Raw genomic sequence first — 124,007 nt, 5'->3', positions numbered from 1 at the left:
GCTCTGCCTGCTGGGGTGCCTGGTGCTGTCCCCCTCCCTGCCGGGTGAGACCCCCAAACTGCGCCCTGAGACCCCAAACTGCACCCTGAGACCCCAAACTGCGCCCTGATCCCCAAACTGCGCCCTGATCCCTCAAACTGCCCCCCGAGACCCCAAACTGAGCCCCGAGACCCCAAACTGCGCCCTGATCCCCTAAACTGAGCCCCGAGACCCCAAACTGCGCCCTGAGGCGCCCCTGCCCACGTCCTGAGACCCCCAAATTTCCCACAGATCCCCACCCACACTCTGTGACCCCAAAGTGCCCTCTGCCCACCCTCTGCTTCCCACCCCATCCCTTTCCCCCACCCCAAGCCCCCAAACAGGGCCGGAGGTGCCCTGCCCCGCCCAAAGGCCGCCCCAAAAGCTGGGCTGGGGGGGTCACGGTGACACCCCTGTCCACCCCCAGGGGCTCAGGCCACCAGGTGTCCCCGGGGGTGGCTGTCCTTCGAGGGACACTGCTACGGCTACTTCGGGCAGCAGCTGAGCTGGAGGAGGGCTGAGGTGGGTGCTGGGGGGCCATGGGGGTTTCCGGGGGTCCCCCAAACGCCCAGGACCCCCCTGCACGCGGCTCTGTCCCCAGGCGTGGTGCCAGGCCACCCGCGGGGGCCACCTGGCGTCGCTGCACAGCCCCGAGGAGCACCGGGCGCTCGCCGCCTTCCTCGCCCGGCGGCCGCGGCGCGGAGAGGACGACGAGGAGGGGGAGAAGGAGAGGGAGAGGGAAAGGGAGAGGGAGAAGGAGGAGAGCGTCTGGATCGGGCTGCACCGGCGGGTGCGTGGCCTGAGCGAGCTGTGCCTGTCTGTACCTGCCTGCCACACCCCGATGTCCCATCCTGCTGTCCCCTGCCTGACCCCTGCCTGCAATGCCACCTGTCTTCCCTGCGCCCCAACCTGCCCCGACCCCGCCCTGCCACACCTGCGTGTCCCATCCCGGTGTCCTGACTGCTCCCTGCAGCGCTACGTGTCTGCTAAATGCGCTGTCACCTGTCCCCCTGTGCCCCCTGTGCCCCCTGTGCCCCTGTGCCCCTGCCCCCTGTGCCCCCTGTCCCCCTGTGCCCCCTGTGCCCCTGTCTCACCTCTGCCCCTGTCCCCTGTCCCCCTGTGCCCCGTGTCCCCCTGTGCCCCTGTCTCACCTGTGCCCCTGTGCCCCTGTGTGCCCCCGTCCCCTGTGCCCCTGTCTCACCTGTGTGCCCCTGTCCCCCTGTCCCCTGTCCCCCTGCCCCTGTGCCCCCTGTGCCCCTGTCCCCTGTCTTACCTGTGTCCTCCTGTGCCCCTGTGCCCCCTGTGCCCCCTGTCCCCTGTCTCACCTGTGTGCCCCTGTGCCCCTGTCCCCCTGTGTCCCCCTGTCCCCCTGTCCCCTGTCTCACCTGTGTGCCCCTGTGCCCCTGTCCCCCTGTGTCCCCCAGTCCCCTGTGCCCTGTCTCACCTGTGTGCCCCTGTCCCCCTGTCCCTGTCCCCCTGTCTCCCTGTCCCCTGTGCCCCTGTGCCCCTGTCCCCCTGTCCCTGTGCTCCCTGTCCCCTGTGCCCCTGTCCCCCTGTCCCCTGTGCCCTGTCTCACCTGTGTGCCCCACCCTGTCACAGCGCCAGGGCTGGCTCTGGGCTGACGGGTCCCCGCGGCACTACTGGGCCTGGGAGGGGGACGATGGCCCCAAGGGACATCCCTGCATCGCCCTGGAGGACTCGGCAGGTGAGGGGGCACTGCGACAGGGCTGGGGACAACGGGCTGGGGACAGCCTGTGCCACCCCGGGGGACTCAGCTGGGGAGGGGACCCCAGGGCTGGGGGAGGGCAGGAGGTGTCAGGGGGGGTCAGAGGGGTCAGGGAGGGACAGGGCGGTCAGGGAGGGACAGGGGGGTCAGGGAGGGACAGGGGAGTCAGGAGGGGGCAGGGAGGGTCAGAGGGGTCAGGAGGTGTCAGGGAGGGTCAGAGGGGTCAGGGAGGGACAGGGGGGGTCAGGGGGGGTCAGGGAGGGATAGGGGGTTCAGGAGGTGCCAGGGAGGGTCAGAGGGGTCAGGGAGGGACAGGGGGTCAGGAGGGGGCAGGGAGGGTCAGGGAGGGACAGGGGGGTCAGGAGGGGGCAGGGAGGGTCAGAGGAGTCAGGGAGGGACAGGGGGGTCAGGAGGGGGCAGGGAGGAACCGGGGTGTCCGGGGGGCTGTGGGGCTGTCAGAGTGTCCCGTGTGTCCCCTGGCCCAGCCCTGGCTCTGTCCCTGCAGGGTTCATGGCCTGGGAGGGCGAGGCCTGTGGGGAGCGCAAACCCTTCATCTGCAAATACCCGGCCTAGGGGGCCAGGGGCCCACGGCCCCACCCCTGTGCAGCCCCCGACTCTGGGGCCTGACCCCCACCCTGCATCCTGCCTCCAACCCCCGTCCCAGACCCCAATCCCTGCTCCCAATCCTGCCCCTGCTGTGCTGAACCCCAAATCCAGCCCCCCAATTCCACCTCCTGTCCCCAAAGCCCCATCCCAGATCCCAGACCCTTCCCCAGCCCTGCCTTCACTAGCTTGCTCCCCAAATCCCACCTCCTGCCCCCGACACCCCACACCCCTGCCCCACACTCTGTCCCCCAAACCCTGTGTCCTGCCCCTTGACCACCCCTGAACCCCAGCCCCCAAATCCCACCTCCAGCCCCCCAACCTCTGGACCTCTGTCCCCAACCCCACATCCTGCCCCCCATCCCAAACCCTGCCCCCAACCTCCTCCCCCAAACCCAGGGCCCCAAGCCCCTGTCCTGCACCCCCAACCCCCGGACCACCCCCACCCCGCACACGCAGCCCCCCCTACATGGAGACCCCCAATAAAGTGAGCGAAGCACCGGGATGTCCCCGTGTCCCTTTGTCGTGTCTGCGCCTCACGGGTGACACCAACAGGGGACGGGGACCCTCAGCCCTGTGTGGCCCTGAGCTCCCCACGGGGGGGGATGGGGGGCACGGCCGGAGGGGTCCCCAGGACAGAGGTGTCCCCATGTCCCCGTCCATGTCCCCTCCTGTCCCCCGTCCTTGTGTTCCTGGGTCTCCATGTCCCTCCTGTCCTCTCCACGGGGTCCAGGGGGGTCATATATGGGGTTCTGGGGGGTCAGATATAGGGTCTGAGGGGTGCATCCATGGGGTGCCAGGGGTGCATCCATGGGGTGTATTTTTGGGGTGCATCCATGGGGTGTATTTTTGGGGCGTATCCATGTGATGAAACCATTGGGATGTATCCATGGGGTGTAGTTTTGGGCTGTACTCGTTGGGATGTATCCATGGGGTGTATTTTTGGGGTGTGCCCATTGGGATGTATTCATGGGGTGTATCTTTGGGGTGTGCCCATTGGGATGTATTCATGGGGTGTATTTTTGGGGTGTACCCAATGGGATGTACCCATGGGGTGTATTTTTGGGCTGTACTCGTTGGGATGCATCCATGGGGTGTATTTTTGGGGTGTATCCATAGGGTGTATTTTTGGGGTGTATCCATGGGGGTGCCGGGGTTAATCCTGGGGCTCCCAGCGTTCCTTCCCCGGCGCTGTCACTGTTGTCACCCCGCGGAGGGGGACAAAGCGCTGGAACGCCGCGGCCCTTGTGACACCACGGCCACCACGCCGCGGCTGCCGGCGCCCGCGGCCCCGCAGAGTCACTTGTCACCACGGCGCCGCTGCCACCAACACGGTCATCACCGCATGCCGGCGCCGGTGCGCTCGCCCCGGGCAGCCGCGCTGGGGGTACCCACATCTCCCCCCGAGGCCACCGGCCGGGGGGCCGAAGCTGAGGCGGGGGCGGCACCAGCAGAACCCCTCATGCCAAACGACGGCTGGGTGGGGCCCTGGAGACCCCACCGGCCCCGGGGGCCCACCTCGGCCGGGCACCGCAACCCCGGGCCCAAGTACGGGATCCCCGGCGGCATCGGTGAGTGCGGGGCCGCGGGGCCCGCGGGGGACGGGAGCCGGGGGGGCCGAGTCCCACCGAGCCCCTGCCCGCCCCCAGGCAAAGACCAGCGCGACCCCTCCGGCCGCCGCGCCCCCGCCTACAGCTTCGGGATGAGGCTGGAGGGCCCCCAGGAGCCGCGCTCCCCCGGCCCCCAGTACCTGGTGCCCGCCGACTGCACCGCCCGGGGCCGGGAACGCGGCCCCGCCTTTACCATGAGCGGCCGTCCCCGCGAGCAGCGGGTCAGCGACACCCCCGGGCCAGGTGAGTGAGGGGCCGCAGCCCCGGCGGCGGGAGCCCCGCGCCGCGCCCGGAGCTCACGGCGGCTGACCCCCGCTCGCCCCTTGCAGCCTATTATTCCCCGGAGCAGGCAAACAGGGTGACCCTGCCCTCGGCCCCCGCCTGCTCCGTGAGGTCCCGCACCAGCCCGGGAAAACCCCAGCAGACGCCAGGTGAGAGAGAGAGGGGGGCGTGAGGGGACCCCCGCGTCCCCCGGGGCTGGGACCCCGTCATCTCCCTGGGGCTGGGCTGGGACCTCCAACAACCCACGTGGGCTGGGATCCCCATCATTCCCTGGGCCAGGACACCCTAATCTCCTCTGGGACCCCCATCTCCTCCCCCTGGGCCAGACTGGGCTCCCCGACACCCCCTGGTTGGTCTGACCCGCCCGGCGCCCCAGGGCTGAGCCTTCCCTCCCAACCCGGGGGAGGGTGAAGGCCCATGTCCCCCTGAGCCGTGTCACCCCCCAGGCCCTGCCACCTACCAGCTGCCACCCGCGGTGGGCCTCCGCCTGGTGGACAAGACATCGACTCCCCAATACACCATGGCAGGGCGAGGCCGCAGCATCTTCGATGACAATAAAAAGGTGGGGGCTGGGAGGGCCGGGGCACTGGCGGGGCAGGGGGCTGGGGGATCAGGTGCAGAGGGACTGGGGTGCCGGGGGACTGGGATCTGGGCTCTCAGGGTCCCGGGGGGCTGGGGTGCCGGGGGACTGGGATCTGGGCTATCAGGGTCCCGGGGGGCTGGTGTGCCGGGGGACTGGGATCTGGGCTATCAGGGTCCCGGGGGGCTGGGGTGCCGGGGGACTGGGATCTGGGCTCTCAGGGTCCCGGGGGGCTGGGGTGCCAGGGGACTGGGATCTGGGCTCTCAGGGTCCCGGGGGGCTGGGGCACCAAGGAGTCTGGAGTGCCACGACTCCGGGGGGCTGGGGTGCCAAGCGTGTGGGGCGCAGGGGCTGCGGGTACCGAGGCTGTGGGGTGTCCGGGGGGTGACGCCACCCGCCCCTCTCCCCGCAGACCCCAGCGCCCAACAAGTACGGCACCGTGGACGCCAACTTGTACATGGAGCGGGCCCCCCGCTGCACCATCGTGGGGCGGGCCCGCTCCCGCCTGACCTCCAACACGCCCAGCCCCAGCGACTACTACCCCAAGCCGGTGAGCGGGGACGGGGACGGGGACAGGGCTGGGGGACCGGCACCCGCAGCCCCTCACCTTCACACCGCCTCTGTCCTCCCGCAGGACCGGAAACAAGGACAGACCTTCGGCGTGCGCCACTCGGAATCTGTGGTCCCCGTGATGGACTTGCGCCTGAAGGAGAACGGGGACGTGGGTGACGCTGTCAGCCTGTGACAAACACGAACTACAGCAGCACTCGCTCGCTCTCCTTCTGTCCCGCTGCGCCGCACGGCCGCCGGGGGCTCCCCTAAAGCCACGCTTTGCCCATCCCGAGGGAGACCCCGGCAAGACCACGGAGAGGGACACCATGGTGGGGTGGGACGTGCTAGGGGCGCGGGATGTGCTACCAACGCCCTCCCCGCTCCAGTCCCATCCCATCCCACTCAGGACTTCGGGGCGGCGTGGGGGGCTCTGGAGACACCGAACGGGGAGGGACGGGCATCAGCGCCGCGCCTTGAGGACTCCCCCCACTCTGTGGGATGTGTGGGACGGCAGGGATCCCTGGCAGGGCATCACCTGCGGGCGTGCAGGGCGAATGAGGGACCAGGGGGCCACCCCTCGTGTCACCCTCCGTGCCACCCCCGTGTCACCCCCCGCCGCGGCCTCTCCCGTGCCCCGCTCGTTGCCCCGGGCTCAGAGTCCACGGCCGGAGCCGCCTCGCCGCCCGCGGGCAGCGGGCACCGGTCACGGGGCCAGGCCGGCACGGGGCCAGGCCGGCACGGGGCCAGGCCGGGCAGCGGGCAGGTCCCGGCAGCGCCGGGGCAGGCGCGGCCATGCGGGCTCGGGGTGGCGGCTCCGAGCAACCGGGGCGCGGCCGTGCGGGCTCAGGTGCCATCGGTGCCACTTCGGGGTGTGACCGCGGCCACACCGCGGTGCCGGCCGGTCCAGATCGCGGTGCCAGCTGTCCCGAACCGGGGTGCCAGCTGTCCGGGACAGGGATGGACGCCCCGACTCCTCTCCCGACCCTGATCCGCAAGAAGCGGGACGGGGAGCGCCTGGAGGACGCCGAGATCCGGAGCTTCGTGCGCGGCGTCACCGAGGGCACCGCGCAGCAGGGACAGATCGGTGCGGGCGGGAGGGGCGCGGGGACAGCCCGGGGGAGGGAGGGCAGCGGAGGGATCGTGAGGGGGGACACGGCCGGGATGCGCCAATGGGACGGGGACGTGGCGGGCAGAGCCGGGGGTCATGGCCAGCGGAGTGACACGGGCACAGGGGACACCGGGGCGGGGGGCGGTCCCAGCAGTGGGAGGGACAGCAAGGGAAACCCCGGGATGTGCCGGGGGTCCTGAGCGGGGGACTCGGTTGGGGGACCCCATGGAGGGGAGGGAGGGGGACCCCAGGACGTGGCAGAGGGTCATGGCAGAGGGGATGTGGGTGAGTGGGGGTCCTGGGGAGGGCATTGAGGTGGCGCCGCGTGTCCCCGGGTGCCATGCAGATGGCATCTGGCTGCAGGGCACGGGTCAGGTTGGGGACAGGGGAGGGGACCGGGCAGGTGAGAGGTGGCTGGCCGCTGTCACCCCAGGTGCCATGCTGATGGCCATCCGGCTGCGGGGCATGGACGCGGGTGAGACGCTGGCCCTGACCCAGGCCATGGCCAGCTCTGGCCGGACGCTGGCCTGGCCGCCCGCCTGGCACGGGCTGGTGGTGGACAAGCACTCGACCGGTGGCGTTGGGGACAAGGTCAGCCTGGCCCTGGCCCCCGCGCTGGCCGCCTGCGGCTGCAAGGTGAGGGGGACCCGGGGCTGGGGCGGGGATGGGGCAGGCCCCAGCCCCTGTGCCCACCTGTGCCCCTCCCCAGGTGCCCATGATCAGCGGGCGCGGGCTGGGCCACACCGGGGGCACCCTGGACAAGCTGGAGGCCATTCCCGGGTTCCGCGTCTCCCAGAGCCCCGAGGAGGTGACGGACGGGGGGTGATGGGTGAGGGACGGGGACACCACGGGCACCCCCACACCCTGCAGGAACCGGGCTCGGGCGCACCGGGGCTCCAGAGGGGTGGGAGGTGACAGTGGGGTGTCCAAGGGGTCCGAAGAGGGGGTGGATGTCAGGGGCTGCTGATGGGGGTACAGGTGCCAATGGGTTGGGGGCTCTTACGGGCTCCCAAAAGGGTGCAGGAGAAGATGGGGAGTGCCCTTGGGGTGCCCGTGGGTTGTGTGGGTGTCCATGGGGTGTCAGTGGGGTGTCCATGGGGTGTCAGTGGGGTGTCCATGGGGTGCCAGTGGGGTGCCACCGGGACACCGGTGCCCGCAGATGCAGCACATCCTGGCGCGGGTGGGCTGCTGCATCGTGGGGCAGAGCGCGGAGCTGGTGCCCGCGGACCGGGTGCTCTACGGGCTGCGCGACGTCACGGCCACCGTGGACAGCCTGCCCCTCATCACCGGTACGGGCACGCGGGACACGGGAACACGCGGGGCGCGGGGAGGGGCGCAGGCGGTGACCCCCACCCGCCCGGCCCAGCCTCCATCCTCAGCAAGAAGGCGGCGGAGCGGCTCTCGGCGCTGGTGCTCGATGTGAAGTTCGGGGGGGCAGCTCTGTACCCCACCCAGGAGAGCGCGCGGGAGCTGGCGCGGAGCCTGGTGAGACCTCGGAGACCCCCGGGACCCCTGCCCGGCTGCCCTGCCAGCTGTCCCCTCCCACTGTCCCTGTCCTCTCTGCCTGCCTGCTGTCCCGGGCCGTTCCCGCTGTCCCTGCTCCTGTCCCTGTCCGCTGTTCCTGTCCTTGTTCCTGTTCCTGACCCTGCCCTCCGCCCCTGCCCCTGGCTGTCCGTGTCCCCACGTGTCCCGTGCCCGCCTACCCTCCCTGCCTGCTGTCCCTGTCCCTGCCCCTTGTTGTCTGTGTCCCCACGTGTCCCGTCCCTGCCCACACTCCCTGCCTGCTGTCGCTGTCCCTGTCTGTTCTTCCCACTGCCCCTGCCTGTCCCTGTCCCTGTCCCTTGTCCCTGTCCCTGCCCGCTGTCCCCGCCACCCCCGTGCGTGTCCTGGGTGTCCCCACGCAGGTGGAGGTGGGCGCCCACCTGGGCATCCGCACCGCGGCCCTGCTGACCCGCATGGAGCAGCCGCTGGGCCGCGCCGTGGGCAACGCGCTGGAGGTGCTGGAGGCGCTGGAGTGCCTGGAGGGGGGCGGCCCCCCCGACCTGCGACACCTGGTCACCGCCCTGGGTCAGTGCGGTGACACGGGGGGACACGGGGGGACAAGGGAGGGGGCGGCCCCCCCGACCTGCGACACCTGGTCACCGCCCTGGGTCAGTGCGACAGGGGAGGACACGCGGGGCCAGGGTCTGCAGACACGGATCCTGTGTCCAGTCCTGGCCCCCCAGTCCCGGGGTCCCCTCCTAAGCCCCTCATGGGGTCCCTGTCCCTCTCCCTTGCCCTGGCCCCTCGAGCAGGGTGGGGGCTCAGACGGGGAGTGGGGCAGGGTTGGGGTCTCCGTGGGGGTCCCAGCCCGTGTCCCGTTTGGGGTGCAGGCGGGGTGCTGCTGTGGCAGTGCGGGATGGAGCAGGGGGGCTGAGGGGCCCTGTTTAGGGTGAGGGGGTCCCAGCCCGTGTCCCGTTTGGGGTGCAGGCGGGGTGCTGCTGTGGCAGTGCGGGATGGAGCAGGGGGGCTGTGGGGCCCTGTTTGGGGTGGGGGGGGTCCCAGCCCGTGTCCCGTTTGGGGCGCAGGCGGGGTGCTGCTGTGGCAGTGCAGGATGGAGCAGGGGGGCTGTGGGGCCCTGTTTGGGGGGGGGGGTCCCAGCCCGTGTCCCCGTGTTTGGGGTGCAGGCGGGGTGCTGCTGTGGCAGTGCGGGATGGCTGCGGGCGCCGAGCAGGGCCGTGAGCGCCTGGCCCGGGCTCTGGATGACGGCTCGGCCCTGGGCACCTTCGAGGCCATGCTGGGGGCTCAGGGGGTGCCCCCCGACACCGCCCGGGGCCTCTGCGCCGGGACCCCCGCCCAGCGCCGCCAGCTCCTGGGCGAGGCCAAGGTCTGCGAGGAGCTGCCCGCGCCGCAGGATGGTCAGAGGGGACCCCACCCCAAATCCTGCACCCGAAAGCCCCCACCCTCCCTCACCCCGTGCCCCTCCGGCGGGCTGAGGGTCCCCCCCATTCCCACTGTCCCCATCCACATCCCCTCCTACCCTTTCCACCCCTCGCTCCTCCCTGGGATGCTCAAGACTACCCTGGGTTATTCCCCCCACCCTGAGAGTCCTCATCTGCACCCCCTGCCCCCCATCCTCTGTGCTTGGGGGTCACCAAACCCCCGAGCCCCATACCCTGTCCCTTGAGGCTCCCTGCTTCCCCATCCCCACTCTGGGGGTCATCACCTGTGCCCCTGCCCCACATCCCCGGGCTGTCCCTGATCCCTGGGGGATGCCCATTCCCCACCCCTGCTCAGGATGGGGTCTCCCTGTCATATCCATGCCCCTCCCGTTCTCCTCCCAGGTTGGGGGCTCTCCCCTGTGTCCCCCATGTCCCTGACACCCCCATATTGGGGATCCCCACAATGTCCCTGCCCTGCCAAGGCCGGGGGCTCCCCCCTCCATGTCCCTGATCCCCCTGCCACTCCCGACCTCCCCGTGTCCCCTTGCTCCTCCCGTGGCTGGGGTTTACCCCCCGTGTTCCTATCCCTCACCATGTCCCTGTCCCCCCATGTCCCTGTCCCCTCCATGTCCCTGTCCCCTCCCTGTCCCTGACCCCCCTCCATGTCCCTGTCCCCCTCCATGTCCCTGTCCCCCCATTTCCCTGTCCCCCCGTGTCCCTGTCCCCTCCATGTCCCTGTCCCCCCCATGCCCCTGTCCCCCCTGTGTCCCTGCCCCCCCATGTCCCTGTCCCCCCGTGTCCCTGTCCCCCCCGTGTCCCTGTCCCCCCGTGTCCCTGTCCCCCCATGTCCCTGTCCCCCCTCAATGTCCCTGTCCCCCCGTGTCCCTGTCCCCTCCATGTCCCTGTCCCCCCCATGCCCCTGTCCCCCCTGTGTCCCTGCCCCCCCATGTCCCTGTCCCCCCGTGTCCCTGTCCCTCCCGTGTCCCTGCCCCCCCATGTCCCTGTCCTCCCGTGTCCCTGTCCCCCCATGTCCCTGAGCCCCGGACCCCTCTCCCCCAGGCTGGGTGCAGCAGGTGCGGGCGCTGCCCCTGGCGCGGGTCCTGCACCGCCTGGGCGCGGGCCGGTCGCGGGCCGGGGACCCCGTGAACCCCCGCGTGGGCGCCGAGCTGCTGGTGGGCACCGGGCAGCACCTGCGGGCAGGTGAGGGGGTCCCCCGAAACCCCCAGCACCCCGTGTGCCCCACGGGCATCCCCGTGTGCCCCTCCCTCAGCGAGCCCCGGCTGGGGGTGCACTCTGGTTGGGGGGTTTACCTGGGGGGATCAGAGCCCCCGATACCCCCGCCGTGTGCCCCTCCCTCAGGAGCCCCGGCTGGGGGGTTTATCTGGGGGGATCAGAGCCCCCAATAACCCCCCTGTCCTGCTCCCTCAGGCGAGCCCCGGCTGGGTGTGCAGCCCAGCTGGGGGGTTTATCTGGGGGGATCAGAGCCCCCGATACCCCCTGTCCCGCTCCCTCAGGCGAGCCCTGGTTGGGGGGTTTATCTGGGGGGATCAGCGCCCCCGGTGACCCCCCTGTCCCGCTCCCTCAGGCGAGCCCTGGCTGGGGGGTTTATCTGGGGGGATCAGGGTCCCCAATAACCCCCCTGTCCCGCTCCCTCAGGCGAGCCCTCGTTGGGGGGTTTATCTGGGGGGATCAGCGCCCCCGGTGATCCCCCTGTCCCGCTCCCTCAGGCGAGCCCTGGCTGCGGGTGCACCATGAGGGCAGCCTCGGCGCGGAGGGCCGGCGCGAGCTGCAGGACGCGCTGTGCCTCGGCCCGGAGCCCCCCCGGGACCCGCCGCCGCTGGTGGCCGAGACCATCGTGCCCTCGGGAGCCCTCCCCGGGCCATGCCGGGACTCACAATAAAGCGCGGTGGTCGCGATGTCGGGGCCATGTCGCGATTCGCCCCCCCGCGGTTCTGAGGGCAGCGGCGCGGGGCGGGGGCGCCACCTAGTGGTGGAAGGGGAGAGTGCACGAGGGCCTGACCACGCCCCTCGCACTGACCACGCCCCTCTGTTTTGACAACACCCCGCCCGCATTGTACGCGCACTCTGTAGGCCACACCCCGTTGTGGTCACGCCCCTTTTCGCTGTGGTCCCGCCCCCTCCCGGTATTTCCGGTTCCGGCGGCGGCGGCGCGGGCGGTCCGGGCGGGAGCGGCGGCGGACGGGGCGCGGGGGGACCGGGCAGAGCCAAAGGTCAGCGGGGACTGCACACCGCGGGTGGCGGGGAGGGCAGAATGAGGGGTCGGGGGCGTTTGAGGGGCAGAGCGGGGCTCCCAGGGACAGGGTCGGCGATGGGGCGCCGAGGGCCGCAGGACGCGGGGTCACCGGGCGTTTGGGCTGGAGGGCGGCGGGGAAACAGCAGGTACGGGAGGGGGCAGGGGGTATTGGGGGGCAGGGTTGGGGTCCAAGGGGATCAGGAGGAGTGGGATGAGGCGGTTAGGGGGCATTTGGGCTGGGGGGAAAGAGCAGCAGGGCACGGGATAGGGGGACGGGGGTGTGACAGGAGTTGGGGTCCAAGGGCATCAGGAGGGGTGGGATGAGGGGCCAGGGGGCATTTGGTGAATAGGGCTGGGGTCCAAGGGTGTCAGGAGGGGTGGGATGAGGGGTCAGGGGGCATTTGGGGAATAGGGTTGGTGTCCACGGGCATCAGGAGGGGTGGGATGAGAGGTGAGGGGGCATTTGGGGAACAGACTGGGGGCTCCAAGAGCAGCAGGGTATTGGGTAGAGGGCATTTGGGAGAAAGAGTGGGGTCCAAGGGCATCGGGGGGGTGGGATGAGGGGTCAGGGGGCATTTGGGGAATAGGGTTGGTGTCCAAGTGCATCAGGAGGGGTGGGATGAGGGGTCAGGGCGCATTTGGGGAATAGGATTGGGGTCCACGGGCATCAGGAGGGGTGGGATGAGAGGCCAGGAGACATTTGGGGAATAGGGTTGGGGTCCAAGGGCAGCAGGAGGGGTGGGATGAGGGGTCAGGGGGCATTTGGGGAACAGAGTGGGGGCTTCAAGACCAGCAGGGTATTGGGTAGGGGGCATTTGGGAGAAAGAGTGGGGTGTCCGAGTGCATCAGGAGGGGTGGGATGAGGGGTCAGGGGGCATTTGGGGAATAGGGTTGGTGTCCAAGGGCATCAGGAGGGGTGGGATGAGAGGCCAGAGGGCACTTGGGGCGCAGGACTGAGATCAAAACCCACCGCGGGCGGCGGACCCCGGGGCAGCTCCCGCCCCCTGACCCCCTCTCGCCCCTCCCCACAGCCCCAGCGATGCTGCGGTCCCTGCGCCCCATCCCGCAGCTGTGCCCGCGGCCGTGCCCGGCCCCGTGCCACCCCCGGCGCCGCCTGGCCGTGCCTCCCGCCGCCCCGCGGCTCCCGCTGCGGCGGCGCCTGGCGGTGGCGGGCGCGGTGGCGGGCGCGGCGGCCGCGGGCTGGCTGTACCTGCGGCACCAGAAGGAGCGGCAGCAGCGCTCCCGCCGCCTCCGGCAGCTCCGCCAGCTGGCGCTGGGCCAGGGCGACTTCCAGCTGCAGGACACGTCGGGGGCGGCGCGGAGCAAGGCGGATTTCCTGGGCCGCTGGGTGCTGCTGTACTTCGGCTTCACGCACTGCCCCGACGTGTGTCCCGAGGAGCTGGAGAAGCTGAGCCGCGCCGTGGAGCTGCTGGAGCGCGATCCGGCGCTGCCGCCGCTGCAGCCGCTCTTCGTCACCGTGGACCCCGAGCGCGACGACGCGGCGGCGCTGGCGCGGTACCTGCGGGACTTCCACCCGCGCCTGCTGGGGCTCACCGGCACCCCCGAGCAGGTGCGGGCCGCCGCCGCCGCCTTCCGCGTCTACGTCAGCGCCGGGCCCCGCGACGCCGACGGCGACTACGTGGTGGATCACTCGGTGCTCACGTTCCTCGTGGATCCCGACGGCATCTTCCGGGACTGCTACAGCCGCTCCCGCACGGCCGAGGAGGTGGCGAGGAGCGTCAGGGGACACATGGACGCCTACGAGCCGCTGCCCCCCGCGGAAGGGCAATAAACGGCCGTGACCCCCTTCCCGCAGTGGGGTCTGTCGTGATTTGGGGTGCGGGGGGGCACATGGCGGGGGAGGGACAGCTGACAGTCTCCACTGTCCCCCAGGTATGTCCCATGGCGGGGACAGAGCCCTGACAGCCTGCAGGGGTGTCACATGGAGGACAGCTGACAGCCCCCACTGTCCCCCAGGTGTGTTCTGTGGGGGGAACAGAGCCCTGACAGCCTGCAGGGGTGTCACATGGAGAGGGACAGCTGACAGCCCCCAGTGTCCTGTGGGAGAGACAGCCCTGATAGAGCCCACACCCTGCAGGGGTGTCACATAGAGGGGGACAGCTGACAGCCCCCAGTGTCCCCCAGGTGTGTTCTGTGGGAGAGATAGAGCCCACACTCTCTGAGGGCTGTCATATGGCAGAGATGGGACAGCAGACAGCTCCCAGGTGTGTCCCATGGGAGGGACAGAGCCTGCACCCTACAGGGGTGTCACATGGTGGAGTAGGGACAGCTTACAGCCCCCAGTGTCCCCCAGGTGTGTCCTGTGGGGGGGACAGAGCCCACAGCCTGCAAGGGTGTCACATGGCAGAGGGGACAGCTGACAGCCCCCAGTGTCCCCAGGAATGGTCTGGGATGAGGAGGGTTTTGAATGGGCAGGTGGAGCGACCCCCAGATGTGTCCTGTGAAGGGGGAGAACGTGGGTGGAGAGACGCCCACCAGACCCCACTGCCCCCCAGCAGTGTCACATGCAGGGAGGGACCCCTGTAGCCCCCCAGGAGTGTCCCATGGCGCAGGGGGCTCAGCATAGGTGAGTCAAGTGACCCCTTCCCAAAGGGAGACAAAAATTGGGTGGGCAGAGGGACTCCCCACAATCCTTGTGTGGCTGAATCCTGTGGCACCCCCACCCCCCCAAGAGAAGAGGCCTCTCCTTAGCCAAGGGGGTTTTATTTGGGGCCGGGGTCCCTCTGGGAGGGCAGCTGCAAGTGCTGGAACCTCTCGTGTGCCGGGCGGGTCGAGAGCAGCCGCAGCCGCGCCGTGTCCAGCGCCTCCTCCAGCCCCGGCTCCTGCGCCAGCTCCACCTCTCCGTCGTTGGCCTGGGGAGGGACAGGGGGTGGCCGGGGGTCCTGGCACCCCCAGCCACCCCCCAGGGAGCCCCCAAAGCCTTACCAGCTGCAGCGAGGCCAGCAGGTAGCGGCACACCTCGAACGGGGGCTGCCCGGCCACCAGGCTGGCCAGCGAGTGCCACCGGCCCAGCTCTGCGCAGCGCTCGGTCAGTGCCAGCCCATAGGCCCGGACATCGAACGGGACACGGCTCTCCTGGGGGACAGGGAGGGGACAGTGAGGGGACAGGGGTGTCACTGGTCAGTGCCAGCCCATAGGCCCGGACATCGAACGGGACACGGCTCTCCTGGGGGACAGTGAGGGGACAGGGGTGTCACTGGTCAGTGCCAGCTCATAGGCCCGGACATCGAACGGGACACAGCTCTCCTGGGGGACAGGGAGGGGACAGTGAGGGGACAGGGGTGTCACTGGTCAGTGCCAGCCCATAGGCCCGGACATCGAACGGGACACGGCTCTCCTGGGGGACAGGGAGGGGACAGGGGTGTCACTGGTCAGTGCCAGCCCATAGGCTCAGACATTAACGGGACACAGATCTCCTGGGGGACAGGGAGGGGACGGTGAGGGGACAGGGGTGTCACTGGTCAGTGCCAGCCCATAGGCCCGGACATCGAACGGGACACGGCTCTCCTGGGGGACAGCGAGGGGACAGTGAGGGGACAGGAGTGTCACTGGTCAGTGCCAGCCCATAGGCCCGGACATCGAACGGGACACGGCTCTCCTGGGGGACAGTGAGGGGACAGGGGTGTCACTGGTCAGTGCCAGCCCATAGGCCCGGACATCGAACGGGACACGGCTCTCCTGGGGGACAGCGAGGGGACAGTGAGGGGACAGGGGTGTCACTGGTCAGTGCCAGCCCATAGGCCCGGACATCGAACGGGACACGGCTCTCCTGGGGGACAGCGAGGGGACAGTGAGGGGACAGGGGTGTCACTGGTCAGTGCCAGCCCATAGGCCCGGACATCGAACGGGACACGGCTCTCCTGGGGGACAGGGAGGGGACAGGGGTGTCACTGGTCAGTGCCAGCCCATAGGCCCGGACATCGAACAGGACACGGCTCTCCTGGGGGACAGGCAGGGTCAGGGAGTGTCACTGGTCAGTGCCAGCCCATAGGCCTGGACATTGAATGGGACACGGCTCTCCTGGGGGACAGGGAGGGGACAGGGAGGGGACAGGGGTGTCACTGGTCAGTGCCAGCCCATAGGCTCGGACATTGAATGGGACACGGCTCTCCTGGGGGACAGGGAGGGCACAGGGAGTGTCACCTGTCAGTGCCAGCCCCTGCCCACGGACATGGAATGGGGCACGAGACTCCTGCAGGTGTGAGGGGTCGGGGTGGGCAGCAGTGGTCTCGGAGGGGCAGGGGGTGCTCAAGTGTGGGCAAAGGACTCTGGGGTGGGTATGGGGTGCTCAGGGGTGGGCAGAGAAGAGGGGGCAGGTACTGGGAGTTGAGGTGTGAGCAGAGAGGCTCAGGGGTGAGCAGGGCAGTGCCAGCCCCCTGCCCAGCCCGGGCAGTGCCCCCCAGGTGCCAGCCCAGCCCGGGTCCGTGCCTGCTCCTGCAGCAGCGGCTCCACGCGCTCCTCCCACTGCCGGATGCGCTGCGACAGCTCCGTCTCCTGCGCGAACTTCTGGGAGCTGGCCATGAACAGCTCCTGGGGACAGGGACAGCAATGGGGACACCCCCAAGCCTCCTGGGGACACCCCCAAGCCTCTTGGGACACCCTGGCCGCCTGGAGTCACCCCCAGGTCCCCACACCGGCACCTACCACGTTCCTGCGAACCAGCTCCTCGTAGCCAGGTTCAGGGGGGTCTGTGGGAAAAAGGGTCACCAGAATGGGGGGGACAGCACCCTGCCACCCCATGGGAGGGAGAGGGGACAGAGTGGGGATAGATGGGATAGTGGGAATTGGGGAGGGAAGGGTCAGCAGCTCACCCAGGTTTCCTTCCTCCAGCTCCTCCGGCACTCCAGGCTCCATGTCCTCATACTCCAAAAAATCATTGTCTGCCAGGATGGGAACACCCCTCAGTGCCCCCTGAGACCCCCTCAACCTTCTGGGACCCCCCCCCAGACCCCAAGGAGGGAAAGAAAGGCTCCCCAGGCTGGGGGGATTTGGGGTTTTGGGTTCCAGCACCTGCCCCTTCCTCGCTGTCGATGCCACGCTCCTGCTCCAGCTCTGGCTCTGGCTCCCTCAGCAGCTCCTGGGGGGAGGAACAGCCCTGAGCACCCCCAGAGTATGGTAAGGGGGTGCTGGAGCCCCCCAGCCCTCCAGCTGAGCCCCCAGCCCACTCACCCCCCGGCTCTGGAGCTTCCTGTGCGCCGCCAGCCGCTCCTTGAACTGCCGCCAGTAGAGCACCTCCAGGTCTGCAGGGGTTGGGAACAGGCATTTGGGATGGCCCCTGTGCACCCCCCAAAGCAGAACCCCCCCAGGCATCCTAGGCCCTTCTCCTCTGCAGGAGCTGGTGTCCATTCCTCCCAGTTTTGAGGTGTCCTTCCCCTCCATGCCCTCCCCACTGCAGGATCCCATCCCTGGTGTCCCCCAGGACAGGGAATGTGTCCCTGCCCGTGTCCCCTCACCTGCGAAGGTGGGACCTTTCCTCCTGGTTTTCCGCCCCTCCGTGATGTTGTTGTCTGGGGGGAGCAGATCAGGAATAATTATTGGATGGAAATTCCATGGATTTATCGAAGTTGGAAAAACCCTCCGAGACCATCAAGTCCCCCCCAGTCCCCAAGTGCCACATGCACATGGCTGTTAAAGATTTTTAAATCCTTTTGGATCCCAATCCCACAGCAATCACTCACAGGCTGCAGAGAACCATCTCGTGAAATCCTGGAGCTTCCTCGGGCCCCTCCTCTTCCTCTTGCCTCCTACCACATCATCCAGGCCGTGTGGCACCAGGAAGGGCCTCCCTGCAGGTGACAACGGTGACACCAGGTGTGCAGGTACCGCCAGGGGCTGGGAAGGGGAAGGGGCCCCTCTGGATGTCGTGGGCTGGAATGACCCAGCGTGGGGACACGGACACTTGAGGATGTCCAGTGTGGCTGGGAGTGATCCAGTGTGGGGCTGGGAAGGACCTGCCATGGGGATGTGGGGCTGGGAGTGACCCCCTGTGGGGCTGGGAATGACCTTCCATGAGCTGGGAATGTCCCCCTGTGGGGCTGGGAATGACCCTCCATGAGCTGGGAATGTCCCCCTGTGGGGCTGGGAATGACCCTCCATGAGCTGGGAATGTCCCCCTGTGGGGCTGGGAATGTCCCCCTGTGGGGCTGGGAATGACCCTCCATGAGCTGGGAATGTCCCCCTGTGGGACTGGGGACAGTGAGGGACACACAGCCAGGAATGACCCTCCCGTGGGATTGGGAAGGACCCACCATGGAGCTGGGAACACTGAGGGATATGGGGCTGGGAATGACCCCTTGTGGGGCTGGGACACAGAGGGACGCATGGCCAGGGATGACCCACCACAGGCCATGCTGTCCCTGCTCCCCTGGAGCTGCCCAGCTTCCCCAAAAATACCTTTCCTGAAGGGCTTCTCCTCGGAGTCTCCGAAGGGGTCGAGGCTCTGCCACGGATTGGGCTCCTCCTGGCACAGGGGTGAGGATGGGCAGGGGCTCTGGGCATCCCGGGGGTCCCATAATGCCCGGATTTGGGATCTCCCTGGCTCCAGGCCCCCCCTTACCTTGCTGAGGGCTTTGGGGTCCTGGCTGGGGGGTCTCTCCCGCAGGATGTACCCCCGGGTCTGGGGCGTGCTCTGGGGGACACGGAGAGGGACAGTGAGGGACTGGGGGCAGGGAAGGGCTGGGGTGGGGAAGGAGTGAGGGGCTCTGGGGAAGGAGTGAGGGGCTATGGGGCTCCAGGGATCCAGGGAAGGAGCACAGGCAGCCCCCCAAGCCCCTGCCCACACAGACCCTCTGAGCCATGATGTGTTTGTTAGGGACCGGGGTCACTTCCATGTCATCCCCCAGGGGGGCCCCAGGAACGTCGTCATCGTCAGGTCCTGCAGCATCTGGAGGGGTTGGAATGGGCAGAGGCTGGAGAAGCTTCCAGGACCCCCCATTCCCACCCTGTCTGCCAAGGAATCTCCCCAGGTGCTTCTCCTGCCAGGGCAGGGGCAGCAGAGTGCAGGAGCAGGGAATGGTGCAGTTGGTAGGGTTGGAAAATCCCTCAGAGCCCAAATCCAAAGCATTCCCAGGGTCACCATTGCCCATGTCCCCAAGCGCCACATCCACAGAGATGTTAAACCTCTCCAGGGATGGGGACCCCACCCCTGTGCCAGGGCTGCACAGCCCTTCCCAGGAGGAATTTCCCCAAAATCCCCCCAGAGGCCATTCCCTCTCCTCCTGTCCCCGTTCCCTGGGAGCAGAGCCCAGTCCTGACTGTCCCCTCCTGTCAGGGATGAATTCACCCCTCACCCTCCTCTCCAGCCTCCTGGATGGACAGAGGGACCCCGGGACACCCCTGGCAGGTGCCACCCCTCACCTGCCTCCTCGCGGAAGCTCAGCGCCCGCGCCAGGGCCGCGCCGGCGCTCGGACGCTCCGCGGGGCTGGATCCCAGAGCTGCTGCGGGGACGGGGACAGCTGAGTCCTGGCAGCGCCACTGGCAGCGGCACAGCCACCCCAGAGCCGCCGGTACCTGTGGCTGTCCCCAGGCGCTGCTCCTGCTGCGGGTGGGTGGGGGAGAGCCCGGCCAGCTCCAGCAGGAAGGCGCCGGAGGCGTGGGGCGTGGAGGTGTTCATGCGGAAATCCCTGCGGCTGGCCAGCACCTCGCCGCGCCGGCTGCGGGGACACCGGCACGGCGCTGTCCCCAGGGTCCCCGGCGCCCCCTGTGCCGGCCCCTGCGCCGGCCCAGCGCAGCCCGGCCCTCCCAGCAGCACGGGACTGGCCTGGATGGCCCCGCGCATCCCGGGATCTTCCTGCTCCTCCACAGATCCCAGCAGGAATCGTGTGTTTGTGCTGAGGGACCCCGGCTGGAGCGGGGCAGGGGACACGGGACAATCCCACCCAGGAAAGGGGACACGGGACAATCCCATCCAGGGACTGGAGCAGGGCAGGGGACATGGAACAATCCCACCCAGGGCAGGGGACACGGGACAATCCCGCCCAGGGACTGGAGCAGGGCAGGGGACACGGGACAATCCCACCCAGGAAAGGGGACACGGGACAATCCCGCCCAGGGACTGGAGCAGGGCAGGGGACACGGGACAATCCCGCCCAGGGACTGGAGCAGGGGAGGGGACACGGGACAATCCCACCCAGGAAAGGGGACACGGGACAATCCCACCCAGGGACTGGAGCAGGGGAGGGGACACGGGACAATCCCAGGAGTGGCACCTCAGGAGGGGGTTATCCTTCTTCTCCCCCTCTTCCGGGGGCACCAGGGACATCGGGGTCAGGGGAACGATGTTCACGGCCTGGGAAGGGATGGGGAGGTGGCAGAGAGCCTGAGAAGTGTCATTGTCCCCAAGGCCACCACCCTGGCTGGATGGCCCCGGGATTCACTCAGGAAAATGGTGCCATGGAGGGAAGGAAAGGAGGGAAAAAGGGAGGGATAAAAAGATGGAGAAAAGGAAGAAGGAAAAAGGAGAGAGAAAAGGAGAGGGAAAGGAAGGGAGAAAAGGAGGGGGAAGAGATGGATAAAAGGAAGAAAAGGAGGAAAAAAGATAGAGGAAAGGGAGGGATAAAAAGAGGGATAAAAGGGAGAAAAAGAGGGAGAAAAGGAGGGGGGAAGGGAAGAATAAAAAGAGGGAATATAGGAAAAAAGGAAGGAGAAAAGGAGGGAGGGATAAACAGAGGAGTAAAAGGAGGGAAAGGAGAAATAAAAAGAGGCATAAAATGCAACTGGTTTCTCTTACGGCAGGCTGCTGATCCCTCCTCATGTCCACACTGGCCTGGCTGGTTTCTGGGATGTCATCCAGGGACAGGAACTGCAGGACAGCCCCCCCAGTGTCACCCCAGGTGGCAGAGGGACCTTCTGGAGCAGGACGGGGAGCACAGGGCACGCCTCACCTCCTCCTCCTTGTCCGTGAAGGTGGCGTCGGCATCGCGGCCGTCGGGGCCCAGGGAAGTGGGGAGCTTCTCCCTCCTAGGGAAAAACGGGCTCAGGATCCATGGAAATGGTGGCAAAGGGTCCCTCCAGCCCTGCTGTGGCCCCTCCACGTGGGAAAATCCCCAAAAAAACACCAGTGGGGTTTTCCCTCTTGTTCATGTCAGTGTGAAAGTCCAAAGGAGCTGGCAGCACATTCCAAAGGGATTTTCCTTTTGGAAAAGGCTCCCTCAGGCTCCTCTGGACTCCTGAATCCCCATGAACCAGAAGGAAAACCATCCCTGGTTTTGTGTGCTATCCCTGTGATGGCATTCCTAAGCCTGGGATGCACCTCCCAGGGCAGGGATGGGAGTGGGGATGGCCCAGGATCAGGGCAGCACCAGGACAGACCCAGAGCAAGGATTCTGCAGGACAAATTCCCCTCTGGGAAGGGAAAATCCCACTCACTTTTTCTTGGAGATGCAGTCCAGTGTCTGGCAGACCAGCATGTACAGGTATTCCACCTGGAAAACAGCACCTGGGGCTGGGGAAGGGGGGAGCAGCTCCTGGGAAAGCCCCTCCACCTGAGGGGCTCCCCCTGCCCTCCCATAATGGAGGTCAGTTCCATGGGGTTTGGTGCTCTTTTCCGTTTTTTTCAGCTGTTCCACAGCCAGACTTGGGGAAATCTCTGGAATTGGAGCAGCCTGGGACAGTGGAAGGTGTCCCTGCCCACGGTGGCGCTGGATGGGCTTTGAGGTCCCCTCCCACCCAAACCATTCCAGGGCTTTGTGGTCAGAAAAGCTCCAACATGCCACAATTTCATGACAAAATAGGATTTCATATCCCACCCTGAAGAACAGCAAAATTCCTGCTGTTCCCTGGGGCTGTCAACACATACAAAGGGATCGGATTTTGGAAGGACGAGCTGAAATGAACGATCAGCAATGTGAAGGCAAGGGGGAATTGTGGGGTGAGCCCGGGGACTTGGGGTGGCTCAGGATGGTGGGATGGGATGGGATGGGGCAGGCAGCAGCTGTGGGCTCACCTTCCTGCTGTAGATGCAGGCAGAGCCCTGGATCAGCAGCGCTGCCTCCATGAAGTTCATGGTGGTCTTGCCATTGTCGAAGGAAACGCAGATCTGGTCCAGCTGGGAGGGGCAGGGGTGGGTTTTGGTTTAGCTTGGACAGACTTGGGGCAACTGAGAGGGGCTTGGGAAGGTTTTATTCTGTTAGCAGCCTCAACGAAGGGTGAGACATAGGAGATGCAAAACTCAACGCTGTTCTACTGAAAGCTAACTTATTTCCTGCTTACAATACCTTATAAACGCTTTTCAGCCAATTGGCTTCTGCCACACAATATTGCTGTTGGTTCCAACACTAATCACTTATAATTCATTATGTGAATTCTAATATTGCTGTGAATTCATTATGTTAATTCTAATATTGCTGTGAATTCTAACGCTAATCACTTCCATTTTCACTCCATGTGGTCTTGCCACCATGCGTCTTTCCCAGTTGTAATTCTCTAAAATTACCTTTCTAATTAAAATCTAATTAAATTAAAATTTTAATTCTTTAAAACTCTTTTGCAAGGCCATGTTTTGAAACTTGTCCCTTGTTGAGTCTCTCTCCCAGCAATGTTCTATTTCATGGCTTTAAGTCAGCACCCCTCATTTCAGTGTCTGCATGCAGCTGTGTAAAACTGTGCGAGTTTTCTGTGAGGTTTTGGGAATTCTCTTTAAATGTGTTCCTCACAAGCAGGGAGGAGAGGCTGAGCCTGGGGTGCCACAGGGACAGGGATGAGGGGAGGTGGCAGAGAGCCTGGGAAAGGTGTCATTGTCCCCAAGACCACCACCCCGGCTGGATGGCCCCGGGATTCACCTGGGAAAACGGTGCCGTGGTGGGGAGGAAAGGAGGGAGAAAGAGAGGGATAAAAAGATGGAGAAAAGGAGGGAAAATGAGGGGGAAAAGGAAAGGAGGGAAAAGAGAGAAAAGGAGGAATAAAAAGAGGGAGAAAAAGAGGGGGAAAGATGAATAAAAGGAAGAAAAAGAGGGATAAAAAGGGAGAAAATAAAGCAGAGAGGGATAAAAGGAAGAAGATGAAGAAAAAGGAGAGAGAAAAGGAGGGGCAGGGGACACGAGGGGCTCGGGGGTGAGCCCGTTACCTCCTCCAGGTACTCGCCGAGCTGGGCAGCCACGTCCACCTCCCAGTTCTTGGTGAGGTCCCGGATGGGCTGCAGCAGGTGCAGGAAGCGGGAATCCACCTCTTCCATGGTGGGACCCCCCTGCAGAGACCCCAAAAGCGGCCTGGGAGCTCCCAGCTCTGGAGCAGGGTCCCTCAGGGAATAACGGGTGTCCTGGGCTGCAGGGCACGGGACAGCCCCAGGGGAAGCTCTGCAGGAATCACAGCTCGGCTGGGTGGGAATGGGGACACAGCTCAGGCAACGGGGAATTGTTTGGGCTGCAAAATCCCCACCCCAATCCCAACAGCAATCCCAATGCCGACACACTGATCCCAACCCCACTGCCAATCCTGGCCCTGATCATGATCGTGATCCAACCCCAGTCCCAGCCCTGGTCCTGATTCTCATCCAACTGGGATCCCAATCCTGACCTGATCCTGACCCTAACCGCAGTCCCGACCCTGACCCCGACCTCAAACTCGATCCCAGTCTGGAACCCAGTCCCAACCCTGATCCCACTCCCCACCCTGATCCCAGCCCCAATCCCATCCCCTATCCCAGCCCCTCACCTGACCCCGACCCCAATTCCCATCCTTAACTCTGCCCCGGTCCCAAGCAGTCTTGATCCCGATCCGCAGCCAGAGCCCGACCCCAATTCCCATCGCAATCCCTACCCCAGCGGAGCTCTCAACCTCGATCCCGACCGTGATCCCGGTCCTGGTCCCCATCCCGAGCTCAATCCCGGTCCCGATCCCCTTCCAAACCTCAATCCCGAGTGTGATCCCGGTCCCCATCCAAACCTCCATCCCGACCCTGATCCCGGTCCCCATCCAAACCTCCATCCCTACCCTGATCCCGGTCCTGGTCCCTATCCAAACCTCCATCCCGACCCTGATCCGGGTCCCTATCCAAACCTCAATCCCGACCGTGATTCCGATCCAGATCCCAATTCCGGTCTCGATCCCGACCTGATCCCGGTCCCCACCCAAACCTCGGTCCCGGTCCCCACCCAAACCTCGGTCTCGATCCCAGTCCCGGTTCCCATCCAAGCCCCGGTCCTGCCCGTGTCCCCGGCCCCGCTCCCCGCCCCTCACCGGCCCCTCCTCATCCCCCGATCGCCGCCGCCATTTTCGTCCTTCCCGCGCTCCGTGACGCGCCCCGCGCGCCGATGGCGTCACGGCGTCGCTGACGTCAGCGCCGCGCGCCGCCGGGCCCGGGGCCGCCATGGCCGCCATGGGGGAGCTGGCGCGGCCGCGGGCGCTGTTCCTGGCCGGGCTGGCCGCGGTCTACATCGCCGCCTTCGGCTCCCTCTACGTACAGATCCCCGGTACCGCGGCGGGGACTGCCGGGCGGGGCCGGGGAACGGGCACAGAGCCGCGAGTGGCGCCGGGGGAACCGGGACCGGGCTGGGAGTGGGGCCGAGGGAACCGGACTGGGATGGGAGTTGGGCCCGGGGAGCCGGGATGGAGCCGAGAGTGGAGCCGGGGGAACCGGGACAGAGCCGGGAGTGGGGCCGGGGGAACCGGAATGGGATGGGAATGGGGCCGGGGGAACCGGGACCGGGGACGGGAGTGGGGCCAGGGGAACCGGGACGGGGACGGGAATGGGGCCGGAGGAACCGGAATGGGATGGGAGTGGGGCCGGGGGAACCGGGACCGGGGACGGGAGTGGGGCCAGGGGAACCGGGACGGGGACGGGAGTGAGGCTGGGGAAACCGGAATAGGGATGGGAGTGGGGCCGGAGGAACCGGGGCAGAGCCGGCAGAGAGCTGGGGACGTGGCCGGTGGTTTCGATGGGAGCGGAGAAGCCGGGACGGGATCGGGATCGGGAGGGGACGGGCCGAGCCGGGGCAGGGACAGTCCATCCCCCTCCCGCTGCCGGGCTGATCGTTCCGTATCCCCGTTATCATTTCCCCTCCTCCCGCCGCCTCTATCTCCCGTTTCCCTCCCTCGTTTCTCCCTTCCCGGGAGCACCGGCGGTCCCGGAGCGGCTCCGCTCCCCCTGAGCCCGGCAGCCGCCTCCCGTCCGTCCCTTCCACGTGGCTCGGGCAGCTCCTGGCCGCACCTGGGCTGTTCCCGGCGGGGACCGAGGCCGGCAGAGCCGGGCTGGAGGCGGGGACGGCCCGGGTCGCGCTCCCGGTGCCTCGGGTTTGTCCCCGGCTCCGGGGGGGCTTCCGAGTGGGGCTGCCGGCTTTTTCCCGGGAATGCCGCCGCGTTGATGCCGGGATTTTTTCGCGGGAATGCCGGCTTTATGCCGGGTTGTTTTTCCCGGGAATGCCGGGGATTTTTTCGCGGGAATGCCGGCTTTATGCCGGGTTGTTTTTCGCGGGAATGCCGGGGGTTTTTTCGCGGGAATGCCGGCTTTATGCCGGGTTGTTTTTCCCGGGAATGCCGGGGATTTTTTCCCAGGAATGACGGGTTTTTCCCGGGAATGACGGATTTTTTTTTCCCGAGAATGTGGGTTTTTTTCCCCAGGAATGCCGGTTTTTTCCCAGGAATGCCGCGGTTCTCGGGGGAATGGCGGGTTTATTGCGGAGGTTTCCCGAGAGTCCCGGGTTTTTTTCAGGAATTCCGGCGTTCTCGGGTTTATGCCGGGTTTTCTCCCGGGAATAGCGGGTTTATGACGGGTTTTCTCCCGGGAAAGCCGGGTTTAAGCCGGGTTTTCCCCGGGAATGGCGGGTTTAAGCCGGGTTTTCCCCGGGAATGCCGTGTTTTCCCCGGGAATGGCGGGTTTATGCCGGGTTTTCCCCGGGAATGGCGGGTTTAAGCCGGGTTTTCCCCGGGAATGGCGGGTTTAAGCCGGGTTTTCCCGCGGGAATGGCGGGTTTAAGCCGGGTTTCCCCCGGGAATGGCGGGTTTAAGCCGGGTTTCCCCCGGGAATGGCGGGTTTAAGCCGGGTTTTCCCCGGGAATGGCGGGTTTTAGCCGGGTTTTCCCGCGGGAATGGCGGGTTTTAGCCGGGTTTTCCCGCGGGAATGGCGGGTTTTAGCCGGGTTTCCCCCGGGAATGGCGGGTTTAAGCCGGGTTTCTCCCGGGATTGGCGGGTTTAAGCCGGGTTTTCCCCGGGAATGGCGGGTTTAAGCCGGGTTTTCCCCGGGAATGGCGGGTTTAAGCCGGGTTTTCCCCGGGAATGGCGGGTTTAAGCCGGGTTTTCTCCCAGGATTGGTGGGTTTAAGCCGGGTTTCCCCGGGAATGGCGGGTTTAAGCCGGGTTTTCCCCGGGATTGGCGGGTTTAAGCCGGGTTTTCCCCGGGAATGGCGGGTTTAAGCCGGGTTTTCCCCGGGAATGGCGGGTTTAAGCCGGGTTTTCCCCGGGAATGGCGGGTTTAAGCCGGGTTTTCCCGCGGGAATGGCGGGTTTAAGCCGGGTTTCCCCCGGGAATGGCGGGTTTAAGCCGGGTTTCCCCCGGGAATGGCGGGTTTAAGCCGGGTTTTCCCCGGGAATGGCGGGTTTAAGCCGGGTTTTCCGCGGGAATGGCGGGTTTAAGCCGGGTTTTCTCCCAGGATTGGTGGGTTTAAGCCGGGTTTCCCCGGGAATGGCGGGTTTAAGCCGGGTTTTCCCCGGGAATGGCGGGTTTAAGCCGGGTTTTCCCCGGGAATGGCGGGTTTAAGCCGGGTTTTCCCCGGGAATGGCGGGTTTAAGCCGGGTTTTCCCCGGGAATGGCGGGTTTAAGCCGGGTTTTCCCCGGGAATGGCGGGTTTAAGCCGGGTTTTCTCCCAGGATTGGTGGGTTTAAGCCGGGTTTCCCCGGGAATGGCGGGTTTAAGCCGGGTTTTCCCCGGGATTGGCGGGTTTAAGCCGGGTTTTCCCCGGGAATGGCGGGTTTAAGCCGGGTTTTCCCCGGGAATGGCGGGTTTAAGCCGGGTTTTCCCGCGGGAATGGCGGGTTTAAGCCGGGTTTCCCCCGGGAATGGCGGGTTTAAGCCGGGTTTCCCCCGGGAATGGCGGGTTTAAGCCGGGTTTTCCCCGGGAATGGCGGGTTTAAGCCGGGTTTTCCCCGGGAATGGCGGGTTTAAGCCGGGTTTTCTCCCAGGATTGGTGGGTTTAAGCCGGGTTTCCCCGGGAATGGCGGGTTTAAGCCGGGTTTCCCCCGGGAATGGCGGGTTTAAGCCGGGTTTCCCCCGGGAATGGCGGGTTTAAGCCGGGTTTCCCCGGGAATGGCGGGTTTAAGCCGGGTTTTCCCCGGGAATGCCGGGTTTAAGCCGGGTTTCCCCGGGAATGGCGGGTTTAAGCCGGGTTTCCGCTGTCCGCAGGGCTGTACGGCCGCGAGGGGCTGCTGCCGGCGCGGCGGGTGCTGCGGCTCAGCGGGAAGGGGCTCTGGGAGCAGATCCGCGATGTGCCCACGCTGCTGTGGCTGGGCCCGCAGCTGGGGCTGGACACGGAGCAGGGCATGGAGCTGCTCTGCCTGCTGGGAATGCTGGCGGCCCTCGGGGCGCTGCTCTGCGACTCCATGCGGGACTGCCTGGTGTTCGCCCTGCTCAGGATGTTCTACCTGTCGCTCTACCAGGTGCGGGGACTCCTGGCGTGCTGGGGGAGGCACAGCTGTGAGATCGGGGAGTGATGGGGTGGGAAGGGGCCTTAAATCCCATCCCATTCCAGCCCCCACAGGTAGGGACACCTCTCACTGTCCTGGGGTGCTCCAGCCTGGCCTGGAGCTGCAGAAGGGACTGGGGACAAGGCCTGCAGGGACAGCACCCAGGGAATGGCTCCCACTGCCAGAGGGCAGCCATGGATGGGATCTTGGCAATGAGGAATTCCTGGCTGGGCTGGGACTGCCAGAGCAGCTGGGGCTGCCCCTGATCCCTGGCAGTGCCCAAGGCCAGGCTGGAGACTGGGGCTGGAGCAGCCTGGGGCAGGGGGAGGTGTCCCTGCCATGGCAGGGTGGCACTGGAGGGGCTTTGGGGTCCCTTCCTACCCAAACCATCTCAGGATTCCCTGGATCCTCCTTGGTGTTGGGCTGGAGCTGCCATGGGTCAGAGCTGGGTGTGGGGGGAGGAGGGGGTTTCACTTCCTCTGAAAGCAGAGAATTAAGGAAGGATAAATGATCTGGGTGAGCCCATCCCTCCCACTGCTCCCATGCCTTGGGGTGTCTCCCCACGGGGATGGGTCTGGGGGTGTCAGACCCCCTGGCTGATCCCCACCCCGCTCCCTCTCCGCAGGTGGGACAGGTGTTCCTGTACTTCCAGTGGTGAGTCAGGCCCCCCTCACCCTTTGGGGCTGTTGGGGGGCTCCAGGCTGGGGAACCACCCTGGGCTCCCAGGGCGGGGGGTTCAGTGGGGTGGGGGGCACAGAGGGTCCTGGGGAGTGGGACAGGGGACTCTGGAGACCAGGGCAGGTGGCACTGGGGGCTCTGGGGACAAGGACAGGGGCTGGGGGGGACTCTGGGGACCAGAGCATGTCAGGACTGTGGGGGCTCAGCAGGACGGGGTCCCCACCCCACGAGTGGGGCATGGCCGTGTCCCCAGCCCCCCATACAAGGCATGGCTGTGTCCCCAGCCCCCCATACAAGGCATGGCCGTGTCCCCAGCCCCACATACAGGAGGTGGCTGTGTCCTGAGCCCCATGAGTGGGGTGTGGCCGTGTCCCCAGCCCCACATACAAGGCATGGCCGTATCCCCAGCCCACATTCAGGGTGTGCCTGTGTCCCCAGCCCCACAAGTGGGGTGTGGCCATGTCCCCAGCCCCCCGTACAGGGCATGGCCGTGTCCCCAGCCCCACATACAGCAGGTGGCCATATCCCCAGCCCCCCATACAAGGCATGGCCATGTCCCCAGCCCCCCATACAAGGTACGGCTGTGTCCCCAGCCCCACATACAGGAGGTGGCCATGTCCCCAGCCCCCCATACAAGGCATGGCCGTGTCCCCAGCCCCACATGCCGGGTGTAGCTGTGTCCCCAGCCCCCTGCAGCGTGCAGGGTGGGGGTCTCAGTGCTGTTTACTCCCCCCCAGGGACAGCCTGCTGCTGGAGGCCGGGTTCCTGGCCGTGCTGGTGGCCCCCCTGCGCCTGCTGCGGCGGGGGTCCCCGGCCTGGCGGCCCCACGACGCCGTCACCTTCTGGGCCGTGCGCTGGCTCCTCTTCCGCCTCATGTTCGCCTCGGGCGTGGTGAAACTCACCAGCCGCTGCCCCACCTGGTGGGGGCTCACAGGTGAGGGGGGCTCGGCTCCCAGCGGGAATCCTCCAGTTTTAGGGGTTGTGAAGCTCATGAGCTGCTGCCCCGTGGGGGGCTCACGGGAGAGGGGCGCAGCTTTGGGGGTTCAGGTGTTGGTGAGGGTGTGAAGCTTTGGGGGTTCAGTCACTAGCCTGGAATTCTAGTGAATTTTGGGAAGTAGATTATGGAAAGGCCCCCCACGCCCCCTCAGTTCTGAGGTGCCATTTAATTTGGATTTTTTCACAAGGAGGCTTTTCCCTGTTTAGCGTTGGTTCTGTTTCATGGTAGGGAAAATCTGCATTAGAAAATCTGCTGGTTGGGATGTGCCCAGTGTCCTGGTTATGGAAAGCCCCCCCAAAGCCCCCTGTGTCCCAGCCCCAAGGTACCACTTAATTCTGTATTCCAGTTCTGGAATTCCCAGAATTGCTTGTACTCTGCAATGGGAACAACTGGCATTAACCCCAAATTAGGTTCAATTTTTAATAAACAGATTATGGAAAGCCTCCTTGGACTCCCCTGTATCCCCAGCTTGGAGGTACCCCTTAATTTGGAAATATTTTGCACTGGGAAGGTTTTCCCTGATTATTAGTGGTTGTACTCTGCAGTGAGGAAGTTCACCCCAGAACTGGGGTGAATTTTTTGAAAGTAGATTATGGAAAGCCCCCCTGGACCCCACTGTGTCTCCCAGCCTGGAGGTACCCCTTAATTTGGAAACATCTTTGCCCCAGGAAGCTTTTCCCTGATTAGCACTGGAAATACTGGCATTAACCCCAAATTAGGTTCAATGTTTAATGAATAGATTATGGAAAGCCCCCCCTGTGTCCCCCAACCCCGAGGAACCCCTTAATTTGGAAACGTTTTTGCCCCAGGAAGCTTTAGCATTGCTCATACTTTGCAGTGGGGAAAATCAACATTTCCCCAGAACTGGGGTGAATTTTTGGAAGTAGATTATGGAAAGCCCCCCCTGGAGTCCCCTGTGTCCCCCAACCCCGAGGTGCCCCTTAATTTGGAAACACTTTTGCACCGGGAAGCTTTTCCCTGTTCAGCACTGGTTGTACTCCGTGATGGGAAAAGCCAGGATTACCCCAGAACTGGAGTGAATTTTGGGGTCTGTGTCAAGCCCCCGTTGCCGTGCCCCCCAGCTCTGACGTACCACTACGAGAGCCAGTGCATCCCCACGCCGGGCGCGTGGCTGGCCCACCAGCTGCCCGTGTGGTTCCAGAAGCTCAGCGTGGTGGCCACCTACGTCATCGAGGTGGCCGTGCCCGTGCTCTTCTTCGCGCCCCTGCGCCGCCTGCGCCTCTTCGCCTTCTACTGCCAGGTGGGCAGGGGCTGCTGGGCTGGGCTGGGCTGGGCTGGGCTGAGCTGCACCTTGGGGCTGGGCTGGGCTGGGCTGGGCTGGGCTGAGCTGCACCTCGGGGCTGCTGCCTCGGGGCTGGGCTGGGCTGGGCTGAGCTGCACCTCGGGGCTGGGCTGGGCTGGGCTGGGCTGGGCTGAGCTGCACCTCAGGGCTGGGCTGGGCTGGTCATTCTGCACCTCAGGGGCTGGGCTGGGGCTGGGCTGGTCATTCTCCTGCCTCGGGGCTGGGCTGGGCTGGTCTGGTCATTCTGCTGTCCTCGGGGCTGGGCTGGGGCTGGCTCGTCCCGCGGGCACTGCCAGGTGAGGTAGCCATACTGGAGCTGTTGGTTAACATGTGCCCCTGTCCCCCTGGCCCTGTGACACCCCCAACCCTACTCTGTCCCCCCAGGTCCTGCTGCAGGTCCTCATCATCCTCACGGGCAACTACAACTTCTTCAACGCGCTGACCATCGTGCTGGCCTTCTCCCTGCTGGACGAGGAGCACGTGGGGCGCTGGCTGGGCCGGCCCCGCCGGAGGCACGGCAACGGTGAGACCCCAGCCCAGGCATGGGGGACAGGGGACATGGGGGCCACGCTGTGGGAGCTGCCACACTCAGCCCAGGGCAGGGGCTGTGCCCAGGGGGGACCCCAGGGGTGTGGGGCAGACACAGCTGTGAAATCAGGGAGCGATGGGGTGGGAAGGGGCTGTAAATCCCATTCCAGCCCCCATGGGTGGGAGCACCTCCCACTGTCCTGGGGTGCTCCAGCCCCATCCAGCCTGGCCTGGAGCTGCAGAGGGACTGGGGACAAGGCCTGCAGGGACAGCACCCAGGGAATGGCTCCCACTGCCAGAGGGCAGGCATGGATGGGATCTTGGCAATGAGGAATTCCTGGCTGGGCTGGGATTGCCAGAGCAGCTGGGGCTGCCCCTGCGTCCCTGGAATGTCCAAGGCCAGGCCAGGTGGAGGAGGAGGAAGAGGTTTCACTTCCTTCTGAAATCAGGGAATTAAGGAAGGATAAATGATCTGTGTGATCATCCTTCCTGGCATTGCTGTCACCCCACAAGGGGCTCCCAGCCTTTGGAATTCTGTATTCCAGTGAGGTTCTGCTGCTCCTGGGCCTTTCCCTGCTCCTTCCCTGTCACTGCACCACTGGAATCAGTGGGACCCCCAGCATTCCTGGTTTGGGGGGTCCTTTCCAGGCTGGACCGGGGCAGGTGACACCGTAGGCAGGGCCCTGTGCCCGTGGGTGACCCCAGGGCTGTGAGGGGGGGTCCCAGGCCGGCTCTGAGCCCCTCTGTGCCCCAGGCTGGCCCCCCAGCCTGGGCTCGGTGCTGGGCACGCTGCTGGAGCTCAGCACCTACGGGCTCCTGCTCTGCTGGACCGTGCGCTACTTCGGCCTGGAGCTGGACTGGGACAGGAAACTGCTGGACTCCAAAGTGGGTACGTGCCAGGGGCACAGCCTGCGTGCCCTCCGGGGCACCAGGGGCCGGCCTGACCCACGGCCGTCCCTGACCCACGGCCGTCCCTGACCCACGGCCGTCCCTGACCCACGGCCGTCCCTGACCCACGGCTGTCCCTGACCCACGGCCGGCCCTGACCCACGGCTGTCCCTGACCCACGGCTGTCCCTGACCCACGGCTGTCCCTGACCCACGGCTGTCCCCCCCGCAGCCTTCACCTACCACGAGTTCACCACGTGGCTGCGCACGGTGACGCTGCCGCTCGTGGGGGTGGCCTTCCTGTCCCTGTCCTGGGAGATCCTCGTGGCCATGTACCGGTGGGTGTGGGGGGCACCGGGGGGCCCCCGAGGGTGTGGGGGACACCGCGGTGCCCTCGGGGGTGTGGGGGACACCGGGATGCCCGTGGGGGGCGCTGGGGTGCTCCCAGGGGCGTGGGGGAGCAGCGGGGTGTCACCAGGGGTGTGAGTGAAACCAGGGTGCCCCCGGGCATGTGGAGGACACTGGGGTTTCCCCAGGCATGTGAGTGAAACCAGGGTGCCCCCGGGCATGTGGAGGACACTGGGGTGCCCCCAGGCATGTGAGTGAAACCAGGGTGCCCCCGGGCATGTGGAGGACACTGGGGTGCCCCCAGGGGTGTAGGTAAAATCCAGGGGCATGGGGGACACTGGGGTGACCCCCTGGGAGCTGGGAAGGGGTGACCCTGCTCTGGGATTTGAGCAGTCAGACACAGCATGGGAGGTTTTAACCCCCAAACCGGGGGGGCTGAGCCTCTTTGCCCCCATAATCCCTCAGTTGTGTCCCCCCAGCTGTGCCTGCGTCCGGGGATGCTTCTGGAAGCTCTGGGCCACCCTGCAGTGGGCCATCATGGCCACGGCCACCGTGGGCCTGTTCGCCGTTAGCCTGGTGAGGCCTGGGGGCCACGGGGCTCTTGGGGACCCCCAAACCCCCCCAGGCCGTGACAGAGCCCCCCTGCCCCCCCAGGTGCCCTTCACCTACATCGAGCACGAGTCCAACGGGAAGCTGTGGCCCGGGATCCACCAGATGTTCGGGGCCGTGGAGCGCTTCCAGGTGGTCAATTCCTACGGGCTCTTCCGCAGGATGACCGGCGTGGGCGGCCGGCCCGAGGTCATCCTGGAGGGCAGCTACGACGGGCACAGCTGGACGGTGAGTCTGGGCTGGGCATGGGCACAGCTGGATGGTGAGGCTGGGCTGGGCACGGAAATGGGCACAGCTGGATGGTGAGGCTGGGCTGGGCACAGCTGGATGGTGAGGCTGGGCTGGGCACGGAAATGGGCACAGCTGGATGGTGAGGCTGGGCTGGGCACGGGAATGGGCACAGCTGGATGGTGAGGCTGGGCTGGGCATGGGAATGGGCACAGCTGGATGGTGAGTGTGGGCTGGGCACGGGAATGGGCACAGCTGGATGGTGAGTCTGAATGGGCACGGGAATGGGCACAGCTGGATGGTGAGTGTGGGCTGGGCACGGGAATGGGCACAGCTGGATGGTGAGTCTGAATGGGCACGGGAATGGGCACAGCTGGACACAGTCTGGGCTGGGCACGGGAATGGGCACAGCTGGATGGTGAGGCTGGGCTGGGCACGGGAATGGGCACAGCTGGATGGTGAGTCTGAATGGGCACAGCTGGATGGTGAGTCTGGGCTGGGCTGGGCACAGGAATGGGCACAGCTGGATGGAGAGTCTGGGCTGGGCATGGGAATGGGCACAGCTGGACGGTGAGTCTGAATGGGCACGGGAATGGGCACAGCTGGATGGTGAGGCTGGGCTGGGAACGGGAATGGGCACAGCTGGATGGTGAGTGTGGGCTGGGCACGGGAATGGGCACAGCTGGATGGTGAGGCTGCTGGGTGGCGCTGGGTTCCGGCGGTGTCCCTTTTACAGAATCCCGGGATTTTGGGTGGGAATGTCATTTTCCTGGGCTGGGGTGACTCCAGGCACTGGGTAGCATTGGGTTACGGAGGTGTCCTGTCCCGGAATCTCGGGATTTTGGGTGGGAATGTCCTTTTCCTGGGCTGGGGTGACTGCAGGCCCTGGGTGGCGCTGGGTTCCCGAGGTGTGCCGGTCCCCGTTGCCACGGCAGCCTTTGCAGCCTTTCCCATCCCCAGGAGATCGAGTTCATGTACAAGCCCGGGAACGTGAGCGCGGCGCCGGCCGTGGTGGCCCCGCACCAGCCCCGCCTGGACTGGCAGCTCTGGTTCGCCGCCCTCGGGCCCCACCAGAGCAGCCCCTGGTTCAGCGCCCTGGTGCTGCGCCTGCTGCAGGGACAGCCCGACGGTCAGCCGCGGGGCTGGGGACAGGGGACACAGGGGACACGGGGGCTGGGGGCATGGGGGCTGGGGGACAGGGGACACGGGGCTGGGGACAGGGGACACAGGGTATGGGGGCACGGGGGACAGGGGACACAGGGTATGGTGGGACCTCCCCAGCATCGGTGCCACCATGGATTTGGGGGTGTCCCTGGATGGATTTGGGGTGTCCCCAGAGCCTTGGAGGTGTCCATGTTTGGGTTTGGGGTGTTCCTGCAGCCCTGGGGGTGTCCCCGGGTGTGTTTGGGTGTCCCTGTTGAGATTTGGGTGTTGTGTGTGGCTGTGTTGGGGCTGTCCCCTGGGTGTGGTTGGGGTGTGTTTGGGGTGTCCCTGGCTGTGCTGGGGCTGTCCCCCCGAGCCGGGGCTGTCCCCAGCTCTGACCCCTGTCCCGCAGTGATCCGCCTGGTGCAGACGGACGAGTCCCGGTACCCGTTCCACGCCCGCCCGCCCACCTTCCTGCGGGCCCAGCTCTACAAGTACTGGTTCACATCCCCCAGCGAGGGCAGGTGAGCGGGGAGGGGCCCCTGCAGCCCCCAGCCCGGCCTCGGGGGGGTGTGGGCTCACCTGAGCCCCCCTGTGTCCCCAGCCCGGGCCCGGTGCCGTGGTGGCGGCGGCAGCACGTGCAGGAGTTCTTCCCGGCCGTGTCCCTGGGAGACCCCACGCTGGAGTCCCTGCTCAGCCAGCACGGCCTCAAGGTGGGCACGGAGTGACCCCTCCCTGGGCCCTGACACCCTCCCTGGCTCCTGATCCCCGTCCTTCAGCACCCCTGACCCCCCTGCCATGATCCTGACCCCCCTTCCCTTTCCCCCAGCTCTCTCCCTGACCCTATTCCATTGCTCTTGACCCTTCACCGTGATCCTCTTCCCTCGCCCTTAGCCCCTCAAGCGCCCTTCCCTCTCCCCAACCCACTTTGTTGGCCCCCTGACCCTCTTCCCCCACCCTGGCTCTGTTTTTGGCCCCTGATCCCCCCTTCCCTCACCCCTGAGCCCCCATCCCTCCCTCTCCCTCGGCCCCCTGAGCCCCTCTTCCTGGCCCCACCTCCCCTCTGTGACCCCCTTTCTTGGCCCCCAACCCCATTCCCTCACCTTGATCCCCCTTATCAGCCCCTGATCCCCCCTTCCCTTACCCCTGACCCTCTTCCTCCCTCTCTCTGTCTCCTGAACCCATTCCCACACCGGGATCCCCTTTTTCGACCCCTGGCCCTTTTCCCTCATCCCCAATCCCTTCCCCACCTCGACCCCTTTTTCCCTCCAGGACAACCCCCCTGACCCCACTTGTCCGCCACAGTAAGCCCTCCTGACCCCCTTTCCCCTTGGCCAAACCCCCCTGACCCCCTTTGCCCCAGGCCAAGCCCCCTGACACCTTTGCCCCCAGGACAAGCCCCCTGACCCCCTTTTTCCCCCTGCCCCCTCTCCCCCAGGCCAGGCCCCCTGACCCCCTTTGCCCCCCAAGCCAAGCCCCCCTGACCCCTTTCCCCCCAGGCCAAGCCCCCTGACCCCCTTTTTTCCCCTGCCCCTCTCCCCCAGGACAAGCCCCCTGAGCCCCTTTTTCCCCCTGCCCCTGTCCCCCAGGCCAAGCCCCCTGACCCCCTTTTCCCCCTGACCCCCTTTTCCCCCTGTCCCCAGGACAAGCCCCCGCCGCGCCGCCGAGCTGAGGCCGTGCTGCCGCGGCTGCTGGGCTCCGTGCGCCGCCTGTGCCAGCCCTGCTCGGGCCCCGCCCTGCTCTGGTCCCTCTACCTGGTGGCCGCCACCGCGGGGCTGCTGCGGGCCCTGGCCCGGCGGGCCCGGGGGGCGCCGCCCCCCACCCGCCACAAGGGGCCCCGGGAGCGGGGGGAGCGCAACGGGGCGCGGGGCACCGAGGGGACACGGGGCACGGAGGGGACACGGGGCACCGAGGGGACACGGCCCACCGAGGGGACACGGGGCACCGAGGGGGCGCGGCCCGAGGGCCGGCACGGCAACAAGAGGAAGAAGTAGCCCCCGCAGCCCCCCCAAAAACGGGGGGCAGGGAGGGAGTCCCCGGGTGGGGGGCAGCGCTTGCTGGACCCCCCCCCGGGGGTGCCCATGTGCCAGTGCCTTCAGCACGGTGTGGCCATGTGCGTGGGGACACACCCAGGGCTTGGGGACACCTCCCCCTGCTACTGGGGACCCCTTGGGGACACCTCCCCGGTGTCCAGGCACTCCTGGGGACCCCTCCCTAGCGTTTGGGGGCTGCTTGGGGACATGTCCCAGTCTCTGGGGACCCTGCCCCAGTGCCCAGGGACCCCTTGGGGACCCGGCCCCAATGTCGGGGGACCCCTCCCCAGTGCCCAGGGACCCCTTGGGGCCCCCTCCCGGCCCCAGGGTGGGGGGGCTCAGCACAGGTCAGGGGCTCAGAGCGGGTGGGGGCTCTGTGCCCACGGGCTGGGGCAGTTTGGGCAGTGCCAGCCCTCCGGTTACCCTGCCCAGCCCCTCAGGTCACTTTGGGGTCCCCCCCAGCACTTTGGGGTGCTCCCCCCGTGGGCTCTGCCCATCCCATGGTTCCCCCCTGCCCGGCTCAGCCCGAGCCCAGAGGTTTCCTATAATTTTCTAATTAAAGCCTTTGACATTCCAGCCCCGCAGCGCTCCTGGATTTGGGGGGTCCTGCCTGGGGCAGGGTGACCCCCACGGCAGGGGGGGGGGTGGGACTGGCCCGGGGGGTGCGGCAGGAGCAGGTTTATTGCAGAGCCCCAGGGCGGGGCCCGGGGGGGCTGCGGGGGGCGCAGCAGGGTTTGGGGGTCCCGGCAGGGTCGGGGGGTGACCCCCGCGGGGTGCAGGGTCACCAGCAGAGCTGCCCCGGGCAGTATTTGTCGATGAGGCCCTGGTAGTAAGCGCGGAGCTGCTGCACGTCGGGCAGCTCCTCCTGCTTGGTGTACAGGTCGAACTTGCTGCGGGGCAAACGGGGGGGTCAGGGTGAGGATCCGCACCCCCACGGCCGCGGGGGGCCCGGCCGAGCCCCCAGCCCCCCCGGGCACGCACTTGAGCTCGCGGAGCCAGGGCAGCATGCGGCGGTCCTCCTCCGAGCACAGGTGGCCGTAGTCGCCGTGGGCGTGCCAGGGGTAGAAGGAGTGGTAGCGAACCATGTAGAAGGCCTGGGATAAAGGGGGGGGGGGTATGGGACACGGTTTAGGGTGCTCCCCCCGCACCCCCAAACCCCCCGGGGGTCCCTGTGCCGCCCCCAGCCCGAGCTCACCTCCTTGGGCAGGGCAAAGTTGTTGAACTTCATCACTTGGTACATGTACTCTGAAAAGGGGGGGGGGTGGGGAGGGGCTGGACCCCCACCAGGTGGGGGGGACCCCGAGAGGTGCAGAGCCCCACTGGGAGCTGCAGCCCCCCAAAAAGCAGCCCCTGCCCCACACCGAGGGCTGCAGTCCTTGCAAAGTGGGTAGGGGTCAGCACAGCCCCGGGGGGCACCGGGGCCCCGTCTGGGGCAGGGGGCCCGTCCTGCCCCCCGGAGGGACCCCCTTCCCCAGCGCCCCAAACTCACCATCGTGGCCCCAGGACATGAGGACGTTGTCCAGGCCACAGCCGGGCTGGTACATCCCGTACTCGGTGCTGGGGATGGGGTGGGGGCTGAGGGCTGAGGGGCTGGACCCCCCCCTGCAGCCCAGCCGGGCCGGGGGTGCAGCCCCCGCCCCCCAAACCCCCGGGGGTCCGGCTCACCTGTACCGGGGGTCCTTGGTGTCGGGGTTGTCGTGGAAGGTGGAGTCCCCGTAGACCACCGACTTCTGCACCTTGCAGCCCACCGGGAAGGTGTCCCCGACCACGGCCCACTGCCGGGGGGCACGGGGGTCACGGCACCCCCCGAGGCTGCCCCGGCCGCGGGGGGACCCCCCCGAACCCCCTCCCCACCGTGCCGCTCACCTGGGGCTCCCCGAACAGCACCAGCACCTTGCCCAGGTCGTGCAGGAGCCCCACGAGGTGGAACCAGTCTGGGGGCGAGCGGGGCCGTGTCACCCGGGGCAGTGTCACCCGGGGCCGTGTCACCCGGGGCGGGGACCCGGCGGGGGACAGGCCGGGCAGGGCGGGCTCGGCCCTACCTTTGTCGGGGTGCGCCCGGCGGATCCCCTCGGCCGTCTGGAAGGCGTGGAAGGAGTTGGGGAAATCCACGTCGGGGTCCGACTCGTCCACGAGCTGGTCCAGCAGCTCCAGCGCCTCCATCACGCTCATCCTCCGCAGCGAGCAGGAGCCGTACTGGGCGCTCTGGGGACACGCGGCGCGTGGGGACAGCGCCATCCCCACCCGGCCGGGGGGCTGGTGCCCCTCGGTGCCCCCAGACGGGCGGGGAGGGGCAGCGGGGCTGCTTTGGGGTGCGGGGGGCAGGGCTGGGCCACCCGCGCTGCGGTGACGCTGGGGGACGGGGGGTGACCCGAGGGGACAGGGGGTGACCCGAGGGGACACGGGTGGCGCGGGGCAGCTCGCACCTTCCTGCGGACGAACTCCACGGTCTGGTGGGTGTGCATGAGCCGGTAGGTGTTGTACACGCGGTCGATCAGCTTCCCCTCCTGCGGGGCGGCACCGGGGGCTGGGGGGGCTCCGGGGCGTCCCCCCGTGTCCGCCCACCCAGCCCGGCTGCCGGAGCCCCCCGGGCTGCTCCCGCCGGCAGGGCGGGACTCCAGCGCGGCTGTGGGGACAGCCGGACCCCCGGGACCCGCCCGGTTTGAGCCCCCCGCCCGGCCCGGGACCCCCCACTCACGGTGTAGTTGCGGAACTCGGTCTTGGCCTTGCCGGGCTCGGGCTCCTCGGAGCAGTCGGGGCCCTGCGGGGGACGGGGGCTCAGGGGGACCCGCGTGGGCACCGCGGGACAGGGGACAGGGACAGGGGACAGGGACAGGAGCGGCTCAGGGGTCCCATCCTGCCCCCAGCCCGGGCACTGCGGGACGGGGACAGGGACAGGGACAGAGGGGATCAGGGGTCCTGTCCTGTCCTGTCCTGTCCTGCTCCTCTGGCCCAGGCTCTGCGGGACAGGGACACGGCACAGGGACAGGAGGCTGGGGACAGGGGGGACACTGGCACCAAGGAGAGACCTGGTCGTTTGGGATCACACCGTCACAGGGGGTCACAGCGTCACCCACGACCCCATGCATGGGGTCACACGGTGTCACACAATGTCCCACTTTGTCGCACGGTGTCACACACTGACCTACACTATCACTGTGTCACACACTATCACACAATGTCACACATTGTCACACGGTGTCACACACTATCACACAGTGTCACACAGTATCACACACTGTCACACAATGTCACACGGTGTCACACACTATCACACACTATCGCTGTGTCACACGGTGTCACGTGGTGTAACAGATCACCGCACACTGTCCCCCGCGGGGCACAGACGGACCTGGGGGTGCCATCCCCGGTCCCTGGGGGGGTCCAGCCCCGGCGGTCCCCAGGTGGGGCAGCAGTCCGGGAGTCCCCGCTGGGGACAATGTGCAGGTCCCTGCTGAGCCCCACGGGTGCTGTGGGACACCCCCCGGGCTGGCCCTGTCCCCCCAACCCTGCGCAGGGTAGGGAGCAGCTCGGGGACCTCGGGACCCCCGACCTGCCGGGGATCCCCCAGGCTGGGACCCTTTGGGGTGGGGTGGCACCCCCCAGCAGGGACGACATCGGCGAGGGGTCTCCTCTGTCCCCCGGGTTTGGGGTGGCCCGGGTGCGTCTGCCCCCCGCTGGAGCCCCCCGCCCCACTCACCTCCTGCAGGCTGCTCATGCTGGGTCTGGGGGCTCCGGGCTGCGGGGTGGCTGCTGCACCCCCGCTTTTATGGCGGGGGGTGGCGCGGGGGACCCGCCCGGCCCCGCGGGGACAATCGGTGACCAGTTAACCCGCCCCGGTTAATGTTTGACCCCGCGCCCGCCCGGGGGGCTGCGGCTCCCGGAGGGGGCTGGGGGACCCCCGAGCCGGGCACCCCCAGCGCCGGTGACCCCCGGGTGGGGCCGCGGAGTGACCCCGCAGGGACACGGGGAGCGGAACCGGCCCTGGGGCACGGGGGGCGGGGGGCACAGCGGGGACACCGGGATGGCACTGCCCCAGGGAGGGGGGACGGGGACGGCGCGACGGCACGGGTGTGACAGGGCACGGCCCGGGCTGGCACGGGCTGACAGGGCACGGGGGGGCGCGGACACGTGTGGGCACAACCGGGCACAGACACGTGTGGGCACAGGCACGGACACACGTGTGTGTGTCCCCACTGTCCCCACGTCTGTCCCCACAACCCTGTGGACACAGCCTCCGCCTGTCACCTCCTGCCCCTGAGGGACCCATTGCCTGTCCCTGGACACGGCCGTCCTTTGCCCCCCCCCCCAACCGCCACATCCCCACGGGATCACCATTCCTGCCCCATCCCTGCCCCATCCCCACGAGATCACCGTGCCCCATCCCTGCCCCATCCCTATGGGATCACCATTCCTGCCCCATCCCTGCCCCATCCCTATGGGATCATCATTCCTGCCCCATCCCTGCCCCATCCCTATGGGATCACCATTCCTGCCCCATCCCTGCCCCATCCCTATGGAATCACCGTGCCCCATCCCTGCCCCAGCCCTGCCCCATCCCTATGGGATCACCGTGCCCCATCCCTGCCCCATCTCTGCCCCTCCCCACGGGATCACCGTGCCCCATCCCTGCCCCATCCCTATGGGATCACCCTGCCCCATCCCTGCCCCGTCCCTATGAGATCACCACTCTCCATCCCGGCTCCTCCTCACACGCTTTGTTTATTCCACACAAACCAGGATTCCCGGGAAGCAGCGGCGCTCCGTGGGCTGGGCCAGGGTGGGTCGGGCGCCCACCAGGCTCAGCGGGGGCACCCAGGGGAGGGGACAAGGCCTGGGGACCCCGCGGCCCTCGGGACCCCCGCGCCCCTCGGCAGCTCCACGGGGTGTGGGAAGTCCTGGGACACCCGTGGGGTGGGCACGGCTCCTGGCGGCATCCGTGGGATCCCATCCCAGAACGTCCCGGGACACCCAGGGGACACCTTGAGACATCCTGTCCTGAAACTGGGACACCCAGGGGACGGACACCCAGGGACAGCTCCGTTCATGTGGCACCCAGGGGACATCCTGTCCCGGAACCTCCCGGGACACCCCGGGGCTCTGGGGAATGGGGGCTGGGGTGCTCCTAGAGCATTGGGGTGCTCCCGGGAATGGGGTGTTCCCAGGAGGAGCGGGGGTGTTCTGGGAATGGGGGTGTTCTGGCAGTAGGTTGTTCCTGGGAAGAGGGCATTCACAGGAATGGGAGTGTTCCCGGGAATGGGGGTGCTCTGGGAATGGGGGTGCTCCTGGGAATGGGGTGTTCCTGGGAATGGGGTGCTCTAGGAATGGGATGCTCTGGGAATGGGATGCTCCAGGAATGGGGGTGCTCCTGGGAATGGGGGTGCTCCTGGGAATGGGGTGCTCTGGGAATAGGGTGCTCTGGGAGAACAGGCACATTCCTGCAGGAATGGAGGTGCTCCGGGAATGGGGGTGCTCCTGGGAATGGGGTGCTCTGGGAATGGGGTGCTCCTGGGAATGGGGGTGCTCCGGGAATGGGGTGCTCCTGGGAATGGAGGTGCTCCGGGAATGGGGGTGCTCCTGGGAGGACAGGGCTGTTCTGGAGGGAGTGGGGCTGCTGCTCTTGGGGGGCTGCTCAAGCTGCTCCCAGGAGGGGGGTGGGACAGTGACCTGGGGTCACACATCCCTGTCCCACCGGGCCATGGGGTGACAGCTCTGGGGGGTGACAGGGATGTCACACGTGTCCCCTCGTGTCCATGGGCCACCAGCCCGTGTGGGCACCCACTGAGCCTGTGGGGACACAACGCAGGGGTGTCCCCGAGGGTGCAGCAGGGGACAGCTCTGGGACAGGCAGCAGTGGGGCACGGGACCCCAACCTTTCCACTGCCTGCCCCCCCACATTTGGGGACACGTCCCTATGGCCAGCTCCTGCCGGGCTGTGGGTGACACAGGCTGGGACAAGGTGCCAGGGGAGGGGACAATGTTCACGCTGAGGAGGGCAGGACCCCCCCAGCACCCCGGAAGGCGCCGGGTGGGACCCCAAGTGGTGAAGGTGCTGGGGGCTCCCCCAGCCGGGGTGGGGTCCCTGTGCCCTGTCCTTGCAGGGCCTCACCCCCAGTGTCACCCTGGGGAAGGACCGGGGCGCTGGGGGTGCCCCGGGGGGCTCGGGGGGTGCCCCGGCAGGCACGGCAGTGCTGAGTCAGCAGTCAGGGCTTGCACAAGGCGCCGGGGCTGCTGCGGTCAGCGGGATTCCCGGGGCCCTCGGACCCGCCCCGCGCAGACTGGCCACTGCCAGCCACCGCGGGCCACCACCGGCCACCAGGGGCCACCACCGGCCACCAGGGGCCACTCTGAGCCACCGAGAGTCACTACGGGCCAGCACCGGTCACCGTCAGTCCTTCTGGGCCACCGCCAGTCTCCGCGGGCCACCGCGGGCCACCGGGATCCCGTTGGGTCACGCGGGCCACCAGCAGTCCCCAGGGCGTCGCTGCAGCTCCTGTCCGTCCCTGGCCACCCCGACGCTCCGTCAGGGGGTTGCGGTGCCCGGAGCCCCCCGGGGCGGCGCGGAGCAGCCCGCGGCGGTGCTTGGGGGGTCCCGCGGGGCGGGGGCGCGCCCCCCCCTCAGCCGTAGCTGTGGGGGCTGTTGGGGTTCATGGGGGACGAGTCGCGGCGGCCCGACTGTCCGCGCAGCTGCCACAGGCGGTGGCTCAGGTTCTGCACCTGGCAGGTGCCCAGCACGCAGCCCACCCGCATCAGGTGTGCCCCGGCGTGCCGGCGGCCCCGGGCGGCCCGGGGGTCGTGCCGGGGGTCCCGCCGGGGGCCCCGCCGCAGGACGAGGCGCCGGACGTGCCACGGCGGGGGCCGCGGGGCGGGCGGGCGGTGCCGGAGGGCGGCCCACGGGCCGAGCCGGGGAACCGGGGCTCGGTGTCGCAGGGTCCCGACGGGCTGGGGGGCTGGGGGGTCTCCGGGGAGAGCGGGGATCCGCTCCGGGGGGCTCCGAGCCGGGGGCGGCCTGCAGGAGAGAAGGGACGCGGTCAGGGCGACGCAGCTGCCGCTCCCGGGCACGGGGGTGGCACCGCGACAGCGGCGGGGAGGCACCGAGCACCTCGGAGCCCGGAGCCAGCGCTGAGCGCGGGGCTTCCGGAGGGGGGAGGAGGAGGAGGAGGAGGAGGAGAAGGAGGAGGAGGAGGAGGAAGCAGCCGCTACCTGCAGGCACACACGTACCCCAAGCACACGGACACGTGTCCCGCACACACGACACCTCGGGGAGCCCCCCCGGCTCCCCCCGCTCCGCCCACCCCGTTCCCACGGCCTCTGCCCCGGCACCCACGTGCCCCGGCTGTGGTACCCACGCCCGTGCCCCGGGCACCCGCGGGGGGGTCCGGCCTCCGGCACCCCCACGGTGCCACAGAGCTCCCCCGTGCCTCGGTGCCCCTGGCCCGGGGACGCCTTTTCCTCAGGGGACCCCTCCTCAGATCCAAGGAACTTGGAGTTTCTGGTCCAATTCTCAGTCCCGTCCTTCTCTTTTCCCTTTTTAAACATTTCCTCCCCACTTTAACCCTCGTCCCGTGCCCCAGAGGACCCCAGCCCCAGCTCAGCCCCCCCCAGCCATGGCAGGGGCTGCCCGGGCCCTGCGGGGTCGCGGTGCCCCGGTGCCCCCCGCCCACGGCGGTGCCAGGGCTGCCCCTCCCGCACCCCCCGAGCCGGGCGGGGATCCGCGGGCGCCGGGGCCGGCCCAGACGCGCTCCCCGAGCAGGGACACGCACACGCACGTGCGGGGTGTGCACACGCACACGGGGGGGCTGTCCCGACCCCAGGTGGCACTTCAGCACCCCAGGGACCCTCCCGGGCAGCCACACGGGCCACGGGCACCCCCGAGCTCCCGCACTCACTAAATCTCTGTCCCGGCGTGTGCCAGCCCCCGCGGCTCTGGCACACCTGGCACACCTTTGCACACCTGGCACACCTTTGCACACCTTTGCACACCTGGCACCTCCGGGCGTGCCGTGCCCCCGGTGCCCCCAGCGCCCATGGCGGGGCCGGGACCCCGCCCCCCCCCCGCCCGGTACCGCGTCCCCGGGGTGGGGGCCCGGCAGGAGACGCTGCCCCGGGACCCCCCCAGGCCCCCATCCGGGGGGGGCGGGGAGGGCGCGGAGCTGGGTGGCGGGCAGGGGGTGCGGGGCCGGGCAGGGTGCGGGGAAAGGAGGTGCGGGCGTGCAGGACGAGCGGGGAGGGGGTTCGGCAAGGGCGAGGGCGGGGGGCTAGTCCGGGCAGAGAAAGCGGGCAGGGGGTTCCAGAAGGGTCCGGGCAGGGATCGGGGCAGGGGTGCGGGCAGGGGTGCGGGCAGGGTCCCTCACCTGCGCGGCGGCAGGGCCCGGCCGTGGGGCAGCTCCAGCAGGCACAGCGCGAAGCTGACGCAACCCAGCGCCAGCGGGGCCGGGGCTCGCATGGCCGGACGGGACGGGACGAGCGGCGGCGGCGGCTGCGGGAGACACGGGGAGGGTGGCTCGGTGGGGGGGTCGCGCTGGGGTCCGGCTCCAGATCGCAGCCCCCTTCTCGTCCTGCCCCGGCCCCGCTTCCTGCCTGTGCCGCGGCCGGGGGCGGCGCGGGGTCCCGGCGGTACCTGAGCGGGACCGGGCTGCGCTGGCTCGGGGTCGGCTCTGTCCCCGCTCGGCGCTGCCGCTCCCCGCCCCGGCCCAGGTTAAATATCGCCGGGGCCGGCGGGCGGGAGGAGCCCAGCGGGACGGGAGGAGCCGCGGGCGGGAGCAGCCCCGCACCGCCCTCTGCTCCGCACCGGCCCCGGACCCCCGGCCGCGCACCGGCTCCGCACCTTCCCGGCACCGCAGCGGTCCCGCAACCCCCAAGTGCCGCAGCACCCCGGCCCCGCATTGCCCCTCCAGACCCCGGGCTGCGCCTCCCAGACCCCGCGCTGCCCCCGGCCCCTCGGCCCCGCATCGCCTTCGCACCTTCCCCGGCCCCTCTCCAGCCCCGCTGCCCCCAGCCCCGCACCGGTCCCGGTTCCGCAGCGGCCCCGGCCCGCACCTTCCCTGGCACCGCCCCATCCCCGCAGCACCCCAGGGCCGCGCCGGCCCCGAACCTCGCCCCGGTACCGCACGTACCCGGCCTCGTCGGCCCCGCTGCCCCCGGGACCTTCCCGGCGCGGGGCCGGGGCTGGGGAGGGGCCCTGGGGCTGGGCTGGGCTGGGGGACCCGTCTGGGGGCAGTGGGATGGGGCTGGGCTGGAGCTATTGGGGGGTCTGGGCACCCCCCGCAGCCCCGGTGGCGAGCCGGGTCGGGGCTGCCCCGTGCCACGTCGCGCCGGGTCCTGCCAAGCCCGGCCGCGTCCTCCCGCCTGGCACCGCCGGGCAGCGGGGCCCCCCCGGGCACCCCGAGACCCCCCTGCCCAGGCGGGGACCCCGGGGGGACAGACCCCACCCAGTGCAGCCCAGTGTCCCAGCAGGGACAGCCCCGTGTGCCCCCCCGGCCCCCTCGGGGGCAGAGCCGCCCCCGGTTCCGCCGGGGCTGATTCCATGTTTTTAAGCATCACATGGGGCCTTGGAGAACAATTAAGGAATGTAAATCCGCAGGGATCAGACCGGCCGCTCCTGCCGGGCAGCAGCTCCCCCAAACCGGGGTGGTGGGGTCCCGGGGGGCGCTCCTGGGGGGCTGCTGCTGAGCCGGCAGGGGAGGGGTCCCCACAGCTTCCCTGGCTGGGACCCCCGGCCGGGACCCCCACCCCGCTCGGGGCCGGCGCTCTCGGGAGGGTTGGGGGAGGACCCGCAGCCCCCCCGGGTGCCCGAGCCGGGCCGGACCCCGGGGTTGGGGGTTCCCTCTCCCCCCGGCGCGGCTTCCCCAGGCCGAGGGCCGGGGGCCTCCGCGTGCCCGGAATCGCTGGGATTCTTCCGCATTATCGGGACACAAAGGCTGCACACACCCGGCCCCGTGCGGGGGGATTTGGGGCAGCACCTGATCCCGGCGCGGGGGGGACCGGCCGGGGCGGCGGGACACGGCCCCGAGCGGGGCGGGGGGCACGGCCGGCCCCCGCCGCGACCCCCGGTGCCGCCCGGCTCCCGGGGAATTCCTGCCGCGGTCGGGGCTCTGCCGCCGGGCTGCTGCTGGATTGCCCCGGCGGGAGGGAAAACCCGGCTCAAAACAAGGCCGAGAGCCGCGGGTGGGGGGACGCGGGACGCCCTGGGCCCCCCGAGCCCCGCCCTGAGCCCACCGCCGCCACCGCGGCGTCCCCACGGCTGTGCCCGCGGGTGTCACCCTGTGGGATGTGGGGCACGGGTCCCAGAGGTGACATCCGTCACCCAGCACGGCACAGTGGCAGCGCCCCCACGGCGACCCCAGGGCGATCCCGCGCTCCGGGCTGGGCTCCCCTGCCAGGCCCTTGTGCGGGTCCCCGTGCGGGGCAGGGCCAGCCGCTGTCACCCCCAGGGACAAAACCGTGTCACCAGGGTCAGCGTCGCCAGAACCAGGCTGGGCACGAGGAGGGGGCTCCGGGGACATGGCAGGGGTGCAGCTGAGCCCCCACCCCGCAGCAGGGGCAGGACCCGTCTCCCTGCCCTCCTCCTCCTCCTCAGGGATCGCCATCCCCGGGGCTCTGGGAAGGAGCCCGGGCGCTGCCCCCCGCCCGGCCGCGCTGGCTCCGGCTGTCCCCTCACGGCCACCCCGGCACTGGTGATCGCCGGAGCCACCCCGGGAGCTGCCGCCGCCCGGTCGTGCCACAGCTGGACCCGCACCGGGAGCTGCCGCCCCCGGGTCACCTCATCTGTCCCCGGGGCCCGGCAGCACTTTCCCTCTTCCTCTCCCTCTCCCTCTTCCTCTCTGCTGGCTCCCGGCCCTGGGAACTCAGGAGAAGTTTTAATTAGCTTAATTGCCTGCTGGCTGAGGCCCCGGGACAGGGCGGGGGCTGCGAGCAGCACCCGCAGCCCCGCTCCGGTCACCCGCTCCCCAAAAGGCGCCTCTGGGTGCTGGGACCCCCCGAGCACCGCCCGTCGTGTCCCGGCAGGGGCGGGGGCACAGCCGAGACCCCCAAACCCAGGGGCCGCTACCCCATCGCTGGACCCTTTGGCCGCCAGCCCGGCACCCCCGAGGTGGCCGCACACGGCCCCGGAGCCGTGTCCCGCCGGGCAGCGGTGACAGGGACACTCCGGGACATCGGGCTCCGTGTCCGGGCCGCGGGGACGGCCGGGAACTGCCGGGAGAGGGAAGGAACTGCATCCTCCAGCCTGCAGACACGGCGGTGTCACCAGGGTCCCCGGTGTCACCAACATCCCCAGTGTCACCAGCATCCCCCGTGCTCCCAGTGTCCCCAGTGTCCCCAGCATCCTCAGGATCCCCAGTGCCCTCAGGGTCCTCATTATCCCCAGTGCTCCCAGTGTCCCCAGCATCTTCAGGAACGCCAGCAACCCCCAGTGTCCCCAGGAGCAGCTCTTTCCCGAGAGGATCCCGGGCACACGGCACGACCGGGCTCTGCACGTGCCTTGTGTCCCCGTGCCCGTGCCCCGTTCCCGTCCCCTCCCCCGTGTCCCGCGCTCCCTGTGCCCGCTGCTGCCCCTGCGGGTCCCGCACAGCCCCAGCTGCCGTGTCCCCGCCGCCACCACAGCCCGCGGCACCGCCAGCCGGCACCGGCCCCTGCAGTGCCAGCCCTGCGGTGACAGTGCCAGCCCTGCGGTGACAGCGCCAGCCCTGCGGTGACAGTGCCAATCCCCGCGGTCCCGACTCCCGCCGGCGCAGACCCCAGCGGTGTCCCCGTGCCCGTCCCACCCTGGCACAGGAGAGTGACACCCGCACGGCGCCGGGCTCTGCCAGGATGGATCAGCCCGGTTTTCCTCTTCCCAGCCTCCGGCACCGCTCCGGTCCCCGCTGTCACCCTTGCCGGGTACCCGTCCCCCGAGCTGTCCCCGGTCTGTCGCGCTGCTGGTGGCCCCGTGTCACTGTCCCACGGGGCACAGCCGGCCCCCAGCGGGGTCCCCTGCTCTCTGCCCGCTCAGCCCCCGGTGCTCCCTGCAGACCGGCGGCGGGTGTGGCTCCGTCCGGGGACACGGGGGTGCGGGCACCTGGGATGCGGGGACACGGGCACGGCCACTCCGGTGCCAGGCCGCGCCCGGCAGATGGCCGAGCCCTGCCGGAACGGGCACGTGGCGCAGGGACAGCGGCGGCTCGATGCCACCGCCGGTCACCGCTGGCCCGGCGCCGCGGGTGTCCCCAGGAGCCGCCCGTGCCGTGGGACCCGCCCTGGGCCCGGAGCGGGGCCAGCGCGGCGCGGGGGTCTCGGCGGGGACCCCGTGGCCGTGCCCGGCGGGTGGCGGCGGGGCCGGGGCCGGTGCCCGTGCCCGGCGCGGAGCCGGCCGTGTCCCGACGCCGCACATGTCCCGACACGCGGCGGCCGGCGGGGCCGGGCGGGAGGCGCAAGGACCGGGCGGGGTTGCATCACCCCCGGCCGCGTGCGGGGTGCGGGGGAACCCCACTCGGGGCCCGCCGCGGCCGGCCGCGCATCCCGGGGGCGCCCCCAGCCCGGAGGGATGAACCCCGGGGCCGGCGATGGGGATGCCCTGGGCTGTCCCTGCCCGGGGACGCCGGGGCTGAGCCCAGGGCTGCGGGAGCGCGGAGCTGCCGCTGCTGCCGGTGCTCTGCCCCCACCCCCGGCGCCCCTCGGGACGCATCCCGGCCATCCCGCAGGCAGCCCGCGTCCCGCTCCCGTGGCGGCGGGGATGGGGAGCTCCGGTGGGCGATGCCCGCCTCGGCAGCGGCCGTGCCCCGCCGTGTGCCCGCGAACCGCCCCGGCACCGTCCGGCCGGGGGCACCGGGGCGGGTCCGGCGGGACGGAACGGGACTTAACGGGACTTAACGGGACGGGCACAGCGGCGCTGCGGGCGCTGCTCGGGCCAGGGGCGCGGCGGGCCGTGCCGGGGCGCGCTGCCACCCCAGCCCGGTCCCCGCTGTGCCCCAGGCTGCGCAGGAGCTGTCCTTGGACACGGCGGGGAGCCGCTGGGAGCGGCACAGCGGGGACCGACCCAGCCCCCGGAGGAACGGCACCGGACCCGCGCTGCCCACGCGGCCCCCCGGCCACCGCCACCCTCGGGCAGGGTCCCGCTGTCCCCGGGAGAGGGGCGGCACAGAGCCCCGAGTGCCGGGGACACCGCGGGATGGGGACACCGAGCCTCAGGGTCATGTCCTGGGGGTCACATCTGTGTGGGAACACATCTGTGTGTGGGGACACACCTGGGTGTGCGGGGGCACATCTGTGTGGGGCACATCTGCGGGGGTCCTTTCCGGGGGGACTGTATGGAATGGGGGTCCTGTACAACCTGTGGGCACCCCGGGGGCCGTGCACACCTGCGGGGCACACCTGTGCTCACGGGGGGATCCTCCCATATCTGGAGGGTCCCCACACGCGTGTCAGTGCACACCTGAGGCGTCCGTGGTCCGTGCACACTCGGGGATGGCCCCGCGCACCCTGAGTGTCCCCGCGCACCCCTGAATGTCCCCACACCCCTGGATGCCCCCACATCCCTGGATGTCCCCGCACACCCCTGGATGTCCCCGTGTCCCCCCCCAGGGAAGCCCCTCGCCCGGCCCCGCCCCCTCCCCATCAGCCCCCGCCCCCTCCCCACCAGCCCCCGCCCCCTCCGCGCTAGGCCCCGCCTCTCCAGCAGCGACCAATAGGAAGCGCGGCCCTTCCCGCCCGCAGCCAATGGGAGGCGCGGCTCCGCCCCCCCAGGCGCCCGGCGCTGGCGCAGGCGCGGTGCGCGCGGGGCCAAGATGGCGGCGGCGGCGGGCGGTGGGCGCGGGCGGGCGGCGGCGCCCTGAGGAGCCGAGCGCGGCCTCGCGGGGCTCCCGGGGCCGGCCCGGGCCGCCCCCGCCGCCATGGCCCGCCTGGCTGACTACTTCGTGCTCGTGGGATACGACCCAGGCAAGCGCGGTGAGTGGCGGAGGGACGCGGGGGGGCCGGGCCCGCGCGGCGCCGCCCCGGCCGGGGCTGCGGGGCCGGGACCGAGCGGTGGGCGCGCGGCCGGGGCCGCGGGGCGAGCCCGTGCCGGGGGTGCGGGGGGGCGGCACAGGGTGGTCCTGGATCAGGGACGAGGCTGTGGGGCCGTCCCGGGCGTGCGGGGTGAGCCGGGGCCGGGGGAGCGGGGCCGCCGCGGGGCCGCGGGGCCGCGGCCGGTCCCGGGCCGGGCCGCACCGGGCAGTTCTCAGCCCCCCGCGAAGCCGCTCTGAGCGGCTCCCGGCAGCCGGAGCCGCCCCTGCGCGGCTCGGCGCGTTCACGGTTTGGGTGTTTTCGGTCTGTCTCCCTCCCCCGCCGTGCGCGGGCTGTCACCGCTCCGGAAACATCGGCTGGGCTGGGGGGGCACTGCTGTCCTCGGGGCACGGCCCCGGGCCTGCTGCCCCTGCGCATCCTCAGCTCCGGCCGTGGGACGTGCTGCTCCCCGGCCTGCTTCCAGCGGGCACCCACAGCCCCTGCGACGGGGGGCTGTACCCTCAGCCCCATTCCTCGGGCACCCACAGCCCCTGCGGCGGGGGGCCGTGCCCCCAGCCCCGCTCCCTGCGACGGGGGCTGTGCCTCCAGCCCCATTCCTCGGGCACCCACAGCCCCCGGCGTGGGGATGGTATCCCTGGATACCCCCAGCCCCATTCCCTGCGATGGGGGACTGTGCCCCCAGCCCCATTCCCCAGGCACCCCCAGCCCCCTCAGGCAGGCCCTCGTGCCCTCCCTGCTCCCTCGGACGCTCCTGACCCCAGGATCTGTGGGATGTCCCACAGTTCCTCTGTCCTCTCCCTCATCCCTGCTCGCTGTCGGGTGATGCTGTTGGTTGTTGTGGTTTGGGGTGTTCCTTGTTGGGGATTTAGGGCCTCTTCGCGTCGTGTTTTCTTCTGGTTCCTGCCCCCAGAGCTGTCGGGGAAAATGAGTTTTGGCAGCGTCACAGAGAAGGTGAAGTGCCCTAAAATCAGGAAATGAGGCCTTTGCTGCAGAACCCCCCCAGTCGTCTCTTCCCACCTGGCACACTCCCAGGCTGTGGCTGAGCTTGTTCCGAGCCTGTGCTCGGAGCAGGGGAAGGGGAGTGCTCGTTTTGCCGTGGGTTTGTCCGTCAGGGCACGCTCCTGGGGCTCAGATGCACAATCCCAGCGTGGATCCCAGCCCCGTCCCGGGGTCCCTGGAGGAGGGCAGCAGGAGCGAGGTGTGTGTCGGGAATGCTGGAGAGCAGAGCTCTGCATCAGAGTTTGGTGTTCCCTCAGGGCTTTCTGCTCGTGTGCTGTTGGTTTGTTGTTGTTGTTGTTATTGCTGTTACTGCAGCTGTGCTCCCCCCGTGTCCCCTTGTCCTGGGGCACTGGGATGGGCAGGAGCTGCTGTCCCACGGCTCACACCGTGCTGGGGTGGGAGATGCAGGGGGTTTCCAGGATTCCATCTGGCAGCAGCTTCCATGTCCTCTCAGGAGCCATGCTGGGTGGCTGTACCCCCTTTGTCCTGCCTCTAGGTGCTTCCTCTTGCATCTTCTTCCTTATCTTCTTCCTGAGGATGCTGCAGCTGGGACCTGCACCTTCAAACTGGTGCTGTCAGCTGGTTGGTGACCTGTGAGGATCAGGGACCTGACGTTCCTTGGGCCTGGTGTTCTTGATGTGACTCCCAGAGCCTGAGTTTCCCAGGGAACAGAAATGTCCCACGTGTGCCTGGGGTCATTTGGGATTTGTTTGGGGGAGAGGGATGATGCTGTGAGGTGATGTGGTTGGCTGCAGTGGGACAGCCAAAAGGAAGAACAGGTGTAGGTGGGATATTGGGGGGGAATTCCTGGCTGGGAGGGCAGGCAGGCCCTGGCACAGGGTGCCCAGAGCAGCTGGGGCTGCCCCTGCATCCCTGGCAGTGCCCAAGGCCAGGCTGGAGCAGCCTGGGATAGTGGGAGGTGTCCCTGCCATGGCAGGGGTGGATCAAGATGAACATTCTGGTCCCTTCCCACTGAAATCACTCCATATTCTGTGCCACCGGAAAGGGAAGAGTTCACATTTAATAAATTATCTTCCTTTGGTGTAAATATTCGCTTTATTTTGGGTTTGACTCACCTCTGCAGGGAGGGGATGGCTCCAGGCTATTGTGGGGAGATGGATCCAGATGCCCTGGGGGGGATGGCTCCAGGTTGCCCTGGGAAGGGACAGGTCCCAGACACCAGCCCCAGCCTCCTGGCTGCTGGGATGGCCCAGTCAGAAGTGGCCTGTGCAGGATGAGGCCCCCAGGAGTTGTGCCCCCCAGGCAAACCCCTTGCCGTGCCAGGCTGGAGCTGTCCAAGCGCTGTGCCAGCCTGTCCCCAGGGATGGACTGACACCGGTTCTGTGGTTTTTGGGATCAGGCTGGCAGCGTTCCCGGCTCCCAGCTCTGTTTTCCCACCCCCCTCCCTGCTTAGATAATGCTGGAGGAAGGGCAGCGGCGCTCATCTGCCGGTGACTAATTGCTGTACAGGTTGGGTTGCTCTGGCAGAGCCGTGGGCTGTGCCAGGCTGGGCTGTGCCAGGCTGCCACGGTCCCTGTAACCCTCACCTGTAAACAAAGCTGGGCTGGATGAGCCCATTGGCGCTGCCAGGGCCCCGAGAGTGCAGTGCCTGTGGGGTTTGGGGTCGAGCAGGGATGGGTTTGCACTTGGGGATGTGAAAGGGAGAGGTCTGGTGAGATGGTGGGAGCTGAGATGGCTCTGCAGCATCTTCAGAGAGACAATGCCAGGCTGGGCTGGGTGGGAAGGGACTTCAGAGCCCCTCCAGTGCCAGCCCTGCCATGGCAGGGACACCTCCCACTGCCCCAGGCTGCTCCAGCCCCAGTGTCCAGCCTGGCCTGGGACACTGCAGGGATGCAGGGGCAGCCCCAGCTGCTCTGGCAATCCCAGCCCAGGCAGGAATTCCTCATTGCCAAGATCCCATCCATGCCTGCCCTCTGGCAGTGGGAGCCATTCCCTGGGTGCTGTCCCTCCATCCTTGTCCCCAGTCCCTCTGCAGCTCTCCTGGAGCCCCTTCAGGCCCTGGCAGGGGCTCGGAGCTCTCGCTGGAGCCCTTGCCTTCCCTCCCAGCCTGGCTCCATGAGATGTTGCCGTGGCTCAGTGCACTTTGTGGGAGCAAAACCGAAAGCAGATCCGTGCTGGAGCGGGGCCGTGCTGGGTTCCCTGGGGTCACTGGGTGCTGCTGGAGCCGCTTGTCCCTGGGGTTTCCTGGAACAGCCTCATCCCCCGTGACCTGGGGCTGTGCTGCAGGGCCTGGGACCACGTCCTGCTCCTTGGAGAGGGGCAGAAAAGGGCTCTGAACTCTCTCGAGGGCTCTGGCTTTGGCTGTGGACTGGGGCCTTGAGCTGCTCTGGCTGCACGGGCTGTCCAGGACCCAGGCAGGAGTCCAGACACTTCTCCTGGTTTGTGGAGCTGTGGGGAACGTGTCCAGGAATGCAGAGCATGGACACACCACCTGCCTGGCAGTCTCCCTGTGTCCTTCCAATGTGCCAGGCACCCAGCCCACTCCGTGGGGCTGTGTGGGAGAGGGGCTCCAGGGAAAAGTGTGGAGTGAACGCTCCTGGCAGTGGGAACCACCAGGCAGTGGGAACCAGCTCCTTCCATGGCAGTGTCTCTTTTATTGGGTGCCGATTGCTCACATTATTCCCTTGTAAATGAACGGGTTTTATTCTCCTGGCTCTTCTTTCAGCTTCCCAGAGCCAGGATTGTGCCTGGTTTTACCTGGGAATGGCAGCTTCCCAGAGCTGGGATTGTGCCTGGTTTTACCTGGGAATGGCAGCTTCCTGGGGCCGGGATTGTGCCTGGTTTTACCTGGGAATGGCAGCTTCCCAGAGCTGGGATTGTGCCTGGCTTTACCTGGGAATGGCAGCTTTCCAGGGCTGGGATTGTGCCTGATTTTACCTGGGAATGGCAGCTTCCCAGGGCCGGGATTGTGCCTGGTTTTACCTGGGAATGGCAGCTTCCCAGGGCCGGGATTGTGCCTGGCTTTACCTGGGAATGGCAGCTTCCCAGAGCTGGGATTGTGCCTGGCTTTACCTGGGAATGGCAGCTTCCCAGAGCTGGGATTGTGCCTGGTTTTACCTGGGAATGGCAGCTTCCCAGGGCCGGGATTGTGCCTGGCTTTACCTGGGAATGGCAGCTTCCCAGAGCTGGGATTGTGCCTGGCTTTACCTGGGAATGGCAGCTTCCCAGAGCCGGGATTGTGCCTGGTTTTACCTGGGAATGGCAGCTTTCCAGGGCTGGGATTGTGCCAGGTTTTACCTGGGAATGGCAGCTTCCTGGGGCCGGGATTGTGCCTGGTTTTACCTGGGAATGGCAGCTTCCCAGGGCCAGGATTGTGCCTGGTTTTACCTGGGATCTGAGGGGTTTTCTCTGTGCATCCCCCATACCCTGAGAGTCCAGGACAGTGCAATTCCAAACCCTGTGGTTGAAGGAGTCTGGAAGTTTTGGATACAGAGTGTTGGATGGGCATGGTATGGATGATGGGAGCCAAGATCCAGACTGGGATTGATATGGGATATTCCAGGGGGATTAAGCTGGATGATTGGAGCTAAGACCCAGCTTGGGATCAATTTGGGATTTCCCAGGGGGGTTAAGCTGCCAGAGGGCAGGGATGGATGGGATCTTGGGAATGAGGAATTCCTGGCTGGGCTGGGATTGCCAGAGCAGCTGGGGCTGCCCCGGATCCCTGGCAGTGCCCAAGGCCAGGCTGGACACTGGGGCTGGAGCAGCCTGGGACAGTGGGAGGTGTCCCTGCCATGGCAGGGTGGCACTGGGTGGGCTCTGGGGTCCCTTCCCACCGTGCCCATCCCGTCACTGATCCCTGTGCAGTCCCGGGGCCCGCTGGGTGCGGGTGTCCCGTGGGTGTCGGGCTGGCTGCGGAGGATGCCGCGGCTGCTCGGAAGTCACGGTGGTTTCTGCGTTTCCGTGCACACGGAACAGCATCCCCCCACGCTGTGCCCTCCTCAGACACCCGGCCTGGGGCTCGGCAGCTCCCTGGGTGGCTGGGGTGGCAGGAGGAAGCTGCTCCGTGCTCAGGGCTGCCTCTTTCCATGAGGTGCTTGGGGCAGGTTTTGGGGTGCTCTTTGTGAGGAGCGAGGGCACAGACAGGACACATCCTGCCCTTCCTGAGGTGCTCCTGGAGTTGGTTCCTGGTGGGAGAAGCTGAATAGATCTGCAAGCCAGGGCAGGGCTCTCAGGGCTCATCCTGCTGCTGTCCCAGCCGTGTTTTGGGTTGGGTTCCAGCTCTCCTGGTGGCACCTATCTGTGTCACTGTCATGCGTGGCCGTGGCCCAGTGACTCAAGGTTTGACTCAGCTGAGTTCTGGGAGCGTCCAGCAAAATCCTGGCCGTGGAAAAGCCCCTGGGGCTGGCAGCAGTGATGGAGCTGTTTGCTGGGTCAATATTTGCACAGGGAAAGAGGCTGGGAATGGCCCTGCCACGTGCAGAGCTGCTCCCACCCACGTGCCCAGCAGTGGGAAAGGTGGGGATGTGACAGGGATGTGCAAATCCAGAGAAGCCCTGGGGCTGCTCCAGGGCTGGAGCCCCTCTGCTCTGGAGCCAGGCTGGGACAGTTGAGGGTGCTCACCTGGAGAAGGGAAGGATCCAGGGACAGCTTCCAGCACATTCCAGGGCCTAAAGGGGCTCCAGGAGAGCTTCAGAGGGCCTGGGGACAAGGTCCCTTCCCACCCAGGCCAGTCTGGGATTCCCTGATTCCATGTGCAAACACTGGCTGCCTCTGGAAGGGGACAGCCCTCCCGCCAGCCCCCACAGCTTCCAGCTGCATCCAGGCCTGGGAACTGCGGCTCTTCTGATCCCAGCTGCTCCATGAATCCTCCTCTCCTTCCCTTTGAACTCCTGCCCGGGAGGAGCAGCTCTGTGGGCTGCAGGTCCCACGCGGGAGTTGGAGGCCAAGCAGTGACAGTGACAGGGGCAGTGACGGGGCCAGAGCTGTCCCTGGGCAGTGCCAGGGCTGGGCCTGAGCTCGGCCTGAGCTCCTCCAGCTCCACCGAGTTGTGTTTGTGGATGGGGGGAGATTCATCTTGGAATTATGGCATTGTTTAGGTTGAAAAACCCCTCAGAGATATCGAGTCCAACCATCCCCAGCACTGACAAGGCCACTACTGACCCTGTCCCCAAGTGCCACATCCACACGGATTTTAAATCCATCCAGGGATGGGCACTCCAAACCCCTCTGGGCAGCCCCTGCCAAGGCCTGACCCCCCTTTCCGTGGGGAAATTCCTGCTGATTCCACCCTGAGGCTGCCCTGGCCCAGCCTGAGGCTGTTCCCTCTCCTCCTGTCCCTGTTCCCTGGAGCACAGCCTGACCCCCCCGGCTGTCCCCTCCTGGCAGGGACTTGTGCAGAGCCACAAGGGCTCCCTGAGCCTCCTTTGCTCCAGGCTCAGCCCCTTCCCAGCTCCCTCAGCCCTCCTGGGGCTCCAGCCCCTGCCCAGCTCCCTCAGCCCTCCTGGGGCTCCAGCCCCTGCCCAGCTCCATTCCCTGGACACCCCTGGCTGCCCCTCCTTTTCCATGTTGTTATTCGTGTGGGATGGATCAGGCTGGACCTGGAGCAGCCCCTGAGCAGGGAAATCAAAGCTGCAGCTCTAGGCTGGTCATTTCTCCCCCTTTTGACACATTCCCATGTCCAGCTGGGTTTCCTTGCCAGAATTCCCTGCTGCTGTGACCAGGGATGGTGCCTGGTATTCCTTGGAGTGGGGCAGTCCCTGTTTTGGGAAGGTGGCTGAAGGTGAGTGGGCCCACAGCCCTAATCCAGGTGGTGTACCCAGATCCTCGCCCCCTTTCTTGGTGGTATTTTGTGTGCTGCCAGTGAGGATTTAGCACTTTTCCCTCGGGTCTCTCTCGCCCCAGCTCGTGTTTTCCCCAAATCTGAAGCCTTTCCTTGCAGCCAGTTCCCTTTTCCCGTTCCCGGCTGGGCTGGGCTGGAGCAGCAGCTGCGGTTTTATGGGCACTAAAAACACAAACAAACCCCACTTGGAACGTGCCCTGGAGCTCCCCGGGCTGCAGGGGAGGAGTTAACCCCGAAAACCCCTTTGGTTTGGTTCCCTGCCACACCTGGGGGAGCAGGGACGATCCCGTGGGGTTGGGTGGGATCCGGAGGAGCTTTTCTGCCACCTCTCTCCAGGATGGCGGCGGTGACACCTCCAGGGCCGCTCTGTTCCTCCTGTGGCTCCAGAGCTCCTGACCACTAAATGCTCCTCTTGTGGCAGAGGCGAGCTGGAGAGCCTGCGGGCCTCGGGGCAGGGAATTCCTGCTCCTGGGAACGAGCCTTCCCATATCCGGAGTGTGTTTGTCCCTCCCGGGTGGCAGCTGCTGCCAGGGAAAGCACAGAGGGTTTGGGAACTGCTGGGACCCTCTGACAGGGTCCTTGGTGACTGGTGGGACCCTGTGGGGTGATTTGGGGACTGCTGGGACCCTCTGGGGAAGTTTAGGGGCTGGTGGGACCCCCTTGGCGGGCTTAGGGGTTGGTGGGACCCTGTGAGGGGGTTTGGGGACTGATGGGACCCTGTGAGGGGGTTTGGGGACTGGTGGGACCCTCTGAGAGGATCCTTGGTGACTGGGGGAACCTTCTTGGGGAATTTGGTGACTATTGGGACTGTCTTGGAGGGTTTGGTGATTGGTGGGACCCTCTGGGGGAGTTTGGGGACTGGTGTGACCCTCTGGGGGAGTTTGGGGACTGGTGGGATCCTGAGAAAAGATTTGGTGACTGGTGGGAGCCTGTGGAAGGAATTAGGGGCTGGTGGGACCCTCTGGAAGGGGCTGGGGACTGGTTTAGGGGCAGGTGGTGGGTGGGGGTCAGGGCACCGCAGCAGTGAGGGCCCTGCCTCTCCTTCCCTCCCACAGCAGCTCCAGAGGTTTGTGTTTGTGGAGTGGCTCCAGTGCCACGTGTCCCCTGGCAGGGAGCAGCCGCACATTCGGCAGCTCCCGCGGCCTCCTCGCCGGGATCCAGAGAGTCTCACACGTTATTTTTGTGTGTCTGGGCTGCTTGATGGAGATGTGGCAGCACGAGGGGGATTTTGGGGAGGAAGAGCCGCCTGTGGTGTGTGTGCAGCTGAGGTGTCTCTGTGGGCAGCTGCAGGAAGTGCAGCAAAGCAGCTCCCCGTGAGCTCTGCAGCACCTTCCTGCCCAGCCGCGTCTGCTGATGGCCCAGATAAGGCTTCCTGTGTCTTGTCACTGCCACTGTCACTGTCACACCCTCCCCAGGGCACACTTGGGGCAGTGCTGGTCTGATCAGCTTCTGATCCCAGCCCAGATGCTCCAAGGGGCTTGGCCCTACATCCACAGGAACAGTGACAGTGGCCTCCTGCCCATTGTCCCTCCCAGAGCTCCCAGTGCTCCTGTCCAGGGCAGGGAGTGGAGCTGGGAAGGGGCTGGAGCCCCAGGAGGGCTGGGGGAGCTGGGAAGGGGCTGAGCCTGGAGCAAAGGAGGCTCAGGGGGCCCTTGTGGCTCTGCACAAGTCCCTGCCAGGAGGGGACAGCCGGGGGGGTTGGGCTGTGCTGCAGGGAACAGGGACAGGAGGAGAGGGAACGGCCTCAGGCTGGGCCAGGGCAGCCTCGGGGTGGACATTGGGGAATTCCCTCCTGGAAAGGGCTGTGCAGCCCTGGCACAGGGGTGGAGTCACCTGGGGACAGGGACAGTGGTGGCCTTGGTGGTGCTGCGGAATGGTTGGACCTGATGCTTTTCCAACCCAAACAATTCCCTGATTTTGAGTCAGCTCTGCTCAAAAGTTGCTGTAATGTTGCTGTTTTATGTGGGAAAAGCCTCTGCCCTGGTTTCAGGACCTTGCCCTGGTGTTTGGTGTTTTTGAGCTACCTGCAGTCACAGCCCTGCAGCAAATTCCCGTCAGGATGCCCAGCCAGGCGTTGGGAGGTGCCAGCTGGGTGTTCATCCGCACCTTCACCTGCCAGCTTTTGTGTCCCTCAGTGGGGAAAGCTGGGGAGGAGCTCTGCAAGGGCAGGGAGGGAGCTGGAACCGCTGGGTATGAGCTCTGCAAGGGCAGGGAAGGAGCTGGAACCGCTGGGAATGAGCTCTGCAAGGGCAGGGAGGGAGCTAGAACCGCTGGGAATGAGCTCTGCAAGGGCAGGGAGGGAGCTGGAACCGCTGGGAATGAGCTCTGCAAGGGCAGGGAAGGGGCCAGGAGCAAGGGCAGGTACCGCAGTGCTGTCCCTCTGCGGGGCTGTGGGGACACAGGGCTGGGCCGCAGCTGTGGGGACATGGCCCTGCTGTCCCTCGGACACAGCGGCTCTGTCAGGGCCCAGCTGAGGACAATGGCTGGCTTCAGCCTGGCCAGGGCCGTGCCACGGGCTGGGCTTGGGCATGAGCAGAGCTGTGGCTCTGGTGCCTTCAGGGGATGAGCCCAGTGAGGGCAGCTGGGCTCCCCTGCACAGGCAGGGGATTGGAAAGCACAGGGATAAGCTCCTGGATGGGATCAAGGTGAGCTCAGCAGGAAGGAGGTCAGACAGTGCCGATTGCTCACGGGAGCAGTGAGAGCTGATTCCTGCAGGAATTGGCTGCAGGAGCAGGCTCTCAGCTCCGCCTGGGGACGTGTCAGGTATTCCCAGCGCTGGGAATTCCTGCAGAGATGTGTGGAAAGCCCAGGAAGGTGGTTTCCTACAGCTCCCTGACAGGAGGGTGGGTCCAGGTGGGGTCGGGCTCTGCTCCCAGGAAACAGGGACAGGAGGAAAGGGAACAGCCTCAGGTTGGGCCGGGGGAGGGGCAGGGTGGTCATCAGGAGGGATTTCCCCATGGAAAAGCTGGCCCAGCTCTGGCACAGCCTGCCAGTGCCTCAGCACCCTCACAGCCAAGAATCTCTTGTCGATATCCCATCTAATTCATCTGGCAGCAGCGGCCGTTCCCCCTTGTCCCAAGTGCCTTTCCGGTGGCCACAGCACTGCCCAGTGACATGGGGGGACAGTGGCACTGCAGACAGCCCTGGGTGTCCCAGGGCCTCTCCTGCCCCGGCTCCTCCCTGCAGAGCGGGGCTCTCCTGGGGGATTTCTCTGTCCATTTAACTTCTCTTTCCTCCCTCTCTGAGTTCCTCTCGGCTCTCCTGGCTCAGGTCTGTGTTTTCACTTCACATTTTCTTTCTCCCCTGTTTGGATGGGTTTGGGCAGTGTTTGGAGGCTGCTTTGCTCCTGTCACACACGATCTGCATCCACATTCTTCCCACTCTCCCTGGCATCCCTGTTTTCCCTTTTTCCTCCCAAGTCCTGGCAGTGGAGTCACCTCACCATCATTAATGCAGAGGGTGGAAATGTGGATTTTCTTCTGGATTCTCCCTCTGACCCGAGGTTTTCTTGGCAACTCTGGTTGTATACAAGGACCTTTCACAAATGTTGGACTTCTTGGGAATTCCATCGAGGGTGTTGGGATTTTGTACTTTTGTTTAATGCTGGTGCGGAACTTGAGATTTGTGGTGTTTGGGATCCAAATTTGGTTTCAAGAAGCAGCTCCGAGAGCTGCTCCAGCTCCTTCCTTCATCCCCATCCCTGGAATGTTCAAGGTCAGGCTGGACAGTGGGGCTGGCGCAGCCTGGGACAGTGGGAGGTGTCCCTGCCGTGGCAGGGGTGGCACTGCAAGGGCTTTGGGGTCCCTTCCTACCTAACCTGTTCCAGGATCCCGATTGCAACCTTGGCCTTTTCAGGGAAGTTTTCTCCCAAGAAAAAGCGGCTTCTTTTTCCCAGAGGCCCTTCTGAGCATCCCTGGGCGTGTGCCAGCCGCTCCTCCTGGCCCGAGGGATGCAGGTGGCAGCAGGCCAGGCAGGAATGTGATCTGTCATCGCGGCGGCGGCACGCGGGGATGAATCGGCAGCCCCAGAAATCCAGCACTCCAGCCTGGAGCCTGCCGGCTGGAGTCATGAGACAGGCACAGGGCTGGGATCCTCTGAGTCATCCTGGGAGAAATCTGTTCCCCGCTCCAGAGCCCGTAGGAAGCGCGGGGGGAAGCGGAGGGAGCAGCTGGGAGCTGTGGAGCCCGTCCTAGGGAGGGTGGTGGGGTGTGGGGGGAGGAGCAGGGCTGGGGGCAGCTCCCCCAGCTGGGATTTGCTGCCTTTCACCATAAAAGGGGAAATTCTCCTTCACACCTCGTGCACAGTGTGTGTGAGTCCGCAGGCAGTGGGAGAAGGGAACATCCGAGGAGGGAAAGCTGGAGAGGGTGTGGCCATGAGGGAAAGGAGGTGGAGATCTCCTGTCCATGGGGACATGGGATGGGACTGCAGGGATGTGGGGCTGGAGATAGGATGGGACTGCAGGGATGTGGGGCCAGAGATGGGATGGGACTGCAGGGATGTGGGGCTGGAGATGGGATGGGACTGCAGGGATGTGGGGCCAGAGATGGGATGGGACTGCAGGGATGTGGGGGGCTGGAGATGGGATGGGACTGCAGGGATGTGGGGCTGGAGATAGGATGGGACTGCAGGGATGTGGGGCCGGAGATGGGATGGGACTGCAGGGATGTGGGGCCGGAGATGGGATGGGACTGCAGGGATGTGGGGCTGGAGATGGGATGGGACTGCAGGGATGTGGGGCCAGAGATGGGATGGGGTTGCAGGGATGTGGGACCATAGATGGGATGAGAGATGGGATGGAACTGCAGGGATGTGGGGCCAGAGATGGGATGAGAGATGGGATGGGACTGCAGGGATGTGGGGCTGATGTCCTAAGGAGGCAGTTCCAGTTTGGGAGATGAAATTCCAGTCTGTGTTCCAGTAGAAACACTGGATGCAGCTCCAGGAGCATCCATAGCCTTGTGGAGTTGCAAAAAGCCCTGAAACCAAAGTGCCCCACCTGCCCCAAACCAGTCCCAGTTTCTCCTGGTGGTGTCAGTCCATGGAATTTAAGTTAAGGATTTGACCCCAAGCTCCTGGGGTTCCTGGGAGTGCTTCAGGGCAGAGCAGCTGGCAGCCCACCTGGCACTGTGGGGAACCTCAAATGGCTGGGGAAGGATGGATGAGGGACAGGACAGAATTCCCAGTGGGAAGGAAGGGAAGGGACCGTGTCCTGCCCCAGAGCCAGGGGTGAGGAGGGTTCTGTGGCTCCCCGAGGCAGCACCTGGGACTTGCTGAGATGTCCTGGGAGCAGTGCCAGCCTGGGGGCCTGTCCCATCCAGGCAAGGCTGCTGTGGGATTTGCAGCTCTTGGTCCAGATGGAGACTGCCAGGCTCCAAGTAAATCCCAGGATTTACCGGGGTTTCCTGGCTGAGACGGGCGGGAGTGGTGCTGGGATGGGGATGGGGGGGAGGGAGCGTGGATGGGGTCAGCCCCGGCCAGGGACCCACAGGAAGGGACAGGACCCTGCTGTGGCCACAGAACAGGGACATGGATTCATGGAATGGGTTTGGGTGGGAAGGGACCCCAGAGCCCCCCCAGTGCCACCCCTGCCATGGCAGGGACACCTCCCCCTGCCCCAGGCTGCTCCAGCCCCAGTGTCCAGCCTGGCCTTGGCACTGCCAGGGATCCAGGGGCAGCCCCAGCTGCTCTGGGCACCCTGTGCCAGGGCCTGCCCACTCTCCTGGGATGCTGGAGATCCAAGAATAGGGGGAAGGGGACCTCAGGGTGTGCGGAGGGCTGGGTGACATTGCTCTGAGCTCAGGGTGTGCTGAGGGCTGGGTGACATTGTTCAGGCATGGGGGGAGCTCACCTGGGGGTGTTTGTACCTGTGGGGAGCTCACCTGGCTGCAGCTGCTCCACCTGCCCTCCACGTGCAGCTCTTGTGCTTCTCTGTTCTGTTGGATGTTTTTAATGGAATCATGGAATTGTTTGGGGTGGAAAATCCCTCAGGGCTCCACGAGTCCAACCATTCCCCAGCACTGCCAAGGCCACCACTGTCCCTGTCCCCAAGTGCCACTTTCACACGGCTTTGAAATCCCAACAGGGATGGGACTCCAAACCCCCCTGGGCACCTGTGCCAGGGATGGACAGCCCTTTCCAGGAAGGAATTTCCCCAAAATCCCCCCCAGCCCCTGCCCTGGCCCAGCCTGAGGCCGTTCCCTCTGTTCCTGTCCCTGTTCCCTGGAGCACAGCCCGACCCCCCCGGCTGTCCCCTCCTGGCAGGGACTTGTGCAGAGCCACAAGGGCCCCCTGAGCCTCCTTTGCTCCAGGCTCAGCCCCTTCCCAGCTCCCCCAGCCCTGCTGGGGCTCCAGCCCCTGCCCAGAGCTCCCTGCCAGTGTCCAGGGGGTTCTGCTGCCTCTCTGTTGCCTCAGGCTCAGGAAGGACCCAGGCCCTTGAAGGTGCCAGAAAATTCTGTTTAGGGAACATTCGTGCAGCGCCAGGTGCCAGTGCTGGGAGCAGAGCTGAGGCTTTGGCACACAGGAATTCCCAGGATAACCCAGGGAAGTCCTTCTGAGCCATTCCAAGCTTGTCTGAGGGACAGTGGCACCAGCCGGGCTGGCAGAGCTGGGGGTGCTCACCTGGAGAGGAGAAGGCTCCAGGGAGAGCTTAGAGCCCCTGGCAGGGCCTGAAGGGGCTCCAGAAGAGCTGGAGAGGGACTGGGGACAAGGCCTGCAGGGACAGGACACAGGGAATGGCTTCCCTCTTGCAGCCATCCCATTGTCCGTCCTTGAAGTCATTTCAATGAGATTATTGCACATTATTTTCCTTGGCTCTGCTGCCTCATCCCAGCCCATGAGGGCTTTGGGGTTCATGGAATTCTCCAGGTACTGGGGTGGCTGGAAGGGAGGGACAGAAAAAGGGTGACAAGGTGGGAATGTCACTGTGCACCACCCCAAAAGCAAAATCTCATCTCCTGGCTCTGGCTTGGGGCAAAAGGAGGATGAAGAAGGGGTTCTGGAGGAGCAGGGAGAGTCAGGAGCTGCTCACAGCTCTTGGATCTTTTCCCAGAAATGTTTGATGGAAAATGTGGACTCTTCTCCCTGGGTCTGGAAGGAGAGACAGGGACGTGTTGGGCTCATCCCAGCTCCTGCTCCAGTCTGGGATGGGTGGGAAGGAGGGAGTGGGGAGGTGCTGGGCTCATCCAGTGCAGTTCCAGTGCTCCTTGTCTCATTCTGGACAGATTTGGGGCATTTTTCCCACTTTCTGGTCGATGCAGATATTCCCATCAGGAGCCTCCGTGTCCTCCCTCGCCCTGGTGTCCCCCCAGACCCCCTGGCAGGGGCTGTGCCTGTGCCCCATCAGCCTGGAGTGCTCTTGGCCCCGCTGTGCTCCCGGAGCCCCTGGGGTCAGCGCTGGTTCCCGTCCCGTGCGCTCGCACCGCGCCCGCTCCGTGCCTGCAGCGGTCCCAGCGGGCCTGGCCTGTGTCTGTGGGATTTATCCCGGCCCCGAGTGCCCACGCAGGGATCATCCCCAGGCCTCTGGGATCGTTCCTGCCTCTGGGAATGTCGCTTCTGCTCTGGGATGGGGTGCGGGCCATCCTTCCTCCCCCGAGCTCTGTGCATCCAAACCAGCCTTAATCCTTAATCCATGTCCAAGTTTGGAAGGCTTGCAGCGTGTTTGCCCCATTTTCTGGCTGTTAGCCAGTGGTTTTGGGGCTTTTAGGTGGTTTTTTGCTGGGACTGGTGTGTCTGGAACCAGCTGTCCTGCTGAAATCCCCAGGGGGGCAGGGTCAGCACGGGCATCACTCAATATTCCTGAAAATCCAGGCAGGACAGGAAGCTGATGTTGGAGAAAATGTTTGAATTTTCAGTGTTTCTGTCGAATTTATTGTTAATTCCCTTTTTTTGGTGTTTTTCAATAGTTTGTTGCTCATTTTTCCCTGACCTTTGCCCCATGCCTGACTTGGTTTTACCCTTATGTCGTCTTGGTGGTTTGGGGTTGTTTATTTTATTGTTGAACTCTTTAATGGTTGTTTTTTGTCCAGCTTGGTAAATCCCAAGATGGTTTGGCTGAACGGGGGGTCAGTCACTTGTTGAGGGTTTGGAAAAACCTAAACCTACGCCAGAGATGGGATTTATTTGGGTCAAATTCCAAGTGCTTTTTCTGGGAAATCAGGGTTTTGCTGTGGGGGAAGTGAAGCAGTTTGGGGCAGAGGGGTGGCCGTGCCCGAGCACCTGGGACAGTGGGAGGTGTCCCTGCCATGGCAGGGGTGGCACTGGAGGGGCTCTGAGGTCCTCTCCCACACAGCCCATTCCAGAATTCCACGATTGTCAGTTTTTCTGGCAGAGCAGCAGCAGAGATGAGTGTTTGCTCTCTCAGGTCTGAGCTGTCATTCCAAGGCTGGAAGCTCCTTGTGTGGAGTGTGCCAGGCACATCCGTGAGGAGCACTCCTGCTCCAGCTGGATTCTCCTCTGCTCCACTGGACAGGGAATTCATTTTCCTTACTCCACTGAGGCTCTTCTGTCTTCTTCAAAGTCAAAGTGACTCAAGGATTTCAGTTGGATTCTTTTGGGAAATGAGGGATTTTAGGCTGGTGGAGGTAGAGGAGCTCCTCAAGGCACATGGGACCTCTCCCAGCCTTGTCCTCTGCTGCCCAGGATCCCCTTCAGGGTGGCTCCCAGGTGTGTGAGGACCCAGCCCCTGCCTGGCTCTGTTGGCTTTGGGTGGAGGAGCAGAGCTGTGTTTCCTTCTGGGAAGGATCCCATGGGGCTGTGATTCCCAGCCCTTCCCATCAAACAGAGCCTCTGCCCTTGGCCCAGGTGTGGGTGTGCCTTGGGGTCAGGGAATCCTGGAATGGGCTGGTTGGGAAGGGACCTCAGAGCCCCTCAGTGCCACCCAGCCATGGCAGGGACACCTCCCACTGTCCCAGGCTGCTCCAGCCCCAGTGTCCAGCCTGGCCTTGGGCACTGCCAGGGATGCAGGGGCAGCCCCAGCTGCTCTGGCAGTTGCAGCCCAGCCAGGAATTCCTCATTGCCAAGATCCCATCCATGCCTGCCCTCTGGCAGTGGGAGCCATTCCCTGGGTGCTGTCCCTGCAGGCCTTGTCCCCAGTCCCTCTGCACTTGACAAACTGCATTCTCCAGGAACTTCCACTAAAATGGGGAGTTTCAAGTCATGTTTTGTATGTTTTTTTTCCCAATATCCCATCTACCTCTCCCCTCTTCAGCTCAACCCCTGGGATAAGCTGGGAAGGGCCCCATGTCCTGCTGGCCTCCAGGAGCCAAGGTTGGGCTGGGGGCAGCTCCCGGGACAGGTCTGCAGGTGAATCTGGAACACCCTGAGCTGGAAGGAAGCACAGGGATCACAGGTGCAGCTCCTGGCCCTGCACAGACACCCCAACAATCCCAGGGAGGGGATTGCATCCCTGGGAGAGGAGCTCTGGCAGCCCTGGGGCCGTGCCCATTTCTCAGGGAGCCTGGGCAGTGCCCAGCACCCTCTGGGGCAGAACCACTCGACTCTGTGACCTTGGGACTCATCCCAGCCTGTTCCAGCCTTCCCAGATAATCCATGTGGGGGGATGAGGTGGGTTTGGGGGAGCTGGGTGTTGGTGGGGTGCATTGGGAGCAGAATCTGCTGGGAATGTGCTAATCCTGGGAATCCCTGGCCGGGCTCGGAGCTGGCAGCACTCCCTGGTGCTTCCATTCCCATATTCCCAAGGATTAGAGGTGAGGAGCTGCTCCAGGTCACTGGGGCAGGACTGGGACCACATCTGGGGTCGTGTGCCATGGGTTTTTGGGGAGCACGGGTGGGCATTCCCGAGCCTGGGCAGACAGGGTGGGCATTCCCGAGCCTGGGCAGAGCAGGGATTGGCATTCCCGAGCCTGGGCAGAGCAGGGTGGGCATTCCCAGGGATGGGCATTCCCGAGCCTGGGCAGAGCAGGGTGGGCATTCCTGAGCCTGGGCATTCCCAGGGATGGGCATTCCCGAGCCTGGGTAGAGCAGGGTGGGCATTCTTGAGCCTGGCCAGAGCAGGGCTCCTCTCCAGGCTCTGGGGTCAGACTGGGGGACAGCTCCAGGCTCTGGGGCTGCCGGTGCTCCATGGGAGCTGTACCTGCTTCAGAAAATTCCCTGGTTCTCTGGGAAATGCTGATGAGGAAGCTGAGGGCTCCAGGGCAGGATCATTTCCCCATCCTGGAGCTGTCTGTGGTCAGTGGGGTTTCAGTTCCCCTTGGCTTCAGCCTCTTCCTCCTCCTGCAGCCTCTGCTGTTCCTGCTGCCCCAGGAGAGGCAGATCCCTGGTGAGGGCTGTCCCTCATGGAGGGGATTCCCTTCTGCAGCACAGCTCCTGTGAGGAGGGCTGAGGGAGCTGGGAAGGGGCTGAGCCTGGAGCAAAGGAGGCTCAGGGGGCCCTTGTGGCTCTGCACAAGTCCCTGCCAGGAGGGGACAGCCGGGGGGGTCGGGCTGTGCTCCAGGGAACAGGGACAGGAGCAGAGGGAACGGCCTCAGGCTGGGCCAGGGCAGGGGCTGGGGGGATTTTGGGGAAATTCCTCCTGGAAAGGGCTGTCCAGCCATGGCACAGGGGTGGAGTCCCCATCCCTGTTGGGATTTCAGAGCCGTGTGGATGTGGCACTTGGGGACAGGGACAGTGGTGTCCTCGGGGAATTCTCACAGTTCCCATATTGATGGGACATTTCCTCCCCTGTCAGTTCTGGTGGCTCCGGCACTGCCGAGCCCTGCTGAGGCCCCTGTGGAAGCTGACCCCATTCCCACTTCTCCATTCCTGCCCCGCGGTTCCTGTCGCTGTCCCTGTCCCTCCCTGCAGGGCTCCCCGCGATGTGCCACGCTCCGCCCCGCAGCCGCCGCCTCTGTGGGACACAGGGAACAAAAGCTCCTTCTGCCCTCGTGGGAGATGTTGATGCTGGCAGAGGCTGGGTGGAAATGATCTCTGCAGGGTCAAGACAAACTGAGGCAGGGCTTGGAACATTCCCTGTGCCCTGGCAGCATGGAGCAGGGAGGGACTTGGGCACCCACGTGTGATCCGTGAGGGGCAGCCCTGGCTGGGATTTGGGTTTGGGGTTTCCCTCTGTCCTTGGCTGCTCTGCTGGGAATTGCCCGGCACGGACGGAACGGGGGCTGGCACTGAGGCCTTGTCCTGGAGCTTGGAGCTGCTCTCTGCCTGTGCCTGGATCCTGTCCCACTGTCCCTCTGTGTCCCTTTGCCAGTTGGGAACAGCTCTGCTCTGGAGCCAGGCTGGGAGAGCTGGGAATGTTCACCTGGAGGGGAGAAGGATCCAGGGAGAGCTCAGAGCCCCTGGCAGGGCCTGAAGGGGCTCCAGGAGAGCTGCAGAGGGACTGGGGACAAGGCCTGCAGGGACAGCACCCAGGGAATGGCTCCCACTGCCAGAGGGCAGGCATGGATGGGATCCTGGCAATGAGGAATTCCTGGCTGGGCTGGGATTGCCAGAACAGCTGTGGCTGCCCCTGGATCCCTGGCAGTGCCCAAGGCCAGGCTGGACACTGGGACATTGAAGCCTGGGACAGTGGGAGGTGTCCCTGCCCGTGGTGGCACTGGAGGGGCTCTGAGGTCCCTTCCCACCCAAACCATTTTGTAATTCCCACATATTTTTCCCTCAGGGCAGGAGGGGCCATGGGAGCAGCCAGGGCTGTTTTTAGGACATGGGTAAATGTTGGCATCCCCATAATTATCACCCGGGGTGCCAGTGGAGCTGGGAATGGCTCCCCTGGGAAGCAGCTGGAATTTGGCATCAGGTAAAAATAGCAGAGGTTCCTCCCCAAAATGCTTTTAGCAGCTCTGGCCACGGGACCACGGCCAGGCAGTGGGATCCTGGTCCCGAGGGGGCTGAGCCACAGCACCCACCGGGCTCCAGGTCATGGAATCAGGGAGGCATGGAATGGTTTGGAAGGGAAGGGACCTCAGAGCCCCCCCAGTGCCACCCCTGCCATGGCAGGGACACCTCCCCCTGCCCCAGGCTGCTCCAGCCCCAGTGTCCAGCCTGGCCTGGGACACTGCAGGGATGCAGGGCAGCCCCAGCTGCTCTGGCAATCCCAGCCCAGGCAGGAATTCCTCATTGCCAAGATCCCATCCATGGCTGCCCTCTGGCAGTGGGAGCCATTCCCTGGGTGCTGTCCCTGCAGGCCTTGTCCCCAGTCCCTCTGCAGCTCTCCTGGAGCCCCTCCTGGACATTTTCCCCCCAGCTGGGTGTCAATGTCACCTGGCTGCTCTTGGTGGAACCCCAGAGGATGTGGGGTCCAAAGGGACCTTTGGAGGCCACCTGGGATCCCTTAAAGCAGCTCCCGGGCTCTCACAGCTTCCAGTTTTCCTGGAGGGCTCCTCCAAAGGGACCTCTGTCTCCTGCACTGTGTGGGTGGTGTTTTAAGGTGGTTTGAGGGGTTGTGGGGCCGTGTCCCCCAGGGATTTATGGAAACCCTTCCTGCTGCAGCCGTGGCTGGGTGAGCAGTGGCAGCTGCAGGCCGTGGCCGTGTCCCGCTGCCAGGAACGCTCGGGGCCGGCGGCACTTTCCTGCGCCGAGCTCTCGGAAGCAGGCGGGGTTTTTTTAATTTAATTACTTCCTCTTCTGCCTTAATGTTTCCAAAGATAAACACAGCTCTCCCTTGGAACGGGGTCAGGGAACAGCTGGGCTCTGCCCAGGCTGTGCCGAGCCCGCTCCCAGGCACAGCTTTGGGTGGAGGTGGTGGGGATCTCCCAGGATCTGACCCTGCCAGGACTGCAGGGATTCCATGCCGGGCTGCTCCCTCTTCACTGACCACTCCTGCATCCTGGGATCTTCCCTGGGGCACGTGCTGAGTGCCATCCCAAAAGTGCTGGGTGTGGGCAGGATCCAAGTGGATCTTCCTGCAGGATCTGGGGTGGTGGGGGAGCAGAGAACCCCACATTCCACAGGCTCCTGGGATTTTCCAGCCGTATTCTGTGCCAGGGATTTGCCAGCATTCCTGATGGCTGGGAGTCTGCACCCCCAGCTCCTGGCAGGGCATCTGGCACTGCCCCGGGCTGTGTGCAGAGAGAGAAGGCTCTCTCCAACATTTCTCCTGAATTTGAGAGGGATTCTGGAGAGGTTGAGAGGGGTTAGGAAGGGGTTTGAGGAATAATGACATCTCGGGACAGGACTGGTGTGAGCCAGGGTGGGGGGATCAGCACTGACCCCTCCTTCACCTGCCTCATTTCAGCTTCCTACAAACACCCTGACCCAGAGCCTCCCCAAGCCATTGCTCCCTGGATTCCACAGGGAATGGGAGCCGTGCTCCCTGAAGTGCCATGCTGGGCGTGTCCCCAGGTCCAGCTCCCCGTGCTGGCCAGGCGGTGACACCCCCTGCTGCTGCTCCAGGATGTTGTAACTGGGAGTGAGTGACCCCGGACTGGAGGGCTTTGCCTCCCGTGGGAAGCGTTCCGTGGCTGGATGGAGTTTTTCCAGCCTGGAATTGCATGCAGACAGTTTGTTTCCTCACCCAGCTCTGTATCCCAGGCTGTGGGTGATCCTTATCTTCCCCGGGTGATCCTTATCTTCCCTGTGTCCAGCAGGTCAAGCACATCCTCAGGCATCACCGAAGTGACCATTAAACAGAGAGCAAGGCCCTTATTGCTAAGTTTTTCCCTTTTTTTAGCTGCACTCAGGACAAGAATTGCTGTTCCAGGTGTGACTTTGGGAGACTTTTGCCCCAAATCCCCTCCAAATCCCTTTGGCAAGCCAGAGGTGTCCCAGTCACCTGCTCCTGCAGGGTTCCTGCTGTCTGGGAAGGGCTGTGTCCTTCCCAAGCTCCTTGTCCCATAGGATTGCACTAAAACATGGAGAGAACCATGAGTGGGAAATTATTCCTTGGGATTTTGCGGTGCCCCCCAGAATGGGAATGTCCCGTTCTGGGGGGCACCGCAGCCGTGCCACAGGGGGGATGTGGCCTTGGGGACAGCTGGAGGGGACACTGGGGGTCCGGTAAGTGCCACTTCAGGAAGAATTTCTCCATGGAAAGAGTTGTTCAGCACTGGAACAGGGATTCCATTGCCGAGGGAGCTTTAGAGTGCCCACCCCTGGAGGTGTCCAAGGGATTCCTGGAGGTGGCACTCAGGGCTCTGCGTTGGGGACAAGGTGGGCATTGGGCACAGCTGGGACTCAGCGATCCCAGAGGGTTTTCCAGCCTCAGGGATCCCAGGATTGGCACAAGGAGCTGCCAGCACCTGCTGTTGGTGCTGGTGGGGACAGGGCTGTCCCATCCCATGCTGGTGGCCAGGGGTGGGACAGGGGCTGTGTGCTCTCCCTGGGCTGGGTGGGCTTTCCTGGCGGTGGCTGGAGCAGCGGGGCCACCCCAGCCCCACAAACGGCCCCTTTGTTCCCTCCATAGAAAGGCCATTCTCGGGGACACGTCACAGGGAACAGAGGCTCCTTTGTCCCCACAGCAGACACTCGGGTGTTGTTCTGGGTGGGCTTGGGGGCGGGGGGCTGTAGGGCTGGGATGGGCTGGGATGGGATGGCTCATCCCTGTCTGTGCCTTATTCCTGCTCTTTGGGAGGGAGGCAGGAGCGGAGGCCAGGGATGGAATAGCCCAGCTCCCCACTCAGGTGATGATTCCTGGTGAACAGAGGGGTGAAGGATGGGCTGGTTGTCCTCATGTTGGTGTGACGTGTCTGAGAATCATGGAATGGTTTGGTGGGAAGGGACATTAAACCCCATCCAGTGCCACCCCTGCCATGGCAGGGACACCTTCTACTGTCCCAGAGTGCCCAGTGCACCTAAAGAGGCTCCAGGAGAGCTGCAGAGGGACTGGGAACAAGGCCTGCAGGGACAGCACCCAGGGAATGGCTCTCACTGCCAGAGGGCAGGCATGGATGGGATCTTGGGAATGAGGAATTCCTGGCTGGGCTGGGATTGCCAGAGCAGCTGGGGCTGCCCCTGCATCCCTGGAGTGTCCCAGGCCAGGCTGGACAGTGGGGCTGGAGCAGCCTGGGGCAGTGGGAGGTGTCCCTGCCATGGCAGGGGTGGCACTGGAGGGGCTCTGGGGTCTCTTCCCACCCAAACCATCCCAGGATTGTGGTGGAGATGTGGGAAATGGGATGCAGCTCCTGGACATGACTGGAGGGACTACAGGAGGTGGTCACAGGGGTTTGGGGCTGGACTGGCATGGCATGGCATGGCATGGCACCATGGCAGGCCATCACCCCCTGGTGTGGCACACAGCCTGTGCCTGTCAGGAAGCTCACAGTGTTCTTGCAGGCTTTTCCTGCCTCCGGAGCTTCCTGCCCGGTGCCGGTGCCACACAGGGCAGGTGCTGCAGCCGGGCCTGGCCCAGGCCCAGCTCTGGGGCTGTGCCACTCCCAGATCCTGGGGAATTCCAGGGGGAGCTGCAGCAGCCCCAGTGCCAGGCTTTGATCCTGCCGTGCCCCCCTGGTGTGTCCCAGCAGCTGAACGGGGCAGGTTTGGTCCTTGGGCCCAGCTGGGCTGGCAGCGGCTGCTGGTGACAAATCCCACGGCTCCATTGCTGTGGGAATGTCCTGCACAGGGCTTCCCACAGGGGGACAGGGCTGTTCTCTTCTGACACCGTGGATTCATGGAGTCACGTTGGAAAAGCTCTCCCAGACCAGCCAAGCCCAACCATTCTCAGCAATGCCAAGGCCACCACTGACCATGTCCCTAAGTGCCACATCCACGCAGCTCAAAAATCCCAACAGGGATGGGGACTCCACCACTGCCCTGGGCACCTGTGCCAGGGCTGCACAGCCCTTTCCAGGAGGAATTTCCCCAATATCCATCCTGAGGCTGCCCCGGCCCAGCCTGAGGCCGTTCCCTCTCCTCCTGTCCCTGTTCCCTGCAGCACAGCCCGACCCCCCCGGCTGTCCCCTCCTGGCAGGGACTTGTGCAGAGCCACAAGGGCCCCCTGAGCCTCCTTTGCTCCAGGCTCAGCCCCTGCCCAGCTCCCCCAGCCCTCCTGGGGCTCCAGCCCCTTCCCAGCTCCATTCCCTGGACATGCTCCAGCTCCTCCAGGGCTCTCCTGGCAGGAGGGGCCCAGAGCTGTCCCCCAGGATTCCAGGGGGTCCCTGGCAGGGCCAGCACAGGGGACAGTCCCTGCCCTGGGGCCGTGCCCACACTGGGGCTGCCACAGCCCAGGGGCCATCGGCCTCCTGCCCCCCTGGGCTGACATTCCAGCCTGGCAGTGCCCTCTCTGCTCTGGCTGTGTGCCAGGCACTGGCAGGAGCCACCACTCAGTGCACAGGTGGGACAGGATCAGGGAGTCCAAGAGCTAGTTGGGTGGGAAGGGACCTCAAACCCCTGCAGTGCCACCCCTGCCATGGCAGGGACACCTTCCCCTGTGCCAGGCTGCTCCAGCCCCAGTGTCCAGCGTGGCCTGGGGTGTTTCCAGGGATGGGGCAGGGGCTGCTGGCAGCACTCCTCTCTGCATTGGTTGGTGCTGGTTGATGCAATCGCTCCCAGGGCTTGCAGGGCATTTCCCAATCCCTGTTTGGTGCTGCCCCAGGGATTCATGGCTCCTGCCTCGTTCCAAGAGCCCCATCAGGGCTCTGCTCTGGGCTGGGCTGGGCCTCCTTTGCCTGTGCTGGAGCAGCCCCGGGCTGGGCTGGGGTCAGAGCTTGGCTCTGAGTGCCCTTGACAGTGGCTCCAGGTCCTGGCAGGTTGTGTGGCCTTGTGCCTGCTCTGTCTCTGCCTTTGCAGGAGCCACCTCAGAGAGTCCAGGCAGGGCTTTGGAGCACCAAGGATTTTCTGCTGCTGTAAAGCTGCTGAATTTATAAATAATTCCTGCAGTGAGAAGCTCTCAGAAGCCTCAGCTGATGCTTCCAGGCAGGCATGAGGCTGCCCCTGAACCTGGGGGAGCTGGAGAATCATTAATGGTGTGAAATGAATGTTTCTGGAATAATTTAAGGTATCTGAAGTAACTGGATGTTTCCAAAGTGATTCCACTCACTCCTGGCTGGACATCACCTCCAGATTGGAGCCTGGGGGGAAGGAGGGCTGGAACAGCTCTGGCTCCTGTGGGGAGGACTTGGAATTGTGGAATAGTTTGGGATGGAAAGGACCTTAAGCCTCATCTAGTTCCATGGCAGGAACACCTCCCACAGTCCCAGGCTGCTCCAGCCCCAGTGTCCAGCCTGGCCAGGGATCCAGGGGCAGCCCCAGCTGCTCTGGTGACCTGTGCCAGCTCCAGCTCTGAGCTGTGTTGTTTGAACTTTGTGCTCCCCTGGATGATTTAATCCTGAATTTCCAAGGTTCAGGGGTGTGGGAGTCGTGTTCCAGCCTGCAGAGGAGCCGTTCCTGGGGACTGGCCAGACCAGTGGTCCCATGCTGATGGTGAAACACCTCCAGTCACCTGGGAGTGGAGGGTGTCAGGTGTGAGAGGTGGGACAGGGCTTGTTCCAGACAAGCTCCTTTGCCTCAAATCCCTGTGAAAATTTCCTTCTCTCTGTGTCACATCCAGCTCCTCAGGAAAAGGAGACTCAGGGCTGCCCCCATCCCTCCCTGCAGCTCCTGAAAGGTGCCTGTGCCCAGCTGGGCTCGGGCTCTTTCTCCAGCAGCGCTGACACAGCCAGAGCACACAGCCCCAAGCTGTGCCCAGGGAAATTCAGGCTGGAGAGCAGGAAAAAGCTTTTCCAGCACAGGGGATAAAGTTCTGCAGTGGCTGCAGGGGAGGGGCTGCAGTCACCATCCCTGGGTGTGTTTAACAAGCCTGGATGTGGCACTGCCTGCCAGGCTCTGCCTGAGGGGCTGGGCTGGACCCCATGGCCTTGAAGGTCTCTCCCAGCCCAGGATTCTGTGATTCTGTGAAAGGGCTGCAGGAGCTGCTGCAGGACTGGTTCCCTGCCCAGACCCCGTGGCTGTCCCGGAGCAGGACCTGCCTGTGGTGCTCTACCCGTGAATCCCCTGGGACTTTCCAGGGAGGGTTGGCACCTCCTGCAGGCTCTGGGAACCCCCCAGGCCCGGCAGGCAGAGGCCTGGCTGGTCTGTGTGCAGGGCTGAGGCGCAGCTCCTCTTGTGCCACCACTCAGGGCACACGGGGGACGCGCTCGCGTGTCCGTGACCCGTGTCCGGAGCTGTTCCCGGCAGTGTCCGGCCGTGTCCCGGCGTGCCAGCGCTCCCAGCCGGGGTCATCCGGTGCCGTGGCTCAGCCCCGTGTTTACCTCTGGGCTTATTTAGAATTTCCTGTATCACAACAACATCCCGTGACCTTCCAGCGCGGCCCGGGGCGGGGCCGGGCTCCCCCAGGTGTCCCCCGGCCCTGCAGGAAGGATGGAGCAGCAGCTGCCTGCGGGCCGGGGTTCACAGGCACACGTGCTTTCCCAGGAATCTCGAGCTTTCCCAGGGATCTCAGCTGGGATGGCAGGAGAATGGATGGGGCAGGTCCAGCTCTCCCGGGCAGGAAGGGACACGCCGATCCCGATACGGAGCTGAATGGTGGGAAGTGGGAAAGCTGGGATCAGGCTGCCCGGGAGCAGCTGAGGGAAGTGCTGGATTCCTGAGTCAGGCTGTTGGTGACAGTCCCTAGAATCAGGATGTACCTGCCTGCAGCTGGCTGAAGGGTGGCAGCTCCTGGCTCTGGGGGAGTCGAGGTTCCCATTGTTCTCAACAGCCCTTGGAATTATTTTTGTTTGTGTTGAGGATGATGAGCCTGAGAACCCCCAGCCCTGGGCTGGGCCCAGTGGGCAGCAGGGCAGGGGGCATCCTGCCCCAGTGCCCCTCAGGTGAGACCCCAGCTGCAGAGCTGCCCCAGCCCTGGGGACACAGCAGCAGCACCTGGAGCTGCTGGAGAGAGCCCAGAGGAGGCCCCGGAGCTGCTCCAGGGCTGGGGCCTGAAGGGGCTCCAGGAGAGCTGCAGAGGGACTGGGGACAAGGCCTGCAGGGACAGCACACAGGGAATAGCTCCCACTGCCAGAGGGCAGGCATGGATGGGATCTTGGGAATTGGGAATTCCTGGCTGGGCTGGAACTGCCAGAGCAGCTGGGGCTGCTCCTGGATCCCTGCAGTGTCCCAGGCCAGGCTGGACACTGGGGCTGGAGCAGCCTGGGACAGTGGGAGGTGTCCCTGCCAAGGCAGGGGTGGCACTGGGGGGGCTTTGGGGTCCCTTCCCACCCAAATCATTCCATGGTTTTGTGGTCTGTCCATTCCCCTTTAACTGAGGATATTGCAGCAAAGCCGTGGCAGGGCTGGATGTGGAGGGCACAGCTTGGAGCAGTAATCCTGATGTGTGGATCTCAAGGGATTTTCCTGTCTGGAGTTTGAGCCGAGCCCTTGGCACTGGGAGTGGGCAGCCTTTGGCCAGGGCTGGGAGCACTCGGGGCCAGGGCTGCCTCCAGGGGGACGTGGGGCTGGAGCAGGGATGGAGCAGGGATAGAGGAGGGACGTGGTGACAGAGCAGGACTGTGGTGTCGCAGCACGTGGCCAGGCAGGATCTGGTTGACCCCATCCCTGTGGATATTTGGTGCCCAGTTTGGCTCCAGCCTTTCCATTTTGGGCCCAGGGCTATAAATGGCCCCTTTCCCTTTCTCTCTCCCTGCTAAATCCAGCTGTGGCTGCCGGGCGGTGAGCAGGACCCTGGGGACTTGTCTGGGCTCCCAAAATAGCCCTTCCCTGGGGCTCCTCCTGCTTTCCCAGCCCCATTCCATGGCCAGGACCCGGCTCCTGGGATGGAGAGGCCCTGGGTGGTCCCTGGAAGTGGATAATCCCTCAGCAGCTCTGGAAGGGGCTGGAAGGAGCCCCCCTCTCCCCAGCATGGGGCTGTCTGCCTTCATGGCTGGGCCAGAATCCTTGGGATTTGTGATTCCCAGCTGGATCCAGGAGAGGCTCTGTCTTTGGAGCAGCATGAGCAGTGTGGGAGCCCTTCCCAGCCTGGCAGGGTCTGTGACAGGAGCACTTGGTGGCACTGTCACCTTGGGCTGTCCCAGGGCCGGCTGCTCCCAGCGTGCCTGCCTGCCCTGCTGGGCCTTTTCCAGGCTGTCCATGGGAACCAGCAGGATTTAGGGTCTGGAATGGTGTGGGCTGGGGGCAGGTGAGGGTTTGGAGTGCTCCCAGTGCTCCATAAAGCCCCGGGGAAACAGGAGCTGTCAGGAACCCAAAAGCAAACCCCGGGCAGGGCTGTCTGGGGAAAGGCCAGCGGGGACATGAGGAGCAGGGAGTGCAGCTCAGAGTGGGGGGTGCTGTCCGTGTTGGGATCGCAGGGAAGGAAGTTCTGGCTGGAGAGGAGCTGGAGTTCCTGCTCCAGTACCGCTCCCACCTCCAGAGAAGGCTCTGGGATTCCTTGGAATCTCTGCTGTTCCCTGCTGGAGTGGGCAGTGCTGCTCAGCCTGGGAGGAGCTGGGGTCTCTCCTGTGCTGCCCCATCCATGGAGAGCTGGAGCACCGCAGTGTTCGAGCCGGGCATTCCCGCTGGGGGGGGGGTACCTGCTGCCCTCTAATCCCATCTTGTCTCCACAGGGAGCGGGGATGGACAGGGCCAGATCCTGCAGCGCTTCCCGGAGAAGGACTGGGAGGACAACCCCTTCCCACAGGGCATCGAGCTGGTGAGTGGCTGGGGACCCACAGGTGACACTGGGGGTGACACTGGGACCCATCCCACGGGGTCTGACTGGCGGGCTGGGAGGGAGCAGTTCCCTCCTGCCCTGGGTGCATCTCCAGCTGTGGAACTCTCCAGAAACAGTGGGATGGATCCAGCCCGGGCTCCTCTCCTGGCCTCCTGCTACCCCTCCTCTTGTGGGATGCTGGAATGCCTCCTGGAGGAGCCATGGATGCAGCCTTAGTGTCCACAGCCCCCTCAGGAGCAGGGCCAGCCTTTCACAGGATCACACAGAATCACACAGAATTCACACAATCACACGGAATCACATGGAATCACACACAATCTCACACAATCACAGAATCCTGGGTTGGGAGAGACCTTCAAGGCCATGGGGTCCAGCCCAGCCCCTCAGGCAGAGCCTGGCAGGCAGTGCCACATGCAGGCTTGTTAAACACACCCAGGGATGGTGACTGCAGCACCTCCCCTGCAGCCACTGCAGAACTTTATCCCCCTTGCTGGAAAAGCTTTTTCCTGCTCTCCAGCCTGAATTTCCCTGGGCACAGCTTGGTGCTGTGTGCTCTGGTTGTGTCAGTGCTGCTAGAGAAAGAGCCCGAGCCCAGCTGGGCACAGGCACCTTTCAGGAGCTGCAGGGAGGGCTGGGGGCAGCCCTGAGTCTCCTTTCTGCAGGCTGAGCACGCCCAGCTCCTGTTGCCCTGCCTGGGGCTGGATCCCAGGGCCCGGGCCTGGGTGTCCCCAGCCCTCTGGACACGGTCACCGGCTCTCGGGAGTGCTTTGGGATCAGCTCAGAGCTGGGACATTCCCGGGATGTGGAGCTGTGGGGATCCTCCAGATCATCTAGGGGAGTGGGATTGTTCCCCTTACTGCTCAACAGGAGTGGGAGCTCTTCCCAATCCCTGCCCTGTGCCCAGGAGCTCCAGGGACCCTGCGGGAGGAGCTGGAGCTCCATTCCAGTGAAAAGGCTGGGCTGAGCCCTCCGGAAGCTGCTCCATTCCCCCTGGAGTTCACAGAATTATAGATTTATTTGGGTTGGAAAATCCCTCTGAGCCCATTAAGTGCAATCAGTGGTGCCCAGGCCACACTGCCCATGTCCCCAAGTGCCACATCCACATGGCTTTGAAACCCTTGCAGAGATGGGGACTCCAGCGCTGCCCTGGGCAGCTGTGCCAGGGATGGGCATCCTTTTAGGTGGAATCTTGGGAAGGAATTCCTGGCTGGGAGAGTGGGCAGGCCCTGGCACAGGGTGCCCAGAGCAGCTGGGGCTGCCCCTGGATCCCTGGCAGTGCCCAAGGCCAGGCTGGATGTTGGGGCTTGGAGCACTTGGGACAGTGGGAGGTGTCCCTGCCCATCAACACTGGGGTCGCTGGCTCCTCATCCCATTGTTACTGGGATCAGCAGTGTGCAGCTCCTCTTCCCATCACATATCTCCTGAAATTCCAGTGCAATTTGGGATCTTTCTGTGCTGTTTAATCTGAGGCAAAAGCACATTTATTTTTATATTTACTTTTATTTTTCTACTCTGAGTTTCCTGGTGTCTGCAGGGACTTGGGAACTGTCCCAAGCAGGAGCAAAGCAGCTTTTTTTCCCAAGGGTCAAACTGTCCAGCCAAAAAATCCTCGGAATTTAAACAATTGGAGCCCTATGCTGTTGGGAGCCAGGGGTGGCTCCAGGGCTTCCCACAAACTCTCTGAGTGTCCTGGGGGAGCAGCACATGGGGCTGCTCCGAAGGCAGCTCGGGAAATCCGCGGGAGCCCGTCCCGGGGGTCGGGTGGGACGTGCCACTGCGGTCAGGGCTGATCCTCCTTGACAGCTTTTTGGGGAAAGAAGCGTTCCCAGGGTGTGCAGGGAGGTGGGGTTGGGAGCTCCTGGCCGTGCGCAGTGTCCGGCAGCAATTCCCAGCAGAAATAACGCATTTTGATGGATCGAGTTCCTCTGGGGACAGGCACGGGGTGTGGATAAATCACCCTGCGAGCCTCTCCCTGCCTGCCCAGAGCTGCTCCTGCAGAGCCCCGGGAGCTGCCTGGTTGGGGCATTCCAGGGGAAGGGCATTCCCAGGACAGCCCAGGGTCTCTGCTGGAACAGAGGGATCCAGGTGGGAATGGAGATTCCTGTTAATCCAGGGGCTCCCTGTGCTCCAGTGGCTCTCAGGGCCATTCCCATTTTCCCTTTTGGATCCTTCCTCAGCACTGGCCTTTAAGACCTTCAATGCCATGATCCCACAGGTCTGCTGGACTCAGTGTGGGATTTTCCATGTCCTGAGGCAGCTCTGGGATGGTTTTGGCACCTGCTGGGTGTGTCCAGGCCTCCAGACCTGCTCCACCTCTGCCAGCATTCCAGGGCATCCAGCAGCTTCCAGGGCCTGCAGGGGCTCCAGGAGAGCTGCAGAGGGACTGGGGACAAGGCCTGCAGGGACAGCACCCAGGGAATGGCTCCCACTGCCAGAGGGCAGCCATGGATGGGATCTTGGCAATGAGGAATTCCTGGCTGGGCTGGAACTGCCAGAGCAGCTGAGGCTGCCCCTGCATCCCGGGCAGTGCCCAAGGCCAGGCTGGACACTGGGGCTGGAGCAGCCTGGGGCAGGGGGAGGTGTCCCTGCCATGGCAGGGCTGGCACTGCAGGGGCTCTGAGGTCCCTTCCCACTGCCCCAGGCTGCTCCAGCCCCGGTGTCCAGCCTGGCCATCCTGTTCCCCAGGTGTTTCCCTCCCTGGCAGGTGGATTCGGGGCTGGCAGCTGCAGCCGAGCCCTCGGAGCCTGCAGCTGTTTGGGGAACACTCCAGAGGGAGGAGAGGCACCACCACACTCCCCCCTGGATGGGATCAGCTGGAAGAATAAGTGACCAGGGGCATGGATTGGGACATCATGGGTGGGATCCTTGCAAAATGGATCCTTGGGAAAGGCTGTGGAGTACCTGGGGAAGAACTGGTGAAGGAGGAGAGTGGAGCTGGGGGGTGTGGGCTGTGCTCCAGGGAGCAGGGACAGGAGGAGAGGGAACAGCCTCAGGCTGAGCCAGGGCAGCCTCAGGATGGATATTGGGGAAATTCTTCCTGGAAAGGGCTGTGCAGCCCTGGCACAGGTGCCCAGGGCAGTGGTGGAGTCCCCATCCCTGTTGGGATTTCAGAGCTGTGTGGATGTGGCACTTGGGGACAGGGTCAGTGGTGGCCGTGGCAGTGCTGAGAATGGTTGGGCTTGGCTGGCTCAGGGGGTCTTTCCACCCCAAGCAATTCCATGGTCCTGCTCTGTCCACGGGGATCTGTGTTTGTGCTTCCCTTCACCTGTGGCACCTCAGGGTGGCCGAGCATCAGGTGCCACCATCGGTCTGGTGGGACTGACTCCAGAGTCCTGGCCCTGCCAGCCGTGCCCATTGCCATGGTTTTCCTTCCTGGAGGATCTGGGTGAGGTGGGGCAGTGGGTGTGGCATCACAGGGCTCCTGCAGGATGAATGATCCAGGTGGGATCGAGTGAGCTCACACTGGGCTGGGAGTGACTCTGGCATTTCTGTGTGCTCCCGCGGAGTCACCTGATCCAGGTGTCACCTGCTGGTGTTTGAGGTGACTCATCCTCTCAGCAGGTGCTGTTTTAGGGAGCTGACTCTGTATCCCAAGTGGCTTGGTGGAATTCTGGGGCCTCCCACCCCTCCTGTCTCTCAGGGGAGGGTGACACCATGGTCCTAGAGTGCATCCCTGTCTGGGAATGCTGGGTGGGAGCCAGGCAAAGGGAGAAGGGTTTAAAACTAAAAGAAGGGAGATTCAGGTGGGATATTGGGAGGAAATTCCTGGCTGGAAGGGTGGGTGGGCCCTGGGCTGGAATTGCCAGAGCAGCTGGGGCTGCCCCTGGATCCCTGGGCCAGACTGGACAGTGGGGCTGGAGCAGCCTGGGACAGTGGGAGGTGTCCCTGCCATGGCAGGGTGACACTAGGGGGGCTCTGAGGTCCCTTCCCATCCTACCATTCCAGGGTTCCCTGATTCCATGATCCTGACCCAGCAGCTCCTCATTCCCGCAGTGCCAGGCGATCTCTGTGTGGGGCTGGGAGCAGGGAGGGGCAATTCCCACCTTGGGACAGTGACACCGCTACAGTGACACCGTGTGCTCATCCCGGTGTTCTGCTGAGCCAAACCTTCCCCTGCACTCCCATGGGAGCCGGCAGGAGGCCCCGGGGTGGAGAAGCCCCGGGTGTTGCTTTCCAAGGACACAGAATGTGGGAAGCAGCTCCTGGGGTGCTTTCTCCTCCTGTCCCTCCTGCTGCCACCCCAAGGATCCAGCCAAAGCCCAGCTCCTGTCCCGTGGGCTCTTCCCAGGGAGGACAGGAGGATCTGTGGATGCTGTGAGCACGGGGAGTGGTGAGCAGCTGGGAGACTCAGGTGGGATCCACCTTAGGCTCCTGAGGGAGCTGGGGCAGGATTCCTGAGCTCGCCAAGCCCTGGTGCCATGGTTTTCCTCCTCCCGGGGTTTGCAGAATTCCTGTGTCCTCAGCGTGTCTCCAGCCCCGGGAGGAGCTGGGCTGGAAGGAGCCGGGCTGTTCCGCACCCAGGGAATTTTCCACAGCTCCTCAGCAGCCAATTCCAGCCCTGAGGAAATCAAGAAAATCCCCTGAGACTCGGGAAGCCGGGGGAGTCTGGAATTACCCCGGCCCGGGGAGGGGCTTTGGGAAGTGCTAGGGGCTGGTGCAGTGAGATGGCACAGCCGGGTCCGTGTTTGTGCTAGGGGAGTGGTGCCACCTCCTGGAGCCACTCCAGAGCCCGTGTCCCACGTGTCCCCTTTCCTTCTGGGCTCCGTGTGGTGCTGGCATGGGGTGTCTGGCCCACCGTGGGCTGGGGGCAGTGCAGGGTTTGGGGTTTGTGTGCCATGGGGGCAGTGCAGAGTTTGGGGTCTGTGTGCCATGGGGGCAGTGCAGAGTTTGGGGTCTGTGTGCCATGGGGGCAGTGCAGGGTTTGGGGTCTGTGTGCCATGGGGGCAGTGCAGGGTTTGGGGTCTCTGTGCCATGGGGGCAGTGCAGAGTCTGGGGTCTGTGTGCCATGGGGGCAGTGCAGAGCCTGGGGTCTGTGTGCCATGGAGGCAGTGCAGAGCCTGGGGTCTGTGTGCCATGGGGCAGTGCAGAGTCTGGGGTCTGTGTGCCATGGAGGCAGTGCAGAGCCTGGGGTCTGTGTGCCATGGGAACAGTGCAGAGTCTGGGGTCTGTGTGCTATGGGGGCAGTGCAGAGCCTGGGGTCTGTGTGCCATGGGGACAGTGCAGAGTTTGGGGTCTGTGTGCCATGGGGCAGTGCAGAGTCTGGGGTCTGTGTGCCATGGGGACAGTGCAGAGTTTGGGGTTTGTGTGCCATGGGGGCAGCGCAGAGCCTGGGGTCTGTGTGCCATGGGGGCAGTGCAGAGTTTGGGGTCTGTGTGCCATGGGGGCAGTGCAGAGTCTGGGGTCTGTGTGCCATGGGGGCAGTGCAGAGTTTGGGGTTTGTGTGCCATGGGGGCAGCGCAGAGCCTGGGGTCTGTGTGCCATGGGGGCAGTGCAGAGTTTGGGGTCTGTGTGCCATGGGGGCAGTGCATAGCCTGAAGTCTGTGTGCCATGGGGCAGTGCAGAGGTTGGGGTCTCTGTGCCATGGGGTCAGCGCAGAGTCTGGGGTCTCTGTGCCGTGGGGGAACCTTCCCCAGGAGCTGGGGGGCTCCTGCCTGGCCAGGCTGTCCCATCACGACCCCTCCCTGTCTGGGGCTCTCCAGGAGGCTCCTGCTGTCCCCGCAGACAGGAGGGGATATTGCTGGCTCTGCTTCCCCGAAGGGGGATTTGGGAATTCCAGGAGCCGGCCCAGCGGGGTGGGGAGTTCCAGGAGCCCGGGGGCTCTGCCCGGTGCTCTCCCTGCTCCCGGCCATGGGGCTGGGAGCAGGCTCAGTGGGCGATGTGGGCCGGGGCTCAGGGCTGCATCACAGGGTGCAGGGGAGGGCTGGCAGCCCCTGAGCCCACCCTGCTCCTCCCGCAGTTCTGCCAGCCCAGCGGGTGGCAGCTCTTCCCTGAGAGGAACCCCCCCACCTTCTTCGTGGCCGTGCTCACCGACATCAACTCGGAGCGGCACTACTGCGCCTGCTTCACCTTCTGGGAGGCCGTGGAGAGCCCGCAGGTACTGGGACATGGGGACACACACGGGGACACGGGGACAGGGGAAGCACCCAGCTGCCTTTGGCGTTGGTCAGGGGTTCCTGCCTTCCCTGTGCCACAGGAATCCATGGGTGCGTGGGAAGGGTGGTCAGCGGCACTGACAAGGAGGCACCCAGCTGCTTTTGGCAGGGGGTTTCTGCCTTCCTTGTGCCACAGGAACCTGTGGGTGGATGGATGGGAAGGGTGGCCAGCAATGCTGGTGGAGAAGCATTCAGTTGGATTTAGCTCTGGCCAGTAGTTCCTGCCTTCTTTGTGCCAGAGGAATCCATGGGTGGATGGATGGGAAGGCTGGTCAGCAGTGCTGATGGAAAAGCTGCTTTTGGCTCTGGCCAGGGGTTCCTGCCTTCCCTGTGCCACAGGGATCCAGACTCTGGCACTGGAAGTTGGGGACAGGGCAGAGCATCCCTGAACCCCCAGCCCGGGCTGGTTTGTGTCTCCCCAGCCCCAGAGCCATGCCAGGAACGGTGAGGGTGAGGAGGAGGAGGAGGCCTCGTCCCTCGTGCAGCCTGCCCAGCTGTTCGCTCCCAAGAGCCTGGTGCTGGTGTCGCGGCTGGACCACGCCGAGGTGTTCCGGGTGAGTCAGGAGCCAGGATGCTGCTCAGGGGAGAGGGCAGCTGTGCTGGGGAAGGCTTCCTGCCTGTGGGAGTGGGAACACGCTGGCACAGCCCCTGGGAGCCTGGCTCCATCCTGCCTTGGCACCCTGGAGCTGTGGGGCCGCAGCTGCTGCTGATCCTGGATGGCTGCGGGACACGGAGCAGCTGCCGGCCCCAGTCCTGGGAACCCCTGAGGAACAGCCTGTTCCTGGGAGCACTGGCTGTGCCAGTCTGCTGGCTCCAGAGGTGCTGCATTGTGTGCCTGGGGAGGCCTTGGGAGGACTGGGTATGGATTGTATCCATGGGGATGGGCTGGGAGCACCCAGCCTGGAGAAGGGAAGGCTCCAGCGAGAGCTCAGAGCCCCTGGCAGGGCCTGCAGGGGCTCCAGGAGAGCTGCAGAGGGACTGGGGACAAGGCCTGCAGGGACAGCACCCAGGGAATGGCTCCCACTGCCAGAGGGCAGGCATGGATGGGATCTTGGCAATGAGGAATTCCTGCCTGGGCTGGGATTGCCAGAGCAGCTGGGGCTGCCCCTGCATCCCTGGCAGTGCCCAAGGCCAGGCTGGACACTGGGGCTGGAGCAGCCTGGGGCAGTGGGAGGTGTCCCTGCCTTGTGTAGAGTGGGACTTCTCTGAAATACAGGATCTGCTTTCCTAAGCCTGGGACAGCAGAGTGGGGTCCTGCCAGGCACCAGCTGGCGCAGCTCCAGGGGACAGGGTCCCCTCACTTGTTCCCACAGACAGAGGTGTCCTGCCAGCTGCTCCCCTGGGACAGAAACAGTTCCCAGCTCCTCATTCCAGTGCCCAGGAATCTGAGCTTCATCTTCCCTCATTATTCCAGCAGGCAGTGGTTTATCCTGCTCTTCCCTCATTATTCCATTGTGTCAGAGTCTGCCTGGCCTTGCTCTCCAAATCCCGGTATTTGTGTTTTTCCTTTTCCTTGATGGTTGGAAAACAGCACCCCGAGGGTGCCTGGAACACAAATTCCTCAAATCCCTCGTTCCCAGCTTGTCCTGGGGGTTGCCCTGTGCTGCTGCCCCCAGAGCTGGGACTGCTGTTGCTTCCCAGTTGGAATAGGGTGTTTTGATGGGAAGGAACCCATAGTGACCAGCCAGGGCTGACCAGAGTCCATGTGTGCTGTCAAGAGCATCACCCAAATTTTGGGCATTTCAGCCAGCCCTCTCTGGGGAAGGCTCTCCTGCCATGCCTTCCTTGGGGTTTGTGTGGGATGGGGGTGCAGGGAGGCTGCAGCAGCCCAGCTGCCCTGGTCACCTCTCTCCTGGAGCTTTGAAAGGCCCCTCAGTACTGCTCCCGTGGAGCTCGGGCCTTAGGGACCCGTCTCCTGCTCTGCTGAGGTCAGTGCAGGGATGGGGACGTGCTCCTGGCCGGAATATCCCATCCCTGTGGACGAGGAAGATGTGGAGCTGGCATTGCCAGGGTGTGTTTGTGGCTGGGGACAAGCCCTGGGGTGTCCCCAGCTGCCTGCTCTGCTCATCCCTGCTCTGCTCCCCTCTCCAGAACAGCCTGGGGCTGATCTACACCATCTACGTGGACGGGCTGAGCGTGTCCCTGGAGAACGTCATCGGGAACCTGCTGACCTGCACCATCCCCATCACGGGGGGAGCACAGGTGGGTGTCCTGGGCTCCTGCCGCCCCTCCCTGTCCTCGCTCTGTCCCCTCAGAGCCCAGCCTATCCTGCTCCCTGCTCCCCATGCCGGAGTGGGCCCCGTGGGCAGGGCCTGGCTCCGTGCCCTGCTGCTTTCCCGAGTGCTTCCGAGCACAAATCCCGCTCAGATCCTCAATTAGCCAAGGAGCTCCTGCTGCAGCTTCTGTCCTGGCTCCTGCTGCCTTGGGAGGGAGCACCAGGGGCTCGACGTCGGTGCTGCTCAATTCATGCAAGCGTTCCATGGTCCGTGGGCACTCCTGGGGTCTGGCTCTGCGCTCAGCCCTGTGCGATCCCCCTGTGGAGAGCTGCTCCAGAGCAAGTGGTCACGGGCCATCTGTGAGAGCAGGGCTGGGACAGCTGCGGGGACACGGGCCAGCAGGGCCAGCAGGGCCAGGACAGCAGCCTGGAGCTCTCCTCGGAGCACTGGCCTGGTGCTCTGCCCGTGTCTGTGCCAGGTCCTGTGCCAGGTCCTGTGTCTGTGTCCGTGCCAGGTCCTGTGTCTGTGTCTGCACCGGGTTCTGTGCCTGTGCTGGGGGCCTGAGGAGCAGCAGCTTCTCCTGCAGCTGAGACCACCAACCCCCCTGCTGTCCCCTCAGAGCCATGTTTCCCTCCAGCCTGCCCCACCCCGGGCCAGCTGGGCTCAGCACATGGAGCTGGGAGGCTCATTGGGGGCGGCAGAGAGGGAGAGCCCAGCTGGACCCCCTGGCAGGAGGCTGGGGACAGCAGTCTGTGCCCTGGAGCTCTCGTGCCCTGGTGGCCCCTGGGATGTCCCTGTGGATGTGTGCTTGTGTCCCCATGTGCCTTCCCTCGGCCGAGCTCCCCTTCCCCCAGCAGAGTGCCAGGAATGATCCCACAGCCAGGCTGATCCTGAAGGAGCCTTGGCCAGGCTGGGACAGCACCACTTGGCACTGGGACGGCACCATGGGACATTGGGACAGCACCACGGGGCACTGGGACAGCACCACGGGACATTGGGACAGCACCACGGGGTACTGGGACAGCACCATGGGACATTGGGACAGCACCACGGGGCACTGGGACAGCACTGCAGGGTACTGGGACAGCACCATGGGACATTGGGACAGCAGCACGGGGCACTGGGACAGCAGCACGGGACATTGGGACAGCACCACAGGGCACTGGGACAGCACCACAGGGCACTGGGACAGCAGCACAGGATACTGGGACAGCACCACAAGGCACTGGGATAGCACCATGGGGCACTGGGACAGCAGCACAGGGCACTGGGACAGTAGCACAGGATACTGGGACAGCACTGGGACAGCAGCACAGGCCCCGGTGCCTCCACAGGGGTGTCCTCCCCGTGGTGCCCTGACCCCGAGGGGCTCTCCCTGATCCCATATCACAGCGGGGTTTGGGGCAGGTGCTGCTCCTCGTCCCGGGCTCCCTCTGGCACCCAGAGCCATGCGGGTCCCGGGAGAAGCCGGCGGTGCTGCCGGGGTTTGTGGAGGGGTGGAGCCAGGCCAGGGCTCCGGGGCAGAGCGAGGTGCTGCCCGTGCCCGGGCTGTGCCCGGCACCCGGGTTTGCAGTCCCTTCCCGTGGGATCTGCCCGGATCCGGCTCCTCCCGGCGGGACCAGGAGCGGCTGCCGCAGCAGGACGGCTTCTCCTGCCACCATGGCTCGCTGAGTTTGGCACAGATCCGTGCCCCCAGCTGGGGCAGGACGGCTCTGCGCCGTGGGAACAGGGACTGTGTCACGGGGGGACGCTTTGGTGGTGGCACTTCCCGTGCTTTTCCTGCCCTCCTGCCGTGTCCAGCACTCCTTCCCGGTGGTGCCGTAGGCATTGCTTTCACTCTGTGTCTGTGTCTGTGGGCTCCTCTGCTGTCCCGTTGTCCCTGCTGGTGTCCCTGTCTGTGTCTGTGGGCTCCTCTCCTGTCCCGTTGTCCCTGCTGGTGTCCCTGTCTGTGTCTGTGGGCTCCTCTCCTGTCCCGTTGTCCCTGCTGGTGTCCCTGTCTGTGTCTGTGGGCTCCTCTCCTGTCCCGTTGTCCCTGCTGGTGTCCCTGTCTGTGTCTGTGGGCTCCTCTCCTGTCCCGTTGTCCCTGCCGGTGTCCATGTCCCCACTGTGCCTGTCTGTGTGTCCTAACTGACTGTGCTCTCTGTCTGTCCCACCTCAGCCTGACGCGGAGGACGAAGCTGTGGTACGAACTCCTTTTCTTTCCCATCTTCTTTTCCCCACCTTTTCTCTCCCCACTCTGGTCTGTCCCCTCATTAGCGGCCTCTCTGTTAATTGCTGTGACCCAGCCCCAGGTCCCGGTGGTCTCAGAGCACCCTCGGGTGTGTCCCTGTGTGTCCCACCCGAGGCAGCCAGGGTGTCCCTGGGCTCTGGGAAGGGGCTGAATTCCAGGCACACCTCTCTGGGTGCCCTGCTGGGGTAGTGACAGCCCAGCTCAGGGCTCTGGCTCTGCTCAGCCCTGGGTTTTGGGGCTGTTCTGCCAGGAGGTGGCTGCAGTGGGAAGGAGCCTTTTCCCTGGAGAGGTGTGGAAGGAGGAGGAGAGGGCCCTGGAGACAAACATCTGGAGACAAACAGGCTGAGTGTCCCTGTGTCCCTGGGAACAAGCTCAGGGCTGGGAATATTCAGTGGTACCAGGGAAGAAGCACCCATCCTGTGCCCAGGGTGTCCGTCCCTTCTCCCAGGATATTCTCAGGATATTCTCAGGATATTCCTTCCCCTGGAGAGGCTGTGGAGCTGGGGCTGCTCCTGGGCACAGCCAGGCTGGGACAGGGGAGCTGCTCCCTTGGCTCCCAGGGCCTGGGAGAGGCTTGAATTCCCCTTGAATCCTGGGGAGAGTCCTTGAGTCCTGGGGAGTCTGAATCCTGGGGAGCCCTCTTATCCTGGAGAGCTTTTGAATCCTGGGGAGCCCTCTTATCCTGGGGAGTCTTTGAATCCTGGGGGGCCCTCGTCTCCTGGAGATTTCTCAGATCCTGGGGAGCCCTTGTGTCTCGGAGACTCCTTGAGTTCTGGGGACCCCTCATGTCCTGGAGAGCCCTCTAGTCCTGGGGAGCCCTTGTGTCCTGGAGAGCCATTGTGTCCCATCAGCAGGTGGATCTTGGGGCTGTTGGGACATTGTTGGCACTGGCTGGGGGTGTGGCAGGAGGTGCCCTCCTTCCCCTCAGCCCAGGGACCCAGTCAAGCATCCAGTGGGTGCTCTGGCAGCATCTTCTCTCTTTCCCTTTTCCTTTTCCTCTTTCCCTTTCTCTTTCCCTTTCCCTCTTCCCACAGCAGATGGGGGTTGTGCTGGGGCACGGTGGCCCTGGCCCTGTGCCCGGGGGGTCTGGCTGCCCCTGCCCTGGCCCTGTCCCTCTCTGGGTGGCCCTGGTGACCAGGTGTGTGTTGCCTTGCAGAGGACGATCTCTCTGGGAGCGGGGGACAGGCAGGTGATCCAGACCCCCATCAATGACTCGCTGCCCGTCAGCAGCTGCAGCGTGGCCCTGCTCTTCCGCCAGCTCGGTGAGACTTGTCCCCACCCTGCCCCTGTGGCACCTGTGGTCACCTCCCTGTGGGTCACCTCCCACATGTGGCTCTGAGCTCTGTCCTGGCTGAGCCTCCCTGGCCCTGCTGTGCCATCCCTTTTCCAGGAGGGTGGGACTGCGGCTGGGGTCTGGAGGAGCAGCCCAGGGCTGCCACTGGCCTTGTGTCCCCCAGGAAAGGCCACCCCGTGCCCCCCAGGGAAGGCCACCAGCCCCCAGGAGGGATGGAGCATCTCTGGGAAGAGGGGAGCATACCTGACAGTGACCAGAACCACGAGTGGCTCTCTGGGGGATGCTGAGCTCCTCTCTTGGCAGGATGCAGGGATGGGGAGTGGGCTGCAGCCAGGGTGGGGTCAGGGGTCTCTGAGGGGTGTCGGAGGGACCCCCCTGATTCCTGAGCCCCTGCTGTGCCCTGCCCAGGCATCACCAACGTGCTGTTCCTGTTCTGCGCGGCGCTGACCGAGCACAAGATCCTGTTCCTCTCCAGCAGCTACCAGAGGCTGACGGACGCCTGCCGGGCCCTCCTGGCTCTCATGTTCCCCCTCAAGTACAGGTGAGTGTCCCTGAGCCTCCAGCTGTGCCAGCTGTGCCCCTGTCCCACCCTCGGTACCTCCTGGGGTCTGGGGAATAACTGGGAAATGTTCTGTCCTTCCTGCTGAGCAGGGACAGGACCCGGGGAACGGCTGGAGCTGTGCCGGGGAGGGATAGGATGAATGTCAGGAAAGGATCTTTCCCAAAGGTGCTGGGCACTGCCCAGGCTCCCCAGGGAACGGGCACAGCCCCAGAGCTCCAGGAGTGTTTGGACACTGCTGCCAGGGATGCCCAGGCTGGGATTGTTGGGGTGTCTGTGCAGGGCCAGGAGCTGCATCTGTGATCCCTGTGGGCCCTTCCCACTCAGGAGATTCCATGGTTCTGTGAGCAGGAGTGAGGTGTTCCCAGCAGTGTCTGTGCTGGTGGTGGCCAAGCCCCCATGGTGACTCCTGTGGGATGGCTGGAACCCTGCTCACCCTGGGAGCTGGGAATGTCCCGTGGGGAGTGGGAACAAAGCCCTGGCAGCTCTGTCAGGGCTGGGCTGGGACAGAGGTTCCTGGCCAGCTCCTATCCCGAGGCTGCAGAGGCTGTTGGTGTCCTTTTCACAGAATTATGGAATCCTTGAGCTTGGAAAAGACCTCCAGGGTCAACAAGTCTAAGGTGTTCCTGATCCCTTCCTTGTCCCCAGCCTAGAGCTCCAAGTGCCACCTCCAGGAATTCCTTGGACACCTCCAGGGATGGGCACTCCAAAGCTCCCTGGGCAGCCCCTGCCAGGGCCTGACCCCCTTTTCATGGGGAATTTTTCCTGAAATTCTTTTGGAGTTAGTGGCTCTGCTGGAAACCCTTTCCTTGGTCAGACTTTGATTATAACCCCAAGACCAGACAGGGGTCATGTCATGGAATCATGAAATCCTGGGATAATTTGGATTGGAAGGGACCTCCAGTGCCAGCCCTGCCATGGCAGGGACACCTCCCACTGCCCCAGGCTGCTCCAGCCCCAGTGTCCAGCCTGGCCTGGGACACTGCAGGGATGCAGGGGCAGCCCCAGCTGCTCTGGCAATCCCAGCCCAGGCAGGAATTCCTCATTGCCAAGATCCCATCCATGGCTGCCCTCTGGCAGTGGGAGCCATTCCCTGGGTGCTGTCCCTGCAGGCCTTGTCCCCAGTCCCTCCCAGGGCATTCACAGGGATGGGGCAGCCACAGCCTTTGGGAACCATGTGTGGCCGAGGGGCCCGGGGGGCTGGGGGTGGCAGGGTACTCTGGACACAGCTCCAGAGCTGGGATGGTGTCTGGCTGTGCCAGGACAGGGCTGGGATGTGGGGCAGGGCTGGCATGGCTGCAGTGGGCTGTGTTTGGGCTGGTTTTGAGGCTGTTTCTGGTTGCAGTTTCACCTACGTGCCCATCCTGCCCGCCCAGCTCCTGGAGGTGCTGAGCACCCCCACCCCCTTCATCATCGGCGTCCACTCCATCTTCCAGTCGGAGACCCAGGAGCTGGTGAGAGGCCACGTTCCCTGGCCTGGTGCCAGGGGGCTGGGGACGAGCAGCGTGGGCGTCACAGCTCGGGTGGCAGCTCAGTCTGTCCTCAGGGTGCCCAGGGCTCCGTGTGCTCAGCCCGAGATGCATCCAGTGTCCCACACGAGCCAGGGGGATGGCTGGGTCCCATGGGAATGGCTGGGTCCCTCTCCTGCCAGGTGTCCCCCCTGTCCCCCCAGTGTGGGATCCCAGTGTGTCCTTGGATTTGGGGATGGGATGGGACACAGGCACTGCTGAGCGCTCAGGGAAGATGGGGAGGAGCCAGAGCCCGCTCCCAGCCCTTTCTTGAGCCAGCTCACCTGGATAGCTGCCCATCACCTGTGGGATTGGGATGTGGGATTGGGAGGTGGGGCTGTGTCCCACTGCTGTCCCCCTCCCAGCTGGACGTGGTGATCGCGGACCTGGATGGCGGCACCGTGAACGTCCCGGAGTGCGTGCACATCTCCCTGCTCCCCGAGCCCCTGCTCCAGCAGACACGGGAAGCCCTGTCCATGGTGGGTGCCGCGGCATTCCCATTCCCCACAGCATCCCCGGGGTGCCAGCACCATCCCCTGGCAATGACACGTGTGGCCAGGGAGCTGGGAGTGGAGCTGGGGCTCCTCTGTGAGCAGGATTCCTACCCTGGGGTCCTGCCCACGCCCTTGGGGTCCTGCATGCCCTTGGGGTCCTGCCCACACCCTTGGGGTCCTGCCCACGCCCTTGGGGTCCTGCATGCCCTTGGGGTCCTGCCCACGCCCTTGGGGTCCTGCCCACGCCCTTGGGGTCCTGCCCACACCCTTGGGGTCCTGCCCACACCCTTGGGGTCCTGCCCACGCCCTTGGGGTCCTGCCCACACCCTTGGGGTCCTGCCCACGCCCTTGGGGTCCTGCCCACGCCCTTGGGGTCCTGCATGCCCTTGGGGTCCTGCCCACTCCTTTGGGGTCCTGCCCATCCCCTTGGGGTCCTGCCCACGCCCTTGGGGTCCTGCATGCCCTTGGGGTCCTGCCCACACCCTTGGGGTCCTGCCCACGCCCTTGGGGTCCTGCCCACACCCTTGGGGTCCTGCCCACGCCCTTGGGGTCCTGCCCACGCCCTTGGGGTCCTGCCCACACCCTTGGGGTCCTGCCCACGCCTTTGGCATCTTGTCATGGGGACCATTCCTGATCCAATGGCCTCTGGCCAGCACCCTGGGAATGACACACATTTCCATGGGAGCTGGGAGTGGAGCAGCAGGGGTTCATCTGTGATTCCTGCCCTGGGCTGCTGCTGCCCCTGTCACAGTGGCCGTTCCCAGTCCAGTGCCCTCTGATATCCTGCAGTGCCGGGGGGGTTCCTTTGGCAGAGGTTTCTGGGAATGTGACGCTGGCTCCTGGCCCGGGGCAGGAAGCAGCTGTGGCCTGGCTGCTCCTGTGTTCCTGAGGCGCTGCTGGAGCAGCTCCTGCTCCTTCTGGGGGCAGTGAGGGGTGAAGGTCTCCCTGGCAGAGCAGGAGGGGCTCCCCCTTCCTTGGGATCCCAGTGCCAGCCATGCTTCCCAAGGCAGGGTCAGACCCAATAGAGCATTCCTGATCCCCCATAGTTTGTCTCCAAGCCCCTCAGACCTTTTCCACAGGGGCTGTGGGGTCTCTGGAGAAATGTCCTTGGCTTGTCCAGCCAGGATGGGGCCTGAGCTGAATGTCCTCCCTGGGCAGGTCCTGGACCCAGAGCTGGAGGTGGCTGACCTCGCCTTCCCCCCTTCCACCATTTCCGCCTCTTCCCTCAAGATGCAGGTGAGTTGTGGGAGGCAGAGGGACCCCGGGTGAGGGGCTGTTTCCCAGGGACACCTTGGGGCAGGAGGAAAGGGTCCCTGGGTGAGGGGCTGTTCCCCAGGGCCATCCTGGCTCTCACACACCATTCCAGCCCTGTGTCCATCCGAGGCCAGGCCACTGCTCCAAGCCGTGGCTGGATCCTGCAGTGCTGTGGGTTCCAGATTCACAGCCAGGGTGGAGCAGACAGGGAATGTTTGGGCTTGCAGCATTCCCAGAGCTGGAGAGCTCCCTCTCCTCCCTGTGCAGCTCAGGGGGGCAGGGCAATGAATCCCGTGCCCCTTTTCCCTGGAATCTCAGCCGAATTCCCTGCCCTCACCCTGGGGCTGAGCCCGTGCTGGGGGAAATCCCTGCCCCGGGAGCTGCCCTGTCCACACCCCGAGTCCCTCCAGCCCGGGCCGTGCTTCCCTGTTGCAGGACAAGGAGATCCGGGCCGTGTTCCTGCGCCTGTTTGCTCAGCTGCTGCAGGGCTACCGCTGGTGCCTGCACATCATCCGCATCCACCCCGAGCCCGTCATCCGCTTCCACAAGGTGAGGGCCTCCTCAGGGCTGGGCTGAGCCGGGCTGGGACAGCTGAGTCCAGGAAACAGTCCTGCCTTTCCAGGCAGTGACCTCCCCAGCATCCCTGCCAGCCCACCTGCATCCCGTGTTTGTCCTCGAGCGTGCCGAGGTCTCCCGGGGCAGGAGTGCTTCCCTGCCTGGGTGTTCCTGCAGAGCTCAGCGAGGAGGGAGCCCAGGCCTGCAGCTGGGTGTTTTGGGAGATCTTGGCTCTGCTGAGGGACCAGCTGCAGTCCTCTGGCCCTGAGTCCCTCCGACCTTGTGTCCCTGTGCCCCTCTGGCCTTGTGTCCCTGAATCACTCTGGCCCTGTGTCCCTGAGTCCCTCTGGCTTCGTGTTCCTGTACCTCTGTGTCCCTGAGTCCCTGTGGCTCTATGTCCCTGAGTACCTCTGGCCTTATGTCCCTGTGTCCCTTTGTCCCTGTGTCCCTGTGTTCATGCATCATTGTGCCCTTATGTCCCAGAGTCCTTCTGGCCCTGTGTCCTGCTTCTGCATGCCAAGGTGACACCAGAGCCCTTCCCTTGCCCCTTGTCCTGCTGCCATGGGCCAGAGGCTCTGGTTTCCATGCCAACCCTGTCCCTGCGCCCAGGTGGCGCAGGGCAGGAGGTGGCGCCGTCCCAGTGCCACCCAGCTGCCCATCCATGACCTGGTGTCACCCCTTCTGCTGATGGCACTGCCATTCCCTTGGCAGGCGGCGTTCCTGGGCCAGCGGGGGCTCACGGAGGACGATTTCCTCACCAAGGTGCTGGAGGGGATGGCCTTCGCTGGCTTTGTCACCGAGCGTGGGGCTCCCTACCGCCCCATCGACCTCTTCGACGAGGTGAGCCCTCGGGGCAGCTCCCCTTCCCACATCCTGGGATCTGTGGGGCTGAGCGGGATCTGTGGGGCTGAGCGGGATCTGTGGGGCTGAGCGGGATCTGCCATGGTCTGAGCAGGATCTGTGGGGCTGAGTGGGATCTGTGGGGCTGAGCGGGATCTGCCATGGCCTGAGCGGGATCTCTGGGGCTGAGCAGGATCTGCGGGGCTGAGCAGGATCTGCCAAGGCCTGAGCGGGATCTGCCATGGCCTGAGCGGGATCTGCCATGGCCTGAGCGGGATCTGCGGGGCTGAGCGGGATCTGTGGGGCTCAGCGGGATCTGCGGGGCTCAGCGGGATCTGCCATGGGCTGAGCGGGATCTGCCATGGCCTGAGCAGGATCTGCGGGACTGAGCGGGATCTGCGGGGCTGAGCGGGATCTGCGGGGCTGAGCGGGATCTGCCATGGCCTGAGCAGGATCTCTGGGGCTGAGCGGGATCTGTGGGGCTGACGGGATCTGCCATGGCCTGAGCGGGATCTGCCATGGCCTGAGCGGGATCTGTGGGGCTGAGCGGGATCTGCCATGGCCTGAGCGGGATCTGCAGGGCTGAGCGGGATCTGCGGGGCTGAGCAGGATCTGCGGGGCTGAGCGGGATCTGTGGGGCTGAGCGGGATCTGTGGGGCTCAGCGGGATCTGCGGGGCTCAGCGGGATCTGCCATGGGCTGAGCGGGATCTGCCATTGCCTGAGCGGGATCTGCCATGGCCTGAGCGGGATCTGTGGGGCTGAGCGGGATCTGCCATGGGCTGAGCGGGATCTGTGGGGCTGAGCGGGACCTGCCATGGGCTGAGCGGGATCTGCCATGGCCCCGGGTTTAGGAGAGGCCCTGGAGCTGCTCCTGTCACCCCTGTCCTGTCCTCCCCAGCTCGTGGCCTACGAGGTGAAGCGCATGAAGGCAGAGGAGGGGAACAAGCAGAAAATCCTGAGGCACATCAAGGAGCTGGCAGAGAAACTCTACAAAAATGTGAGTCCTGGAGCCCCAGGCAGGAGTGGGGATGTGCTGGGGGATTCGGGGCAGGGAGAGCCTGGGTGCATTCCTGGTTACTCTGTCCTCCCTGCATAAGCTCCTGGTGATGGATTCTGTCCCTCCTTGTGCTGTCCTGTGTGGTCAGGCACATCCTCACATGCCCAGAGGTCCTGGGAGTGGGATTTCCTGGTTTTATAGGATCACAGAATCCCAGAATCACAGAGGTTGGAAAAGACCCCCAGGGCTATCCAGTCCAAGCTGTGCCCAGTGCCCACCTTGTCCCCAGCCCAGAGCCCCGAGTGCCACCTCCGGGAATTCCTTGGACACCTCTAGGGATGGGGACTGGGCAGCCCCTTCCAAGGCCTGATCACCCTTTCCAGGAGGAAATTCCTGCTGATGTCCAACCCGAGCCTCCCTGGCCCAGCTGGAGGTTTCCAGCAGCACCTGAGGGCAGGAGTGCCCCCGGCAGCCTTGACTGGCTGGGATGGAGCTCCTGCTGGCACTTGGCTCATGGCCGTGCCACAGCTGTGCATCCCTGGGGGCAGGGGGAGCAAATCCTGGGGCTGGCAGATTCCAGCCGGGGGCAGAGCAGGGGGCTGGGGGCTCCTGTCCGGAGGGCACACGCGGTGGGTGACCTCAGGGCTGAGCCAGAGCCGTCCCCGCGCAGGAGAACCCGTACCCCGCGGTGACCATGCACAAGGTGCAGAAGCCCACGGAGGGCTGCCACCTGCGCCTGCACCAGAAGCCCTTCCCACACCTGGACGAGGGCACCGTGCAGTGGATCATCGACCAGGCCACGGCCAAGCTGCAGACGGCGCCGCCCGCCGTCAAGGCTGAGAAGAAGTGCATGGTGCCCTCGGGACCCCCCATCGGTATGTGGGGACCCTGTCCTGGGGGGCTGTGGGAGGCCGTGCTGCCCTTGGGACCCCCATTGGTGTGTGGGGCACTGGGATCCTGTTCTTGGAGCTGCTGGAGGCCATGGTGCCCTCGGGAACCCCCATCGGTATGTGCGGCATGGGGGGACCCTGTCCTGGGGGGCTGTGGGAGGCCGTGCTGCCCTTGGGACCCCCATTGGTTTGTGGGGCACAGGGGGCCTTGTCCTTGGAGCTGCTAGAGGCCATGGGGCCCTCAGGACCCCCATTGGTGTATGGGGCACAGAGGGACCCTGCTTTGGGGGGCTGCTGGAGGCCGTGGTGCCCTTGGGACCCCCATTGGTTTGTGGGGCACAGGGGGCCCTGTCCTTGGAGCTGCTGGAGGCCATGGGGCCCTCAGGACCCCCATTGGTGTATGGGGCATTGAGGGACCCTGCTTTGGGGGGCTGCTGGAGGCCTTGGTGCCCTTGGGACCCGCACTGGTGTGTGGGGCATGGGGAGACCCTGTCTTTGGAGCTGCTGGAGGCCTTGGTGCCCTCATGACCCCCATGGGTACGTGGGGCACAGGGCACCCTGTTCTGGGTCACACCACAGGAGTAAAACATGGAGAAACAGCAGCTCCAACCCCCTTGGGGTCCTCAGCTGCCCAGGGGCTCCCAAGGCCCATGAAGGCCCCGTGGTCACTTGGAGCAGGGGTCCCCACCAGGATGCCAGTCCCACCCTGCCTGGACTGATGGGATCTCTTCCATCCAGCTGCCATCCTGGAGCGCAACGGGAACGCCCTGGCCAACAGCGCCCGGCGCCTGGAGGTGGTCAGGAACTGCATCTCGTACGTCTTCGAGAACAAGATGCTGGAGGCCAAAAAGGTGAGGGGGGCTGGGGGGTGGGTGTCCTCTGTGGATGGAGAGGACGTTCCCTGTCCTGTGCACACGTCCTGCTGGTTGGCTTAGGGTCATAAAGTTGTGGAATAACAGAGTTACTGAGGTTGGAAAATCCCTCTGAGCCCATCGAGTCCAACCATTCCCCAGCACTGCCAAGGCCACCGCTGACCCTGTCCCCAAGTGCCACATCCACACATCCTTGAAATCCCTCCAGGGATGGGCACTCCAAACCTCCCTGGGCAGCTGTGCCAGTGCTTGACCACCCTTTCCATGGGGAAATTCCTGCCGATGTCCCCCCCTGAGCCTTCCCTGGCCCAACTTGAATCTGTGCCCTGTCCTCCTGTCCCTGTTCCCTGGAGCAGAGCCCCACTCCCACCTCAGTAACAGGACCATGGAGCCATTTGGATTGGCAATCCCTCTGGGACCATCAAGTCCCACCATTCCCCAGCACTGCCGTGGCCACCACCGACCCATGATGTGTCCCCCTACCGGTGTTCCTGGGATTTTGGCTGGTGACTCCACGCCAGCTCAACTCCATTGCTCCATCTCCCGGTGCCCCTGGGCTCCTCCCGCTCCTCCATGGCCGCGTGCCGCTGGCCACAGCTGGAATTCTGCCCTGCTTTGTCTCCGTGTCCGAGTGCATGCCCTGACCCGGGTGTGGGCCCGCTCCGTGTGGGAGCAGGGCTGTCCAGGCCCTGTCCCAGCCCACAGACCCCGTTCCCACAGCTGTTCCCGGCCGTGCTGCGCGCCATGAAGGGCCGGGCCGCCCGGCACTGCCTGACCCAGGAGCTGCACCTGCACGTGCAGCAGAACCGCGCCGTGCTGGACCACCAGCAGTTCGACTTCGTCATCCGCATGATGAACTGCTGCCTCCAGGTAGGGCAGGGCTGGGGGCTCCTTCTTCCCGTGGGACACGGCTGGGGTCAGCCTCGGCATGTCCCTCCCCCGGTCACCGCGCTCCTTCCCCAGGACTGCACGGCCATGGACGAGCACGGCATCGCCGCCGCCCTGCTGCCGCTGGTCACCGCCTTCTGCAGGGTGAGTGACCGCACTGCCCCGCCCCGGAGCCCTCAGGATCCCCCCAGGTGGCAGAGGCTGCAGGGGGGTGTCCCCTCAGGGCTTGTCAGCCTACAGCTCCTGCCCAGAATGTTCCACCCAGCCCAGACTGGCCCGAGGCTCCCAGGGAGGCTGGAACACCTGTGGGAAGGGCTCTGGAATGCCAGCTTGATCCCATGGTCAGGCTGGGCTGGGCTGAGCTGGGCTCTGGGTGGGCTCTGAGCAAGAGAATTTTCAGGGAATGCTGGAGGAGCTCTGGTGCAGACATCCTTCCTGCCTGCCCAGGCTTTCCCAGTGGCCAGCTGGAGGAGCAGGGACACCTGAGTGGAGAGCTCAGCACAAAGGCTGTGTGCAGATGGATCTTTTCCACCTCCTTCTACAGAAACTGAGCCCTGGCATTACCCAGTTTGCCTACAGCTGCGTGCAGGAGCACGTGGTGTGGACCAACATCCAGTTCTGGGAGGCCATGTTTTACTGTGACGTCCAGAACCACATCCGGGCCCTCTACCTGGACAGCACCGAGGAGAACCACACGGAGCAGGTGGGAGGGTGGCCCAGGAGAGCTCTTCCCAAAGGGCTGGGGCTCATCATGGAGTTACAGAATCCTGGAATGGGTTGGGTGGGAACCTCAAAGCCCTGCAGTGCCGCCCCTGCCATGGCAGGGACACCTCCCGCTGTCCCAGGCTGCTCCAGCCCCAGTGTCCAGCCTGGCCTTGGGCACTGCCAGGGATGCAGGGGCAGCCCCAGCTGCTCTGGCAAATCCAGCACAGCTGCATGTTCTGGGCAGCCTGCTCAGCCGAGGACGAGGGGCTGCTCCCCAGTCCTGGGAGATCCCTGTGGGTCTGTCCATGCAGACAGCCCCATCCCTTCCCCCTGCCCCAGGAGAGCACGGAGGAGCCACAGGAGGCCAAGTCGGCGCTGGAGATCGCGTCGGAGCAGCTGCGGCTGTGGCCCACCATGAGCCGGGAGAAGCAGCAGGAGCTGATCCAGAAGGAGGAGAGCACGGTGTTCAGCCAGGCCATCCACTACGCCAACAGGATGAGCTACCTGCTGCTGCCCCTGGACACCAGCAAGAACCGCCTGCTCCGCAGCTCCGGCCTGGGCGACGTGGAGAGCGTCAGCAACAGCTTTGTCACCAACAGGTGCTGGGGACACCGAGCTGGGACAGAGCTCCTGGGGTGGGCCAGGCTGCTGTCAGGGAAAGATGTCACTGCTTGCTGTGGGGGGTTGGACCCCTGTGAGGGTTCTTCCAATCCCAGCCATGCTGGGATTCCAGGGTTATGTCAGGATTGAGGCAGACTGTGGTGCCCACGGAGGTTTCTGGGAGTGGGAGCTCTGCTGGCTCCACGCTGGGAATGGGAACAGTCTTAGACTGTTGTCAGGAGTGGGAGGGAGCTTTCCAGGATCTCTGTCAGGAGTGGAAGCTCTCCTAGGATCATATCAGGAGTAGGAACTCTCCTGTGTTCCTTTGAGGATTGGGAGCTCCCCTGTGTCTGTAGCAGCACTAGGAGCTCTCCTGGGTTTTTACCAGGAGTGGAAGCTCTCCTGGTATCATATCAGGAGTAGGAACTCTCCTGTGTTCCTTTGAGGAGTTGGGGCTCTCCTGTGTCTGTAGCAGCACTAGGAGCTCTCCCGGGTTTTTACAAGGAGTGGGAGCTCTCCTGGGATCATATGAGGAGTGGGAGCTCTCCCGGGTCCATGCAGGGAGTGGCCCCTGGCCGGGGCTGTCCTGGGCTGACCCTTCCCCGTTTCCCTCGGGAAGCATCGCGGGCAGCGTGGCCGAGAGCTACGACACCGAGAGCGGCTTCGAGGACGCCGAGAGCTCGGACGTGGCCAACTCTGTGGTGAGGTTCATCAACCGCTTCGTGGACAAGGTGTGCACCGAGAGCGGCGTCACCAACGAGCACCTCAAGGGGCTGCACGTCATGATCCCAGGTGAGGACACCGGGGTGGCCGTGGGGATCCCACAGCGGGAGAGGGCAGGGCGGGATCTGGGGGGACAGAGTGGATGTGGGAAAGGCAGGGTGGGGTTTGAGTGGGGCAGGACAGGATTTGGATAGGGTGGGTAGGATTCGAGCAGGGTGGGCTTCAGATAAGGGAGAGCAGGATTTGGGTAAGATAAGATGGGATTTGGGCAGGGACAGGGTGGAATTCTGGCAGGGACAGAGTGGGATTTGGGGTGGGATTTGGGCAGACACAGGGTGGGATTTGGGCAGGGACAGGATGGAATTCAGGGAGGACAGGTGGGATTCGGGCAGGACAGGTGGGATTCGAGGACAGGTGGGATTCATGCAAGGACAGGATGGGATTCATGCAAGGACAGGATGGGATTCGAGGATAGGTGGGATTTGGGCAGGACAGGTGGGATTTGTGCAGGGACAGCATGGGATTCATGCAGGGGCAGGATGGGATTTAGGCAGGACAAATGGGGTTTGGGCAGGGACAGGTGGGATTCGGGCAGGGCAGGACTCACCCCCTGTCCCACAGACATCGTGCAGATGCACATTGAGACCCTGGATGCCGTGCACAGGGAGAGCAAGAGGCTTCCTCCCATCCAGAAGGTAGGAGTGCCCTGCTGGGCTGGGAGTAGAGCTGGGGGGGCTGTGAGACCCTTCCCACGGGCCTGAGCCCCCCATTGTTCCCCCAGCCAAAGCTGCTGCGGCCCAACCTGCTGCTGGGGGAGGAGTGTGTGATGGAGGGGCTCCGTGTGTACCTGATGCCGGATGGGCGCGAGGAGGGGGCTGGGGGCAGCATCGGGGGGCCCCCCCTGCTCCCCGCAGAGGGAGCCGTGTTCCTCACCACCTACAGGATCATCTTCAAGGGAACCCCCACCGACCCCCTGGGTGAGGGGCTGCGGCCTCGGGAGAGGGTGGGGGTCCCTGGGGGCAGGGGGGAGGGTTGGGGATCCCTGGGGATCAGAGGGATGGTTGGGGATGCTTAGGGAGGGGGGAGCTGGTCAGTGATCCCTGGAGGTCAAGGGGTTGGTTGGTCAGTGATCCCTGGGGAGCAGGGGGGAGGGTTGGGGATCCCTGGGGATCAGGGAGCTGGTCAGTGATCCCTGGAGGTCAAGGGGTTGGTTGGTCAGTGATCCCTGGGGAGCAGGGGGGAGGATTAGGGATCCCTGGGGATCAGGGAGCTGGTCAGTGATCCCTGGAGGTCAAGGGGTTGGTTGGTCAGTGATCCCTGGGGAGCAGGGGGGAGGGTTGGGGATCCCTGGGGATCAGGGAGCTGGTCAGTGATCCCTGGAGGTCAAGGGGTTGGTTGGTCAGTGATCCCTGGGGAGCAGGGGGGAGGGTTGGGGATCCCTGGGGATCAGGGAGCTGGTCAGTGATCCCTGGGCAGCAGGGGTTGGTTGTTTCTGGCCGCTGTCCCATAGACCCATGTCCATGGTAGGGCAGAGACTGAGGGTGGCCTGGGGTGGCCTGGCCCTGCCCTGGGCTGGGGCAGGGATGGAACTGACCCCTTCCTGTTCCGTGTCCAGTGGGGGAGCAGGTGGTGATCCGGTCCTTCCCCATTGCCTCGCTGACCAAAGAGAAGAAGATTAGTATCCAGGCCCAGGCGGATCAGTTCATCCAGGAGGGATTGCAGCTGCGCTCCTGCACATTCCAGGTGGGACCCTGTGCTGGGAGAGAGCTGCCTAACCTGCCAGGCACAGGGACACCCAGGAGCAGGAGTGGAGACTCCAGCAGGAAAGGGAATGGGGCAGCAGAAAGGGAATAGGACAGAAGAAAAGGAATGGGGCAGGGGAAAGGAAATAGGACAGAGGAAAGGGAACGGGACAGGGGAAAGGGAACAGGACAGGGGAAAGGGAATAGGGCAGAGGAAAGGGAATGGGGCAGCAGAAAGGGAATGGGACAGGGGAAAGGGAATGGGGCAGGGGAAAGGGAATGGGACAGGGGAAAGGGAATGGGACAGGGGAAAGGGAACAGGACAGGGGAAAGGGAATGGGACAGGGGAAAGGGAACGGGACAGGGGAAAGGGAACGGGACAGGGGAAAGGGAATAGGGCAAAGGAAAGGGAATGGGGCAGGGGAAAGGGAACGGGACAGGGGAAAGGGAACAGGACAGGGGAAAGGGAATAGGGCAGAGGAAAGGGAATGGGACAGAGGAAAGGGAATGGGAATGGAGGGAGAGGCAGGGCAGCCTCAGTCCAGCCTGTGCCCGTGATGCTCCTGGGTGGATCCAAGCTCTGCCCTGATCCATGGGAAGGGCTGTCCCTGGCCTGACCCCACTGTCACCCCTCACCTGTGCCTCCCCAGCTGCTGAAGATCGCCTTTGACGAGGAGGTGGCCTCGGACAGTGCTGAGATCTTCCGGAAGCACCTGCACAAGCTGCGCTACCCCCAGCACGTGCGCGGCACCTTCGCCTTCACCGTGGGCCAGTCCCCCAAGCAGGCCATGCAGCCCAAGGCCAAGGAGAAGAACCCCTCACTCAGGTACCTGTGCCAGGAAAGGGGATCACACCTGGATGTGCCTCATCCTCTGAGACACCCCCTCCTGTTCCTGCTCTGGCAGAGGCACCGGGCTGGGGGCACTCTGGGAAGGGGACACGGGGAGCTGAGCCCTCCTTGCTCAGACCCATCCTGGTGCAGGGTTTGTGTTGCTGGAGGTCAGAGAATCCTTAGGCTTGGAAAAGCCCTGTGGGACAGTGACTGCAGCCATTCCCAGCACTGCCCGTGTCCCCAAGTGCCACATCCACACAGCTCTGAAACCTCTCCAGGGATGGGGACCCCACCCCTGTGCCAGGGCTGCAGAGCCCTTTCCAGGAGGGAATTCTCCAAAATCCACCCTGAGGCTGCCCTGGCCCAGCCTGAGGCTGTTCCCTCTCCTCCTGTTGCTGTTCCCTGGAGCAGAGCCTGACCCCCCAGCTGTCCCCTCCTGGCAGGGAGCTGTGGAGCCCAAAGAGCTGTAGATGTCCCCTGTCCTGCAGTGTCCCCAGCCCCACACAGTCACACTGGGAAGGACAGATCACACTGGGAAGCTGGAGTTTGTTGCAGCGGCATCCCCTGCCTGAGGAGGTGTCCCACACAGGAGGCGTTCCAGTGGCCTGGGTGGCCCAGGGACACAGTGCTGCAGTGCTGGGTGACTTGGGGACATGGCCCTGCAGTGCTGGGTGACTCAGGCACGTTGTCCTGCAGTGCTGGGTGACTTGAGGACACATTATTCCTGCACTGGGTGACTCAAGGACACTGATTTTGCACAGGATGTCTCAGGGATGCAGTGCTGGGTGACTTAGGGACATGGTCCTGCAACGCTGGGTGACTTAGGGATGCAGTGCTGCAGTGCTGGGTCACTTGGGGACATGGTCCTGCAGCACTGGGTGACTCAGGGACATTGTCCTGCAGCATTGGGTGGTTTGAGGACACAGTCCTTCAGTGCTGAATGACTGGGTAGCATTGTCCTGCAGTGCTGGGTGACTTGAGGACGTTGTCTTGCAGCACTGGCTGCAGCCCTGAGCCCAGGCTTGGTTGGCAGTGGCCCTGCCATGGATCCCCTGGTAGCTGTGGTGGATCCCCAGGTCCCTGTCCCGGATCCCTAGCCCTTGCTGTGATTCGGAGCCTCCCCTGGGATGAGCCAGAGCTCTGCCTGTGGCAGCTCTGATCCAGAGGGTGGGGCACTGCCCCATCCCACCTCCCCAGCTCCCCAGATCCCTCGGGAATGGCAGGTGCTGGGGCTCCTGCAGGACCAAGTCGCTGGCAGGTGACACGTCTGTCCCCTCCCGTGTGACAGTGGCCGCCAGGGCTGAGGGTTGTTCCTGGCTCTGGCTGCCTGGGTGACAGCGTTGTCCCTCTGTGCCCTTGCCCGTGTGCCCAGGACGCTGTCCAAGAACCTGGTGAAGAATGCCAAGAGGACGATTGGCCGGCAGTACGTGACCCGCAAGAAGTACACACCTCCAGCCTGGGAGCAGCGGGGCAGCCAGCACTTCCCCGAGGACAACGAGGATGAGATCTCAGGTTGGGAGCACCCCAGGGAGGCAGGGAGCAGTGGCACCTGGGAGAAGTCCTGGTGTCCTTGTGGTGGGAGCAGTGTGGGGGCATCTCCCAGTTCTGGTGCTGCCCCAGCCCTTGGCTGCTGGTGGTGGCCAGGCAGAGAGCCCAGCACGGAGGGAGGTCTTGGGCTGGCTGGAGAACCCCCCAGGAGTCTGGTGGTGGTGACGGGTGACAGCAGCAGGCTGGGACATTGCTCCAACCCATCCTCCTGCTGCTCTGGGACACGGCGCGTGCGCCGAGGTGTCCCAGCCCCGCCGTGTCCCCGCCGTGTCCCCGCAGTATCCGAGGAGCTGGACAGGAGCACCCTGACGCCCAGCAGCACCATGAGGCCGTCGGAGAAGATGACCATGACTCACGTGGTGGAGCGCGCCTGCTGCCGGGACTACCAGCGCCTGGGGCTGGGCACGCTGAGCAGCAGCCTGACCCGCTCCAAGAACGAGCCCTTCCGCATCTCCACCGTCAACCGCATGTACGCCATCTGCCGCAGGTGAGCCAGCCCGGGCGCTGATCCTGCTGGTCCCTGCGGATCCCTGCCAATACCAGCGGATCCCTGCTGATCCTGCTGGTCCCTGCGGATCCCTGCTGATCCCTGCCAATCCCATCGGATCCCTGCCAATCCCAGCGGATCCCTGCTGATCCGTGCTCATCCCAGCGGATCCCTGCCAAACCCTGCTCATCCCAGCGGATCCCTGCTGATCCCTGTTCATCCCAGTGGATCCCTGCTCATCCCTGCTGATCCCAGCAGATCCCTGCTCATCCTGGTGGATCCCTGATGATCCCTGCTGATCCCAGCGGATCCCTGCTCATCCATGCTCATCCCAGCAGATCCCTGCTGATCCCAGTGGATCCCTGCTCATCCCTGCCAATCCCAGCAGATCCCTGCTGATCCCGGTGTCACTGGGACACCCAGAACCACCGGGATCAATAAAAGCCTCCACTGGTGCCAGCATGGCTTTGTCCTTGGCCAACCCAATCCCAGCCTGCAGCGCTCCATGGCTTTCTCACTTATTGATACATTTCCAGCCAATGTTCATTGGTTCCAAGTTGCCCAGTGCTCTTCATTAATCACTGTTCTGCCCTCTATTGATTATTGATTTCTTGCTTCTGAATTTTCCAGTGTTTTTATCATGTTTTTCCCACATGGGCAGTTTCCAGCACTGAGACTGAAGCATCTTTGTTAGCGTTTCCTTTGTCTTCATTTACTCCAGTGTCTCCTTGGATGACCATGAGTCCTGGTCACTCCATCGTGTTCTTGGGTGACCATAAATCCTGGTCACTCCATCGTGTTCTTGGGTGACCATAAATCCTGGTCACTCCATCGTGTTCTTGGATGACCATGAGTCCTGGTCACTCCATTGTGTCCTTGGGTGACCATGAGTCCTGGTCACTCCATCGTGTTCTTGGATGACCATAAATCCTGGTCACTCCATCGTGTTCTTGGATGACCATGAGTCCTGGTCACTCCATCGTGTCCTTGGATGACCATAAATCCTGGTCACTCCACTGTGTCCTTGGATGACCATAAATCCTGGTCACTCCACTGTGTCCTTGGAGGGCCATGAATTCTGGCTCCCAGGTCTCCAGCCTTTAACTCCCTCGGCCTTTGTTGAGTGCAGCTTGTCAGGGTTGGTTTTACCCAACTCAGAGTTGTGATGTAGTGATCCAAGGAGCAGTCAGGTGTGTGGAGAAGGGTGATCAGTGCTGGCTCCAAGTGGGGCTCAGGATTAATGAAAGCACTAACGAAGCGCTCAGGAGAGCCGTGCCATCCTGGGGTTTGTGTCCACAGCTACCCTGGGCTGCTGATCGTGCCGCAGAGCATCCAGGACAACACCATCCAGCGGATCTCACGCTGCTACCGCCAGAGCCGCTTCCCCGTGGTGTGCTGGAGGAACTCCCGCACCAAGGCCGTGCTCCTGCGCTCCGGGGGCCTCCACGGCAAGGGCGTCGTCGGCCTCTTCAAGTCCCAGAACGCCCCGACCCCAGGTGACTCTCCCAGCCTGGCTGGAACGTGGAGCTGGGGCCCTGGGATCGCCCCTGGCTCCGGGCCGTGACATTTGGGGGTCCCCTGGGTCGGGATGGTGACACTTGGGGGTCCCCTAGCTCTGGGTGGTGACACTTGGGGGTCCCCTGGGTCGGGGTGGTGATGCTTTGGGGTCTCTGGCTCTGGGGTGACATTGAGCTGTCCCCTGGCTCTAGGGTGGTCACACTAAGGGGTCTTCCTGGCTTGAGGCAGTGATACCTGGTGGTCTCCAGGATCCAGGTGGTGACACTTTGGGGTCTCCAGCTCTGTGTGGTGTGTTTGGGAGTCCTCTGGCTCGGGGAGGTGGCACTAAGGGGACTCCCCAGCTCTGGGAGGTGACACTCAGGTGTCTCGCTAGCTTAGTGCAGTGATACCTGGGGATCTCCCCAGCTCCAGGCAGTGACACTGGGGTCTCTCCCAGCTCTGGGTGTTTGCCCTCAGAGGTCTCCTGGTTCCCGGTAGTGACAGCCTGAGGGTATCCAGGTGACACTCTGGTGTGCCCTGCAGGCCCCTCGCAGGCAGACTCCACGAGCCTGGAGCAGGAGAAGTACCTGCAGGCTGTCATCAATTCCATGCCCCACTACTCGGACGCCAGCGGGCGCAACACCCTCAGCGGCTTCACCTCGGCTCACATGAGCAGTGCAGGTGAGGGGAGCACAGGGGAGGGGGCACAGGTGGGCTCCTGCCAGCCCCGGCTCCTGCTCTGCATCCCAAGGGAGCTGCTCTCCAGGCTCCCACATCCCAGGAGGCAGCACAGCCTCTCCAGAGCTCCCAGCTCCAGCTGGGTCTCCCTGGCTGCAGATGGGCATGGGCTTTGGGACATCTGGTGTCCCTGGAGCTGGGAGCACTGGGAGCCAAAGCCTGTGCTGGGATCTGGGCACTTTCTGGGGGCCAGTGGGGACAGACCCTTCCCACCAGGATTTCAGCACTGTGTGTCCCCCATGCACGGTGCCGGGGGCAGTCTGGGGACCCCCGGTAAGTCTGTGCCCGGCTGTCCCTTCTCAACCATCCCTTCCCAGCTGGCCCTTCCTGCAGGGCAGAACTACATCCCGCCCTGCCACACTCTGGTGCCATCCATGCTGTCCCAGTACCATCTGTCCTGTCCTGGTGCCATCCATCCTGTCCCATCATCCCACCCATCATCACTGTGGACACATCAGAGGCTGGGGGCTGTGGGGAGCCCAGGGGGTCTCCCTGATCCTGAAGGCAGAGAACTTCCCAGCAGCCCCTCCAAGGCCTTTCCCTGGTCTAAGGGGACGTGTCCAGAGCATGGCTGGAGCAGGGGGCTCAACCTGGCTCTGAGGGTTGCACGGGTGACCTGGCAGGGCTGGCACAGGCTGACTCCACCATGGGCTGGGGGCCGAGCCCCCTCCTCCAGGGCTGCCCTGGGCACTGGTTTTCCGTGGCTCCAGCTGGATGGTGCTTCCCACGCTGGCTCCGCATCCCCGGGGCTTCGCTTGCTGCCGCTTCCTCCCGGGCTCCGGCAGGGCCTCGGGAGCCCGGCAGGGCCTCGGGAGCTGACCTTCTCTTGGTGCTGCAGATTTCTCCGACAAGAGGCAGCAGCCTAAGCTGGGATCGCTCATGAAGCAGGTGATGGGAGGGAAGGACGAAGGGCCTGGGACTTTGAGCCGCGGAGGTGAGGACGGGGCGGGGGCGCTGCCTGGGGGCCTCACCGAGACCCCCAGCCCCGGGCAGCTCTCATAGATGTAGATGCTTCTCTGGGGGGAGCAGGTGATCCCCTGGGGAGAGCTGGTGATCCCCTGGGAAGAGCAGGTGAACCCCTGGGAAGAGCAGGTGATTCCTTGGGAAGAGCAGGTGATCCCCTGGGAAGAACAGGTGATCCCCTGAGCTGGAGCCGCAGCTGCAGCCGCAGGGAGGGAGGGAGGGAGGGTTCGGCCACAGCCCCGCTGCCATCGCCTCCATCCCATTCCCTGTCCGTGACTCCGTGTCCCTTGCTGAGGTCACTTTTGTCCTGTGCCCCCAGGGCTGGGTCACAGAGCCAGGGTCATCACCCTGTCCACCCCCAAGTGCGCGTCGCCGAAGGGCCGCGAGACGCCCCGAGGTACGGAAGCGCCCGAGCCGGCCGGGTGTGACTGACCACTGTGACTGACCCCCCACTCACTCACTCACTCACTCCCTGCCCCTCACCACTAATTCCCAGTAACCCCAGTAACCCCCCGAGCCCCCCGCTGCTCCACGAGTGCCACGGGCACGGTAAGTACCGGGCAGCCTCGCCAGGTTTGCTTTGGGCTCCTCGGCTCTGCGGTGCGGGGCGGTGGTGCCGGGGCGGGGCACAGCTGGTGGCGGGGCTGTCGCACAGCGGGCACGGCTGTGGCGCACGGGGCGGGGCTGTGGTGCAGGTGGCAGGTCCCGGTGACATTGGAGTGGGGTGTGACAGTGCCAGTGACGAGACACGGAGCCGCCGGGGCCGGAATCCAGCGGGCAGGCAGTCCCGCAGCACCCAGAGGGAGAAGGAACCAAAGCAAACCTGGTGCCCAGCACCTCCCTGGCATGTGCCCCCCGGGCCGGGCTGCGGGGACAGCTCGGTCCCCCGGCTGGGGACGTGGGGCCGGCGCAGCCCCCGAGCCCCGGCCCCGCCCTGATCTGGCCCCGGTCCCGCAGGGAAGTGGGGCAGCATCCGGGCCAGCGGCCGCATGAGCAGCTACGCCCTGAACGTGGAGATCGGGTCCCGCCTGGCGGGGAAGGACCTGCTGGGGACACAGCACAACGGGACCCCCGCCGAGCCCTCCTTCCTGCGGCAGCACCGCGCCTCTCTCTACATCATCGGGGACAAGTCCCAGCTGAAGGTGACCGCCACCTCGGGGGAGGGACAGAGCTGGGAAGGGGCTGGAGCCCAGGAAGGCTGAGGGAGCTGGGAAGGGGCTGAGCCTGGAGCAAAGGAGGCTCAGGGGGCCCTTGTGGCTCTGCACAAGTCCCTGCCAGGAGGGGACAGCCGGGGGGGTCGGGCTGTGCTCCAGGGAACAGGGACAGGAGCAGAGGGAACGGCCTCAGGCTGGGCCAGGGGAGGTGAGGTTGGACATCAGCAGGAATTTCCCCATGGAAAGGGGGGTCAGGCCTTGGCAGGGGCTGCCCAGGGAGCTTTGGAGTGCCCACCCCTGCAGGGATTTCAAAGATATGTGAATGTGGCGCTTGGGGACAGGGTCAGTGGTGGCCTTGGCAGTGCTGGGGAACAGTTGGACTCCGCGGTCTCCAAGGGCTTTTCCAATCCAAAGAATTCCTGATCCCGAGGGTGGCAGTGGCCCAGGCCAGCCCAGGGCAGCCCAGGCCATGGTGTCCCTCTGCAGGGCGTGAAGCCGGACCCGCTGCAGCACTGGGAGGTGGTGCCCATCGAGGTGTTCGACGTGCGCCAGGTCAAGGCCAGCTTCAAGAAGCTGATGAAGGCCTGCGTGCCCGGCTGCCCCTCCAGCGACCCCAGCGTGGCCTACCTGCGCTCCCTGGAGGAGTCAGAGTGGCTGTCCCAGGTCAGTCACCCACAGCCCTCCCCTCCCCTGGGGGCTCTGCTGGGGCTCTGAGCGAGGATGGGCTCCAGTGCCCTGTGCAGAGCAGCACTGGGACACCCTGAGGACACACAGGGGGTGTGAGTGGCAGGGATGGGACGATCCAGAGCTCAGCTCCGTGGTGCTGGATGGAGCTGCTGGCCGGGAATGCCAGGCAGGACTCACAGGATGCTCTGGAGGGGCTGGGACGGGGCAGTGCCAGGATGAGCCAGGGGCAGGAGCCCAGGGAGACTGGTCCAGTGTGGAGCTGTGGGAGGGGTCCCACTCTGGAGGGGGTGAGGGTCCCCTGTCCCTGCTTTTGCTGCCATGTCCAAGCACAGGGTGGTGGCCCCTGTGACCCCCGAGTGTGGCCTCGCTCCAGAGAAGGGAACTCTGCCCCCACACCCAGCCCAGGAACTCCCTGTGCCCTCCTCACTCCTGGCCCTGCCCTGGCAGATCCACAAGATCCTGCAGATCTCGGTGCTGGTGGTGGAGCTGCTGGACACGGGCTCGTCCGTGCTGGTCAGTCTGGAGGACGGCTGGGACATCACCACCCAGGTGAGGGCATGGCGCTGGCCGGGGGGGGCCCGTGGCCGTCCCCCCACAGCCCCTGGAGCTCCCTGTCCCCGCAGGTGGTGTCCCTGGTGCAGCTCCTGTCCGACCCCTACTACCGGACGCTGGAGGGCTTCCGGCTGCTGGTGGAGAAGGAGTGGCTGTCCTTCGGCCACCGCTTCAGCCACCGCGGCGCCCAGACCCTGGCGGGGCAGAGCAGCGGCTTCGCCCCCATCTTCCTCCAGTTCCTGGACTGTGTGCACCAGGTGAGCCCTGGCACCTGGGCCAGGGGACCCCCGAGTGCCTGGTGGGACCCCCAAGTGACCAGGGGGGACCCCTGAGTGCCCCCCAAGTGCGCCCAAGTCCTTGAGTGTCCAGTGCTGGGAATCCCGGCACCTGAGGGACCCCTCAGTGCCTGCTGGAACCCCCAAGTGTCCCCTGGGGCAGGCGGGAGGGCCCAGCCCAGCCTGTGTGCCTGGATCCCAGCCATCCCGGGGCTCTCCTGCAGATCCACCTGCAGTTCCCCATGGAGTTTGAGTTCAGCCAGTACTACCTGAAGTTCCTCAGCTACCACTACATTTCCAACCGCTTCCGGACATTCCTGCTGGACTCGGACTATGAGCGCATCGAGCTGGGTGAGCGCAGCGTGTGGGGCCAGGGATGGCACCTGCCCCTGCCCCCGTCACACCCAGTGTCCCCTCTGTCCCCCAGGGCTCCTGTACGAGGAGAAGGGCGAGCGGAAGGGCCAGCAGGTCTCCAAATCCATCTGGGATTACATTGACCGCCTCAACAAAAAAGCTCCCATCTTCTTCAACTACCTGTACGCACCTGAGGACGGGGAGGTGAGAGCTGGGGGCGCCTGGAGAGGGGCTGGGAACACCCCGGGATCCTCCCTGCAGGAGCAGCTGGAGCTGGGATTTGTTGCCTGGGAAGGGACCACAGAGCCCCTCCAGTGCCACCCCTGCCGTGGCAGAGACACCTCCCACTGCCCCAGGCTGCTCCAGCCCCAGTGTCCAGCCTGGCCTTGGGCACTGCCAGGGATGCAGGGGCAGCCCCAGCTGCTCTGGCAGTTCCAGCCCAGCCAGGAATTCCTCATTGCCAAGATCCCATCCATGCCTGTCCTCTGGCAGTGGGAGCCATTCCCTGGGTGCTGTCCCTGCAGGCCTTGTCCCCAGTCCCTCTGCAGCTCTCCTGGAGCCCCTTCAGGCCCTGCCAGGGGCTCTGAGCTCTCCCTGGAGCCTTCCTTTCTCCAGGCTGGACGCTCCCAACACTCCATGTGGACACACTGTACCCTTGGTCTGGCGGGGAATGTCCAGCCTGGCGCCGCTGCCCTTCCTGAGCCGCCCCCGCCCCTCCCGCAGGTGCTGAGGCCGTACAGCAACATCTCCAACCTGAAGGTGTGGGATTATTACACGGAGGAGACGCTGTCCGAGGGCCCCCCGTACGACTGGGAGCTGGCGCAGGGGCAGCCGGAGCCGGCGGAGGAGCCGGATCGCCAGGACACGGCGGCCCCGCAGAGCAAGCGCCGCATCATCTGGCCCTGCTACGACAACCGCAGCCGCGTGGAGCCCGACGCCATCTCCAAACTGCTCGAGGTGGGCGCTGCCCAGGGATGGCACCCAGCAGAGCCCCGGGACAGGGACAGCGGCCCCAGGGGGTTTGTCCCCTCCGGGCTGATGGTGGAATCCCCCCCACAGGAGTTGCACAACCTGGAGATGGAGCTGGGGCAGGTCCCGGAGCGCTGGAAGGACACGTGGGACAAGGTGAAAGCGTCCCAGCGCACAGAGGGGCGGCAGGAGGGCAACAGGGTAGGTGACAGGGGGTGACAGAGCTGTGCCAGGCACCGTCACAGGATGTGACAGGGTGTGACAGTGTGTGAGAGGGTGTGGGTGTAGCTGTGGCAAGGGCTGTGATGGGGCTGTGATGATGTGGCAGTGGCTGTGACAGGACTGTGACAGAGGTGTGACAGGGCGTGGCAGGCTGGTGCTGCTTCTGGGTGCTGCTGCTGCTGGTTCTCACGGTGGTTGTGCTGGTTCTGGTGCTGCTGCTGCTGCTGGAGCTCAGCCCCAGCCCCACTCACGTTGTCTTTGTCCTGCAGACCCCCAGCTCCCTGCTGATGTCATCGGGACTGTCCCACCACCGGCGCTCGCTGGGCGTCTACCTGCAAGAGAGCGGGGTGGGCTCCACGCTCAACCTCAGCCTGGACAGCGACACCAGCAGCACCTCCACCCCGTCCAGCGGGAAGCCGGGCGGCCGCCGCAGCACCTCCACCCTCTACAGCCAGTTCCAGATGTCTGAGAGCGAGAACAGGCAGGCCAGGCTGGGAATGGGCTGGGAATGGTGGCAGCAGGAGGGGGATCCCTCCCTGGAGCGCAGGATGTGGGTCCCGGTGGGTTTCCATCCCTGACCTTGGTGTTCTGGCCCCTTCCTGCCCCACAGGTCCTACGAGGGATCTCTGTACAAGAAAGGCGCCTTCATGAAACCCTGGAAGTCTCGGTGGTTTGTGCTGGATAAAACCAAACATCAGGTACTGGGTGGGCCCTGGGGTCTGTCCTGTCCCTCTGTCCCATCCCATCCCATCCCTGCCCTGCCCTGCCCTGCCCTGCCCTGCCCTGAGTGCGGCTCTCCTGCAGCTGCGGTACTATGACAGCCGGATGGACACGGAGTGCAAGGGCGTCATCGACCTGGCCGAGGTGGAGTCCATCACCCCGGGGACCCCCACCATGGGGGCCCCCAAGACGGTGGATGAGAAAGCTTTCTTCGACGTGAGTGTCCCCAGGGGCTGGTGCTGGGCAGCTCTGGTCACTCAGGTCACTCTGGGCTCCAGCTGCACTGTCCTGGGTGCAGCCCTCAGCCCCTCCTCTCTCTGCCCGCAGCTGAAGACGACGAAGCGAGTTTACAATTTCTGCGCCCAGGACGTGCAGCTGGCCCAGCAATGGATCGACCGCATCCAGAGCTGCCTGTCCGACGCGTGAGCCCGGCTCAGCGGAGCCGCAATTCCAGGCACGCCTGCCGGGCCCGCAGCGGGAGCAGAGGCAGCGCCAGGCTCGAGGCGAGCCTGGGACTGAGGGAGAGGAGGAGTGGCCCTTCCTCCCACCCACCGGACAGGACGGGCGTGTCCGGGGTGGGGTGGCACAGGGAGGGATTCCTCGCGTTGAAGCGGGCGGGGGCCCGTCCCGCCCCCGGCCTTGTCTGAGCCGTGTCGTGACCCCGTGTCCTCCGTGTGCCCCAGCCCCGCTCAGCTCCCTGGGCAGGGGGTCCTGCACCCCACACCCCCACCCCACACTGCTGGGGAAGGTAGAGCCGCTCCCTCGTCCTGCCCCTCATCCTGCCTCCCTGCATGTCTGCCAGAGCCCCCCGGAACCTGCCCTGCCCTCCCGGCCTGGGAGTGAGTCCTGGGCTTTGGTCCCGTCCTGCTGGAGCCGGGACCTGCAGCTCAGGGGATGGCAGAGGGGACAGAGCCCTGCAGCTCAGGGGATGGCAGAGGAGACAGCATGGAGCACCGGGACCATCCCCGTGTCGTGTCCCACCCTGGAGCCGCTCCCAGCTGTGCACAGGAACGGGAATGCTGGGAATGTTGGGATGGGATGCTGCAGGTGCTGGCTCCGTGTCCCGGGGTGGGGGGAGGTGGCCGTGGCCACGCCGCTCCCAGTGGGCAGGAGGCTCCTCGGGCTGTGTCTTGCTGGGATGCCTGTCCTGGCTGGGACAGTCTCTACCTCCAGGCTGGCTGTCCCGGGGGGCACATTCCCTGCGGGAGGTGCCAAATGCTGCAGCCTCCTGGGTGCCCCTCTGTCCCCTCCTAGGGGATGGGGACCAAACCAGCCCCGGGATGAGGATCCCCTCTGGCTGAAGCCACACCGGGCTGGGACAGGGCTGGGGCAGTGGCCCTGCAAGTGCCACCTGGTCTCTGCAGGGTCTCCTTTGCACAGGTCACATATCCCCACCCGCAGGGCTCTCCTCCCTCCAACCCTTCCCGGGTGCCCCCTTTGCGCTCTGCCTGTGCCCAGCCCGGGGGGGCCCAGGGGAGCAGCTCCTGTCCCTGTCCCAGCCCCGCTGTCCCTGTCCCCGCTGTCCCCCTGCTGCTGCTGCCCCTCAGTGCTGGGGGTGGCTCTCGGTACCGAATTGGCTCCTGCAGCCCCCCTGCCCCCACACTGGTGTGAACTGGGGGTTTGGCGGGGGGGGGCCCAGAGGGCACTGTGGGGTCACAGTGGCCCCACTGCTGCCTGGGACCCCCCAGCACCCCCAGGACTGACCCCCCCAGCTCCACCAGTCCCTCACCCCATCTTGTTTTTAAAGTCCAGCGTTTTATTTCAGTGCAGAGCTCTTTGTACAGTCGCCCCGTTCCTCTGTACCATCCTGGCTGTGCAGGTGTAACACGGAGGTTTTGTAACTTACCTGAGCAGTTGTAGATTATTGAAGTTTCTGTACATTGTGTCAAACATGCAGAGTCCTTGTATTGTATTTGTGCCTAGAGGAAAAGGTTATTCTATAAAGAGAAAACTAACGGAATTTAATAAAAAAATTAATATGAGAGATGCTTCTCTTGCCTTGCTGAGCACAGGGAAACAGGGCAGAGCTCCTTGGGGGGCTCCTGGCACAGGAACCTTTGTACCACGCTGGATCCGCTCTGTCCCACCCACTCCTGCTCTGCTCCCACCATTCCAACCCGACAGGAGGAGAGGGAACGGCCTCAGGCTGGGCCAGGGCAGCCTCAGCGTGGAATCAGAAGGAATTTCCCCATGGAAAGGGGGGTCAGGCCTTGGCAGGGGAAATTTGGAATGCCCATCCCTGGAGGTGTCCAAGGAATTCCTGGAGGTGGCACTCAGAGCTCTGGGCTGGGAACAAGGTGCAGGTTAGGCACAGCTGGGACTGGGAGGGCTTTTCCAGCCTCAGGGATTCCATGATTCCATCAGGAGTCCAGCCCCACTCCTGGCCCCGACCATCTCAGAGCCCCCTTGGGACCCTCGGCGTGTCCTGCAGGATGGAGGAACCCAGCACTGGCACATGAATTTTGAGCTTTTATTGATAGTTGGAATTTACAGCCTAAAACTGACAACATAGAGAGATGCAGACTTTTTTCCTTTTTCTTATTTTCTTTTTTTTTTTTTCTTTTTTTGGTTGCTTTTTTACAAAAAAAAAAAAAAACAAACCAAAAACCAAAATAACCAAAAAAGCCACCAGCATCAGATTTACAATATAAAAGTTTTAACAGTAGAGAGACTAAAGTACATCTGGAATTACTCAGAAAAATAAACAGGGAAAAGGCAGTAATTTCAAATTTGTCCCTCATATTTACACATAATACACAGACATTGCTTACAAAGACCCGGATCCCAATTTAAGGGCAGTTGGCATCGTGAGAAGGCTCCCCCGGCATTGCCCTCGCGCCTGCCCGGGCCCCGGCGCCGGGCCGGGAGCGGATCCCGGATCTCCCCGCGGCCCCTCCGTGGTTTTATTGCTTTGCGGGGCCAGTGGTTGTGGAGAAAGGCATCGAGTCCCCCCCGCCTGCTGCCGCCGGGTCACCTCCATCCCTCGGGAACTCCCTCGGGAACTGGGAATGCCCCGGTGCCAGCACAGATTTTCAGGGAGACTCAGCTCGGGACACCACGGCAGGATTTGGGAAGAGCGGGAAGAGGAGGAGGAGTGGAGCGACGCTGAAAATCCGGGCTCGGCCTGGGGACCCCCCCTGCAACCTTCCCAAATCCATGAATCCCCACCCCCGTGGCAGCAGCGCCTCCTCCCACCCGGACTGTTGGATTTATGGGATCTCCTGTGCTCAGGGAAGGCTCCAGCTCCCATCTCACAGCCTGGAATTAGCTCTGCCTCAGCTGGGACGTGGAGATGGCAGAGGTGCCATTCCCAAGGCCTTTTCCCAAAACGAGCCAAGGCTAGGAGCCAGGCACGGCCTGGGATGGGCACGGAGCCCCTGGGATGGGCATGGATCCCAGTCAGAATCCACTCCCTCAGGAGATGCCTGGATGGCCCTGCCAGCCCCAGGCACCGCTGTGGTCCCAGAACCTCCTGCTCTCCTGGAGATCTGGAATTATTCCCAACAAACAGCCTGGCTTGGGTCACTTCTAGATCAATCTGGGGTTCTGGGGCCAGAGGTGGCACCAGGGTCTCCCGGGGGATGAATCCATGGTTTGTGCTAACAGTCACAGAGCCGAATGTTCCCAGCGAGCCTCTGCAAGGGAAAGCCCTGGAAAAGCCCTGGAAAAGCAGCTCCAGAGGCTCCAGCTCAACAGCAAACATGGAATGCTCCGAGTGCGGATGGACGGAGGAAGCCGGGCGGGAAAGCGGAGCCAAGGAGGGATTTGCTGGAGCAAATTCACCAGGGAAAACCACCAGGAACCCCTGGGGACCGGGATGTGCCAGCTGGGATCAACCCCCGTTGCCACGCAGATCCGGGGACTCAGGAGGGATAAAGGAAAGGTTTGGAAAATGTCACAGAGAATGCCTGGAAAACTCCACATTTCCACCCAAATTCCCCTCAACTGCCGCTGCAGCCGGGTCAGACATGGAAGGCAAAGACAGAAACAAGGAAAAGGGAAAATCCATGACTTCCGAGAGCGCCAGAGACACCCTGGGACGGCTCCAGCCTGGAACAGACTCTCCCGCCTGGAGAAAATGGAACGTGGATAAGGGAAGGAGTCTCTCCATTCTCAGCCCTGGGACCCCTGGAATTCCCAGCCCTGCCCAGCACGTGGGACTGGGACTGGGACTGGGATTGGATTGATTTGTACTGATGCCGGAGCCCATTGGGAAGGTGCAAATCTCCTGCTCCTGGAGATCCCAGCAAAGCCAAAAGCTCTGGGAAAAACGGGATTCGGGTGAGTTTAGAAATCTCTGCAATAAATTTTTATAAATATTCCCTATTTACAGCAAAAACTGGGAATGGGAGTGTGGGGAGGGAAGGAGGAGCCAGGGACATGCTCGGAGCAGTTCCTGCTGCCACCACCAGGATGCTCCTGCCTGTCCCCAGTGTCCCCTCTGCCCTCATTCCATGGATCCATCCCCTCTGGAATGTTCCTGCCTGTTCCCAAGGCTGGGGGAGAAACCAACCACCTCATTCCCTGAAATCCCAAGGATTTTCATGCCAAAGTCTGTCCTCATCAACCTCATGGTCCAACCCTCGAGTCACAGCCTCAGCCAAATGGGAAACCCATGGGAAAGGTTCCAGCTCCCTTGGGAACGGGGGTGGGGGCTCAGGTCCTGTTCCTAAATCAGCCATAAATCCATAAATCCAGCACGTTCGGCTGCTCTGGCCCTGCCTCCTTTGATCCCAAACAGGAAAAAGGGGATCCCAACCAGGGAAACCCCAACCCAACCCAGGGAATTCCTAATTCCAGCCCCTCCCTCTATTCCCAGGCCCAGGTTTAAGGTTGCATCCCAGCACAGGCCCCTCCACTCGGGAGGTCGGAGCATTCCTGGTGTTTGCCACTATCGGCTGCCCGGGAACAGAAGGACAATTTAAAGAGGGAAAAGCTCACCAGGGAATTCTCTGGGACTGTCTGGCAGAAAATCCCCTTCCATTCCACAAACCCCAGACCCAGCAGGGGAATATTTATATTCCAAGGGGGGGGAATATTTACAGATCCAGGAAGTTTTCATTTAAATGCCATTAAATAATAAAATATTTGGGATTAAACACTAATTCCATTCCATCAGAAAATCAGGAATAATCCTCTCTTTCTGGTGCTTTTAGCCCAGTTTCTGTCCTACTCAAGAGACAGCTCTGATGCCCAGGCTGGAGTCTGGGATCCCTCTGGAGCAGACAGGAAATGGACACAGAATTCCCGTTCCCTGCCCCACATCCCCACTCCCATGGGATCTCCATTATCCCCTGGGAAGGGATCAACTTCTCCCTGCACGGCCCCACAGGGAACCTTGGGAGCTGAGCATTCCCAAAGGACCTTTTCCTTCTGTCCTGTGGAATTCTGACAGGGCCCCATTCCCTAACATCATCTCACATCCCCAATCCAGGGGAAGTGCAGGGAAGGTTCCCGTGACAAATCCCATCTGGCTCTGCCCAGAGCTCGTGGGGACACTGGGATGGGTGAACTGGGATACAGGGATGAACTGGGATACAGGGATGGATGAACTGGGATACTGGGATGGGCTAATTGGCATACAGGGAGGAACTGGGATACAGGGATGCACTAAGTGGGATAAGGAGCTGTGAGGTGTAGAGGAAGAGCACAGGGAACAGAAATCCATTGCTGGAATCGGGATGGATTTAAGGCACTCAGAACAGTGGGAACTGGGAATGACTGTTATCCATGGGCTCGAGCACAGGACATTCTCCTGTTTCCTGTGATCTGGGATGGAGCAGCACTGGATCCAGGCCGGAATGGGAAGAGGTGGCTCCTTCCAGACTAAATCCAGGGCTTTGGATTGCTTTGGAACCACCAGTGTGGTCAGTGCCGTGCCCTGGAACAGCTCCCGGATCCAAGGGGCCTCAGAGCTGGAAGTGTCTGAGGGAAAAGAACCTTTTCTGGGAAAGCTGCAGCAGGTCTGGAGGGAGGGGAGGAGCAGGGATGGGAATTGCAGGGATGTGATGAATACACGGGAATTAACTGTAAATTAACAGGATTAGGGAAGGGAAGGGAAGGGAAGGGAAGGGAAGGGAAGGGAAGGGAAGGGAAGGGAAGGGAAGGGAAGGGAAGGGAAGGGAAGGGAAGGGATGGGATGGGATTTGGATTTTCCCCATTTTTCCAGATTCTGCCATGGCCAGTCAGACACAGATTGGAGTTTGAACATTCTTGGGACCACAGAGAGGAGCAGGGAAAGATCTGAAGTGTCCATGCAAAGTCACTGCCAGGAGCGTGAACAGGGAGCTGAGGAACTGGGAATGGCTGCAGGGAGCAGGGATTAACTGCAAGGAGCAGGGAATGCACGAGGGCCAGGGAACAGCTGCAAGGACCGTGGAACAGATGTGAGGATCAGGGAACTGCAAGGAACAAGGGATTACTCCAAGGACAGGGACGGACTCCAGGGAGCCGGGAATTCACAGGAGGACATGGAAGGCACACAAGGACCACGGAACAAGGGAACTCCAGGCCCAGCTCTGGGCTCTGGAGCGGAGCAGCCAAAATTCCCTGTCACAACTCCAGCACCCCAGGGGCCACTCGAGGTTCTCCAGCAGCAGTTTGGGAAAGAGAAGAGTGGGAGAAGCATTTCCATGGAGAGAAGAACGTTTGCTGTGCCTGTGGATCCTCATGTTTGGATCCATGAGATCTGGCAAAGGGGATCCTCTGGCAGTGCCCTCACTGCCAAAAGCACCAAACCCACCCTCCACAGGGGAATCCCTACAGCATTCCCAGAATTCCTACAGGGTTCTGCAAAACTATCTCTGAGCATCAGAATTACAGGAGAAAGGATTTATCCCTTGTTTCCATCTGTCCAAGGAATTTGAGGGAATCAAAAATAGAAGGGAAGGCTCTGCCCTCCAGAAAAGCCCCAAATTCAGGGAGAGAAGAAAACCCCTCTCTTCCCATCAGCATCAAATACAAAAATACAGTTTCCATGGGAATATCCCGCTGCTGGGAGAGGTGAGGACCACCATGGAATACCAGAATTTTGTACAAATCCAGGTGGGAGCTGGGACACCTCAAAGCCCTTCCTGGATGAGGTAAGAGAGGTTCAGGTGACCAAAGCCACCAGGGAGGAGCCAAATTGTTCCTTTTCCACTTGTCCCAAAGTTCAGCCCTAAATACACCTGGAAACCTCCTGGCTTTGCTGGAACTTCCCACCACAGAGGGAAAAACCAGGATCAGAAATCCCATTCTCAGCGCAAGCCCTACAGCATTCCTGGTGAAGTCAGAAACGTGATCCAGGACGAAACCAACAGGAACTGATCCAACACATCTTCCAAAGGATCCCAGACTTTCACTGACGGAACCTTGGAGTTGGTCCAACGCTTCAAGGGCACCATTCCTGCCACTGCCACATGTCATTAACTAACACAGGTAATTATTCACTAATTATTCTTTAACACTGCCAAATTCCAGAGCCGATTCCCGACTGGGAACACCAAAATCCCAAATCCAATCTCGGCAGAGCAAAGGGAAACATCCCAATAACAAGTCGAAGGGAGAACAGTCCCAAGGAAACCCCTCCAGCCTGGGTTTCCATGGATACTCCACAGCAGCACACCCCGTTCCAAGTGTCCCAGGGGTCCCAGCCTCTGGCCCTTCCCTGAGGACACGGCTGGGATTCCAGGGGGGCACATCCCTGTCCCCCCAGAGCAGAGCACAGGGAAGCAGCACAGGACGGAGCCAGGACAGCAGGAATGGGAAATGGCAGGAGGAGCTCCCAGTGCCAACACGTGCAGCTGGCAAGGAGGGGACCAGCAATTCTCTCAGGGCAGCACTGAGCCCAGAGGGCCCCAGTTTAAACCAGTTCAGAGCCAGCCTATGAGTGACACGACAGCGGGAAGACGGGTACAGCTGGGATACGCCCTGGACACACCCAGAGCCCTTCATCAAGCACCACACTCCAGTTTTTCCAACAGATCAATTCTGTTTTTTCCAAGAGCTCAATGCCCAGCCCAACCAGTGGGGGCAGAAAGGTGTCCTCAGGATGAGGGGAATCCCTGAGGGGTTGGGATTTCAAGGCCTGGCACAGGGATGAGCTCCAAGGATTGCCACTTATAAATCAGGATTTTAATCCCTGGCCAGTGTGGGAAAAATGACTGGGATGCCACTGGAGAACAAGAAAGTAATTTAAGTGATATTTCCTTCAGATATGTTCTTTGGGAATGTCCCTGCACCTTCACTCCAAAGCTTTCACTGGGAAGTCTGGGAACTGAGATGCCCAAGCCCTTTGGAACAGACACTGAGGGCAACACTGGGCTTTTTGGGGTTTTTTTGGTATTTTTTTTCTTTTTTTTCCAATCTGTGCCCCCTAGAGTTTCTGTTCCCTGCACACCTGCAGCTCTCCAAAGAGATGTTCTTGATGGAACCTCAGGATGAAACCTTGGGATTCCATCCCAGGGACAGCAAAGCCTTGGGACACTCGGGGAAATCTCTTGTACTCTGCTGAGGACACAGCACCCCAACAAACACGTGGCATTTTGCCTGCCTCAAGAGGAGAGGGAATTCTGTTTTAGGGAAGATTTTGGCTGTGGAATTGCTGAAGGAAAGACCAGAATATTCCCTGCTGGCTGCCCTTCCAGGGTGCAGGGTGCAGTGGAAAGAGCCTCTGGATAACCCTGGATTGAGGGTACAGAACCCCCCAGACTGTCCTGAGCCCCAGGAATGCTCAATCCCAGCCACTCTGGCTCCATCTGCCATGGGATCACAGCTCCACACACTGGGATTTGGGGTTCCCAGCCCTCCAGCTCTGCTCCCCTCCCTCACTCTGCACCCCGGTGCCCCCACAGGACCTGGGACACTGGGAAGGGCACCCGAGGTGGCAGTGGATGGGGACACTCCCAACGCCACGGGGCTGTCCCGTCCCCAAGGAGCCTGTCCTTCCCCATCCCACCCAGGGACAGGGGTGGGATAATCCAGGGATTATCCAGGACTGGCCAAAGAGATGAAGTTTAGCTCTAACTGTGCCCAGGAGCCCCTCCCCTTCCCTCCCATCCCAGCGTGCAGAACTTGGCACAGTGGGATCACCAGATCCCCACATCAATGCCCAGGCAGGCAGAGCCACTGCATGGAACATTCCAGAACCACCCCCCAGGAACCTGGCCTTGCTGTTCTTGGTCTTGACCCTGGAGATAAGAACCCAGCTCCTTGTGCTCCCAGTGCCCCCAGTGCCCCCTTCCCAGGCTTCTCCCAAGATCCCAGTGTGTGTGGATGAATATCCATGCAATGACACAGATCTGTGTGCACCCACACCCTCAGCAGCCCCACGGACACCCTCTGCATATGGGAGAGTCCAAGCATTAGGCAGGAGGGAAGCATGGAGCAGGAACTGGGGGGAGCCTTCATCACTTGGACACGGAGCCCAGAGGGGCCAGGGGATGAGGGGACAAGGGGACAGGGAATTCCATCCTCAGAAGCCAAGAGATCCCGCTCCAGCCCTGGGAAGCCCTTCCCTGGAGCACAGGGAGAAGGAAAACCCCGAGTGGGACACTCCAAGCCCTCCACACCCACTGTGTCTCCAGAGGGATGGGAAGCTCTGCTTCAGAAGGATTTTCCATTCCTGCTTTCCCCACAAAACCACTGGAGCCAGGAACGGGCTCTGGCTCTGTTGGGAGCTGCAAACCCTGGCAGCCCAAGCAGCAGGAGCTGGGTCTGGATCAGGCCCTGGCTGGTGGGAAGAACAACCCCGGGGCAGTGGAGAGGTGGAATGAACTGAGAGCCTCAATCCCAGCCGTGGAGGGATCATCCCTAGGCACCCAACCCACGGAATTTGTGCATCTCCACAGGTCTGACCAAGCCCCAGTGATGTGTCTCAACACTAAGTAATAAATTAACCCACTAACGAGCCCCCACTAATGAGCTGTGTTCGGATCTGGATATGCCCAAGGATATTATTATTATTATTATAATCATTATTATCAATATAATTATTATTATTAAAGCTCTCACTGACACTCAGGGACTCAGAGCCAAAGCTGAGGAATGCCAGGCTGGAATTGCAGCGGAAGGCACAGCCAGCCCCATCTCTGGGAGCCACCGTGGGGTCATTGCTGCCCCATCCCTGCCCAGGTGGAATCACTCTCCCAAAGCTCAGTAGCTCGGGGCTGGAGGCCCTGTCCTGTCCCTCAGGCCACGTGAGGGGACCCCGCTGCGGCCCCACCCCACCCAAAGCACTGCTCCCACAGGAAGGGATCCGAGCTGGAAGGATGATCCAGCTGTGCCTGCCGAGGACATTCCCCTCATCCCCCGATCCCACACAGATCTGGGCACAGCTGCCCCTGGGCAGGCAGAGGGAACAGGCTGGAAGAGCACTCTGGCATCCCCTGGGATCCAGCCAGGCTGTACCAGCACATGGATCCTTCAGCTTACATGGAATTAGCTCTGGGGCCCCAAGAATGCCTGATGTCCAGCAGAACTCTAGCACCAATCCTTGGAAAATTAAGACTTAATTGTGTCTCCAATCAGGAGCTCAAAGCCACTGATCCTGTCTGAGAGTCCTGGCTGGAGTGGGATTGATCCCTGAACACCAAGTGGGGGAAGCAAAGCACAAAGTGAGATTTTTTTCCCTCCCAGTGCAATTAACTTTAAATTATTAAATTACACGCAGCAAGTGAAAACTTCCAGAACAAGAGCCCTGCACCACCTGATTCCCAAGGAATCGGGGCTGGGGGGCAGCCCAGCCCTGCCAGCAGCACACGAGTGGCCCACAGCCCCAGGACCTCCCAGGATCCCGGCCATCTCAGATCCCAGCTCCTGGGATCCACCCTTTCCCTGGAGCAGAAGGGAGCTGGGCACACAGGGCTGAGCCGGGGCTGCTGAACAGCGCCCTTGGACCCAGCCCCACAGTGGGAACCCCTGGCTCCCCCCACTGATCTCCCTGCCCAGCTGAGGACATCCCACCAGCAGACACCACAGCACAAGGAAGGCATTTCTGCCTCTTGGGAGTGCGAGGTCCTTCCCACCCTCAGGAATGCACCCCAAAGCAGCGGTCTGGCTCCCTGTGTGCCCAGCTCCAGCCTTTGCTCCAAAGGGAGCATTTTTCAGGATTCCGCATGCCAGGGGTTCCAGCTCAGCTGCCCCAGGTGGCCCAACCCCCC

At 64.3% G+C, this 124,007-nt stretch overlaps 5 protein-coding genes across 7 annotated transcripts; 3 read left to right on the top strand and 2 right to left on the bottom strand.

The window, feature by feature from the left end:
* Nucleotides 1-12,575: 12,575 nt before the first annotated feature.
* SCO2 (synthesis of cytochrome C oxidase 2) lies at nucleotides 12,576-13,447 on the top strand (the record flags this gene model as incomplete). The annotated part of the gene is given in 3 exon segments (XM_084205659.1): nucleotides 12,576-12,594; nucleotides 12,597-12,664; nucleotides 12,667-13,447. Coding segments are annotated over 3 exon segments (867 nt in total). The 3' UTR covers nucleotide 13,447.
* A 930-nt stretch (nucleotides 13,448-14,377) lies between these two features.
* NCAPH2 (non-SMC condensin II complex subunit H2) lies at nucleotides 14,378-22,846 on the bottom strand (the record flags this gene model as incomplete). Its single annotated transcript, XM_084206474.1, has 20 exons — nucleotides 14,378-14,527; nucleotides 14,601-14,750; nucleotides 16,104-16,205; nucleotides 16,320-16,363; nucleotides 16,487-16,555; nucleotides 16,686-16,752; nucleotides 16,845-16,915; nucleotides 17,129-17,182; nucleotides 17,354-17,461; nucleotides 18,069-18,135; nucleotides 18,232-18,303; nucleotides 18,461-18,558; nucleotides 19,032-19,109; nucleotides 19,186-19,328; nucleotides 19,884-19,963; nucleotides 20,405-20,476; nucleotides 20,559-20,634; nucleotides 21,043-21,098; nucleotides 21,620-21,721; nucleotides 22,739-22,846. The coding sequence occupies 20 exons, from the start codon at nucleotides 22,844-22,846 to the stop codon at nucleotides 14,378-14,380; spliced, it is 1,767 nt and encodes a 588-aa protein (XP_084062600.1).
* Nucleotides 22,847-23,964: 1,118 nt separating this feature from the next.
* LMF2 (lipase maturation factor 2) lies at nucleotides 23,965-36,609 on the top strand. Its single transcript, XM_084205503.1, has 14 exons — nucleotides 23,965-24,083; nucleotides 27,005-27,258; nucleotides 27,911-27,939; nucleotides 28,701-28,897; nucleotides 30,043-30,221; nucleotides 30,648-30,786; nucleotides 31,546-31,680; nucleotides 31,911-32,016; nucleotides 32,506-32,602; nucleotides 32,681-32,863; nucleotides 33,824-33,992; nucleotides 34,419-34,530; nucleotides 34,611-34,719; nucleotides 35,650-36,609. Exons 1-14 carry the CDS (start codon nucleotides 23,981-23,983, stop codon nucleotides 35,998-36,000), a joined length of 2,163 nt encoding a protein of 720 aa, XP_084061629.1. The 5' UTR covers nucleotides 23,965-23,980; the 3' UTR covers nucleotides 36,001-36,609.
* A 211-nt stretch (nucleotides 36,610-36,820) lies between these two features.
* Nucleotides 36,821-39,757, bottom strand: MIOX (myo-inositol oxygenase; the record flags this gene model as incomplete). Its single annotated transcript, XM_084206666.1, has 10 exons — nucleotides 36,821-36,929; nucleotides 37,021-37,133; nucleotides 37,235-37,284; nucleotides 37,529-37,596; nucleotides 37,705-37,814; nucleotides 37,906-37,973; nucleotides 38,082-38,244; nucleotides 38,466-38,546; nucleotides 38,738-38,800; nucleotides 39,740-39,757. The coding sequence occupies 10 exons, from the start codon at nucleotides 39,755-39,757 to the stop codon at nucleotides 36,821-36,823; spliced, it is 843 nt and encodes a 280-aa protein (XP_084062792.1).
* Nucleotides 39,758-49,801: 10,044 nt separating this feature from the next.
* On the top strand, nucleotides 49,802-114,791 carry SBF1 (SET binding factor 1). Of its 3 annotated transcripts, XM_084205972.1 has the most exons (42): nucleotides 49,802-49,962; nucleotides 77,242-77,327; nucleotides 83,305-83,442; nucleotides 83,923-84,054; nucleotides 85,592-85,702; nucleotides 89,103-89,208; nucleotides 89,649-89,781; nucleotides 91,145-91,253; nucleotides 91,673-91,786; nucleotides 92,960-93,037; nucleotides 93,491-93,604; nucleotides 94,322-94,450; nucleotides 95,350-95,448; nucleotides 96,119-96,323; nucleotides 97,077-97,189; nucleotides 97,931-98,080; nucleotides 98,174-98,242; nucleotides 98,643-98,801; nucleotides 99,143-99,402; nucleotides 100,023-100,195; nucleotides 100,748-100,821; nucleotides 100,908-101,103; nucleotides 101,742-101,869; nucleotides 102,519-102,694; nucleotides 104,073-104,212; nucleotides 104,528-104,735; nucleotides 106,035-106,231; nucleotides 106,776-106,913; nucleotides 107,809-107,904; nucleotides 108,253-108,330; nucleotides 108,891-109,075; nucleotides 109,574-109,750; nucleotides 110,222-110,323; nucleotides 110,398-110,583; nucleotides 110,826-110,952; nucleotides 111,029-111,159; nucleotides 111,679-111,912; nucleotides 112,015-112,125; nucleotides 112,416-112,627; nucleotides 112,757-112,844; nucleotides 112,951-113,082; nucleotides 113,194-114,791. In XM_084205972.1, the coding sequence occupies exons 1-42, from the start codon at nucleotides 49,908-49,910 to the stop codon at nucleotides 113,290-113,292; spliced, it is 5,748 nt and encodes a 1,915-aa protein (XP_084062098.1). In that variant the 5' UTR covers nucleotides 49,802-49,907; the 3' UTR covers nucleotides 113,293-114,791. The 3 variants fall into 3 exon arrangements, with proteins under 3 accessions (XP_084062098.1, XP_084062099.1, XP_084062100.1); XM_084205973.1 differs by lacking the exon at nucleotides 107,809-107,904; XM_084205974.1 differs by lacking the exons at nucleotides 107,809-107,904; nucleotides 108,253-108,330.
* Nucleotides 114,792-124,007: the final 9,216 nt, after the last annotated feature.

Source organism: Fringilla coelebs (assembly GCF_963513975.1).
Source record: "Fringilla coelebs genome assembly, chromosome: 5".
Taxonomy (NCBI): Eukaryota; Metazoa; Chordata; class Aves; order Passeriformes; family Fringillidae; genus Fringilla; species Fringilla coelebs.
The sequence above is the reverse complement of the archived record's forward strand: the minus strand, read 5'-3'. Positions and strand labels throughout refer to the sequence as shown.

Coding starts and splice junctions, on each gene's coding strand:
- LMF2 (XM_084205503.1), top strand. CDS start 23,981: ATGGCCGCCATGGGGGAGCTGGCGCGGCCGCGGGCGCTGTTCCTGGCC. Junction 32,017..32,505: donor ATCCTCGTGGCCATGTACCG/GTGGGTGTGGGG, acceptor GTGTCCCCCCAG/CTGTGCCTGCGTCCGGGGAT. Junction 33,993..34,418: donor GCTGCAGGGACAGCCCGACG/GTCAGCCGCGGG, acceptor CCTGTCCCGCAG/TGATCCGCCTGGTGCAGACG.
- SBF1 (XM_084205972.1), top strand. CDS start 49,908: ATGGCCCGCCTGGCTGACTACTTCGTGCTCGTGGGATACGACCCAGGC. Junction 93,605..94,321: donor CCGTCATCCGCTTCCACAAG/GTGAGGGCCTCC, acceptor TTCCCTTGGCAG/GCGGCGTTCCTGGGCCAGCG. Junction 96,324..97,076: donor GCCCTCGGGACCCCCCATCG/GTATGTGGGGAC, acceptor TCTTCCATCCAG/CTGCCATCCTGGAGCGCAAC.